Source organism: Corticium candelabrum, chromosome 5 (genome assembly GCF_963422355.1).
Source record: "Corticium candelabrum chromosome 5, ooCorCand1.1, whole genome shotgun sequence".
Lineage (NCBI taxonomy): Eukaryota > Metazoa > Porifera > Homoscleromorpha > Homosclerophorida > Plakinidae > Corticium > Corticium candelabrum.
In genome coordinates this window covers 4,646,443-4,789,561 of record NC_085089.1, presented here as the reverse complement: position 1 = coordinate 4,789,561, position 143,119 = coordinate 4,646,443, and the positions used below count along the sequence as shown (strand labels likewise).

The window sequence follows — 143,119 nt, the reverse complement described above, 5'->3', positions numbered from 1 at the left end:
TTTTCACTTTACTGTAAAGCAATAAAAGATTGCTTTGCAGGTATGTTGTCTCAAAGTTGTTCTGGTTATTGTCATGCTTTGTATATATATCAAATAATAGAAATAAAGTGTTGTTTGCGGGCTCAAAATTTGTTAGGATAGGCGTGGTCTGAATGGGCGTGGCTTTGGCAAACCTGTTTGTCCGGACAAAAAAATTTCCTTATATTCCACTCTGTGTGTGTATATATATATATATATATATATATATATATATATATATATATATATATTGCAGAACTAAATATATACTAGCATCTCAACCTGGCATTGCCCAGGTAACACTAGACGGGTGCATCTAGGGTTGCATATTTTACATGTCCTACATATTAAAAACAACGCAGCCCCTACAAAGTACGTTATTGCTCTATATCTTTATTAGATATGAAACCATGCACACGTCACGCAGACGTCAACAGGTTCATCTTGTGCGGCGGGTTCCTACAAGTATCTTGCGGTTTTACGGCACAATGACACGCTCCACTCGGTAAATCAACAACAGAAATACCACGACGAACACACAGGTTTGTAACCCTTGCTAGACCTCAAAAGGGGGCCATCTAAATACTGAAACGCGCGTTTGTAATATTGTGGTGTGGAATGCAGTCTTCATGCAACAGTCTGTGTAGACCCGTGCTGTCTTGGTCGGTCTGTTTAGACCCTTGTTAGATAATGTGATTGTGGGAAGATAGCCAGATGGTTTTGATTGCTACTGTAATACAACAGATGTCCCATTCATGACTCACTTGCGTCAGCTAGTACAGAATACACTCGATACCGCTGGTAGAGTAATATCCAGGCATCAAACAGATTCTGGTGTCATGTGCATGGGGATCGTAAATTCGAAGTTTCACCATGGTCACGTCGTCGCGAGATTTCACTTGGGGTCGACTCCTATGGAGGGTACTGTCTAAATGCTGTGGCGTGCGTTTGCATTGTGGTGTAGAACGCAGTCTTCATGCACAGTTTCATGGCGATCGGCCTGGCAGTTTTGGCATGATTGATGTTACAGACAGACAGACAGATCAGACTTATATATCTTTTTTTTCCAAACTCAAACAATCTCCCCAAACAATCTTCCCAAACATCCCCAAACCAACAAGTCTTACATTACACTAGGTATATCCCAACTATCAACGTTCTGTACTTCAAGCTGAAGTCTCTTATGAATCATTCTTGAATTATGTTCCATAATTAAATAGAAAGTTGCTGCATCATATTTTGGAAAGCCTGGTGGAATTTAAAAGTACTGACTGTTGAGGTTTTGGAAGCAATAGCTTTCAAAGTTTTGATGCTGAATAATGACCACAGCCCCAAGGTCTCAACCACTAATGGGTAAACGAGACCACCAGCTGTACAAACTTGGTCTTCATGGCGAATATCCTTTTGTTCTTCACCTGCTGTGGCTCCAGCCCTTACAGCTGCATGTCAAGATAGGCAAGTCGACTTTCCAAGAAATCAGGATATTATATATATATATATATATATATATATATATATATATATATGATGAAGTACATCATGACATAATTACAGTTTGTTTGATTAATTGGCCATCTCATTTGCAAAGCATCCTGCAGGCCTGGTGTTGATTTCTCTACTGTGCAGAGATGTGCATGACTTGAGTAATGTAACAAACTTTTGCAAACTAAGTACTTTATAGAATGTTGTTTAGATTTATTAGATAGTTATAATGTTTAGCGTTGTTATACAGTTTCTAAAGGATTTGCACACGCAATATTTGAGGGTACTTAAATTAGACACCATTTTTATAAACAGGAAACAGTGCATTTGCCATACAATCAAATGTAGACAATAGTTATGTGCCAGATCTGTTGCAATTCAAAGCAATTGTAGTTGGTGGAACTCAAAATTTATATGATGTACTGAAAAAATGACTTGTTGATTTGCCAATGTGGTGTTTTTTAGCATGATGTTAACAGTGCTTGCAGTGCTGCTAGCAGTATTACTGCAGTCCACTTAATGTCACAGTTGAGAGTCTTAATTTCAGTTTTTCTGAGTCTGTGTTATTGTAACAAAGAGGTGTGCTTAGTTTACATGAAATATGGTTGCTTTGGTTTTAGTTGTCAACATATGTCACATAACTGGTTTATGAGCAGTCATTTTCTCGTTTAGATTACTAGTTTTGTTAGCTTGTTGTTTTGCTTGCAAGGCACACTACCATGCTTTGTGGCATAGTAACCTGCTTAATTAACGTGCCTGTTATATGATGTTTGCTATCTTGATTTCATTTGGTTGACTGTAGAATGGTAACATTATAATGATCAAGTATGGAATGGATGTATTAAACAATTTAGACAATCCATTTGGCTTAATAACGGTGTTGGTATCACAATTGTGTTGATGCTTTTTCTGTATCGTAAGACTTGTTTATGACTTTCAATCAGCTTTTTATGTATAAGGATATTGATATTTAAAGTGTACGTACTATATTACCACTTTAGGTACATCAAACACATATAAACATTTTCAGAGTTTGGAAAATGATAAATTTGATACAGCATGGAAAAATGATATGATAATGTTAATATATTTATACACATTTTCTGCAATGGTATTGGACAATAAACAGCATTTTGCAAAATGAATGAGTAAACAACAAGCCTATATAGTTAGTTATGCTAGCTCCTATGAGAAAAAGAAACGACACTTAATTGAGCTCTGTATCTTGGATAACATCTAGTCTACGTCAGGAGGTGTTTTATGCAATCATTTTCCTAAGCAGGCTTTTCAAGAAAACTTGATCTACCAGCAATTGGCAAAATTACAAAACAATACAAAATTCTGTCACCCACCAAATTCCTGTTGCCAAATCTAACTACGTAATTCAAAAACCTTCTTATATAATCCTCTATCCGCCAGGCAGTACTGGATGGCTGAGAATTGTGTGTCAAAACATAATTCTCAGTTCTACCCATCGATGGTCATCAGCATTAATGCGCTCAGAGATCATTTTGCCTCTGTTGTTACATCGCAAAGTTCTGATCACGCATCAAGTTTCAGTGGAGCGGAGGCATCTACTGTAGCTATGATGTCACTCTGCAGTCTACTTCGGTTTCTCACGAGTTCATATTCTTCAATCTCTAGCTCCACTGGTTGGAAGGAACTGCTAAGATTGGACAGCTACAAAGCTCGTTTGTCCTGACAACCTTTCCTTCAGATTCTTGAAAATTGCTGCAAACGTTAATTATTTATTGCGATTCCAGCATCCACTATATTTTAACAAGTCTATTAAAGCTGCTACCAAGTGATTGGAAAATGGGTAATATGTGACATATGTGACACCTACACATAAGGGTGGTTCAATGAAATCTGCTAATAATTATCATCTCATATATTGCTTTACTTTCTGTTGTATCCAAATTGATGGAGGGTCGACCTTCTTTCGTGCTATCAAAGTGCTTTTTGCCCATCTCATAGGACCGAGGATGTTTTGGCTCATTCCGTCAATAAGTGGTTATCTGAGTAAACAAGATATCGATAATGGTATTTCTTGACGTAAAGAACGCTGTTTATTCTATTGACAATACTATTCTGCTGAAGAAACTCTCGTTACTAGGAGTGGAGTCCTCTTCTCTGAAATGGTTCAGAAGCTATCTCAAAATAGATTCCTAAGAGTCAGTTTTGAACAAATAAAATCAACCTGTTTTTTTGTGAAAATGGAGTTCTGATCCTCAAGGTTCTGTGCTTGGACCATTGCTTTTATTCCTTGTAAATTAATGACCTACGTGATGTTGTTCGTAAGTATAAATATACACGTCCATATGAATAGACTTCTCTGCCCACCAGGAAGGAACTTTTTGAAGAGAGCACTAAGCTTTAGTGGATTGTCAGCTATGGAACAGATTGCCGGAGTGTGTGATAAGAGCCCAGTCTCTTGACTAGTTTAATTAAACGGATGTATAAGTCTACTGTAATGTGTTTAGTGTAATCTTGTTAGACCTAGAGCTCAGTACTGTAATCTTTTGATTGCTGTTGCTGCAGTTTGTCATATCAGGCGTTGTGTCTGTTAGATGCTGCAGGGTACTGTGGTAAACCGGTCTTTGACTGAAGAGTATTGCCCTGGATAAATAAACCACTTACTCACTCACTAGTTGACAGCTGTACATGTCAACTAGCCAGGCTGAGCCATAAACATTAATGTTGATGCAGACAAATGATCGAACAGACAGATAGACAAACAGCCAGACAGGTTGGCAGACAGTTATGTGTATTCATTTTCAATTGTCTTGTAAAATCAATGAGCTGTTATTCGGCAAACTTTCCGTATTTTTCAATAAGAGCTAAAGATTTGTTGTATTGGCTTGCAACACGACTTACCTATACATGTAGGTAAACGTGTGCGTGCGTGCTTGCGTGGGTGTGTGCGCGTGGTGTGATATCTCAGTTGGTTAGAGAGTCATCTTATATAGAGTGACTACATCCGGGACCTTGCAGAGTTTTAGGTTCAAGCCACAGTGATGGCGAGCTATGGCATAATTTCCTTTGGCAAGAAACTTACACACAATTGCCTCTCTCAACTCAGGAGTATAAATGAGTACAGTACCTGGTCTTTCACTGGGGTGGCAAAGGCCTCTGATTGCGACAAAGTCCATCAGCAGCTGGGGTCCGGGTAGGACTTCGGGTGCCCACACCACAGTTGGCATCGCAGTCGGTGCTCCTGCGAACACCTGGCCAAGCTCCAAGAGATTGCTTAGCACGGCCCATAGCTTGATGCTGCTTAGTGTACAGGAACCCAGCCATCTGGCTGGGGGCATTACCGTTTAACGGCAGCTTCTTATCCATTTGCCGTTTTTTGCCGTGTGTGTGTGTGTGTGTGTGTGTGTGTGTGTGTGTGTGTGTGTGTGTGTGTGTGTGTGTGTGTGTGTGTGTGTGTGTGTGTGTGTGTGTGTGCATTTGTATATACCTGCTATTGTTACTGGCATTGATTTAATTGCGTCACTATTTTGTTTTTGTTGTGTGCATGGATTTTAGAGACATCAGGTATCTGCAGTGTGTGAACGATGCAACAAACTCCGAGTGTTCATTTATGCTGTCGGGAAGTCAGCGTCATAATTCAATTATATTGATCTCACGGTACAGCATGATGTGGAGTGCAGCAGCTGTACTCTTCACATTCCAATTTTGTAGCTTTGAGTGAATTCTAGTTGAAGAATTATGTAGCCTAGAATATATTTAGCGGTCTTTTTCTGTTTCTACTAGCTGCTTAAAGTTTGCTGAACTCTTTGTTTTGTAGGTCTCATCACCATGTGCCTCGCAAATTAGTCAACGTGTTAATTTTTTTAAATACTAGGCGAGCTTCCATGCAATGATATGTATTAGAATATAAACAAGGGATGAATATAGCTTATCCTAGAGCGCACGTATTATATATATATATATATATATATATATATATATATATATATATATATATATATATATATATTATCTACAAGTGAAAATCAGGGAAAATACTAGTAAATGCTCGTTAGCATTGTGTTAGGCGAGCGATTGTGTTCTGCCTTTACCTAGTCTCGTAACAATGGTTGTGTGGCTGTCAAACAAACGCGGGAACTCGGAAAATAGACTTTCAGTTGCCCTATAGCTTTTTCAATGCATTCCTTTTGTCACGCGTCAGTCCTGTACAGGGACTATTCAGTTCATGGGGACTATTGTGTGTTCACACCGGGGACTATTTTGTTCACGCAATTTGAATCCATGCACCCTAGCAGGGACTATTCTGTTCACGGCGACTATTCTGTTCACGGCGACTATTCTGTTCACGGCGATTATTCTGCATGTTCGCACTAGCCATGCAGTGTTCATGGCGACTATCCTGTTCACAGGCGACTATCCTGTTCACGGCCGGGAACTATTCTGTTCCCGGTGACTATCTGCATGTTCACTAGCTAGACAATTTTGCTCATTGTCAACAGTCCATACGCGCAACACTTACCGTACTCTAGCTCTTGCTCAATTTTGCTAGACGCCGATTCGAGAAACTGAGCTATGTCACGGAGTTTGCAACCACCACATGGTAATTTCTCGAGCATTATCTGCAGGTTAGACGGTCTGGATACCGAGGCTACATGATCAGAGCCGTGAGTTGTGTCTCCTCAAAGCCACACAAGACCTGAGGCTACTGGTGGAGTTCTGTAGCCGTTGTACACTAAAGCACAGCCTTTAGAACTTCGTCATTCCATTTGATTCGAGCCGTTTGCACACTTCCGATAGCGAATTCGCCTATTGCGCTTGCGCGTTTGACATGACACGATTCTAGATGCTACTGCTTTCAGACAAGAGTCGAATATTTTTGTGGCGTTTAGCGCTTTTGACATCTCTATTGCATTCCTCAAATGGTAAACAGCTGAGTGCTCAGTAGACGTCTAGTTGTAGAGACAGTGACATGTTTGTAATGAAATCTGTCCTAAAGTTGTAGACCTAGCAACTTCTGGCAACTCTACGTACAGGACAATTTCGTCCATATATTCACAGTCCACACACGATGCATTCAGCAGTATGGGCAGCAGTACTAGTTTTAGTGTAAGATCAACCAGTCCAAGTGCAACAAGCTTGAGAACGGCAGGACCGGCAAACACGTCTTCTTCTTGTTTCTTTGTACCGTCGGTAACGGGCTCGTTTACTGCAGTCGACACTACATTCAGTGAAGGGCCATCAACATCTGAAGACAGCACTGCAGCTATTGTTGTTGGCAGTATTCTGGGTGGCCTTTGTATTTTAGCGTTGCTTATAGTGGTTTTTCTTTTTCTGCTTCTAAGACAAGCACCTCAAATAAATGCAGGTTAAGTTTTCGCCATTGTAGTTTTGATTCGTCTTGTTGTGTCATACTATATGTGTTTGTAGATACCAGGTTTCATCGCAAGTACAGGTGTGTGTGTGTGTGTGTGTGTGTGTGTGTGTGTGTGTGTGTGTGTGTGTGTGTGTGTGTGTGTGTGTGTGTGTATGTTGTGTGGTGCGGTAACTCAGTTAGTTAGACAGTTATCTTATGGAGTGCATACATCCGGGACCTTAAAGGATCACAAGTTCAAGTCACAGTGATGGCGAACTATGGCATAATTTCCTTAATTAAGCAAGGAACTTGCTGCTCTTGCTTCTCTTGCTTCTCTTCTCATTGACTGGGGACCTAAGAGGCCATTGGCTGTGAAGTGACATCAGCCACTGGGTCCTGGTGAGACATCGGGTGCTCACACCACAGTTGGCTTCACAAATCGGTGCTCCTACGAGTGCCTGGCCCGGCTCCAGGAGTTTGTTAGTGCTGGCTCAGAGATCCCTGAGTAGCACACAGGGCTCAGCTTAACAGTGGGCTGGGTGGGGTGGGGGTGGGAGTGAGGAGTGAGTTGGGGTGACCTATGAGAGGCAGCTCTTGATGTTTAGGTTTAGGTTAGGGGAAGTGTGTGGTGCTGTAGCTCAGTTGGTTAGAGAATCATCCAATAGAGTGTGTACATTCGAGACCTTGCAGAATTGGAGGTTCAAGTCACAGTGATGGCCAGCTATGGCATAATTCCTTTGGGCAAGAAACTCACATACAGTTGCCTCTCTTGACTCAGGAGCATAAATGAGTACCTGATCTTTGACTGGGGAACTAAGCTGCCATCGGCTATGATGTGACATCAGCCACTGGGGTCCAGGTGAGACTGCAAGTGCTCATATCACAGTTGCCTTTACAAGTTGGTGCTCCTGTGAGTACTTGGCCCTGCTTCAGTATTGCAGACTTAGAGTTCTCTTGAGTAGCACACAGGAACCCAGCTGATAGCTGGGGGCATGGCCAGTATCTGGTAGCTCCTAATGTTCAGGTTTTGTTTTAGTGCGTGTGTGTGTGTGTGTGTGTGTGTGTGTTTGTGTGTTTGTCTGTCTGAAGTCTAGTCAAGTGTCATCTGGCAATGTTGATTTACAAACTGTTGTCTACCCTGAATGCCACAGAGGTTTCAGATGTATTTAAATGCATTGCCAAAAGAGAAACATCGATACATCAACAAAAAGGAGCCATTGAATGCCAGACATGTAAGGAGTACTTTTGAAGTATAGGAGGCTATATGCAATACACAAATGCATCAATATGCATGGGAAAACTTTTTTATGACTTTGTCTTTGTCCCAACTGAAGAGGTAGCTTGCCCGTTTAGACGGAAGCAATACAGGAGGAGGAAGGAGGTGTGTGTGTGTTTGTGTGGTGTGTGTGTGTGTGTGTGGTGTGTGTGTGTGTGTGTGTGTGTGTGTGTGTGTGTGTGTGTGGTGTGTGTGTGTGTGTGTGTGTGTGTGTGTGTGTGTGTGTGTGTGTGTGTGTGTGTGTGTGTGTGTGTTCCCGGGTGTATGATGGTGGTGCATGGACTGTGTTACGCTTTCTGTTTGGCTTGATTCCAGCTTCCATCTGACTTGTGCTACTCATTCCTTTATCCTTTTGGTACTAACATCAGAGTACTCAGGAGCCCACACACCCAGCATTGTTTGGGTGCCAAGCGGCAACATGCTTTCACCACTCTATGCAAAGCACCCACATTGGACTCACATCGCTGTATGCGAGGTGGGTGCTTGCAACCCCAGTGCTGTTCTTGCGGATCTTCAATACATGGCTGTAATCAAGTCTGTGGATTGTTTTCGTTGCACGAAGACATTGTTCAGCAAGAAGTGATAGCATGTAGTCACGACAAGCCGAGGTAAAGTGCTTAAACACCAACGGAACAAAGACTACAGTTTGAGAGTGAGCAAGTCATTTCTAACGCTACGCTGCTACATGCGAGACTCGCTGACGTCCGCCATCTTGATCACACATGACATCATGAAACCAGAAGAAGACGAGATACTTGCTGTAGTTAGTTAAGAACTGAACTGTACTAGTACTGTGTGTAGTGACTCTTGCTAGGACACGCCATCATCTATTTTAGATGGACGGTTGAGAGAGAGAGAGAGAGAGAGAGAGTGTGTGTGTGTGTGTGTGTGTGTGTGTGTGTGTGTGTGTATGTGTGTGTGTGTGTGTTTTGTTTTGTTTGGAGTGCTATTACTGTAGAGTGTGATTATTTGACTTTCTAATTTATTTATTGATGTTAGGCCACCAGACAGTACTTTTGTCAACAAACATGTGTCTTTTGATGAGGAAGATGAGCATGTTGTTGAGGAAGATGACATTGATGCAGTTGGTGTTGCTGAGGGCAGGTCATCTAATCTTACGTCTAGTAATGATATAGCACTACTGGATCGCAAATGCAGTTTACAGGAGATGAAGGTATGTAATTTTAACATTAAATAATTAGGTAATTTTAATTAAAGGAATGACTATTAGCAGGATCATTTTTTGGACACACTGTGATGGTTTAATGTGGTTCCAGTTATTTGTGTGTATATTCCATGGGCATGAAGACATACAGTACCTACTCTTGTATCACCTTATTATCAATCAAACCCCCATCTCTAGCTTTGGCCCAGCACCCAACATTTTTGCACATAAGCTCCACTTAATTAATTGGTGTTAGTTGGCACTCAGATGAAAAATGTAGCACATAGGGTGTGACATCATTCAGATGGCATCCAGACATATTGGTCTGTGTCACAATCCACGTGCTAACAGAGGTTGTGTAAAGGGTACTGTCAGTGGGAGGAGCTATTAATATTTTTTTAAAGTAGTAACGACTAATGAGTTCTCAGTATCTCTCGAGTGTCAGGTTGTGTCACAAATCTAGAGAGCAATCAGAAACCAACTAGCTGTGTTCTACAGGGTTCGAAAAAATGTGTTTGAATTTGGTTGCCAGTTTGGCCACCAGAGGAACACTTGGTCGCCACAAACTTTCACTAGTTTTTAGGTCAGAGATTCCAGAAGTAAAGAAGTCATTAATATCACTGTTGAGAGACCCTTTCCATGTTTTACGTTATGTATAATTTTTGTTCAATTGAAAACTAAAGTAGGAAAGGAAAGAGACATCACAAGATTATACATTGCATGCCATAGAGGAAGTAGCTGTTTGTATTGCTTTAACTTAAGCCATTTAGACATCATAAGCTCTTTATGACAGCTTTTTGAATTACGGGAAATCGGCTGTGAATGTCTAAGACTCAGAGGTCGTCTTAACAGGTTTCACAGTTTTTTCCATTGGTGCCTCTAATTTTTTTCTACGTTTGGCACGAAAGTCTTTTTCAGTTTGCCAATAAAGGGATACTAAAGTCTGTTTCAGAATTAAAGTCACCTCTGCAATCACAACCAAAAGTGGGCTGCTGACGAATAATGAGATAGAAGGTGGAGTCTTGCCATTCATTTACCGTTGTAATTGCATACCTACTGTAATTAGGTAGTACATTGTCCAAAATAGTAACTAGAAACAGCTTGAGAATGTAATCTGCACGCTAGGTACAGCCACTAAGATTCTCTATCCCTTTCTACAGCACCGTTGGCTTTGTTCTGCGTAGTTTACTGGCAAGTTATTGGAACAGCGGTAATGAGACACCGCTACAATAGGGTGACTTTAATTCTGAATCGAACTATAAACTGTTTGCTGCTACATATATAGCACTACGTAATGCATCTATATTGACAGAGCAGTACTGTTCAACAAACTTGATTGAAACATATCATGTACATTCTGTCGTCAACTCAAGTTGGTTAGTCCAGACTGAGTTTTCATTTGGTTCCTTACTAATAGTTGCAACTGTAATGGATCATATTAGCAAAAGTGGGTTCCACCTTTGTAATTAAGAAGTTTGTTCATGCACACTTCATGCCTAACTAATTAAGACCTAACTAGGAATTTACAGTAACGTTGGATGAACATTGTAGATAGCAAGTAACCACATCAATCTACGTACAGTATTGTTCTTGGGATTCTTTCTATGTAATAGGATGACAGTGTTCAATTTACCTGGATTCGCATCGCAGTTTGCGAACCAGTTTAGGGTTTTTGCGAATTGAAATGAAGAACGATTCGCTAAAGATGCGATACAAGCAGCGCGGTGAGTGATGTAACTTGTCTTATAACTAGTCACCTGAAACAAAGTTTGACTTGCTAAAAGCATACTCACTGTAGATGTACAAATAGAGGACCAATCTTTGCGAGACGTTAGAGGAATGTATCCATGTCTAAGGTAAGCGACTGCACACTAAAAATCAAGCCTGTGCGCAAATTGCCATAATTACGTACAACCGCACGTGATGTCAGATGGTGAAATATCAGCTGTAAGTAGGAGCATGATGAGCGCAAATACTTGTAGATTTCTAAGCGAAAAGGTGTACGTATCCCTAATGTATTTCTAGTGTAAAGTATCAGAACACGAGACAATTATGTCATCTGGACATTGTATCATGACCCGAATGTTGCGATGGTTACCCATCAAGAACTGTTGGAGCTATCGTTGCATTTACAAGAAGATACCAGGACTCCAGTAGCGGTTTCAGTGCTGAAAGCATTAGGAACCTTTGAAAGACCTTCTCAAGTCTCGTCTTTGCTGCAAGAAGGTCGACGTCAGCTAGCTCAACTAGCTGAAACATTGTTTCCAAACGACGCAGACAAGAATCTTGTTCCTGTTAGGGTGCATGGTGATGGAAACTGCTTGTTTTCAATCAGCTTTAGCACTGCTTTGCGGTGATGAGAGTCACCACCTAGAATTGCGACTTTGCACTGCGGCCGAACTATGCAGCAACAGCCAGCACTATGCGAATATTGTTGTGAAATACTCTACCTCATGCGTGAATTGCATGTCACCTGAGTCTTTGCTTTCCTCAATCTTGAAGCAAGAATTGAGCAATCTGTTTGCTGAAGCTCTAGAGTCAAGTTGTTCTCTGGAGGAAGAGTATCATCGGGCTGTTCTTGCTGAGGTTAGCAGCACATGTAGTCCAGGATGTTACACGTCAGTGTTGCATTCCTATGGGTTGTCAGCAGCTGTTGACGCCTGGATCAAGCTGGTCTATCCAATGTTTAACGAAGGAATACGACCGTTTCTAAATGGTAGCATAGTTCCAAGAGAGAGATATGCTGGCAGTAAAGATCAAAAGAATGTCAGTATTAGCATAATGTAGTCCACTACGCTACCAGTAGCAGGCACTTGGTTTGAACCGAACCATTTTGTTCTTTCCTTTGCTTCTTCAATCAACCCTGTTGAAGTCAACACATTCTGTGTCAAACGGAAGGAGTTTAATACAGAGTAAAGTACAGAACTTATTCAAACCCACTTCTACCAAATGCAGCCATCCTCAGGAACTCTCCATGTTTAGCAGCTGTCATGGAGCCAAGACACTACCAGAAGCTGCAGATGCTAGCACTGGTAACCTTTGTCAAACACCATGGGTTAGTGACTGTGTTAGTGATTCACAAAGCAGTTCTGTCCTCACTCGTACACCAGCCATTTTAGGCAAACAGGATTCTTATGGTGCAGTTGTTGTGGCTGTAAATTTGGTTACTGTTGAGCATTGGGTTGCAAAAATCGATCCCCGCAACGAATGGTTACGTTATGATGCACATGAAGGGAAGGTTACCCGAATATTTTTGTTTACTTTGTCATAATTACCAAGAACAACTGTGCTGCTTGCGAAATTTTAGCACTTCCTTTATTCAAGGCATCACTGCAAGTAGCTTGAAGGACAACATCAGAAAGCATAGAAATTCAGATATACATAAAAGGCCTGTTGCATCAAGAGAACACCAAATATGACATTGTCTGAAATACACAGTTCTACTCCTATTGGTAAATCCGTAGCTTCTGCAACCTCTGCGGAAGTCCAACGTTGTCCAAGCTTTTTGACATTGCTTATGTAGTAGCAAAAGAGGAAATGGCTTTCACCAAGTATCCTTTCTTGTTGGAACTAGAGAAGTGGCTTGGTGTTCCTATTGGCAACACGTATGCAGCTGATACCAAATGTAAAGAATTTGCTATGCATATTGGAAAGTGTTTTCAAGGTGTCATTAATGAGATAAATTTCTCTCGTTACATTGCTGTTTTGATGGATGGATCCACAGACAGCAGTGTAACAGAGAAGGAGCTGATTTATGTGCTGCTTGTGAAAGCTGATGGAAATGTTGTGCATCCCTTTTTTGCATAAGAAACATAGCTGATGTATCAGCACTAGGAATCAAGAGTGTTCTTGAGAAGTCTTTGAGGATCTGGGGTGCCTGAATGGAAGTCGAAGTTGATTGATGTTTGTGGTGACAGTGCTGCTGTTATCCTTGGTGTTCATTGTGGTGTCGTAGCACTTTTGCGAGAGGATCTTCCGTGGCTCTTTGCGATCCACTGCTTGAATCATCACTTGGAGTTGGCAGCAAAGGATGCTTTTGCAAAATCCTATATGGATGATGTTTTTATAATGCTGATGAATTTATATTATCAAAAGAGCCCAAAGCGCCTTCATGAGTTGAAGGAAATGGGTCATATCTTGGAAGAGTCAGTTAAGAAACCCGAAAAGGCCCATGGCACCAGGTGGCAACAGCACAAATCAACATTGCTAAAAAGTCTGATCTTGGGATATCCTGTAATCTGTGCGTGTCTGGAGTCTCTTGCTGTTGACTCTGCTGTAAAACCAGCAGACAAAGCAACCTTTCAAGGGCTACTTGAATAGTTGCAAAGCTTAAAGTTTGTGCTACATATGTCTTTCACGAGTTACTCAATCCACTTGCAAGGCTCTCATGCTGTTTGCAAGGCAATTCAGCTGATTTGCCTTTTGCCATTTGCAGTCTTGAAGCACTTTATGCAGAGACCAATATAACTGCCGGCCATCGGCCAACAGCCGACTAAATGTGATGTTTGGCTGGCATAAAAAATTTTATAGCTTGACATTGGCCGATCAATTTCTACTTGCGTTGAGCTGAGGTTGCCATAGCATGGGGCTGTTCCTTTTGAGTGAAATTGTTCTCAGAAGGTGTCGTAGGATATAGCAGAAAGTGATGATGACATGTGTGTAGCATATCTAAGTTGCTGTAACCACTAATAAAATTAGGTTGTTATTGTCTTATCTGTAATTATGTTACAAGGTGCTATTTGTTGCAATATGAGCTAAAGAGAGCACCTTACTGCTGTGCTCATTATCTGCTCTAGTCTAGCTAGCAACTTACGTGCAACTACTCTCCGTTAGCGTTGACCTTTTACACAGGAAGTGCTAATTGAGACTGCGGTTTCACCAGATGTTTTATTTAGTGACCCTCTTAAGATCTTTAGTAACCGTCTTTGCATACTCTAGCAGATTTTCTTACACACAAGTATGCCCCAAGTAGAGCGTGCATTCTAGCTTTTTGACCTTCTATTCTAAAACTAACAATGTTCAAAGGTCCCAATATTTGACCATTGCTTACGTCATGCAACTAAAGTAGTAGATATCAGCAGCCATTGCAGAGATATACGGCCTACACAGGCGCAAACACTTGTTAGAGTGACCGCTCACTAACTAGTTGGCGCTAACCTCGCTAAGTATCCGGGATTCTCTGTCTTGTTTTGATAAACATCCGGCTGCATCAGAATGAGCTTAGTATGTGATCCAGTTGCTGCTCAGCTCATCTACCAGTGGCGGTGGAGGGTGATGGCAACTGCTTCTTTTGTGCTGCGTCTGTGACACTAACTGGATGTGAGAAGGATCACGTCAAACTTTGCCAGAATGTATGTGAACAGTTGGAAGAGCAAGCTGAAGTTGTTGCGTCCTCCATACTATCATGGTCCTTGCAAAACCATGACTAATTTTAATTAATATGTGAGAGTTCAGCATTGCATGTTCTTCAATAGCTTCTTTCAAAATAGGTCAGTCTAATATAGAATTTATGAACATGACATGTGTACAGTACTGTTTCAGTAATTTTTGCTACCATTCATGATTGGGATTCTAGCGTAGGGCACACTATAGTCTGTGAATCTAAGGCTTTAAGTTTCTTGGCTTTTCTGAAATATTCATTTGGTGCATAAGAGATCAAGGTACATTTAGTTTATGCATGGCGGATCAAAACTCTTATACGGCCAATCAAATTTTGATTGTGATCTGACATTTGCCGGCTGACAGCAAAACGTTATGTTGGTCACTGTTATGTATCCATGCACAGCTTGGCAGTTAACTGTGACAACAATCTCGAGACATCTTAAGAACTTGAAATATTTATTGGAACTGTGCAGAAAGAAGGGATATTCACTTCAAAGGTGTAAGACTGAAAGGAACACAGGATACCATTATGAAAGCATTTAACGAATCTTGATCTTTGTACACAGAGGTCATTTGCAAGAGTGTTTCAAGGTTGTCATGCAAGCTATCGATACGCCCTACAGATGTTCAGATTATCCGGGACATCTCGCGAACTTAACTTCCCCGGTTGTTTGGTAGACTGTTCACTTGTGGTTTCTCAATGGTTTCTGTCCTTGCCTCATACCTCATGCTGTACACGAGATAAACATCTCACTTCCAGCTGTAACTGACACGAATTCCTGTGCTTGTGCATATATAGTTTTCAAATTCTGTCAAACGTCATTGTAGTCCTCTTAATAACTTTACTGTTTCTCCACTTTCAGAAACCAACAACTTCATATGATGAAAATCAAAGGTCACCTTTCCAAGCTTGGACAGGAGGTCAACGCCCAGAGTAACTGGCATCTCTAATCCTTCTACCACCAATAATGGTAGCTGGAAAACTTCCGAATGCGTTCTAGTCAACTGCACATCTCTGTATATTTAAGTCAACGCCCAGCATCACTAATCCTTCTACCATCTACCATCAATAACTGTATCTGGAAAACTTACAACTGCATTTTAGTCAACTGCACATCTCTGTATATTCGTCCTTTACCTGAACCAACTTATCTCCAACACCCTTGCACGTTTTAACTGGTGATCCTTTCAGGCAGTTCAGACTGTCTTCTGATAATCGATTTGCAGATATTAGGCTGAATTCCGCTCTTGTGTATAGCATCGCAGCCGTATTCTGATGATCCAGGACTCCAGTGACAGAAACAAATGGGCTCTTAGGTAGTCTCTTCCTTGCCACACCAAACTGTCTATATCTATCTGAGGTATCACAAGAAACTTGTAGTACCGCTGTTGTCATTTTTGGTCCAGCGTGATGCCTTGTTTGATGTTGCTGGGGTTCCCATTGAGGATTCTCTCTAGCTCTCTGCCGACAATTTCTATAACCTCCGATTGTATTTTGTGGCGATATCAACTTTCTATTCCTGGTTTTCTTGTCATAGTTCTCTTTTGTGCTAGCTGCCCCGTAGAGATCACTTGCGGGCATTCAGAAATTCTTTGACATGCAGGAATCCTTTGACATGCACAAGGTTGTTCCATCCCTTGAGAGGCAAAAGCCACACAATCATTTCCACCTGTTACTGTCGTTGGTCTCATTCCCATTTGAATTGATCTGGCATCTTCTGCCACGTTGAGGATTTCATCATATTCTTTTGGTTTCCCTTCGGCTGTCAACCATTTGTACCACAAGAACTTCTTGTCTAACAAAGTCATTGCTAATTCCTACCATGAAGCGGCACAACACTCGAGATCGCGTCATTTCCAGCACTTCATTTGCAAATGCAGTCTGCCATCTGTCGCAACCAAAACAAATATGTAGTGAGAGCAGACAGGACAAAGTTGTCTTCTATCAGTGCCACTGCGTCTGTAAGTATGTGCTCCTCCAGAACCTGTTGGTACGCTGTGCTGTCCAAACGACCTTCCAGTTCACCAGGGACCCCACACCATGCCAACACATTGATCCTCACATTATCACACTAGCCGCTTGCTGGACAGTATGGTCACAACATTCTGGGAGAAATTTCTCATCTTTGCGACGCCAAACGTACAGAGCACCATCATTTCCTATGCTGACATTTGAGTCATCTGTAAAAAGAACATATTTCCAGTTGCCCAAAGTCCACCATGTGTGAGTGGTTGCCCATCCCAGTCGCAAATGCCGATGGTTTTCTGTTAGCAGTGGGTTTTTCTAGGCCTCCGAGCGTTCACTCCTGTCTCACTGAGACAACGACGGACTGTTCTACCTGACATCTGCTTGCCGATTTCTCAGCCAGCTGATACGAGAGCAGTCATGATGGTGCTCTGTGGTTTTGTAGTATCATTCTCTACAGTCGATGATCTTCCCGGATTGTCATTGCCTTCCCACGTCCAGGTCATTTTCATAATCGCTGCTGCCATGAGATAGCCGTTACAGGCACTGATGAACCAACTTCCTGGAGCGGCGGACAAAAGCTGCAATCTGACGCACAGAGTGGCCAACTGAGTGAAGGGCTTCAATTTTCCCTCGTCTTTTTGGACTCAACTGTTTGCTCTGGGGCATCGCTGCAACTGCGTGCAGCTGAACGTTCAGGCTAACTTATCGCATGAGCTTGGCGGTCTCAAGGGCAGCGGTTTTAGTGCAGCTAACATTTTGGCGGTAGCACTTTGAGGTTTTGTTACGTAAAACATGGACCGGAAGTGGCATGTCGGTGTTCTTCTGTTGCTGTACCTTTGTTAGTTTTGGCATAGCAGGATTGTTTGTAATTAATTAGTATCACGTAGTTTTTTGAATATGTTGAAGTTTGTTTATTGCTTAATATGGCAAAACAATTTAAATTGTAATGACATGTGCAAAATCAATGCACAAAACAGATGATTCACCCTTTTTCCATAAAGTTGATAAGAGGACCCACAAATTACTTTCACTGTCTACTACAGAGTATTCTTAGATTGCATGCTAAAAATTAGTGTCCAAGAGCGATGAGAGTCTACAAAGACAAGAAAAGTAAAAATGGCCGTCTTTCTTCTCCAAAGCAAACTAGATGCACAGTAGGTAGTCAGTACAGCTGCAATCATGAACTCAAGCTATGTTACATACTAACGATGGCACAATCCATGAAAAAAGAAATTCGAAAACCTTTGGTTTTGCTGGAGAAAAATTCAGTGCCAAAGTTAGACTACACACAAAAATGCCAGGTGTTCCTATAATTTTGTCCAAGTCTGTATGTAGTCATTGCAGCTATGTTCTTTACCACAAACACGACATGTAGAGAAGTCTCTACGAAAATGCGCCAGTGGTCTGGGTGTCCCAGCCACGGGCTGTTCGGATTAGTAAAGTTCTACTGTAGTACTGGTAATAGCAAAGGTTCTTCTAGCAAACTTGAGTTGTATTAATTAGTCAAACACTTCCATCAATTAGCACCTAAAGGTGCCATATTTTGCAGCAAGTCCCTATCCTATACTTCACAGACTAAGCTGACGTACCATGGGGTGGAGTGATACAAAAGTAGGTACGGTAATAATGATGCTGAACGACATACTTGATACTTGTTAGTGAAACATCAAGAATATGTGCTTTACATTTGATGAACTGTGTTGTACTAAATTAATGGTCATGATAAAGTCAGCCAACGTTCACTCAGTATACCCTTTTCAACTTTGATATATCATTGGGAGTTGCTTTTGCCACAACTAAAATAAGAGAGGAAGCTTTAAAAGGGTGGCCCGCATGCAACAATCATAAGAGGGTAACTGACATGAAATAAATCAAAAATTATTTATTGCATTTTTGTTACTTCCTAATGTCCATTGGCCAAAAAATTTATAAAGTTTAATTTTTGAAGCTACATTTGTGAAGATATTGAGGCGTAAAGTTGCTTTCGGTTGTTTATATCTAGCATAGTAGGTGTACTCGTTGTGAAGTATTAGCAGAAATGGAAGTGGCTATGGCGCATCTAGGCAATACAAATGTCTTACAGGATAGTACACCTCATTGCCTGCTGGCTGCAGTAGCGTGCTGAGAAAGAAAGTGTGGCTTTGATTCACTTCTCCCGTAGTGCCAAGATGAGAAAGTAATGGGCAGCGTGAGAAAGCAAGCAAGAAATTGGTGGGACGGGCAGGCCATTGCACGTTCAGACTTGTCTAGTACATATTATCAGCCAGAATGATTCGAAGGAGGATAACGTTACTATGAGGCTTTAGGCTTTACCCAAGGTAAACAGAGACCGAAGCCTGAAGCATCAAGCTGCACTGGCGATTTTTGCTATAGGAAGCGATTGGGAGGATTGCAACATGACAACTTGAGAAAGTCAACAAATACAGAAGAGAAGAAAGGCAGAGAGAAAGCATGAGAATTGAAGGGTAACTCTTGTAGAATTCTAATGATAGAGTTGCTTGTGACGATTTCTACATTAGATACTAGCTGCTATAGCGTGGAAGAGATGAGCTTCATTGTGCAGAAGATGCCACACAATGACAGTATATCATCAACTCACAAGACTCCATGTTGTGGATTTGGGTTGGAATGAACATGAGTTATATCTAACTGGCTTCTTCTCACCTTTTTCATTGAATTTGAGAATCAGTAACCAATGGTCAGAGCAAACAAGATTATGAAGTCTCCTTTAATTAAACCGACTATAATCTATATATGATTGTGCTAAGCACCATCTTGTTCGTACATGGCAGTCATGTCCATATGCGGAAGTTGCGTCATATCCGGAGACAAGAAGTAGACCATTTGTAGGCACGCAGTGCGGCATGATGGATGGACGGATCGGCTCGCCGATGCAGCTGGATGGGTGCAATTTTGACTGGCTCGTGCTCGACTCGCCGGGGACCCCTCTTGGGGACTTTACTGGGGTGGGCTTTGTTCCGTCGCGGAAGTTGCGTCATGCTATAGAGGGGAAGTTGAGTTGGGGTGGGGCAAGTTGCATCATGCTGAACAGGAAGTAGACTCGGGGCGGCGCGGGTTCAATTTCTCTACCCGTGTGGTTGGACTTGCTGGGTGGAGGCTAATGATTTATGATTATCTCTTTAATGTATGAGGATGTTTGAAACTGCTGCAGAAGGATGGGTGTAAGGTGTTATTGATAATTGATTACAACCTTTAGAAGTTTCAACATTGACAACCTATAAACAAATACAACACCCTAACCACAATTATTTCCAGCTGGTTTCTTACTAAAGAACATCCTGCTTTCTTTCACTTGATATACTCTATATTGTCTCATAGTGCCTTCTGTGATGTTTGGCTTGTGACCTTACTGGAATTTCCATTATATTCAAAGCAGCCAATAACAATTTGTAAAAACATAATATTGTCAGCACTTGATATTGTACAATATATGTGTGCTAGCATTTCTAACAAAGTGTGACGACAACAGAAAAGAAGAATAACTGCATTCTGGTATTTGCCGAAACATTTTTAGTACACATACGGACATAGACAATAAATATGCGAACCAGAAACACACCATTACTACCAACAACAACAACAATTGCCATTACAACCAACACTAAGGAATGGAAAACCTTTGCAGTTTTATACCTGCGAATGCTACCTACTGGACTAACACTAGGACACTGATCAGATTCTTCAGCATGCATGGTCTATGCATAATCTACATTAATGTAAAAAATCGTTGCAAGTAACTCTATCAATCGTTAGAATTGTATGGGACTTACCCTTCATTTCGTATGCTTTCTTTCAGCCTCTCTCCTCTTTCTATCTGACTTTTTTGTACATTACCCCGTTGCAATGGCTTTCTATACTATATATCGACAGCGCAGCTTGATGCTTCAGGCTTCAGTTTCTGTTTACCTTGGGTAAAAGCCCAAAGCCTTATGGTAGCGTTATTCTCCATTTCGAATCATTCCAGCTGAGAATATGCACAAGATAAGTCTGAACCGATTTCTCACTTGTTTCCTTACGCTGCCCATTTTTTCACATTTTTGGCATTATTGGAGAAGCGAATCAAAGCCACACTTTCTTTCTGAGCACATTACTTCAGCCAGCATTCAACGAGAGATGTGTTATCTTGTAAGGCATTTGTATTGCCTTGATGCACTATAGCCATTTTGTTCCCGCTACATCACTTCGAGTACGCTTACTATACTGGATGTAAATAACCGGAAGCAACTTCTCGCCTCAATATCTTCACAAATGTAGCTTTGAAAATTAGACTTTTAATTATTGGCCATAAGGATATTAAGAACTAATGAAAAATGTAATAACATCGTTTTTGATTTTTGCATGTCAGTTACTCTTTAAAGCTTTACAGATTATCTCTATAGACTATGTTAGTGTTTTCTCAGTTGAGGTAAAATGAACACTCATTAACAAGGAAACAATGTTTAAAGATTAATGGTATGTGTTAACTGTCAATGCCAATGAGGTACATAGGGGAGGAGAAATCTCTATCATGTTGGATCGATTTTGTGATAATGTCTGTACAGTTGTAACTTTACAAGTGAATGTTTAAGTAGGTGTCAGTCATTTCCTGTTGAAGAATGCAATGCTACTATCAGTTGTATTTGCATCTTATCTTTTCGAGATTAGTGTGTAGCCTAAAGTGAACAACACTGTTTGCTGTGGTTGTAACTTGGGTCATTTGATTGAAAGATTATGTTTGTCGTCTTAAACTAGTTTTCTACAGTCTTTCGTTGTACTGTAGAAGTAGGTATAATAGTTTTGTCCACATATTCCAACTAATTAATTAAATAGCAGGAACAAGGGAACACTTATTTGTAGTTTCTACATATGATACTGTATTGACTATCTGATTTTGTTGAAGTGGAGATATACAGATGTAAAAATGTTGAGCTAGCCATTTCGTGTTGTTTTTAAAAGTTGCATGGGGGAAATTTATAGTGTTGTAGAGCCTTGCAATATCTTCTGGACTGTTGAAGTAGCAAGATGTGGCTATTGCTCTAAATTCCACCAACATTGTATGTGCTGATGGATGGTGGGAGAAAGACTTGAATTTGAAGGCTTGAATTTGAAGACGTTATGAATTCATCCAATACTTTAATTTAGTTCTCTAATTTTGAACGAATGTTGATGTTGATGTTTTATAGACAGGGCAATTCTTATAGTCACGTTGAGCTATTGGTTTGTCTGACTCTTTAAGTGGATCTGGTCTGGAAATGTAAGACTGACCTTTTTTACTATGGCAATTGGGTACTATGTCAATTGACTTCTTTGACAGGGTCAGCCACTGACTCTTGTTAATCCATTCAACTTGCAACATATGCATCTATTCAGTGGGTTAGCTAGGGGGTTCAATGGGGTTCAGTGAACCCCACTCTTTAGGGCATGGTTATTCTTATAATTGCATTTGTTGCATTTGTTGCTATCTTTAGTGGTGGACTATGGAGGCCTTGGCGGCCCATACTTGCATGTCTAAAACACGGAAAAGATAGCCAAATACTTTATTGGCATACTGGATACATAAAGGTGTGACAGTCTTTGTTAACAGAAATTATATCTTGTTACTGTACACTTTTTGTAAGGATCCACAAACTATTAAAATGTTAAAATTAATTAAATAAACTATTAATGTTAATTTGATTATTTTCTAATTGGACTCCAAGCTACCTTTAAATTATTATGACAATATACCATTAATATCAATTTGAACCTCTAAAAAAATTAGACCTGGCTATGCCACTGATCCATTGAGTACAAGATGTTTTGATTTTAGACTTCTTGATATTTCTGTGTGTGTTAATTCTGACCACGACATGTTGTCTTGGATAAGGGAAACCACAGTCATACTGTCTTGCATATCACTGTACTTCTGGTTATTAAATTGCTTAGTGTTTATAAACAGATTTTATGTGGTCTTGGGTCGACAGAAAATGAGTGTGATGTGTCTTCTTGTACGAAGCAAATATATCAGTACTTCTTGCACGGTCTTAAAAATGATTTGGGAGGTAGCTCTCAGTCTGTATCTTTAGCGGTTATTTTAGTAGTCATGGTAGTGGACATTGTGGTAAGAAAAATAGTAGTGCAGCTGGGAGTATGTCTCGAGGATATGTAATCTGGATTTGTTAAACAGAGATTAATTACCCAAGGCCCGGATATTTGAGTATGCATTTACTCCACTCATATTGTAATGCTACTTTAGATGCCAGACTTATGTAAAAGTTTGAGGCCAAATTGTGTCTAAGTCTAAATTTTTTGCGAAATAATGTAGTCTTATTTCTGCTTGCTGACTGTGTTGCTAGAGGAGAAGAGATCAGGCAAATGCTGCTCAAAATCGTCAAGAGGAAATCAGCACAGGAGACAACAGCAGTATTTTATCTAGTGACAGCGATCTCTCAGACAGCAGTACTGTGTCATTGCAGCCTGGAACTGTGTCTATTGAATGGCCTCAGTCAGAAAGTAAATATAGTGATGAATATTTACCGATGCTACATAGCGGTCAGTCACCAGGGTCTAGTCCCCACTTAGCCCTGGGGTCTTTTCCAGGCTCAGGGATGATCTACAGTCCGTTGGTTGACAACGAATGCTCGGTGTAAACGGACAGGGATGACAAGAATACAAGTGTATTATGAAAGGGGTGGAATGTATGATGTATGGTTGCATGACATGGATTTCTAGTGGTTGTAATTCTTTGAAAACAGTGACTATACAAGACAGTCTTGATACTACTATTTCCCAATAACGTATGAGATTTTCACATTTGACTTAAGACTAGAGGTAACTGCAGCACTGAGATGATTAGAGGTTACGTTTGGCTAGTATGTGCAATGGGTGCTGTAGATTATAATCAGTTTGAGTAGAGAGTAAGATTAGAAAATTGTTTGGTGTGCTACAAGTGTCTGGTTGTTCTTTGTGCATTGTTTTGTTGCACGTATGCACCAGCTTGTCAATTGTCTGTGTGATGAATCAAAAACAGTAAGCAGAGTAGTGTGGACTGTCATCACAATATTGGTTGTGTACTGTCATGTTTTTATATCACAATCAATATTGGTTGTTTACTGAGATGTTGATACAAAATTAACTAAACTTGGTTATTACAAATGATTTTTCCGAATACATTGTAACCTTTTAATAGCAAGATCAACTGCACTGTTTTAAGAAATGCACACACTAATGTTTGGGGGTGATGCTCAATTTGCTTCTAATTATCTCTACAGCTACTTCACAGGCGTATGTCAGTCTACTAGCAGAACCAACTGCATGAAACTAGCAGTAATTCTTCAGAAAGCTAACACAAAGACACTTTCAAAATCCAACAGTTGCAGTATTGAAGCTTAGTTTTGTTGATCAAATTTATGGTCAGCCCATAGCTAATTAAATAAAAAGTTTTAGTCGTTGTTGGTACTTTTTAGTAGTTATGGTTTGGCACGTGTTATTCATCTTACATTATATGACGCGCTGTTGTACGGAAAGGTTTATTAAACTTAGGGATTCAGGCGGTTATTTGGGAGAAAGGGTACAGTGTGCTACGTATACGTAGCAAAGGTAGGTTTCTACGCTTTACTTCGCTAGAATTTCTTTTGCACTTCAGTCTAGACTATTAGTGCTGGGTTGTGCTACGTTACAATACTCTAGATTCTTACAAGCCGGTGGGATTTAGATGGGGGATTGGGGCACCTGCTCCCTCTTTCAGAAGGGCCCTTGCTCAATTGCTCTCGCTAAGTATAATATTTCTGTCCACAATTGCAGGATCTAGCGTTTGCATCAACACTAAAACAGTATGTACGGGGACTATTTGTCGCGGGCAATTATCTCGCTCTTATTTGGTTCCCGAAACCGTTTAGCTGGGGCTTATTTGGTTTCGGCCACCTGCGGGGACTATTTGGTTTTGCATTTATTGTGCCTCGAATCGGCCCTCCCCAACTCTTACAGCTGTACGAGACGGACGCGAACGACGTGACGATGGCCATGATACTTTTCACGCGTCTCCCAGACGTCTCGATCAGCCGAAATCGAGTGCGATCTGCTTCTTCTTCGTTTGTATTTGGCTTCGTAGGAATACTGAAGTCATCACGACATTGTCGATCGCAATTTCGCGTGTCTGACGTTTCGTTTTAAGGCAACTCTCGGCTCGTCTGGTAGCGGGCGTGTCGAAAGTAGGCGGAGTAAGATTCTCTTGTGGGTTACAAGGTAAACAAATATCTGTGTTGTTGCACTAAGGAGGACGACTACAGTTAGATAAAACACAACGTTTGCAAAGTGGAAAGTCGCTAACAGAGGACTAGAAGGTTTGTATATTACACTAAATTCGCTACTAAAGCATAATATTCGTGTAGCCTCGCAGAACTTAATTTAAGTTAGATAAACTATTCCATCGCACTTTTACAAACTACAGTACTATGGAACGCCAAGTTTTGGTTGGACGCGTATACTCTCAGGAACGCTTCTTCCACAATACTGATAACGCCACAAAGTGAGAAACATGAAAAGTGGTACAAAAGTTTCAATGGAATATTATCACCGATCTGTACAATTCAAAGCAATAACGTCATTATTAAGAATATGAAACAGTCTTGAATACACTACCAAGGCACACAAAGAACACAGAGATAGACAAAGAGACAGAGGAACAGCCAAAATTAAGCATTGGTACAGAAGTAATAGTGGACAACAATAGCATGGTACACAAAAACACAAGCAAACGACAGACAGACAGACAGACAGAGACGGACGGACGGACAGACAGACAGATTATTTATTCTTTGATGCAAATTATTACATGATCTAGTCGCAAGACGGTAAGAATTCTAGAATTTCTAAATCAATTAACATAATAAGCTTAATGTTTCAGTCATATAAGAAGTCCTCTACTTTACATTGTTGATGAGTCAATTTAACTTAGACACTTCTCCACTGATCACTCTTGCATTGCATCTCTGTATACACACTCATATCTGCATGCATGCGCATAGCTGCATGCTGATTAGTATAGCTCTTGTCTTCATTTTCTTGACTGCATATCCTGTTCTACTGCAGCACGTTTTGCTGTGTCACCATTCAAAGAAAAGATAGACGGAGGACGGACGGACGGACTAAATGGCAGAAAGAGACAGAAGATGCAGCATGTGTACAAGAAAACAAGATTTTCACTAAGCTCACCTAATCTACAAAGCCTATGGTTTTATAGTGTACAACAACGCAAACAAACAACCATCAATAGCCATCTGAGAGACCAAGTGCAAATAAATAATGGCTGTGCACCTAGGTATCGATCGATGCATAAATCTGCAGCTAGCCGCAGTACTCTATGCACTAAAACATTTTAGGCACATCTCTATATACGCGTGCGCTGCGTGATCTTCTCATGTTTGTTTACCTTGTAACCCACAAGAAATTCTTACTCCGCCTACTTTTGACACGCCTGCTACCAGACGATCCGAGATTTGCCTCAAAACGAAACGTCAGACACGCGAAATTGCGATCGACAATGTCGTGATGACTTTGGTATTTCTAGGAAGCTAAATACAAACGAAGAAGAAGCAGATCGCACTCGATTTCGGCTTATCGAGACGTCTGGGAGACGCGTGAAAAGTATTATGGCCATCGTCACGTCGTTCGCGTCCGTCTCGTACAGCTGTAAGAGTTGGGGAGTGCCGATTCGAGGCACAATATATGCAAAACCAAATAGTCCCCGCAGGTGGCCGAAACCAAATAAGCCCCAGCTAAACGGTTTCGGGAACCAAATAAGAGCGAGATAATTGCCCGCGACCAAATAGTCCCCGTACACGTGTACATACAAGCAGAGCGGCGCGTCGTACTGTACCTTTCCTAACTAAGCCTTGGGAATGACGATGTCTGGGACAAATATGTAGCTGGTAAGTAGTAGCATAGTAGCGAGTAACCTTAAGCCTAGACCCTTCTGCTGCCTGCTCCATAGCTATGTACTGCGGTGCATGCATGTTTTCCTGTAATTTTAATAGATCTTTCACAGGGCGTGGCACTAACGACGTCTTCGCTTAGCGCGTGACGATTGGTTCGCTTTTGATGCATTGGCGTTTGTTCGCCGCGTGAGCCTAGAGCCAAAGCAACAAATTTTTTCCGAACTTTACCGGCGCGTATAGCGATGAATCGAATCAGGTAAGGCCTCATTAGGACTCGGCTCTTGTGTGTTTTGCGTGTTTTGCAGTGATGAACAACCTCTTTCTGATCTCTTTCGTGACTCTGCCGCATCATTTTGAGTGATGATGTAACATGACTCAAATGCGGGTACAACAGACGTGTGTACGTAATCTATGATGCGTGTTCTGCGTAGTACGCACTTACCAGACGGCTTGGTTTGTACCTCCTGCATCCTTCCTAGAAAGTGCGTCGTTTAGGGAATGAAAGAATCTTAGGTAGCAAGTAGATAAAATTCTGTTAATTAATACTATTAATGTTGTAGTAATATATAATTAAGTATTACTATTAAAATGGTGTACATGGTGAAATGAAATTGAACAGCAAGTGGTAGTGTGATGTATTCTGGAGCATTACACATAAGAGTACAGAATGATAACAAGAGCCAATATATATTGACCTTTACAACTACAATTGATATCAATGACACTAATTAATATTAATTTACCGTACAAAATTGAATCTATCATACAAGAGGCGAATGCAAATTTGTTAGATATGAACAAACAGCAAATATCTTATATAAAAGACCCATGCTTGAACTAAGTGTTGTTGTTTATACCCTGCAAAATTCTATAGTTCGTTATCCGTCTGATCACCCCTCTACATGATTCTAAGAGAAGCCACTTGTTGGCATTTAATGACTTGCTCCTCGGTAAACTGATCTCCTCCTTTTAGAAAAGGGGGTAGCACAAGAGATGCCCAACATTCATGAGAATGTCAGCAATAACTAACCCTTTGTTTGCCATTACTTGATCTCCAGGCACAAATGTATTGAGAAAACCAGACTGCTTGGTAAGTTCCCTGTCTGATATGGCACCAGTAAATAGTCGTGATACAAACATAACATGACCACATGGCGATATTGCAACCAATGCTTTCACAATGTGGTGGTGTTTATAACTGGAGAAGAAAGCTGATTGCAAACCCCTATCTGAATGACGTTCTGTAAATAGTTCTGTTGCATCAATGATGCAGGTCTTTTGGGGGGAAAGTCTCTCTAAATGACTGTGGTAGACTTCGATGCAGAGTATCCCGTGGCAACCACCAGTCAACATCATTCAAATGGCAATAAAGTTTATCCATATGACAAAAATTTCCATGTGAAACTTCAAATATTTTCCTTTGCAGATACATTGGTACATCCAGGAACGCAGCAAATAACCATGATAGCACGGCAACTACACACTCCAAAAGGTAAAATACAGTACACTGTACAGCAACCCTGAGTGACTGGTTCATTTATATGACAGCCACGTACAGCTGAGGACATTATATCAAGATGAATGCATTCTCTTCTTACCTCTCAGTACCACCAGACTTGTCTAAAGACTTCCTCTTCACGTCAGTCATTCCCTCAACGCCGTACTTTCTAGGAAGTATGCAGGAGGTACAAACCAAGCAGTTTGGTAAGTGCGTACTACGCAGCTAGAACACGCATCATAGATTACGTACGCAGGTTTGTACCAGCATTTGACGTCTGTCAAGTCTCAATGTTACATCATCACTCAAAAAGACGCGGCAGAGTCACGAAAGAGATCAGAAAGAGGTTTTTCATCCCTGCAAAACACGCAAAACACACAAGAGCCGAGTCCTAATGAGGCCTTACCTGATTCGATGCATCGCTGTACACGCCGGTAAAAGTTCGAAAAGAAAAATTGTTGCTTTGGCTCTAGACTTACGCAGTTAACAAACGCCGATGCATCAAATGCGAACCAAATCGTCGCACGGTATCCTTAGTGCCACGCCCTGTGAAACGGTCTATTGGATTGCAGCACGTGGAGAAGAATCAGGAATTGATAATCACGTCTGTTGTTTTCACTCTTAATTATGTCTTTAAGGAGTGTCTAATTTCGTACAACCAAATTCACGTTCAAGAGAAAGCATGAGAGTACTGTAGTGGCTAAAACATAAAATCATGTCATTACTATAAATTCTTTGCCCAAACATAATTTACAATATAACAGTAAGTAACATGCGTATATGTTCTATAGAATGGTTTGAATGTCGAGTTATGTGGTAATTGTGTGACATCATAATGTTGATGACATCATACCAGCTTTTAGTCGCTTGTATCCCCCTTCAGCCAAATTTTGTATCCGCCACTGCAAGAAGCAAGACTATACATAGGCTCGATGGTCCAGATAGTCGTTCCATAATTAGTAGTTGTGGTATAGCGAGCATGCGCTATAGGTGTGACTGCAGATTGCGTGTTATGTGAGTCTAGCGTAAACTAGCGTTGAGTGCTCTTGTGCAGTAGAGTACGTGTCGTTTGCCGTAGCAGAATGGATGCTGGTATAACCGGTTCACTGAGTCGGTATACGCGATACTTAGCCTAGACTACAGCGGAGTAGTACGGCTGGTGAACTATACAACAACTGGTGACGAGGATATACTCGGAGAGTGGCGAAGAGTACGTAGCCACAAGAAGATCGGTACGACACTGAGGAGCACCGATACAGTTGCGACAAGAGATTGTCATTGAACGATAGAAGTTCGAACTATCAGAGTAAACACACAACCGTATGGCTGCTGCAAGTTATCATGGACGTTTGGCGGAGTTCAGCCCAGAAATTGACACCGTAGAGGACTATAAAGAGAGGTTCTTCTTGTATTGTACAGCTAACTCGATCGAAGATGGAGACAAACAGAAGGCCGTGTTCTTGACGAACATCGGAGGGACGACCTACACCCTATTGAAGAACCTAGTAAGACCGCGACTGCCGCAAGATCTCGAGTTGGAGGCGCTGATTGACGTGCTAAAGAGGCACTACCAGCCCAAAGTAGTCGTCATAGCGGAGCGATTCAAGTTCTTCAAAAGACAACAGCGAGAAGGTGAGTCAATCGCTGTCTATTTGTCTGTCTGAGCTGTCCCCTAGATCTTACAGGAACTTCCGCTTCTTCTTGCACGTTCAAGGGCTGTCCATTGTACGCGTGCAATCTGCAGCTGGTGGTACTTGGGCGCAACTGTATATGTTCAAGTACTTCTGATATGTACTACTGGGGATAACCGTAACTGTTGCTCTGGTATCGATTTCTAGCTCTAGCTATCTTCCAGCAACGTCCATTTCCACTGTGACACCTCTCTTGTCCGAGATACCATAAACAGCACTAAGTGATTCCTCGTCTACGTGATGGGTAGTTCGGGGCTTCCTCTTTGCACGTGTTGCGTCTTTGGAATCTCTACTCTGCATTCTCTTCCGGCATACTCGACTAATATGCCCTGTCCCTTGCAAAAATGGCACGTTTGTGTCTTAACTCTACAATTCTGTGGCGTATGCCCTTTCGTTCCGCATCGGTGACATGCTTCTTCGCCACCACTTCCGTGTTTCGTGGTTTGCATGTAGTGACACCTGTTGTGTCTTTCCGAACAATGTACGCGGTCTCAGACTTCAGAGTGGGCGGACTTTGTGGCGCACACTCACGAAGAATCCTTGTCTCCTGTCTCGCTGCTTCGAATGCCTGCGATATTTGCAGAGCCCTCTCTAATGTAAGATCTGCCTCTGCCAACACTTTCCTTTGTAATGCTTCACTATTCAATCCACATACGAGTTGTTCGCTTAGCGCGGTTTGTAAATACTTCCCAAACTCGCAGTCCTTCGCTAACCGACGCAGCTCAGACAAATAGACAGCGATTGACTCACCTTCTCGCTGTTGTCTTTTGAAGAACTTGAATAGCTCCGCTATGACGACTACTTTGGGCTGGTAGTGCCTCTTTAGCACGTCAATCAGCGCCTCCAACTCGAGATCTTGCGGCAGTCGCGGTCTTACTAGGTTCTTCAATAGGGTGTAGGTAAGATATAAGGGACAGCAAGTAAATGTAGAGTTTCATGTGGTAAAAGTGAAGAACAAGTCCGCCATCCTAGGTAGAGACTGGTTGAAACATTTTAAACTAGATTGGGAGTCAATCTTTACTGTACAGAAATTTCAGGCAATAGACCCAGTGGAAACCTTGCCACAGTTGTTAGCCACTGGGGTAGGTACATTGGTTGGATATCAGGCTAACATCATGTTGAATACGGATACCAAACCAAAGTTTCATCGACCCAGACCAATTCCATATGCCTTGCATACTAAGGTCGATGCTGAACTCGAACGGATGCGGAAGGAAGGTATCCTGAAACCAGTAGAGAAGAGTGAATGGGCAGCACCCATAGTGGTTGTTCGAAAGGGGATGGAAATGTTAGAATATGTGGCGACGACAAGGTCACCATCAACCCCTATATTGATTTGGATCAATATCCGATGCCGAATCCAGATGACTTGTTTTCGACCTTAGCAGGAGGGAAGAAATTTTCTCGTTTAGATCTCAAACAAGCCTATCAACAGCTGTTAGTGGACCCAAAAGTCAGCAATACCTAACCATTAATACACACAAGGACATGTTTACGTACACAAGGATGCCATTTGGCATAAGCTAAGCACCCAGTATATGGCAACGAGCTATGGGAACAGGAAGTCAGGAACATTAGAAAAAGAATTAAGCCATTTGTACGTTGGCATGATAGATCTTTAGAGCGTGTCTTTGCATATAAGAGCGTGTCTCCCTTTAACTCCACTCAAACCCGCTGTTCTCACGAGTGGGTAATTGGAGTTAACCCGAGTTAACCCAAGTTAACCCTGTCTGTGAAAGCGCTCACCGATGCTTATGAAGAAATCATAATGAAGCAGAATTGTGGCATTCGGGGTTTCATAGGCGGGGCAGCTCAGTCATTTGGATAGCCGGCTAGCGGATACATGTTTTCTTTGTTGTGTTTCTTGTGTTCAATTACATTTATTCTTACCAATCTTTGAGTCCTATGCTACAATTGGAGCTGCGAACAGATGGCTTCGAAACCGGTTCTTGGATTCAAGGATTTTGAAAGACTTGCCAGGTCAATTGGAACGTTCAAGGAAGACGTGAGTCAGGACTCGTGTCGGCGTTTCAAGAGTTGGAATACCAATTCGTTCAAGTTCTACCTGGACTTAGCTGTTACAGATTACAATATCACGGAAGACACTGACAGAAGTTTATTTCTGAAATGTCTAGATGAGGGTATACGTATGCGTCTGGAGAATGCGGTACTGCCAAGGGAAATCATAGACTTCAACGTCGAACAACTTATTGAGAAGACTCAGATGTTCTTCCAGCGTAAGTGCAATGCAATTGTAGAACGAGTGAAATTACATCGGCGAATTCAACGGGAAGAAGAGGCTGTACAGGAGTACGCCGAAGGATTGAAACGAATCGCAACGAATTGTTCATTCAAGGCAGGAGAATACGAAGACAGATTGAGAGACATTTTGTGGCAGGGCTTAAAGATGACTCTATTCTACAAAAGATGAATGAGAAAGAAGACTTACTGACGCAACCATTGGATAAAATGATTCTCCTAGCTAAGACGTTGGAAGGAGCAAGAGATAGTATTATGGCAACACGTGAGGCAACGACAGAATCGCAAGGGAAATTTTGTCATCTACAAGGAAGAAAATATGTGAAGGAAGGCAAACCTTACAATAAACGTCACCAGGTCGGACGAGTGTTTGTCTGTTTTCAATGCGGAGAAGAAGGACACTACCAATGTACGAAGAACACGGCGAAGAACCAAGAAAAATCATTGGGATTTAGGCGTGGCAAAGTTGCTAAACCAGGAGATGTAATTCAGAGAACAAAGAAGGTACAACAAGCTCGAAACTCCCAGAAGGTAGATTTAGAAGGAAGCTCATTTCAGGAGGATGAAGAATCAAGTTATTGCATTGACTCTGTCACAAAGAATGTTTACTGTGCAGAAACTGTTCGTGATACACTAAGGAAACTTGAGGTGAAGGTACGAGTAGATGACTGTTTCTTAGCTTTTAGAGTTGATACAGGAGCGGACGTTTCATTGATGGATGAGATAGCGTGGAATACATTGGGACAGCCCAAGTTGAGTAAGGAGAGGGAGCAGCTACGAAATGCTTCAGGTCGAATCATGACATTTAAGGGCATGATGACAGGTCAGGTTAGATTTTGCAACAGCCTTGCACCTATTCATTTCTACGCTAGACAAGGAAAAGGCTCAAACCTGCTGGGAATGGATTGGGTGAAAAAGGTTGGGATGGCGACAGTGTGCATAGACTATCTTAAAGCTATGGGAAACCACGGTGGTGTAATGTTGACAGAATCAAGTGAGATTGCAGCACCAGTGGAGAAACTATTACAGCAGTTCTCAGAATTATTTACAGATGAACTGGGTTGCTGCAGTGAGATTGTGGGCATCTCTGTGCGACCAGAGGCGGATTTGAAGGTTTTTTCATTCCGGCGACCTCCTATGCATCTTCGGGCACAGATCGAGAAGGAATTCGAAAGGAACGTGAAAACGGTGTATTAGAACCAGTTAACATCGCTCTATGTGCCTTTCCAACGGTGAACATTGTTAAACCAAACGGTGATATCAGGATATGCGGTGATTTTAAACCCCTCAATCGGATTATGGTAGTTGATCAATATCCAATCCCTATACCAGCAGAGATGTTTAGTTCCCTAGCTTGGGGTAAAATGTTCTCCAAGATTGATCTGAAGGATGCTTACAACCAGTTACGGGTGGACGAGGAAAGTCAAAAGTGGCTGGTGATTAACACGCACAAAGGACTGTTCAAATATAGACGATTACCGTTTGGAATCAGTTCAGCGCTTGCCATATTCCAGAGAACAATAGCCAAAGTCTTGGAAGGCGTGAGAGGAATTTTCATCTATATGGATGATATTCTTATCTCAGGAAAAGATGAACAAGAACACATGCAGAATTTGTCCCAAGTATTTCAAAAGTTACAGCAACATGGTTTCCGTATTAGAAGAGACAAATGTTCGTTCTGTCAATCATCTGTGCAATATTTGGGACATATAATTGGCAGCTCAGGAATCAGAGTATCAAATAAAAGAGTTAAAGCAATACAATTGATGAAAGGACCTAAAGACCAGTCAGAGTTACGATCATTCTTAGGCATTGTTAATTATTTTGGAAAATTCTTTCCACATATGTCTAGCCATACTCTACATCTAAATCAACTGCTGAAGAAAGATACAAAATGGAACTGGTCATCAACGCAAGAAAGTGCTTTTCAAATGGTGAAACAAGAGTTAATATCTCTACCAATACTGGCAAAATATGATGTCTCTTTCCGTGGGACTAGCCTGTGACGCAGCGAAAAAGGCTTAGGAGTATGTTTGTTGCAAGTGACAGAAGGGAAAGAGCATCCAGTGGCGTACGTGTCAAAAAGTCTTTGACAAAGGCTGAACGAAATTATTCTCAGATAGAATTGGAGGCGTTATCCTTAATATTTGGGACTAGAAATTTCGACATTTCCTACTGGGTAGAAATTTTGTTCTCAGAACTGACCATCGACCATTACTGACCGTTTTTGATCCTACCAAACTGACAACTCCTATCCGAACAAGTGGGCGCCTTGCTCGCTGGGCACCCAGTTATCACAGTATGACTATGAAATTCAATACCGGCGATCAGTTGAACATGGGAATGCAGACTGTCTATCCCGTCTCCCAGTTGGACATGACGAGGATTTTGAACAGACAAATGAATACGAAGATCAGTCAGAAAGATATATAGCCGCAATGGAATATCAATTCATCAAAGAGGGACCTATTCTTTTTTTATCAACTACAAAGATATACAAAGCAGGATCGCACTCTTCAACAAGTTATGAAATTCATCAATGACGGCTGGCCTTCAACAGTTAAGACTAAAGCTCTTTTGGATTTTGTTGCATGCCAGCATCAGTTGTCAGTGTGTGACGGATGCATACTAAAACATGCAGAAGAGCCTAGAATAGTGGTTCCAAAGGCAATAAGGGAGCAGTTACTATCAGAATTGCACAAAGTACACGTTGCATGGTATGGAGAGGATGAAGAAACTTGCATGGAGGTTCATATGGTGGCCAGGTATCGACAGAGATATAGAGAGTATGGCCCGAAATTGTGAAAATTGTGCTGTGGATGCTGATAGACAACCAGAAGTACCCTTACAGCCATGGGAGTTTCCTGAGTGCCCATGGGCAAAAATTCACATTGATTTTGCCGGACCAGGTTGCAAAAAAATGTGGTTTGTTGTGGTTGATGCGTTCTCAAAATGGTCTGTGGTAATACAGCTACCTGAGGGAGCGACTTCAGCGAGCCAAACCATTACTCAACTTCGTTGCATCTTCGCAAGGTTTGGTATTCCAAATTCGTGTCGTCAGAATTCAGAACTTTCTGTAAGAAACAGGGTATTCGTCATACCTTAGTACCTCCCTACCATCCCCAATTAAAGCAACGGGCAAGCGGAACGTTTTGTTGAAACGTTGAAAGGGGCAATCAAGAAAGGCATGGAGAGCGGAAAGGCAAGTTTGGAAGAGGTAGTGACAGATTTTTTGTCAGTCTACAGAAATACCAGCCGTAGCACTACAAATGTTTCTCCAGCAAGGCTCCTGATGAATAGCGATCTGCGATGTCAACTGGATTTACTAAAACCGCCACAAAAGTCCTCAGTGTTGACCAAAACTTTGAAGGAAACGGTGAAATCAAGCAAAACAAAAAAGAGGTCAGGACCAAACAGCGAGTGAGAGAAATGCAATTAGACCATATGATATGGTGTTGGTACGTCACGCAAAGATGCCAAAGTGGAGAAACGCCAGAGTAGTACAAGTTTTTGGGGAGAGGTATTATACAGTACAGTATACAGACACGGGAGTAAGACAAAAGGTTCACGTGGATCACTTGAGACTGCACCCACTGTCAAATCAACTACCAAGCCAGCAGCTAGTAAAAGATGAACCAGATCTAGAGCCTAGAGACGTCGCAGGTAGCAATAGAGACAACGAGATGATCAATTTAGCAGTGACACAGAGCCTGAGTCCTTAGACGATGGTACTGAAGACGAGTTGAGTGCGCCTGCATGAGTTGCCACAGGAGTAGAACAGCCAAGAAGGAGTCAGCGTTCTACAAAGGCGATACCACCTTCAAGATATGGAGAGTGAACAGTGTAGAGAGGCTATAGAACTGATATAATCATAGTGCTGTAAATTTTGTGTTTTGCGTAGAAAGGAGGGAGATGATGTGGCATCCGGGGTTTTATAGGCGGGGCAGCTCAGTCATTTGGATAGCCGGCTAGCGGATACATGTTCTCTTTTGTTGTGTCTCTTGTGTTCAATTAGATTTATTCTTACCAATCTTTGAGTTCTATGCTACAAGAATAAATTTCTGTCTGATAGGTTTAAGTCATTTCAGCACATCATGCCTTCATCTAAGTGGGTTAGTGATTTTTGTGTAGAGAATTCGGTGTCAGAGAATTTGGTGTCTGATCCTGACAGTGCAAGCGAGGATGCAGACGTGAGTGAAGTGAAGAAGGGCATTGAAGAGTTGGCCCATGATGTGTAATCCAAATAACTAATATCAGTCAGTTGTTTAGTTCTAGAGAAGATCCTCAATTCTCTAGAAAACTAGAATTTTAAAAACTTTTTCTCTGAAAAAAAAGAAATAGATGTAGGGATTGTATAAAAAGTAATAAAAACAAGATTTAGATAATATGAACCAAAGCCAGACATCATTAGTGAATCCTTCCAACCCACTAAAAGTAAAATGTAGGGAATGTGGTTGGAAGGATTTACTAATGATGTCTGGCTTTGGTTCATATTATCTAAATCTTGTTTTTATTACTCTTTATACAATCCCTACATCTATTTCTTTTTTTCGGAGAAAAAGTTTTTAAAATTCTAGTTTGGTAAGTTTTAAGAGTGCAAAAGCACAGCCTACTCCATTAATTAAGTTAAACAAAGATTTTATAACCTAACAAAATTGCACATTTCCTAGATCATACTTGGTCTACATGTATAGCCTCATATCTCGAGCCTGTGGATCTTAGGTTTACAGTGTACTTGCAAAATATACTAAGAGCTATGCAGTGTTTGTGTATAGGTGATTTGAATTGGACATTTCATTTAGTTGCAGTAATACTACTAGTAAGTGTGAAACTGTGTTCTACTTGTTTCAAAGCTATGACCATACGTGCATGTAGGTGTGCGTGCGTGTGTGTGGTGTGTGGTGTGTGTGTGTGTGTGTGTGTGTGTGTGTGTGTGTGTGTGTGTGTGTGTGTGTGTGTGTGTGTGTGTGTGAGTGAGTGAGTGAGTGAGTGAGTGAGTGAGTGAGTGATTGAGTGAGTGCCATAGAGGCTTATAGTATACGGAAGATGGGGAAAATGCGGAGGACACCTTCAGAGAATCTTCGGCACTGGCACCAGCTGTCCTAAACATGCCATCTACTCAATTCTACTCTCAATGGGCTTTTCAACAGTCTACTTGTCTTCAAAGGGGAAAGCAGCCATTATCAAGGACAAACTACTTAGCATAGTCAATAAATGGAGGGATAAATACAGTATGATTTCTTTTCCCCTCGATCAAGTGTTTGACATATAGACCTTAGTAATAGCTGGGCCTATTGCGCTGATAGCTATTTTCACAAATCTAGACGTGTGTTGAGTCATGTATAAAAAGTGTGTGTGTGTGTGTGCGTGCGTGAGTGCGCGCGCGCGTGTGTGTGCGTGCGTGTGTGTGCGTGCGTGCGTGCGTGCGTGTGTGTGTGTGTGTGTGTGTGTGTGTGTGTGTGTGTGTGTGTGTGTGTGTGTGTGTACTGCAAAATATTTCAATCTCGTGCAAAAGGTCAAGATTGGATAAGGAATTTAAGCAGATGATTAGCTGTTAGATCTCCTGGTTGTCTACAACTATTTCTAGATGCATGCTTGCATATTTTTAAAGTTTGTGTCCAGTGATGTATGAGTATTAGCGTTTAAAGTAAACAAATAATGGTCTTGGTGTGGAAATTCCTCTTGGGAAACTATTGATCATTGCCTGAAAGAAGCAGGAGTGAAGGAAGCAGAGTATAAGGAATCTGTTGAATTTCTTCTTCGTTCTTGTCCCAAACTGAGTTTGGCTCAACCAGTTCCTTAATTACCATGCAGAGTCATATGAAGACAGAACACTTGGTTTCTGCAAAATTTGAAAGGCACGACGCCATTTTACACAGAGGTGATACACCACAGAACATGATTTTGATTGCGGCCCAAAATACCAGCTTGCGAGGCAACCATTCAGGTATCTAGTCCAGCTGTTACTCAGGCTCAGTCGCTTTCTGTAACGGAGAAAAAATGTCCACAATTCCCGCGTCCAGGCTGTTTACAGATGTTACCCCATATATTGTGCTAGTGCGCTAGCTGACGTTGTGCGATTCTAGTCACCGTTACGAAGCTTAGACATTGGTGCGTATATTGGACATGTTTCACTGTCTCTTCGTGCAGGCTACCAGAGAAAACAGTGATTGTAACTCAAATTACCAGGGAGTGTCCACAATTAGGTACACCTACCCTATTACTATTAAAATGGTGTACATGATGAAAATGAAATTGAACAGCAAGTGGTAGTGTATCCTGGAGCATTACACAGACGAGTACAGAATGATAACAAGAGCCAATATATATTGACCTTCACAAACTAAAATTGACACTAATTACTATTAATTTACCGTACAAAAATTAAATCTATCGTACAAGAGGTGGATGGAAATTTGTTAGATATGAACAAACAGTAAATATCTTATATAAAAGATACATGCTTGAACTAAGTGTTATTTATACCTTGCAAAATTCTATAGTTCTTTATCTGTCTGATCACCCCTCTACGTCGATTCTAAGAGAAGCCACTTGTCGACATTTAATGACTTGCTCCTCAGTAAACTGACCTCCTTCTTTTAGAAAAGGAGGTAGCACAAGAGATGTCCAACATCCATGAGAATGTCAGCAATAACAAACTCTTTGTTTGCCATGACTTGATCTCCAGGCACAAAAGTTATTGAGAAAACCAGACTCCTTGGTAAGTTCCCTGTCTGATATGGGACCAGTAACTAGTCGTGACACAAACATAACATGACCACATGGCGATATTGCAACCAATGCTTTCACAGTGTGATGGTGTTTGTAACTGGAGAAGAAAGCTGTTTGTAAACCCCTATCTGAATGACGTTCTGTAAATAGTTCTGTTGCATCAATGATGCAGGTCTTTTTTGGAGAAAGTCTCTCTAAATGACTGTGGTAGACTTCGATGTAGAGTATCCCTTGGCAACCACCAGTGAATGTCATTCAAATGGCAATAAAGTTTATCCATGTGACAAAAATTTCCATGTGAAACTTCAAATATTTCCCCTTTGCAGATACATTGGTACATCCAAGAACACAGAAATAACCATGATAGCACGGCAACTACACACTCCAAAAGGTAAAACACAGTACACTGTACAGCAACACTGAGTGCCTAGTTCACCTATATGACAGCATAATAATAACATCAAGATGAAATATTAATCAAGCATTCTCTTCTTACCTCTCAGTACCACCAGACTTGTCTAAAACTTCCTCTTCATGTTAGTCATTCCCTAAATGCCGCACGTTCTGGGAAGTATTCAGGAGGTACAAACCAAACCGTTTGGTAGGCCTAAGTGCGTACTACACAGAACACGCGTCATAAATTACGTACGCAGGTCTGTACCAGCATTTGACGTCTGTCAAGTCTCAATGTTAAATCATTACTCAAACTGACGCGACAGAGTCACGAAAGAGATCAGAAAGAGGTTGTTCATCACCGCAAAACACACAAAAGCCGAGTCCTAATGAGGCCTTACCTGATTCGATGCATCGCTGTACGTGCTGGTTAAAGTTCGAAAAGAAAAATTGTCGCTTTGGCTTTAGACTCACGCAGTTAACAAACGCCAATGTATCAAAGGCGAACCAAATCGGCGCGCGGTAGGCGATGACGTCGTTAGTGCCACGCTCTGTAAAAAGGTCTATTGTGTCTTTGTGCACCGACATCCGTCAGTTCTTCATTATAGAAAGCTGATTGACGTCAAGAGGTCAGAGTTGCCTCGTTTTCAGTTTTCGTTGAATATTCAACTTCCTGGAGGAACCATTTTTCTGTGGAGACAACAAATTTAAACTGGCATGTGGAGACAACTACGTAGGGCATGAGGACACACCATTGAGAAGAAATTAAGAACAGATGTTGTCAATCTGTATCATGATGAAAGGGCTACGCATACGTTAAAATGTTGGTCTTTGACCAGAGAGAGAGAGGATGTAACAGGAACAGTGCAACAGTCATTGACATTACAAGCACACGGAGAAGAATGTTCTGCTTATTTAAAAAGTGTGAGTAATACTGTTGTTCAACGTGACTGTGACTAGTGGTATGAGATTGGACTCCAATTGACACTGAACGATCAGCAGATCAGAGAACAAACTTAGGAATTGCCTCACCATGCTGGGAAGTTGCTGGCTGTCATCGAGGCAAAAAGAAAGCTGAATACTTTGAAATGGCAAAGGACTTGATGAGAGCATGTCAGCAAATACCCACACCGATAAACCAAGTAGAGGAAAATGAAATTGCATTTTACTACGTCTATACCTGAATGTAAATTGCATGGGTGGTTTGACTCTAACAATTAATTAGAACACTGTTGTCACTAGTGAAGACTAGAGTCAGAGATTTCTCAACAAAAAGTATTACACTTGTACTAATTAATATAGTAGACAATGTTTCCGTCTGTTTTCTTGATGGATTGGGATTGATGGATGAACAGTGCCTGGTGCATAAACCTAAGTTCACATTTTTATTACCGTAGCCTCCACTCATGTACCCCAAGTATAATCGCTTGCGTTACTCCACCACCTGGTACCTAGCGTGACGTCAAGGCTACATCACTCATGTAGGCGTCTGAAACTCGAACCTTTAGATTGCGCATGCTCAACTAGTCTACTCAAGGTGTGGAGAAAGTTACAGTTTACAGTTCATTTTCTTGTCAAATATCTAATATTTCTTTTGGCACAGAATGGTTATAGAATCTTTAGGTAGAGTGTTTACTGCGGTTCGCCAAGCAGGACCCCATTACTGGCAAATGAAGGAACTATTCGTTGCGTTTGGCATCACGGCATATATCGTATGGAGGATACCCGTCACAGGTGAGACACGACTGTTCTTGTGATAATAAGACTCTACGTGATTACTTCTAGCCCACTCGCTTTGAATACACAGAATTTCTGGTTTCACTAATCATGCCATCGTGTGCGACTATCTATACCACGTAGATCTGTTTCGCCGCCAGCCTGACTCTTTGTTTGCTTTGCTGTCTGTCTGTCTCATACTGTCTCTGTCTGTTTGCTGTAATGCAACAACTAGAATTTAAACGAAAACGTTGTCTAACGCAACTCCAAAACGGGCGTCTGCTTGCCTGTCTGCCTGCCTGCCTGCCGGAAGTAGTTGAATTTGTTTATGAAGCACTTTCTTTTAATTATTGAAAAATAATGTATTCTAGTGTGTAGAGATGCTGTACCCTAATAAAATAGCCTGCCTGCCAGCTTAGGTCATTACTTGGGAAAGGTGCAGGAGCATGGCTTGATGTTATTCCCTCAACATACAAGAACGCACTTAAACTTAACGAATTTCGTTTAGCGTCTTGTCTAAGATTGGGGATCAGCTTGCATTTAGTCGATTACTTGAACATTGTGACTGTGGACAGAAGTTAGATCAAGAACGTTTTCATTTGATTACCCTGTAAATATGGAGGCAGTCCTGTCTGGTCTCAAGATACTATAGAGCGTGGTCTCACGATACTATAGAGCGTTTTCACATGACGTCACAATGCCAGAAGTTGCCATTTGGTGTCCAACTGCGCATGCTCATGAGATCTAACTGGTCCCGGTTTCTGGCCGTTCTTGTAGTAGTAATTGTATTGTGTAGTTGCTGGATGTTCCAGAAGATCGGGGCACGATAAAGACGTGTCTTTCTTTTGCATACCGGTCGTTTGGAGAGGGCTACTGAGAAGCGACAGAGAGCTCTAGAGTTGAGCAGCGCTAGAAGAGACGGCTTGGTAACTGCGAGAAAACCTAACAGAAACCAAGCTGGTGAATCAACAAATCTTTACTAGACCCTTTATTTCTGGCAGACCAGCTGATCTGTTTGATGAACTGATCTCAGAATTACCATCCAACGTAGAACATAGGTCATTCAAAGAGACGTGCAAGAGGGGTTTGTTGTAGCAAGCAATCACGTTGTCAATTTTCTTTTTTGGGCTTTTAACAGATGACGTATCTAATATTTCACTGGTGTATATGGTATGTCCTTATGAGAAAATTAGAAATTAAAAATGGCCCAATTGCAACTGTGCTGCGTGCAAGTAAATTTTCCCTTAATTCGAGTGTATTCTTCAAGGAAAAACAGAATAGAGCTCCTCCAAGCAGTTGCGATGTGCACAACATACCTCTCCTGTTTTTTTCACAAATCGGCCATGAAATGAGAGCTGTTTTATTGCATCTTTGAGAACGTTGAACCTGTAAAGTTCTCAGGCTGTGGGGTGTCGAGGTATACCAGAAAATAATGTCTTACTATATTCTACTTACAATACTTACTCTACTATAGCACATTGCTATGCTATTTACAGTATCATAGCATGTCCACTTCTCTACATTTCCCAAGTGTAGCACAGAAATTGTCACACAGACGAATACTGACCAGTAATTAAGAAGAAAACTTGGAGCTCATGTCAGTTGATTCTCTAACTACCAAATATTACTAAGGAACTCTTTTCACGTTATAATTCACAACATATTTTCTTTTATAATCCTCTCACATAGTGCTGACAAAGATTATAATGGCCACGTTTGGTAGGTGAACTTTATACTGTAGCAGAAAACCTTTTACTATGCATTACCACTACTGAGGCTTCCACTACATGTGGACGTAGGCATGGGCATCTCTAACCCAGCCATTTGTAAACTGGTTGTAAGCACGAACTGCTTGGCTGTTATAGAACTTGTCTGAAGGGCTAAATAGGCGACAACACAATTACAACGGGAAAGCGGATGAGTGAGCGACATGAAAATCCATGAGTGAAACGAAGATCCAAATTTGAAACTGCAGCTATCGCAAGTCACTCAAGGGCGCGTTCGATTGGGCTCTTCCGGAAGAGTCTGGAAGACATGCCCCTTTTCCAACCTCTATCAGCGTAGAAGCTGGTAGAGGTTGGAAGAGGGGCATGCTCTTTCAACAAGCAGCAGAGTCGGTAGAGTTGGCTCTTTTGACTATAGCGGCAGAGCTGTAGAAGTTGGAAGAGGGGCGTGCACACGGAGCTTCTTCTGGAAGAGGCTGGAAGAGCCCAATCGAACGCGCCCCAAGTTTTGTGAATAGGCTAAATCGTCAAGTTTTTCAAGTCGTACGGAATGAATAGAGAAGCACAGACCCTGTGAGTGGCTTTGAGAACGGCGAAGATCCCACCAAACTGGCAAGTTGGCACATACATGCAACTTTATTACGTCACACGCAGAGAAAGGCGTGGCAAATTTCACGTTAAAAACGTCCGAACGTGCTAGCGTCAAAGGGATAGTCAAAGATTACGGCCCCTGCGTAGCCATGCAAGAGGATATAAAAATTGTGGCATTTTATGGAAGCGTTTCAGAGCTAGGCTATCCCAAAGTGAAATTGGGTTAATATTAACTACCGGTGCCATCTCTATTTAGAGAGTGGCTAGCACTCTCAGGTGTGTGTGTGTGTGTGTGTGTGTGTGTGTGTGTGTGTGTGTGTGTGTGTGTGTGTGTGTGTGTGTGTGTGTGTGTGTGTGTGTGTGTGTGTGTGTGTGTGTGTGTGTGTGTGTGTGTGTTGTGCACTGGCCATAGGTGGTGCAAAGTGGACACAGGGCCGCAGTTATTTTTAGGGAAGAGGTCTGCTAATGAGTATAATTGTTGTAGGTCAAAGAAAATTTAGGTCAGGTCAGAGTAGATGTTACGTTGTTTGTTGATGATGCACTAACGTTAGTGGTTGTACTGGTGTATTGACATTTTGGCATTGACTCAGGTGGCCGATCAAAACAACACATTAACTAAATAAATGATTAAAACATGACAGCAATGGTAATTAAAGCAGTGTGGGTTAAAGACCCTCATTCATATGTGAGATTGTCCTATAGCACTGCTTCTAAGATGGTGCGTGGGACACTCACAAGCAGTTCTGTGTCATTGGAATACCATACTTGTTATGGCGTGACACTAAGACGTAAAGATATGAAGTGCATGGGTAGTGTCTCTCCCCTTTTTCTGATGTCTTTCTCAAGTTTCTGATCTTTGCTGTGCACTACTGAGTATATTTGGATATACAGAACTGGACATCAAGTGTAGTTTAGCTTGCATGCACTAACTGCACAATATGTGCCTTCCAAGTTCCAACATTACTGATGGAAATAGAGATGTGTCAATGTACAACAGTAGAGTGCTACATCTGAGACACACCGGTTATTTCAACAGCTCATTGTGGCCTTGTAGTCACATAATCGGTGATGTCGAATCAAAATTACAAATCAAACCATGGTACACTGTACAAACGAAAATCAGTGACTTCATATAGATAGGGCTGATAATGGAGGCAACTTTTCTGTCGTGATAATTGTGGATATGTATGTGCTACACATGTAATGATAGCCACTTGTCTCATCATACCATTTATCAGGACACCTTTTGATCTCAACTTGGTTAGATAAGTGGCACTCTATTGTACTTGAAGAGATGAGAAAATTACATCAAACTGTTTTCTTTCTTCGAATGGCACAAACCTGCTTTTTTCGTTGAGTGTGAAGCAAAGGTTTATAATACAGCAGATACAGGGCTGCAGTATACAGAGGTGCAAGCGGTTTCTCACTTTGAATTATATCGGCTAAGCTTGAAAAACATTTTTCAAGTTTACATACATGTGCCATATGATGGCAGTTTTATTAATCCATACATTCACATAGACATGACCCAGTTACTGTGTAAGTAGCATTGTTTGCGATTACAGTAGGTGATTACAGAGGCAGAAATGACAATCCTTGTGAACATGTAGAGGCCAAGTATCAATTTTTGGTTTTTTAAGAAAAGTTAATAGGTTTCGTTCAGTTTATGGCACTCCATTTGCACACAGTAGACCCGCATCCCGCCTAATACGTTGTGTGTTACTAATTTGTGTACTTTGCTACTACTACATACCAGTTTTATGTTGTTCCAATGGTGGTTCCACTCTATTTTTGGTATTTTTATTGTTGTCAGTTGCTCTCAGTCAATAATTGTGTTGTGAAATGGTTAATTATATATATTCTTAATACAAAATTGAAAGACATATTCCCATCAGTGTGTGTAAATTACACACACTGATGGGAATATATCAGGGCTCGAAAAATCAGTCCAACTAGTTGTTGTCATTTGACGAGTTTCCAAAAATTTTAGGCTGTCAAAATTCTTAGTATAGGCCGTCATGTTGATATCAATCATGGTGTTTAGTGGTATGCCGCCATTTTTGTACGGCCTTCTAGAATTCAGTGCAGTGCAAGCATACAGCGTAGTATTCCCACATTGGCATGCAACTGACACACACATTACCACTGAGCCAATGGATACGACGTGCTAGATTTTACAGAGCTAGACATCTTCAAGGAGGCAAGAAAGACACTAGTGATAGCTAATTGAATTAGCGATTACACGCATACCACCTCTGTGTCAAAACAAGGCGGAATTTTCAACCAGACTTCCACATATCATATTGCGGAAGTTGTCCGTTTCTTGCTACTAAAATCATATCCACCTATTTCGACCTACAGGATTTACCATTGTCTCCCTGGTCACAAACTCATGCCTTTACTTTGTCGGAATCCCGAGATGGCTCTTGCACGCCCGGTTTCACTATCCGGGATATGAGCAGTTTGTCAACGTACGGCCCGCTGCTGGCAGTATATACTACGCGTGCATGTCATTGTACGACAACTGTCCGAATGTGAGCGTCAAAGTGGCGCATGTTTCAGTACAGTGTCGTTATCCGCCTGCATACCGAGAAAGCCATTACAAACTAGCATTGGTCTGCTCTAGTCGTCATTTGACGACCTAGCTAGCTAGACTAGAATGTTAGTTGTGAGTTGTAAAATTTAACTCGTCAAATGACGACTTGACCACCTATTTTTGAGCCCTACTAATGCTAACGTAGATATCTGATATTCTAGTTGTATTATTTGGGCTCTCCTAATCTTTACATAGATAGGTATGTATAGAGATGGTGCGTGTGGGGGTGGAGAGTAGGTGTTCCCTGTAGTACCCGTATTTGCTGCCATTACAGGGGGCAAACTTCCGTCCTCGGCAGGTATTTCTCTTTGCGATGGCAGCTTGTACGACATTTCAAGGACGTTCAACTGTGTATTACATAATACGGCGATAGTATACTAATTGCAAAAGATTTAAAGCAAATTTTATCTGTAAATTCGCGAGTTTGACGTGATTTCTCTGATGGTCGAGTGGGCTAGAGCTAACATAAAGATAAAGATATGTATTCTGACAGCAGACAACTCTCTACTCCAGTCCACCTCCTCCAATTGTCTTTTGCCTTTAGTAAACGGAGGGGTTTCACCTTAGCCATTACCAAACTGGCATAGTCTTGGCACAGAAAGCCTCTGTCAGGCAATACAATGTCTCCTAAAGATACATATTATGTAACATATGATATGTATGTAACACACACGACCAATACACACACACACACACACACACACACACACACACACACACACACACACACACACACACACACACACACACACACCACCTTACCTGGCAGTAAATGTTCCATAAGTTGAGATTTTTCAACAATCTCTTTGTCTGACATGCGTCCACCAACACACTGCGACACATGATATAGTCCCTTTGTGGTGAAATCCAAAGCAAACATTTTATTGTTGAATGGTGCTTATAGTGACTCCATACTTATGCACGAGCAAGAAGATCTGAAGGCCTCTCCATGAATACTTAAGTGCAATCAATAATCACACAACACTTTTTAATTAAAGAATCTTTTGAAGGAAGTATGCATAGTTTGACGTAGGGTCTCTCTGTCTGGTCACTTTATCAGGTGTGATGTTCTGATGGCAGTTGCTTCCAACACTCGCTGAAAACTTCTTGACACTGTTGTTCTGTGAATGCCAAATCTGTATGCTATGTCCTGATCACAAATATTTAGCCGGAGTTTCATAAGAAACATGATAAAAGCGAAAGTCTTAGGAAGTTTTGAATCATCTGCTAGAGTTTTGTTGATCTGCTTGGTAGTGTGTGTGTGTGTGTGTGTGTGTGTGTGTGTGTGTGTGTGTGTGTGTGTGTGTGTGTGTGTGTGTGTGTGTGTGTGTGTGTGTGTGTGTGTGTGTGTGTGTGTGTGTGTGTGTGTGTGTGTGTGTGTGTGTGTGTGTGTGTGTGTGTGAATCCATTTAAAACCTGTGTAAAACTTCAGCTTCTGTTGATCCGCTTCAAGAATCTGAAATGATACAGAACTTTTTTGCATCTTCTTTGACTTTGAGGATGTCCATTTGCAGCCACTCATTGTCTTCCTGAAGAGCCTTGTTGTCTTTCAAAAGGCAGTCCTTCTCTTTTCGAAGACACTCACATTCATTCTTCAGCTTCTCTATTTCCATTTTCATGTGTTCAATGCTCTCTCCTTCAAGGTCTGTTTGACAAGCACAACCAGTCACTGCATCTGTTTCAGTGGCGTCTAGTGCTAGAAATGCATCTGTTGGCAGGTCGTGATCAGTCTCTAGAGAAGCGTCCTTGTCATCATCATCAATGGGTGCATCTACTACTACCCTATGTTTGTTTCCCCCAATGCTGTTAGGTGTACTAGACCTTCTCTTGAGACGAACAAATTTCTCTACTGGGAGTTCTCGTAGCAACTTAACTCATCCTTGCAGATGGTACCCAGTCAGAGTTAGTTGAGCCATACACAGAGGATGGCTTTCCTAGAATCATTCAGAGTAGCATAGATTACTATTTATTATAGAACACACTAGAAATGACAGCTCTACCAGACAGAAAGTGCTCAGAGCAAACACGCGAATGCTGCGACGGTTTCCAGTCCTTTCTGTTTACGCTGGAGATAGACGCTGCTTGTCGTCTGTTGCTCAGATGACGCGTTTCAGGTCCTTGACAGGTTAGTATAGCCAGTATAGAATAAAAACGTACGTTGCTGCCCTGGCTTCTATGATTGTGGCAGCAAAAAAACACAGCAACTAGAAACCACTCTAATACGCTTGCCCCCTAAAATGGCAACTTCCGGGATATCACGAGTTGTGACGTCAAACGCACTATCTCTATACTCCTTTTGCACTGAATCAAATGACTGTGGTATTGTTGGGTTTTTTTACTTTTCTTAGTACATGCAATGCTTCTAAAGGATACTGTATAGTAATCACCTTAGTAAGTAGTGCCTAAGATGCACTTTGCATGTTTAGTTTATTTACCACTGCTTTTCTTTGACTATGGTTACTTTGACCATTTTAGATGAAATGAGAGCTCAGTCAAGTAAGACATCATCTGTGTTATGAGTTACATGTATGGCTGAGTTATATTTCATGTTGCAATAGAAAACTTACATCCTGATTACTGATGGGAATATGATGTCAGCTTGACAACTTCTAGCTTACTAAACAGTAGTCTAAACTGTAAATGTAGCACGGATGCGGGTAGTATTTTGTCACAACGAAATGCGTCTTTACAGTTCGTCTATTACATTCATCTACATCAGCACTGGAATGTTCTACTTAGCCACAGTTGCGGCTGGATTCCTGAGCACTAGAATTACAGAGTCACCGCGTAGAAACAATTTAGATATGTATCTGTCCTTGTTCACTGGCTTGGCTTTCTTTTTTCCTTTGCCAGTCTTTGGAGTCTCGGTCCACATTTCTCGTACGTTCTCCAACACCAAGTTACAATGACGGTCAAACGCCTTGACGCGCGCTAACAGCTTTCTGTTGTTACGACAGTTGATAAGGACCTGCGTGTTGGCCTTCACTGCTTGCATGAGAAGAGAAAGAGGACCAGTCTGAAACTCTTCCTTCTCTTTTGCTTCCATCTCTTCTTCCGTCATGTCGGCTCTAGGTTTCTTGCGACTGCAGACAAAAATGCAAACAGCGAAGAGAGGTAAGCGTGGAGCAACTGTCCAACAAATTAAGCACACTCTTACAAAGACATTCTGCTTGATTTCACGAATTCAAACGGATTGCTGTTTCGTCTGCGTTGCGTTAGCTTGTTGATATCACAGCCTTCGCACGTGTCTTGAGTATACGGGAGGTCAGCTGTTGGTTCTAGGTAGTTGTGCACGTACGCGGTACTGTACTTACCAGACATGAAGCTTATCGTTTATTGCTTGGTGCTGATTTTGATTGTTGGATCACTGGGGTCCGCAAAGGATGGTAAATTGAGGATCGGAGTGAAGAAAAGACCAGAATCGTGCAGTGTGAAAGCGAAGAAAGGCGACAGTCTGACAATGCATTACACTGTACGGTTTCGCCTAACCTACGCTGTCCTGCGTACTATATTGAGATTGACTTATTGGGTCTAATGTTGTCTTTTGATTGGTCGTTGCTCGCATCAGGGGACCCTTGAGGATGGAACTGAATTTGACAGCAGTATACCCAGAGGTGAACCCTTTGTTTTTACTCTTGGAGCGGGACAAGTAATAAAAGGTATAGAAGTCAAATAAATGTTGTATCTACTTTTATTGGAAATTTGTTTTTAGGGTGGGATCAAGGTCTTATTGGGTATGCATATGTACCTACTGCAAGTGTAATGTTGTTTTATCTCATTTCTTTCTGTGTCATGGTGAACGTATTATATGTAGTTTGTATCTTTAATTAATAGAGTAAATTTGACTAGCTATGGTCATTGCTCAGTATCTCTAAGAGCAGATTGTTCTTGCTTTTGCCCAGCCAGCAGAGTGGCAGCTATGAGCTATGGTCTCACTATTGTTACTTATCAGTGTCTTGATATTGTAGTCATTGGTTTGTTTAATTATATAGTATGTATGTGTGTGCATAGTGAAGCCTGATTTACACACAGGCTATGTATTGTTCATGTGAGTTGTGGTGATTCTGCATTCTATAAATTGATTTACCATCTGATAATTCTATGTTGATCTTGCTTTTTCAGACACACAATCGAAAATTATATGATAGTTCTAAGGTGTACATACCCAGAAAAATAATTTTAGATTTTATAATCAAGGTGTCTATAAGAAAATTGTAGTATTGTGCTTTTGGTTTATCACATCAGGTTTCGAGAAGCAGATTTGGGGTGTGTACATATGACACTAGAATATAAAAAAATTTCTTTAATAAAAAAAATAAAGATGTAGGATTGTCTAAAAAGTAATAGAAACAAGGTTTAAGTAATATGAACCGAAGCCAGACATCATTATTGAATCCTTCCAACCCACTATAGGTAAAATGTAGGAAATGTGGTTGGAAGGATTTAATAGTGATGGCTGGCTTTGGTTGGTATTATCTAAATCTCGTTTCTACTACTTCTATACAATCTCTACGTCAATTTTTTCAGAGAAAATTTTATATTCTAGTTTGGTGCCTTTTTAGGAGTGCGATTTAGGAATGTGTATTTTCATTAGGTTATAGCATCTTTATTTAATTAATGGAGTAGGTTGTGCTTTCGCACTTGGTGTACATGTATAGTTACATATCTTGACCAAGTGGATCTTAGGTTTACAGTGTACTTGTAAAATATGCAAAGAGCTATGCAGTGTGTGTGTGTGTGTGTGTGTGTGTGTGTGTGTGTGTGTGTGTGTGTGTGTGTGTGTGTGTGTGTGTGTGTGTGTGTGTGTTCCGCATGTATGATGGTGGTACATGTACTATGTTACGCTTCCTGTTTGACTTGAATTCCGGCTTCCATCTGACTTCTGCTACTCATTCCTCCATCCTTTTCACTACTTAGCATCAGAGTACACAGAAGCCCACACACCTGGCATTTTTGAGGCGCCATGCAGCAACATGCTTTGCCACTCTGCAAAACACCTGCATTGGACTCATATCGCTGTATGCGCACTGGGTGCTGACAACCTCAGTGTTGTTCTTACGGATCTTCAATACATGGCTGTAATCAAGTCTATGGATTGTTTTCATTGCATGAAGACATTGTCCAGCAAGGAGTGATAGCCTGTAGTCACGACAAGCTAAGGTTAAGTGCTCAAACACCAACAGAACAAAGACTACAGTTTGAGAATGAGCAAGTCATTCTGGCTACATGTGAGACTCACTGACGTCTGCCATCTTGATTACACGTGACATCATGAAACCAGAAGAAGACGAGATACTTGCTGTAGGTATAACAACTGAACAGTACTAGTACTGTGTGTAGTTACTCTTACTAGGACACGCCTTCATCTATTTTAGATGGGCAGTTGATGGTTGGTTGGTTGGTTGGTGTGTGTGTGTGTGTGTGTGTGTGTGTGTGTGTGTGCCTGTCTGTCTGTCTGTTTGTCTGTCTGTCTGTCTGTCTGTTTGTCTGTCTGTCTGTCTGTGTCTGTACTGCAAAAGATTTCGATCTCGTGCGAAAGGTCATATATGTAGACATGACTACCATGATATGCCAGTTTTAAAAGCATCAGCTTCTTCTTTGTCATCTTTGTAGAAATAGAGAGAAGTCCTTGTTCTTTCAGTCTTTAATGAAGTTTGTTGGACACATCGTTGGAAAAGGGGAGGTGAAATCTGATCCTGACAAATCAAGGCTGTACAGCAGATGCCGGAACGTACCAACGGTGGTGATATCAGGCGATTCTTACGTCTCAGGTACAAAAGACCCAGTGGGTATGGGGACCAATTCCAAAGGACTGCGGCTGAGAATATCAAAAAGGAACTTACTCAATCACTAGCCCTGGCATTGTGTGACAGTGACAGGGAGACGGTACTGTCAGCAGACACATCCTTTTTTAGGCTAGGAGCAGTACTTCGGCAAACACAACCTGATAGATACGTGAATGCTGTTTCTTTTGCTTCACACTCGCTATTTCTTACTGGATGACGTTACGCTCGGGTGGAAAAGGAAGCTCTTGCAAGAGCTTGGTTGGCAGAAAAAAGTTTAGCAGTTATCTTGTTGGGAAAGAGTTCATTGAGGAGACAGACCACAAGCCGCCCATTCCTCTACTTGGTCAGATAGGGCTAGACGAACTACATTCGAGCATTCAACACTTCAGAATGCGGCTTCTACATTTCCAGTATGCTATTATCCATGTATCATGCAAAGACTTTCATACTGCTGACGCTCTGTCTTGACAACCGGTCTCGCTTCCACAAATGACAGACCAAAATCTACAAGCTGGAAGTTGCAGAATGTACATATGTTGTTATTCGGTCACTCCCAGCTTCAAAGTCCAAACTATGGCAAAATTCAAGAACAACAGGATGCAGATGAACTTTGCAAAAGGCTGAAACAATATACAGCCAGCGGTTGGCCATCACCTCATACTCTCAAAGGAGGGCTGGAGCAATTGTGGCAACTGTGTCATGAGCTCTGTATTCGTGACAACCTGCTATTGAGAGGTTCAAGGATTGTAATTCCACCTTCGCTGAAAAATTGGATCCTCCTGTCTGTATATAGCAGTCATCAAGGCATTGCAAAATGCAGACAGCATTTTAGAAAGTCGATTTGGTGGCCTCGTCTAAGTATACTAATAGAGGAAATGATTAGAGATTGTCCTGTTTGTGCAAGAGCCTACTACAACCACGCAGAACCACTTTTTTCAACTACTCTTCCAGACCTACTAAGGCAAAAAGTAGCAGGCCGACCTTTACGTACGAAAAGAGCACACGTATATCTTGGTGGTGGACTACTACTCAAGGAGTTATTCAACAGCGTAAATCAATCTTTGCACGTCATGGTATACTGGAACAAGTTTTGTCACAAACAACAGTCACAGTTTTTCAGCGGCATTTGCAACATTTGCCAAGACCTATGACTTTACACACATCACATGTAGCCTCCACTTTCCACAAAGCACCGGGGAGGCAGAATAGGCAGTTAAGACTATAGAGTCTTTTAGAGAAGGTAGATGATCCATACTAAGGTAGATGGTCCATACTTAGGCCACACCGTTCTATTTTCTATGTTTCTTGTCACCCTACTGCACAGAAATCAATGTGTACGCTGGGGAAAAACAAAAACACAAAAAAAAAGAGAATGTCCGAAGAAACAGGATAAGCAGGTAAGCAAGTCGTAAGTGGCCCCAGTACAAATTTATCTAATAGCGTACATCACTAGCCTTGTCCCCAGACTCATGTGAGCCTGGCAGTGTCTGGTTCCCGTATGACAATTCCAGCCTCCCATGAGTCTGGACTCACCACTACTTTCACACACTTACTTCACTAAGTGTCACCCCATGTCATAGTCTTGGCACCCCACGTGACTAAATAGTACCTACATCACAAACTCAATTAGTTTATATCTATCTAATGTGTGACCCAGCAGATTGTGTATCATGCCCAAGCCTCCAAACAGCGCATGGTGACTCTCCACGGTGAGTGATTCACCACGTTCGCTCTATCCAAATTATCCAAATCTCAAGACGACTTCAACATGTGGAAGGGTGAGTGTATTCCTACGTTATTGTCATACTCATGTAGACTGACGAGCCTGCCAAGTCTAGTTACAGCGATCCGGACGTGTAGTTCACTCGTTGTTTGTGCGGACGAAGATGTCTTTTCACCCTAGGATGGCCCTGAAGACTTCAAGTTTACCCTCCCGAAAGTCATCATAATTGAAAACACGAAGAGCAGACTGCAATTCCACGTCAATGTGTCTCTTGTTGCCATTGTGCGCCCTACTGGCCATTAGAGTCTGTGCACTAGCAAGGGCCGTGCAGATAGCGGATGTGCGACGAAACAACGAGTGAACTACATGCAAAGTCTACATCGCTGTAACTAGACTTGGCAGGCTCGCCAGTCTACACAAGTAGGACAATAATGTAGGAATACACTCACCTTTCCACATGCTGAAGTCGTCTTGAGATTTGGAGAGTGTGAACTTGGTGAATCACTCATCATGGAGAGTCACCATGCGCTGTTTGGAGGCTTGGGCGTGATTAGCCTCAGAGCCAGACCACTTTTGCACGTGAGGGGGCGGGAAAGGCAAGTGAGAGGGTGGGGAGAAAAAAGCGGTCTGGGGACTACGCTATTGTAAGTGAGTTTGGAAGTAGGCGCAGAGCGGAATATAAGGAAGTTTTTTCGTCCGGACAAACAGGTTTGCCAAAGCCACGTCCATTCAGACCACGCCTATCCTAACAAATTTTGAGCCCGCAAACAACACTTTATTTCTATTATTTGATATATATATATATACAAAGCATGACAATAACCAGAACAACTTTGGGACAACATACCTGCAAAGCAATCTTTTATTGCTTTACAGTAAAGTGAAAAAGATACGTAACCTCAAAAGACAAACTTGAAAGTGCACTATAATTATGTGAGACAATAGCAGAACATTAACAGGGAAACTTAGCACAACAATGTGCAAAATTGTACCTTCTGGAAAACTATTTGTAGACGCGGTCGTAGAGGATTATGCCACACGTCCCAGTCATCTAAACTAAAGCTGCTAGTGCTATCGTCTTGGGTCAACTCTCCAGTTTTCCTTGCTCTGTATTGCTTTCTGAAACTTTGATTAGACAGCAGTTGGTCTTGCATCGTTCCCACCACGGCTGAATAGCAACGTCAGCGTGAAAGTCTTGAAGAGTCCTTCATGGTATACTTTCGTAAGGTCAGACAAGGTGGTGATGCTCATGCTGGTGCGCCGGCCTGTCTTGATCAGTTTCAGCGATGAAAACATCCTTTCAACATGTGTGGTAGTTAAAGGGGAGACTAATACTATGTTTGGACAGGTGTGAACTATGTACCACACAGACTCATAGCACACCTTGCTGATGTGCAGATAGTTTCTAGCATAACAGACTACCTCCTCAACATGAAGAGCAAGAATATTAACCCCTTTGCTGCATTATCATCAACGTTTTCGTCTTCACTATCTTGCTCAGAAGTTTGAACTTTAGGTTTTCTTGCCATGTTTGGGTGTCAAGAAAGGCAATTATATGACAAAGAAGTTTTGGTGTCACACCAACCTAGTCGCTCCTTCATTTTATTATCAAGGCATACTAAATCGGTATTCACCTTTCTGCAGTTACGTAGTGTGCTGACAGAATAGTTTGCCAAACGGCTCCTTGAAAGAAACCGTTTAGGATCTTTCCAGAAGGACTGGAATTTTCAAAGAAACAGCAGTCACTGCTATGGCTTTAACAAGTCTGACAATGACAAGAAAGAAAACATTCACAAATCAGGATGTTTGATTACCGTCTTGGGGACGATGGTTCTACCAATTCTTGTCCTCATATTTGGTGCTGTGCTACACGCATTCTAGGTGAAAATTTGTATTTTACAGCAACTAGTGTCTCAGTAACCCGTCTCACCACTTCACACAAAAGCGTACTGTCTATGACCCCATGAGTGTGAACTTTGAAAATCTGTAATATCTCTGCTGTTTTTGGGCCTTCAGCCCGGTTCACAGTATAACGCTGGCACGAGCGTCGTGCGAGCGTTCTGGACGCTGACGATGAGCGAGCGTCAGCGTCACACTATGAGCATGTCAGCGTCTGCGACGCTCGTACGACGCTGGAATAGAGAAAAGTTCTAATCGAGCGTCCTAGCCGGAAGTGACCAAGCGTTCGATGACATCACGTGCTCTGTTTCAACCAATCCAAAGTCAGTCATTGGACGTATCCGGGATATTCTACTCGTTCACATGGCATCGATCATTGATTCGTCGATGGAAGTGTGTGCGTGGTTTTCTCTGCGTTTGGCAAGTTCAGTCAAAGGAGTACAAGGACAATAATAATAATAATAATAATAATAATAATAATAATAATAATAATAATTTATTTTTAAAACACCACATCTGGTGTAGTTCCCTCCTAAGGGCAACCTAAAACATAAAATAGGGATGAAAGAAAACGCTTGATCGAGACTACGGCGCAGCAGTGCAACAAAAGCAAAACGTCATCATCCATGTCTGTCGCGATACATTGTACACATGTGGTTACTTTGCAGCGTCAGACCACTGTCGCAGTGTGTTCTTTTTGTGATGGACGCTCGTCAGACACAATACTGTGAATGATCCATCGCCAGCGTCTTTGCTGACGCTCGTGTGAGCGTCTTGTCAGCGTTGTACTGTGAACCGGGCTTTTGTGATGATCTCCAATGGTTAGAAACCACCAGGTCTGGCATCTGTTTACTACATTTTGAGCCCTTCCTACCAAAGGAAACCAAAAGATAACACTTTTTGCATATCAAGGACGTATTAGCCAAGTAGAAATGGTTATTATCCAATTATCTGTGAGCTCGACAGATCATCAACTGGAACCACTTAAGATAATTGGTGTAACATTCTCTAATAAGCACACCTGGTGTGACCTCTACCTCATTACTCACTACCCAGTTCAGGCTTACCGGAGATAGAAAGATAGTAGATGCACCCCAAGAAAACATTCTCTCTGATAGTGCACATAGTCTGACTTATGAGTGTCCGGATCATGCCATTTGGGTGTTACCATTTCAGTAGCCAATGTCCGGACAACACAATATATGGCCGGACATGGACTTGTTTTGACCGGACAATGTCCGGTGTCCGGACGTTATATTCCCCTCTGAGGTGTAACGACTTAACTCGTTATTACGCTAAACAAGTCTCACAGTTATTAGCTATTAACAATCTACTTACAGTGATTTGAGAACCAGTTGTTGTTTACTAACCGATTCATCATGTCATCTACGGCAAGCAGTCTGCTTACGCCTAGAAAGTCTGTATCTTCACAAGTGCAGAATTTGCGGCAGTAAGTTTACGTCAGGGCGCGAAAAACACAGCTTGTTTGGGACCAAGCAGGAATTCCACATCACCAATTGCAACTAGATGACTACAAAACGCAAAGAAAAGACAGGATTTTGCCTTACCTCTGAACTACTGTGTGAGCTTTGTCCATTACCACAGCCACGAACCGCTCTCTCGACTCATTTGCTTGTAAGGCGCATCGCCACTTGCGTGAGCCGTGGCTGACAAGCACTTTGTGGCTTCCATAGACAGGGGAATTTCCCTACCTTCATAGCAGTGTCTGACGAATCCGACTCACCAGCAAAGGCAGTTGTAAATCTTTTGCGCTTAAAATAGCGACCTGATCTCTCATCAGCGACTTCAATGGAGTCACCACTAGCATCACAGGATCCGCGGGATATTGCCGGAAGCCATTGGCTGCAATGCTAGTCGGGCACAAACGTGTGGGAGAAGATGAAAAATTAGCAACTTTCCAAAGCCCGTAGGAAAGCACGCAAAGATGTCCCATGTACGGACAAGGAGGCAAAGAGATAGCATCTGCAGTGGCTTCAAATTCTGCACGCCGAACAGAGTCAAAACGCTGGACATGGCAGTTGCAATGACTTCATTGTCAGGCATTGCTCGGAAGTCATCCATAACTACCAGACAACAAGGACGTTCATACACTCACACACTAACACCTTAGCAAGCTGTAATTGCGATCACTTACCTCATAACCTCTTGCACCTGCATACGCAATGGCGTGTCCTGCTGTGTTGCTATTAGCATTCTTATCACCGATTGGCCGCCTTTCTGAAGGCGTGGGTTTTGATTGGCGAGGTTGCAATTGAGCGAACAAGAACCCTCCTTCCAAACTAGGTTTGATCGGTGTAGTCCCCAGACCGCTTTTTTCTCCCCACCCTCTCACGTGCAAACGCGGTCTGGTTCCAAGGCTTGGGCGTGATACACAATCTGCTGGGTCACACATTAGATAGATATAACTAATTGATTTTGTGACTAGGTACTATTTAGTCACGTGGGGTGCCAAGACTATGATGTGGGGTGACACTTAGTGAAGTAAGTGTGTGAAAATAGGCACAGTGAGTCCAGACTCACAGGAGGCTGAAATTGTCATACAGGAACCGGACACTGCCAGGCTCACGTGAGTCTGGGGACGAGGCTATACATCACCAACATGCAGTCAAATATTCTCTGACACTGTGCATGTAGCAACGTGTTAATTTCCTATCGCACATGCTCTCTATGTGGCAGTGCACGTGCCTTGCAATTGGGTGTGAAGATGAGAATATTGACGTGCATGTCAATCACTATAGAGCTTCACAGCCCGGTTTCTTTCAGAATCTGTGCCACCTTGTCATCGATGTCTTTGCTAGCTATTTCAGAGCGCTACTAGTGTAACTGAAAGGGAGTGCTGAACCCTAGGCAACGAGAAATTGACTCTTCCAGTTCCAGGTACTTTGGTTGTACAGTAGAATTAGCAATGTGCTTCCAAACGCACTGCAAAGCAGGAAACTTACTTAGGCGTGTGTTCCTAGAACACCCAATGATTGATTTAGCCTCAACAGCGAGGCACAGGTGTACCTAGGGTTATCATAGTCAAACAGTTGCTGCACATGTACTTTGTACCTACTTGAAAGCATGCACAAATTAATTAGCACCACCTGCACGTCATTAGACACAAGAATGCCAAAACGTGTTTATACAGATGGCTGAGTCACACTAAACACTTGTTTATACAGGTGGCTAAGAAAAGACAGGCAGTCTTATCATCAAATGGTAAATCACTTGGGCGCTCTGTCGCAGGCTACGCTCTCTTCTCTATGACCTTGAAGGTACACTCAAAGTTATGATAGTAATCAAAATTGGAACGTCCTGCATGACAAGCTCCAACAACCATATACACTCAAACCTCCCTTATCCGGGCAATGTGGGACCGGGGAGTGCCCGTATTTCAGAATGTCCGGATAAAAGAAAGAGGTAACGCGCGTTAGCTTTGGAGTCCCAGACCACCTTAATGTACATGTCCAATGTACTCTAATTCTGTCATGTACTAAGTGTCATTACGATAGGAAGATGCGTGTACACTCTTGTACTCCTCTTTCTACACTCTTATACACGTCCGTCACAGTAGACTTTGGAATTCCGAAGATTTCCGAGGCGAGTCTTTGTGACTGACCTTTGCTGATTTCATCAATGACCTTGAGCTTTGTTTCAAGACTGATGCAGGCGCGCTTTCTTTTCTTCGAAGTCATACTCCCACGCACTGGCACGTGAATGCGACTGGACATACGGGAGTTTGTTGTTTACGCGGTGTGTAACCTCGGAGCCCCAAGACATATATGCGCAGGGTTTCCGAGGGTGCAAAGGTGCCCAGATCTCGGAGGTCCGGATAAGGGAGGTTTGAGTGTATATACATTCCAAAGCTGCTTACATGGACGTTTCCGTTGAGTCGGTATTTTCCTCGAGTTAAGTCATTTTCATCGAGTCGGTCGAGCGCTACTTCTGGTGAGACGACTACTATAACCCTCGTTACGCCTAGGATTAATAAATGTATTTTTAATCAAGTCAAATGATGTTTTTTATTCCTCCAGTCAGAGTGAAACCTATTCGTGTGGGTGACGAGAAACGTAGAAATATAACGGTGTGGCCTTAGCCCTGAGGCATATAGATCAACACCTCAGGAATGGATACAGTCCCGCCGATCTGCTCGTGAACAGGCGACTACGTTCAAAAGTACCAATCATCAGGGACTTACTTAATTACACCACATGTTCCAGATTCGAAGATTGTGAAGAAAGTGGAGAAGCGAGGAAAGAACAAAATGAAAGTTGATCACCATTGTTGCCATGGTGCAAGAGAGCTACCACCTAGAGATTTAGGTGCACAAGTATGGGTACCTGACCAAACGGTGTATGGCAGGATGCTTGAGCAACCTGACTCAATTTCTTGTTGCTACATTGTTGAAACATCGACGAAGACTATCAAAAGGAATAGATGGCAACCGAATCCCATTCCAGAAGCAGCGACTAGAGAGTTGACTCAAGAAAAGCCCTTCATACCAACCCAGCAATCTAGCCCATCAGAGAACCACCCAGAAGAATCTTTTTCTAGTGCATCCAGTTCTGGCTCAAGTACTGTTGAGAGACCAACTGTTGTGTGGCATTCTAAACTAAACCATCTGATAGACTAGACTTGTAGGAAAGGGAGATGTGGCATGATGTCACGTTTAGATATTAACCGTTGTTGGCTGCGGCCATGTGTTATGTTCTGACTCTAGTGTTGCATTCTAGCTGTTACATTATAGCTAAATATACATCTACTCCATTACCAGATCAAATTCGTTCGTAGTCACTTCAAGTTCGCTTAATGTCAATTCGAATTCATCTTTGTTGGTTCAAATCCGTAAGTTGTCAGTTCAAATTCATTCAGTCATTTAAAATTTGTCATGAGTCATTTCAAATTTGTTGTGTCATGCAAATTATTGTGTAGATTCGTGTCATTGTACTGCTTCTGCATAGTTTGGTTAGTATTTTCAATTTGGATGTGCGAATTGAGCGAACTCCTGACGTAGTTTAGTATGGTGCATTTCTTTTGCCTTTTCTGCTCTTCTGGAAGAGTCCAGAAGAATCACGAGACCTCTTCTGGGAGTTTGTTTTGCGCTTCCCCCTTCTGATGAAGTGTTAGAAGAGGCAGAAGAGAAGAGGTCTCGTGAATTGTGAGACATGCGCATTATAAACCTGCGTAACGATGGAAGGCAGCAAGCCGTCTTGCTTTCTTTGCTTTGGAAACCAAGTGGTCTTCCACCATAGCAATATCGAATTATTACATCTACGGCTGTTGCTAATGCGTGTTTGCCAAGAACCCCCTTGAGGCACCAGAAACAAAGGCAACAGTTGCAGAGATCGCCTCTTCCAAGTAGAATTTGATTTCTTTTTGTGAAAGGCTTATCTAGACAATTAGTTTTACAACTAAAATATGCCGTAAACTAGTAATGTGCATGCTCAGCTCTTCTGAATCCTCTGCTGGTTGTTTCTTTGGTTTGGCTCATCTGATCAACTGTGCACAATCGACCTCTTCTGCCAGAAGAGGCAATAGAAATGCATGCATGTCGCACATAAATGCCAAATTACGACAGAAATTGCTAAAGAAGCAGTTGAATCAGCTTTAGATCTACTGCTGGTTGTCCGTTGTTTTAGTCGAAGGCATTGGCCAACCTTTATGTAATACTAGATCCATGCCCCATCCTTCGTATGGACAAGAGATACTGTAGTAGGGCTCTGACGGAAGACGCTGTCTGAGTGTGTGACACGTCACGTGCACACTTTGTTGCGAAGTCTCGATGTGCCGAATGAATTCGAATTTTGCTTTTCACACTTGTTTCGATAGAAATCGATGCACTCCCTGTGTAGCGCGTACTGCAGAAAACGTGTAGGTTGGATTCGGTGCAAATGCAATCAGAATTTGGAGAGAAACGCAAATGATTTAGAGAGTTAAGTTCCATCGGCAAGAAATATTTGATTGCTCGAAGCTTTGCGAAGGACGACGACACACACTCTACACAGGACCGGTGTGAGTGTGTGTTGGAAGGAACTGGAATGTGTAGCGTTTGCGTCATCAAGAAATTTTACACCGGGATTGGCTCCTCAACAGGGGACCCGGTGCATATTTTTTATTTTTTACACAAATCTTTTCCTTTGCGTGCCGAGTGTGCGTGCCGATTTTGGTTACAAATGGACAAGAGGTGGTTGCGTATCGCGAATACACACACACACACACACACACACACACACACACACACACACACACACACACACACACACACAATTTGAGCTTTATATATATACTAGATGAACAGATGTGATCTCCCTCTTGGAAATTGGCATGAGATGACTTAATTAACTTGGTGTTGTGCTTCATCACGTTTACTGTCATGCTAGAACATCATTTGTGTGATGCAGTGTATTTGCTCAGTTTACAGAAGAGAGTGTATCTATGTTTGGTTTCTATCTATTGTGGTGAATCAGTAAATTGCATTTGTGTGCAATTGACATATAGTTGTGTGCAATTGACATACATGCGTCAGTAGCGAATTTGAAATGATTGTGAATGAATTTGAATTGACAGTTGATCAATTTGAAATGACTGTGAATATATTTGAAGTGGCAAGTGACCAATTTGAAATGTCTGTGAATGAATTTTATTTGACACAGTTTGAACTTGAACTGACAACTTATGAATTTGAACTGACAAAGTAGGAATTTAAATTGACATAACGTGAATTTGAAGTGACTATGAACGAATTTGATATGGAAATGGTGTAGTTAGTGCTAATCACATTAAACAGTTTAGGCTAATATTACAAGTCGTTTAGTGGAATTTTGTTTAGATGTGCAACTATGTAGTGTGGTTGCTGACCTCTGGTCATCATTGTGGGTGTTACCAAGACATAATTGGAAGCAATTGATGAAATTGCATCACTGGACATCGAGGATTCTTTGGCATCTGCCTTAGCCTCGCATAGCCAGACCCCTTTTCGCCGCATCATACTTTCGGGTGAAAATGAATCTGATGAATAACCTTTGATGTCACCGTGTGCCGTGTAGCCAGAAATCGGCTATCTAAAGACTGGATTTGGTTCTTAAACGATTCACTAAAGACAGGATTGGTATGCACACAGTGCAATCCTATCTTAACTAGCTTTTCTTGTTTCTTAGAGAACAACAACTCAAAGACTAGAGCTAGAGTCGTTGCTGTTGTGAAATCTGCTTGGTTACAGCAGCACTTAAGCGTGGCCGCGGGAACATTGATGTCAACATGGTCGATGTCGCACGTAGCGTTGTGCGGTCGTGTCACAACGGAGACTGAATGCGAACGTACTCGATGCCGTTTGCTGTTTGACGTCTAAAGCGACCGCAAACAGTCCGGAGTGAGCGATATCTAGAAGTGCTTGGAGCTGACGTCATCGAACAGATGAGTCGTCTTTCTGTGTTTTGGTAATCGCCTCGTGTTTTGTGCATTGCTTTACATTGAGTACGTTTGCATCCATTCAGTACATTCGCATTCAGTCTCTGTCATGACACGAACGCACAATGCTACATACGACGTTGATCAGGATGGATTGCGTAGCTAGGAGATGGAAGCCTGTCGACGTCAACGTTTAATTGCTGCTGTAGACATGCAGATTCACAAACAGCAGTGACTCTAGCTGTAGTCTTTGAGTTGTTCTCTATGAAACAAGAGAAGCTACTTGAGATAGGATTGCGCTGAGTGCATACCAATCTGGTCTTTAGTGAGACATTTAAGAAACCAAATCCGATCTTTAGATAGCCGATTTCTGGCTGCGTGGCACACAGCGACATCAAAGGCTGTTTACCAGACCCATTTTCGCCCAGAAGTATAATGCGGCGGAAAGGGTTTGGTTACGCTAGACTATATCTGCCTATGTAGATGTGTGGGCTCTGCAGACTGCATGCAGCACTATGACATTGGATGAAACTGATCCTCCTTCAATGCATGAGAAACAATTATAACAACAATGCTGACTTTAACAATGAATTTCTTTGCTGCGCAGGAGATATACAGATATAATTCTTACCATCAATTAACAAGATGGTGTAAACTGGCTGTTATGCCTCCTGTCAGCAGTTAGGCCTTGTCCACACTGGCAACTGGATCGCGATTTAATGGTGATAAATCCTATTCACATTGGGAGGTGGTTTCAGATTGCGATCGGTTGAATCTAATTAGAAATAGTGGGTGTTACCTCCATATACGCTACGCATATAGTCGGAACATCTAACACTCCTCACTTGTCTTTTTGTTCTCGCTCACCTTACATCGCTGTATCAACGCTTTCCACAAGCAAAGAAGCCACAAGTACACATTGGTCATCAGTCATGTGATACCGAAAATGAGGCAGAGGTAGCATTTTCAAAGAGCAGTGTGGACCTTTGCTATCCTGATCGAATCGCGATCCATTTTGTGGACAGGGCTTTAGAAGATCCTGTACCACCATAGAAATTGCTCAGTGGCTCATAGTTTTAGCCAATTTAATTCATCACTCTATGTACACTTTTTCAAAGTCTAAATACAACCTACTCTCTTTCTTTCAATGCCAATCTCTTCTTTCTTGGTCTTTCCAACTGCTCAGCCCTTGCACTGTCTCAATCAGTATGCAAAGGCATTCGGTGTCAATTTTGGTGCCCAGTATCCTAAACTAAATTGCTCACACAATCCTGGCAAATCTCAAAGTAGTCTGCTTTGAAATAATGACTACACAAGGCGGAGTAATTTCTTTTGCCTTCCCAACGATCTTGTTTGTTTGACTTTTTCCTCCCATTTCGTCTTTGTTTTGGTCTTTGAAAACCGAAAGAGTCTCACACTTTCTTTGTCCGTATTATAGCACTCAGCTGCCACACATCATCTAACCATTCTAATCGTAGCACACGCTCAAGTCTTGTGCATTACCTATCTCACGTTGCGTTAACGCGACATTCATCCTCACATTTACATCATAAGTACACGACCTGAATCTGCTGTTCGAAACCAGATGCGATCAACAGGAAGCACACTACAGTGCAACTTTCTTATATTAACCTTGGTTTTAAAAATCTAAAATTATTTGTACGGGTACGTACATGTTTAGAACTACCATGTACTTGTGTTTTAGTACGAAAGTGCATGTTACATAGCATATTGCCTGCACAGGTTCTACTTTGACAAAGCTGGCACTCTTGGCAATCGTTTGCCCCTGGAAAATTGGGTCACATTAGGAAGCAGATTAACCAAGAAAGCAATTGTCAGTTTGCATCATCTGTCATGTGGAAAGTCAGACAACTTTTGCACAGCAAACAAATGCACACTTGCTACATGTAGGGTGATGCAGTGCAATGTACCACTTGCCAGGTAGGACTGACGTGTCGCCAGATGCTTTGATGAATACTGTTTAGGGAAAAGACACGTTTGTGACAACCGTAGGCAGGTATGCGATGGTATCTTGGTATAACAGAAGAAAGTCCCAGCTAGTGTTGAAAAAGAATAATTGATGCAACATTTTTTGCTTTAAAGGAGAACTCTCACGAAATACTAAAACTTGGTGAAATAAAGATACAAGGCCTGGTATCTTCCTGCAGGAATCCTACGGTCCAGACAGCCACAGAAGCAGAGAATCAGCAACGAGTTGTTCAGATGATTCCCTGTATGTACACAAAGTCTTACTCTCTCTCGAGGTAACTACTTTAGGTTTAGCCATACCAAGTGCTCCTAACGCACCCAAAATTCAGCGAGACGTGATCTATAAACTAATCTAAGAAGGGTCTCCTTCTGAGGTTGTATTGCCACAGTCGATACTGCGTGATAACTTGGGGTCCCAGTTTGGTTTAGTCAATAAATCACAACTTGACACCATATGTCTCACAATCCTTACCTTGAAATGTGCACAGATATCGATCTTCCATGCTAACCAACAATCAGAGTTACGCTCATGCCACATACGGGTACTAAACATGCCTACGCAGGTAATTTCAATGCTTTATTTCTTCGTTACGGTAAACTTCTGCAGTAAACGGTTGCAAAGGGTTGTATCATGAAGTGACAGCTTTCATCTGAGAGAGAGTTGTTTTTGGTGAGAATCCCCTTTAAAATCGAGCAAATCTGATGTAGAAGTTGTAGTTAGTGTTGATGTCTGAAAAAGTCTGATCTGTAAATTGAATGGCTAGTCAAACCTGTTTGTCATTGGACATATTTATGACTTTCAATCAGAAGAATCTTGAACTTTGCACCAATTCATGACTTATAGTTCAGAAAACTTTTTCTAGCTTCCACTTGTCAATTCCAATTTGATTGCTATGTGTGGTTTGCACTTGTAGAATGTGTGAAGGTGAAAAGAGGCGTCTTGTCATTCCTTCAGAACTTGGTAGGTTTGGTAATGAGCGTCTCTAATTAGCATGCCATTAGTTTTGTATGTATTTTTAGGTTATGGCGACAGAGGTGCTCCACCAAAGATACCAGGTTGAGTAATTGAAAGAGATCTTTATTATGCCATTAATTGTTTGATGTGTTCTATAGGTGGTTCAACTTTGATCTTTGAAGTTGAGCTGTTGCATATTGATCGGAAGACTGAGCTCTAGGTGGTTTTTGCGAGCAAAATGTGCATTTTAATGTATTGAGTAATAAATGAGGAACAGGAATAAATGTGTGCTAATAATCTGGCAGCTGGTGCAGGGACTGCGAGTTTTTACTACAATGGGAGGGTTTTTTGTCAGCAACTTGATGTGCATGGTCACTCTAGTCTGCTACTGAAAATGCAAAGCTTGACTGGTTCTGACATATTTTGTGCAGTCTAATATGACCCATTGATTCTCATCAGATACGTATTGAAGTGAAACATTGCTATGAGTCTTGTTATGAATGATTCTTAGCAATCAACTCCCATACAGACTATAAATGATTTTATATTCAGTTCAAGCCGTGTGCATGCATGCATGTATGGACAACAGGAATAGCGTTTGGTGACAAGGCAGTTTGTCACTGTACACCATAATGCTGTTTTCGATTCCGTTTGATAATAACAGATGGTATTATTTAAGTTAACAGGTAAGTGTTATTCTGGTCTGGATGCAGATGATGTGCTGCTCTACGTCTTCCTTCAGTATGGAATGCTTGATGTATTGGGTCCAAGACAATGCAATGTAGCCGAATCTGCTGCAACAAATTCGTGCACCTTGTGTATGGGAACTACATTTTTATTGCCTGCCAATATTTCCTCTAAATTAACTGATATTTATTTAAAACTAGCTACATTGCCTGGCTTCGCCCGGGTGCATTTTAATTGTGAGGAATTACCATGAAAGTATCTTGTCTAGAATTTTAGTACGTTACAGTGAGATGTTCTGAGTAATTAGCAGCGAGTATTCCATCATTTACATGCAGTTTGATTTGTATGCCGCTCGATCCTTAGCTTTGGATAGTGACAGCTGGCTCAAGTTGACGTCAATTTAATTCTAATCGGCGAGCGAGTAGCTTCGTCATCTTTTCCTGTCGCAGTGATAACTTTCGTCGCTTTGCCTTTGACGAAATAACATAAATGTGCGACGACGTAACAATGCTAAAGGAGAAGCGGAGAAGTGCAGCGGTTTGCGAGCGCATACGGAACAAACTTCTTGTGTCGTCACTATTTTCAGAAAAATACGCCAGCACAAAGCAAGTATAGGGCACCGGCCATCGCGAGGAGCACCAGTTGCTTTACGAAAGAAAAGATCATGTGCTAGAGCAGGAGCGGAAAAGAACAGCGGTTTGTGAACAATTAGGAAACAAAAATTCAAAATGGCTGCACCCATGGACCACTTTCCTTTCTAAATATATATAGATATGATTTAACTATGATCTGAACCTACAATTCAGTACATATAGTTACTATATTATAGTTTGGGACTGTGCAATCTTCGGTTTACTCTTTGCGTATTTGGACAGACTGTGCAAGACTGACTAATAGACAAAATTAGGGACAGGGATGTGACTGGAATAGTTCCACACCTTCATGGCACTAATGTGGCAGGAAGAAGAAACAGTTATGTAGTCAGATATCTACATTGAACTTACATTTATCTCATTTAATATAATATGAAACGTTTGCATAGTAACATAGGTATATTGAATATCTAGACAGAATAATTTGGTTACTCTGTTATTACTTCAGGCTGGTTCCTTGTGTAGCTAGCTAATTAATGTCATCACATCAGATCGATATGTTCATATGCTCACAGTGGACAACAGACGTCGACATCGCCACAGTATAATTCACTTCATATTGGAGTTGGTTGGAGTATGGCTAGCCGATTGGTGAGACGCATTTCATCAACATAGCTAGAGATGGAAGCGCTCCGTTTAATAAATTAATGAACAATGTGATCATGAAACATCAACTATCGTTTCTAGTGCTGCTTACTTTGTCATTGCGCTATTTGTATGCGGAAATCGACGCTGCTTGAGGTCTGTTCTAATTGGTGGATCCGTTCCACCCAACCCCCATCGTGGAGGTTTTTTAGGCAAAGACCAGCCTCTCGACGGAAGCATTTCTCGAAGCGTTGACCACTCCTCAGACCGGGTAGAAGGGGACGATGTGTAGCCTCCCGGCCTCTCCTCCGGCGCACGAGAGAATGATCGCAAGGGAGCTTCGACCTCTGCGACCCAATGACTGGGTGGTACCGGTGCGTGGACATTGGCTAGGCCTGCTAATTTGAAGCGAGGCACAGGAGCTGTGTGGCGTAGATCTGTTGGGTTGTAGCGGCGTGAAACCCAACATATATCTACGTTTCCCACGTTAGCCGTGCAAATATAGCGACTGAATCTGGCGAAAGGACGTCGACCAGCAGGTTTTGTAGCCATTCTCGTTTCTATAGCGACGTTGTAGTGCGCAAGCGCTGGGATGGTTCTAGCACGTTTGTTTGTTCCACTACTGTCGTTTTGTGTATTTGATATCGGAAACTCTCAGTTGCCATCCAAACGGACGTATCATCCGGTTAGCGAAGACGTTCCACGCGTATTATGTCAAACTTGTCAGAAAGGAGTCCGGGCCGCTTACAAGCTCGTGTCCAGTTTACGAAGTAGTACTAGCAAGAAAGTAAGCAACAATACCATGCAATACTGTGTGACAGTTGTACCCGCCTGATGCTCAAAATGTATTCTCTCTCCCAGTTTGTATGACCCAGATAACGAAATTTATAGTAAGGGCAGCACACCCCATGTGAACCTGCATCACTGCTAATGATTATCTACACCTTGACTAGAGATTGTAGTATGGTAGATGTATGGCTGTCTTAGTCTATCTGGTTGTCAGTGGTTGCTCCAGCAGGCCTGTAGGCTGTGGGGGCAGACCTCTCAACTTTTATATTATTTGCGCCAAATCGTGAGACTGTCTTTTGTAGACGACCACCCGTACTAAACCTGTCCAAAGTGGGCGCGGTTGACTAGCAGATTTTAGGGCTCTTTGATTTTCACGTGAAATAGCCAGAAACAGCTTACATGTTAGCCTTGTACTTGGGCCCTCTTGCGCTCCCGGAGCTGGTACCTCCATATCTGGGTAATATATGCACGCATGTCGAACCGATGTTGTTTAGAATCTCGAGCTGATAGTGTCGCTCGCAATGACAGCGAACAGCTTCTGTGTTCAGGTGATGTTATTTGTCCGCTTGTTTGACTTATACCCTGTTTACACTGTACTCGTAAGCAGGCCAGCCCGTGCTGACTCGGGTCATCTTGGTTTTGTAATCGTCGTGTAAATGCGGGCTGAGCTGTGCTGAGCTGTGCTAGCTCGGCTCATATTTCTAGCCGGGTTAGCGCATGCCAGCCCAGACTGGCTTGGGTCAAATACATTGTGTAAACGCATAGCGTGCTGGAAAATGGGCCGCGCATGCTCATTTGGTAGTCTCACGTAGCCAGACCCTTTTCCGACACGTCATACTTCTGCACGAAAATGGCACAAATAGCGTGGAGCGAGACAGAGACTCTGTTAGGGAGAGACCACGATGAACAAGAAGTTTAGCGTTTGAACTCTGTTGCTGCATGTGTGCAACAGTCGTCTGGTGATAGACCTACAACGTCTTGTATATGTCCTATGCATTCTTGATATGACTGTTGTAAAGCCATAGAGAAAAAACTCAAGCAGCTTGGCTTCTCTCCGTTGCAAACGTGAGCTAACGCGAGCTATGTCAAGCTCAAGTAACTAACGCACATTAGTGACACGCATTGGCTTCCTTTTACGGAGTGTGTTGTGTAAACGCAGGCTGGAATACTGGGCTGGCACAAGCTGGCTCTGCTCGGCTTGGCTCGGCTCGGCTTGGCTCACTATGCGTGCTCGTGTAATCGGGGTATAAGATACCAGTCCCGGCTGTCATGTGCCTGCACCCTCAATTTTCTGCTACAGCTCGAATGCACCGAGCACAGCGCTGGCAGAGCTGTCATGGAAGGCCGTCTGTCGTACAGATAAAATAAGCTGCAACTTCCATTGCAGTACTCGCTAAGCAGACACTGTAAACAGCCTGACTGCAGTACGACTAGACATCAATCACGCGAGGAATGACTCGCCACAAAACAAGGTCTAAAGTTGTCTAGATGGATTACTTGACCTTGGTCTAGATCTATGGCTTTATCCAGGTGTTTCACTGTCCGTTCAACGGTTGCAAGCGACATTATCGGCTTGAGATTCTAGACAACGTCGGTTCCGCATGCATGCATACATTACGCCGATTTTGAGGTACAGTAGGACACCACTTATCCGACGGGCATGGGACCAAAAGGACGTCGGATAACTGAAAACGTCGGATAACTGACACATTTTGAAAAACAACTGCAGAATACTTAAAGAAGCTCAACATCTAATTGTACATGTAACAACTAATACAGTACAACTTCTTTGACTAGGGAGAACACTAATGGGAACTGTCAAGACTTAAAGTAACCACTAATCTTAGTCTGGATCAATGCTTTTGCTCTTCTTGCTGTAGTTTGCATCAGCAGCCCATTCAGTGGGACCATTGTGCTTACTGAAACTTCAGGTTGTTCTTCCAGGTACTGAAGAATCGTTTCTAGAGCTTCACATTTAATTTGACAACACGTGGATCACGGATACAGTACTGTACGCACAGGAATCGTATATCCTAGCGTACTCACAGCCTTGCAGTTCAGACAAGCCATGCACCGTCGGTTAATCCGTGCTGTCGGATAATTGAGTGTTGGATAAGTGGTGTCCTACTGTAATTAATGTGTGCATGTGAAGACAACATCTACACTGGGTCCTCTTCTTCGGGCGCGCAAGAGGGCATGGGTACGAGGCTACTTGCATGTTAGCCTGCTTTACGGTTTTGGTGCACTTAGTCTTTGAACTTTCAAACATATGTAAATGGCATACGCAAGCGTAGATACCCCGGATACCCCAGATACTAGCTACTGAAAGTTGAGCCGTAGTTAGAATCTAGTTAAAAGAATCTGATATGTTTGGGACTAACTAATGGGTGGCCACATAGCGACTGTCGGAGTGTCTCACAGTAGGCTCGTTGTGAGAAAGGACTGGCAATCGTGAGAAATCGTGAGATCATGAGACATATCCATAAATTGCGAGTCTCACAATGAATTCGTGAGAGTTGAGAGGCTTGTGGGGGTTCAGGGGGTTTGAACTAACCCCCCCCCCCCCCCCCGCACACTGAGAAGGGTTTGCTTCTTCAATGAACATAGTTCTACTCAGGAATCGCGCCTGCATCCCATGCGTATAGAATTAGATTCTCTAAATATTATACCCTCATCTTACATGTTCTACTTAACTAGCACTATTATAAATTCACTAATGTTCGGAGTATATGTTTCAATTGGATTACCGCCAGGACATTGGATTTCAATAGCGTAATTTCGTTGCTGTACATACACTCTTGTATGTTAGTCTCGTGCAGCCAGCTCCTCCCCCTTTTTGACTTCTGTTGGCCACTACTTGTATGTCATACCAGTATTATGAACTGTGGTCAATAAGGCGATGATGTCCACAACGACTTAACGGTACAGATCTGGGGCATAATATACATCGACATACATACATATATACATACAAAATGTACATACATACATACATTTTTTATTATTATTAAAAGTTGGTACAACTTCTAAATCCCTAGCAATCTAAATTCTTTACACTAAAGCTAGGTTTACAAGAAAATGTTCATCAAAGAAGAAGGTTTACAAAAGGTCATGTAGTTTTAAACTTCTGTCTATGCTTCTACCGAAAGGCTTCCAAAAAGATTTGAAAGATACGTCCAACTTTCTTACACACCAAACAGTTTGTATATGTCTACGTAAATGCCATTTAAAGCTGTTCATTATGCCGACGGGAGGAACAGTTTTTCTTTTCGTCCAATAGGCTGTCATAAGAATGATGAATAATGTTCTTAGATTACCAGTTTTGTTTATCAGCTCCAAAGGGTGGAGGGCCGTAGGTGGATTTAAGGATAGACTGCTCAACAAGAGACAAGCTTTCCGTAAGAGTCCTTTCCATATCGGACAAGTATTGAATGCATGTTCAATGGTGTCGTCTGGCTTGTGGCACGCTGGACACTGACGAGTTGTGGCAAGTTTATCCGTATAGAGGACCGTGTTAGTTGGCAGAACCCGGTGCAGAAATTTCCATGCTATGTCCCATTGTAAAAGCGTCATGTTTTGAGGAAAATTCCGTAGTGAGAGCCATTGTTTGTCCGTAATTGGTCCATATGAGGCCTCCCATTTTTCCTGGCACGGTGGATGGTGTATGTGTTTAGATAAGAGACATCGGTACAGTAAACGTGTATTCGCATCTGACAGTAGCAGTGGTTTATCGGCTGTGCTGAAGAAACAGAGACGTGCCTGCCAATGTGGCATTCTATGTTCAGAAGAGGGATTTTGATGGGGGAGGCTAGCCCAAGATTGCGGAATGGCATGTTAAACTTGAGGGTAAAATTTTGCCGCAACCGTTCTGGCATCTGGAGGTTGTTTGGTCCATATATCTTTAACGTTGAAGAAGCGACATCTAGCTATTGAAGGCTGAAGTATGGGGCGTTGGACTGGTTTTTTGTAAGGTGGTTTCCCCACAGAGGTTCTTCAGCAGCATCTTCATAATACGTGGGAGGGGCAAGGTCCTGTCCTTCGTCAAGTTTTCTCCAGGACATGTAAAGTTGGCGATAAAAGGATGAAAGCTTGGTGTAGTTGTGATGGTTGGGCATCCAGCCTGAGGTGGCAACAACTGCATAGCCCATGTTGTATTGCCCACTGAGATGAGATAGTTGCTGTCGAGCGTGGTCTTTCCAAGCTGCTTGATTCTTTCTATCAAACAAGCGTCGAATCGTTTGGAGGCGTATTGCCATTAGTCTAGAAAGGAGATGAGGCATGCCTAGTCCTCCATCTCTATTTCGTCAAATACACACCGATCATTTTATTAGTGGTGGCATTCTAATCCAAAGAAAATCCCAGATAATGTCTTGGAATTGCTGCAATGTTTGATGAGGCATAGTATATGTGTGTGTCATGTAGTACATTTTACTTAAAGCGTACGTTGACAGGACGTGTGCTCGACCTAGGTATGACGGATCTCGACTTTTCCAAATGTCCAATGTCTTTTTCAGTTTCTCTAAGACCATTGACCAGTTTTGTTTCATAGATTCATAATACGAAGGACTGGACGTTAGGCCAAGAATCTTGATCGCTGTGGTAGTCCATTTTATTTGCAGTGGGCTTTCTTGACGTTTCCACTTTCCAAGCCATAAGCCAACTGACTTTCTCGGTTGAGGTGCGCTCCACTGGCAGAGTTATAAACCGTTAGTTCGTCATTTAAGGCCTGAAAGCTTGTCTCTGTTGTTAGAAAAACAGTCATGTCATCTGCATAACTGGATACTTTAATACTATCTCTGAGAGGGTCGTCAACAGTTGGCACTCCTTGTATTATAGGATTTTGTCTTATTGCTGACGCTAAAGGCTTGAAATTGAGAACATATAAAAGAGGTGACAGTGGACATCCTTGTCTGATGACGTGACTTCCGATGTTAGAATACACTGTTTTAACCCATTTTTGGAAAGAAGGACCAAAACCAAAAGCACCGAGTACTCTAGACAGATGTGTCCAGTTAACCTTGTCAAAAGCTTTTGTTTAATCTAGAGATGACTGCCAACTCTTTCTCTGTACCAGAGCACCAGTGAAGTACGTCTCGGATTGTTGCGCAATTGTCTTGTATGGCTCGATGGGGAATACTACAACTCTGGTCTGGGTGATTGATTGATCCGATTACTTTCTATAGACGATTTGTTAGAGCTTTTGTGATTATTTTGTAGCTGGTATTCAGAAGGCTGATGGGACGCCAGTTCTTGAGATCGTTTCGATTCCCTTTCTTATATATGATATGAATGATTCCGGTTCTCTGGCTATACGAAAGAGAGGTCTTTTCTTCGACTGTGTTAACCATTTGCACAAAATCATCTCTAAGCAGTGACCAGAAAGCTCTATAAAATTCTGTCGTACGGTCATCCATGCCAGGAGACTTGCCTGCGTGTAGTGTTTTGAGAGACTCTGTACACTCTTCCAGTGTTAACGGACCTTCACATGTAAACTGTCTGTGCATGTTAATTGTTTGTTGAGATGAGACAGAGCTTGCAAACTAGTTTTGTCGTTTATTGGTTGCTCTCAGTAGAAGTTGGTATAAAACGTTTGACAGGCGTTTGTGTCTGTGGCTCTCTCTTGCCTTGATAGTTTAGTTCAGTGATAGTCTCGAACTTTCTTGATGTTTTCTTTTGCGGTGAAAAACTTACCCGAAGTTTCTCCACTCTCTATCCATTGTGCTCGGCAACAAACCTGTTTACCTTGAATATATTCTTGCTCGTATTCTTGTAAACGTTTCTGAAAGAATTCTGCTCTTGAGACTGCTGTGATTTCGCCGTTTTGAATTGCAGACTGTGCTTTTTGTAGTGATTGTTCAAGTCTGGTCCTAGTTTTATTTCATTTTCTTTGGCGTTGAATTCCATATCGTATTGACAAAGATTTGATATGAGCCTTTCCGGTGTCCCACCATTCAAGGAGCGACAGAAACTGTGGTTTCTGATATTGCCAGTGTAGCCAAAAGCGGTGATTTTCCGTCGGTAACAAGCCTCAGACAAAAGACTCTTGTTAAGTTTCCAATATCCCCGTCCTCTAGTACATGTTGATGAAGCTAGAAGTTTGAGAAGTACACACGAGTGGTCACTGAACGCTGTGGGAAGAACAGAAATCTCATGTACTTTGCTTTCCAACACACATGAGGTTAGGAACATATCTAGTCAGCAGGCTACTGGTGGATTTGATCGACTCCATGTATAACCCGGAACATCTGGATGGCATTTTTGGTATATATCAGTCAAGTTGAGGGTTGAGAAGAGCGTGTGAAGTGCAGCAGTGTCGCTGCTTCTGGGTCCTAGTTTTGCTTGGGACAGTTTGTCCATACTGGGGTTAAGGATGCAATTGAAATCACCACAGACAACCAGTCTTGGTAAATTCTGCAGCTGTGAAGTAACGATTTGATAGAAATCCTTGCGATCAGCTGAGGACGTTGGTGCGCAAAGGTTGATGAGGTCGAACGTGAGGGAAGGGTAGTTCACTTTCATAGATAAATAACATCCGTTGGAGTCTTGTAGGACCTTCTTGCATTGTAGTTGGGGCGTATTTTCACAATGATAGATACTCCTTTGGAATGATTTGTACCATAATCATGAAAGATGGAATGTTTACGAAACTGTAATTGCCAATTTGAATTTCAGCTGTTGCATATGTTTCTTGTAAACACAAAATATCAATATTCTTTCTGATCATCCAGTCTGCAATTTGTTGTCGTTTCATTCTGTTAGTCATTCCTTGAGCATTGAGAGTAGCAATTTGTAGAGCCATTAGAGAGAGAGGGGGAAAGAGAAAAAAAAAACACAAAACATTTCCAGTTGAGTCTAGACTGGAGCTGGCAACGTCCCACATGCGTCCTGGTTTCTACATGCGGGTGTTCCGTAGTTGTAACAGTAGCTGAGTTCTCTCGTGCTTTCTTCTTTTTCTTCTTTCTTTGTTTTAGCTGTGTATTCATGTTAGGTGTTGGTGAGAGTGTTTCTTTTTCATTCTTTTACGTGTTCTTTTATCGTTTGCATCACTCTGAGAGCCCTCTTTCATGTCACTTTTACTTGTGGTTTCTTGATTGATTCTGCTTCACACCAGCTTGTTGTCTTATTTGTCTCCCATTCACTGAGTTGGATGTCATCCTTGTCATCTGATAAGGTACCCTCATAACCACAAGGTAGTGGTGGTGTAGTCTCTTTCACAGATGTGTCAGACTGTTCTGGTCTGTTCTGTTCTGTAGCTCTTGTGCTAGCGGTAGTTTTACAGTTTTATACACATGATTCGTACCATTGCAATAATAACAGCGTCAGAAAGATGATGGTTTTGGACAGTCTTTCACGTGGTGATCAGCTTCCTCACATCGATAACACGGTCTTGGTTCACCTGCATATCTGACATAAAATCTGATTAGGTAATGGCCAACTTGCAATGAGATAGGAAAGGTTTCCTTGGGGTTAACAACAGCGAATACTCGAACTCCTGTTTTGACCATGGGGGCGAAAGAGTAGCATCTTCGGTGTACACGTGACACGTGGCCATGTTTTGACAATTCACTTTTAATTGTTGCATCTGGCATCTGGTATGGCATCTTACATGTCACCAGTGCAGGTGGTGGTCCTGCAGGGTGTGCATTTTGTGGTCTTGAACCTGACAGCTCTACACATTCATAATGTCATTCCTTGATGTCAAGGCCACTCAAAAGGGTATCTTTTGCGGTTTGATTCCCAAACGAGATTTGCCAAACGCCATGGCGGGAGAGTCTGAGTCACGCTTTTGATGTTTTCTTCCTCTACTACAGTCTGGAGTGTCATTATCACGTCAAGAGTTGAGATATCCTCCTCAGTTTGCAGAGGGACCGTTAGTGGTTGTGCTAGATACCCTTCCATCTTGAGAAAACAAACTCGAAACACCAGATTAGTCCAAGTTGTATTCAAGACGTCCAAGTATCAAAGTTTGGCATCTAAATACGTTGTGAAAGTGTGGTAGTCTTTGTAGCAAACCCAGAGAGCGAAAGGAAAGAGAAAAATTGCGAAGCATTACCACAACATGGTAAATGCGCGGCCTCGCAATACATACATACATTTTTTTGTTACAAGGACCCTTAAAGCCCAGGTTACTGCAGACACTACTAAGTACTTGCTATGATGTCACTTCTTCTTTGCTTCTTGGACAGAACCTGACACTCTTGAGAGAGAGAGAGAGAGAGAGAGAGAGAGAGAGAGAGAGAGAGAGAGAGAGAGAGACAGACAGACAGAGAGAGAGAGAGAGACAGAGAGAGAGAGAGAGACAGAGACAGAGAGACAGAGAGACAATTGTATGTTTGTATGTTAGTTCCTTGCCATAGGGAATTTATGTATGTGGCCCTCCCCCACTCAAACTCTGACCTGAAGGTCCCAGATGTTGCCAATCTCTAACTGCACACTTTAACCAATTGAGCCACATACATACATACTTACATACATACATCCATACATACATGCATACATACCGTATTTCTTCGAATAATGGCTGCGGCCTCTATTTTTAAGTCTCTACTTCACACCATGACACGTTGGTACTTGAATGTCACGTTTCTTCTGTTGACGTAAGTGGACACTTTCAAAGGTGCCAACTGCGGCAGTTTTAGATGTAATTGCCACAACTATCATATCATCTACAATAAATACTCGTTAGACGAGTGTGCTTGGATGAGTGGCATGCATGTGAAGTTCACAAATGCGAGGTGCGAATTATGGATGCTGTACAACTACAGTAGATACTATGATAAATAGTGTGCTAGGATGAGATTGATGTGGAAGCATCAAAAGCATGTAATGTGGACGTGGCCAGTAACTTTGCTGTTGTTGCGGCCTCAATTCAGGGCGGCCTGTATTTTTAACATGTCTGTTCAGCTGCTGCCTATATTCAAGGGTGGCCTCTATTCGAAGAAATACGGTACATACATACATACATACATACGTACATAAACACTCATGCGTCCTATGTGCGTATCATACAGATACCCTTTTCATTTACAGTTTAATATAACTTTATTATCGTAATCACGTAACTTTACGATGACGTCAGAAGTCCACATTTATGACATTTTGACCCCCCTCCCCCTGCTGGCAAAGCAGCTTACAGGCTTGTCTAGCCAGTTGATTTTTTGTTAAATATTAACTAGTTGTACGGTATCCGTAGGCGCCTCGCATTCGTGAGTAACATGTTCAACGGAGTTTTGAGGAGGTCTACTGAAACGTCGAGTCCTAGCTAGACAATACGTATTTGTTGAAACCCTAGCTGTCATGGAAGTAAACATGCAAACTTTCTAGTAGTTTAGATTACGTTTATAGGCCTAATATGGGTAGTTGTTGTTTTGGGATCGTGATCAAGACAATTGAAATGTACAGTCTAGGTATGCACTCAGTTCTGTTGTAACCACAGTGGTATGGTATTTACTGACAGAAATTGATATCAGCAAACATTGAGTATCTACCAACAGTGTTAGATGCAGGACAGTGTAGTAAAGGATTGATTGTATGGGACGTGTGAATAGTTGACTGTAGGTGGCATTCAACTCCTGAAGGTGTTTCTTGGTTGTCAAGTACACATAATCCGTAGCTACAATACAAAGGGATGGGGCGACGGAACTTCATGAAGCATTTTCTTTGTTGTTTGGTCACTTGCACGAATCGTTCTTAGACTCATCTGTAGTCGGACATGGAAACGATTCTTAAGGTAAGTCCTATCATGAAATGTGGTCGTGGGGAGGAGAAATTTGAGATTTGTGTGTACACACACATATATATATACCAAAAGCTCAATGGAGAGTCATAGGACCACGCCCATTTCTGTTGTGTGACCCGGATTAGAAGCCTCGCTACGCTCGGCAATCACCAAAAAGTCCACCTAGAAGACCCCACTGCAAATTTCAAAAGCAGAGTTCACCATTTTACATTTACAAAGCGTTACTTGCATCAACATTATATGAAGAGTCTACTGAACCAGGTATGACGTTTGGAACGTCAAAATTAGATCAAACATTTGAATCTGGATTTTGAAAATACACCCTCATGTCTTGATCAACTGGCTGTAGCAGAGTGGAGGAGATCGACACAAATTATTTGATTTCTTTGGTATAGTCAGCATACTGCAAATGTGCAGCAATTAATTAGCAGACATATTCTATTGTATGTATGAGCACTGTGCATGACCAATTGGCTTTGCTATGTTGTGCAGACATAAAGACACAGGCAGACGTTTAATTATACCCTGCCTGCTAGTTCAAGGATTTGTAACTTCTGTGGTTTGGATAGCTGACATTTGGTTTGATGCTATGGGCGCATTTGATTTGCAGTTCCAGCACTGAGACTGAGTGTGTGCCACTATACTGTTGGAACTGACAGAAGCAGAACTAAATCAATGAAAAATCTGCTTTGTGAACTGGAACTGCTAACAGAAGCAATGCCAATGCCTACTACGGCTATCAGCTACCGAACCGATAAAGTCACCAATCCATTGACTACCAGAGTGACTTCATCTAACCGCACCTCTTGCTGACCTTGTGATCATACCAGGATCAAACAGCACAATAGAGCACACGAAACTATCACTATTACTCTCTGCAAAATAGTGCACCATCACACTTCCGAAATTGTCAGTTTCGTTAGTTCTAGCAGTTTCAGCTCTTTGGACAGAACTGACCAGTTCAAACCATTTCAGAACTAAATCAAACATGAGTTCTAGCATTACTAGAACTGCCGGAACTGCAAATCAAACACACCATATAACATCAATTCTAGAACTGTTGATAATATATTATGTAGCTACATTTTTTTAAATGGCTTTTGGTAAGAATGTATCAAATATAATCTTGAGGATGCATGCACTTTGGAGATGCAGATTGTAGCATACTCTTTTATAAGACTAATGCATGGCAATGGCTAGTAAATTGTTTGAGCCATGTAACTTCAGCTGTCATTATTATTGAAATGTAGAAGCTACATGCAGATTGTTTCTGTAGTAGGTTGGGATAAAATTTAACTTTGTATTTCAATTGCATGCAGCTTTCAGAAGATACAATTTTAGAAGAGATCGAGAAACTATGTAATCCACAGCAGGAGGCAGGCTACTGGATAAGAGAGCTAGACATACAAGAGGCGAATGGACAGATAAAATTAGTGGGACAGAATGGAAAGAAGGGAGAGTGTCGGAGAGAATGCCATACCCTTACTAAGGCATGTGAAGAAAGCATAAATGTGGTCGACACAGACCTAGCAGAAGCTCTGTACAGGGGAAAGCTGACATTGTCACAACTGACCAACCAAGTTTGTCATGAGCAGACAGACGCTTGCAAGAAGGTGACAAAGCACACAGCAAGGAAGTTTGATGAGGCATTTGTGGAAATATCTAATAAGGATTTGGAACTGGAAAAACTTATGGATAAAATGAGGTATCTGTAATTGATATAAGACTGCAACTCATCAGGTGACAGTACAGTTGTTATGCGTTGTTTGTTGTTTTAGTGGTATGCCTGGAATGCCAGGAATGGAAATGTACTCTCGAAACGACATGGAACGAATGCAAGAGGAGTTTGGAAACATGAACTCAGTTGAGGATGAAGATTTAACGACAACAGCTGACACTTGGTACAGCATGTTGTGGCAAAGGTTAGTTAATGGAGTGACATGGTTTACAGAACTTTTCTATAATCCTCCGGTGTCTGCATCTGGTGGCAGTGAAGAACTTTAAATAAACTGACTTACATTGTCATAGCTCTTCCATTGCACATGTCATTGTGACATGTTACATTATTCATCTAGAGACCAAAATCTAAGAAATATCACAAAGGAAGTGTTCTTTGTCCTTTTTGTCAATAGCACTTTTGTCGACTTCCTGTTAGTTCATACTAATCCATGGCAGACACTCATAATGTCAAGCTTATAGTTAACTAAGCACATACTCCGTTCTTTGTACGGGCAAGATACTGCATGTAGGGTTCTGACAGAAGGCGTAGTCTGAGTGTGTGTGGACATGTTACGTGCAATCTTTGTTGCGAGGTCCCGGATGCGCTGAATGAATTCAAATCTTGCTCCTTGTGCTTTTTTGATAGAAATCGACACACTGTCTGTGTAGCACTTGATACAGAAAATGCTTAGGTTGGATTTGATGCAAATGCAATCAGAATTTGGAGAGAAATGAAAGCGTTAGAAGAGTAGCTAGAAATCTTTGATTGCTTAAAGCTTTGTGAAGGTGATGACACGTACAGTCTACACAGGACTGGTGTGTGTGTGTGTGTGTGTGTGTGTGTGTGTGTGTGTGTGTGTGTGTGTGTGTGTGTGTGTGTGTGTGTGTGTGTTCAAATGAACTGGAATGTGTACCATTTGTGTCATTGAAAAATGTTACGGGGAAGGTTGATCTCTTGAGAGGGGACCCAGTGCACTATTTTTCTGCACAAACATGCCCCTTTGTGTGCCTAGCGTGTGTGCCGATTTTTGTTGCAAACAGACTAAAGACATGGCTGTGTATCGCAAACACACACACACACACACACACACACGCACACACACACACACACACACACACACACACACACACACACACACACAATTGAGCTTTATATATCTATATCTAGTACTAGAATTTCAAACACATTTTCTCTGAAAAAAGAAACGCATGTAGGGATTGTATAAAAAGTAACAGCAACAAGATCTATAGATAATATGAACCAAAGCCAGACATCATTAGTGAATCCTTCCAACCTACTAAATGTAAAATTAGGGAATGTGGGTGTTGTATGGATTCACTAACGATGTCTGGCTTTGGTTCGTATTATCTATAGATCTTGTTGCTGTTACTTTTATACAATTCCTACATCTATTAATTAAAGTTTTAAAATTCTAGTTTGGTAAGTTTTAGGAGTGTAAAAGCGCAACATATAGCTAGGGTGTATATGTCTTCATTAGGGCCTCTAAGCCTTTTATAAGCATGTCTAAGATTTAGCACGTTTTCATTAGTGTTAATTAAACCTGTTTATATGTAACAGCTTTCGTTAAACATGATTCAGAGATAGTTCACTCAAGTGGTCTAGCTGAGGTCTAAGGGCCATGTGATGGTACCAAGGTATTCTAGGACACGTTGCTCGAACATGGATCCTAATTTTTAGTGCCTTTGCATTGTTCTTTCTTCTGTGCTTGTATAATTGAATATGCAACGGCAGTTGGAATAGAACTGGCATCGTAGTCAAAGCCAAAGATTATCACATATGGGATATGCATTGCAAATGTTAAGTTTCCATATAAATTATTATGTACGTTGCTTCTGTGTGAGATGTAGTGGTACCAAGGTATCCTAGGGCACGTTGCACGAATATGGATCCTAAGTTTTAGTGCCTTTGCATTGTTCTTTCTTCTGTGCTTGTACAATTGAATATGCAATGGCAGTTGGAATAGAACTGGCATAGTAGTCAAAGCCAAAGATTATCACATATGGGATATGCATTGCAAATGTTAGGTTTCCGTATAAATTATTATGTACATTGCTCCTGTGTGAGATGTAGATCGCAAACAATTTCATGTTAGGCAAACATGATTGAATTACACAGTTCTGGTGATAAACTCTTTCTTAGACGCGTTGGCCTACCTGATTGGCTCTTCGTTTCTGGTTGCCATGGACAAGCAATCGCAAATACTGCTCTGTGATTGGCTTGAACTGTGCAGCAGCGTTAATGACGGTCAGTGGATCAAATCTGCTTGAAAGCATAATTCTTAACATTGATTTTGGTTCCTCTAGTCACCAAAAGATTAGAGTTTAGGTAATTCTAATTTGTTTTCTCAAGTTTCACAGCCGTACCTAACGGGCAAAAAGAGATATCTGTGGAGAAGGAGAAGAAGGAAGAAGAAGAAGAAGATTGGCACATGGACCTCTGAAGCTAGCAACTGTTTTCTAGGTTGTTAGATGATTAGTGACCAAAACAAAAATGGAATATGGCACACGACATACAAACATTTCATTTCGTTGATTTTGAGAAATTTTAGTCTTCATTTATGTTTTCTAAGCGTGCAAAAAGACGACCACTCTTCATGACGCTCTATGACCGGGGCAATCCCTACATACAGGGTACTACCGTACCCTCTGATATATAGAGTTCAAATTGTGTGTGTGTGTGTGTGTGTGTGTGTGTGTGTGTGTGTGTGTGTGTGTGTGTGTGTGTGTGTGTGTGTGTGCGTGTGTGTGTGTGTGTGTGTGTGTGTGTGTGTGTGTGTGTGTGTGTGTGTGTGTGTTCGTGATACGCTGCTACGGCTTTTGTCTGTTCGCAACCGAAATTGTCATGCACACTCAACACGAGAAGGGAAAGGTTTGTGTAAAAATCCAAAAATTGCACCGGGTCCCCTCTCAACGGGTCGACCCCTACGTAAAATTTCTAGATGACGCAAATGCTATACATTCTAGTTTATTCGAACACACACCCACACCAGTCCTGTGTAGACTGTACGTGTCATTGTCCTTCGCATAGTTTCAAGCAATCAAATATTTCTTGTTGACGGAACTTACTCTTCTAATGCTTTTGTTTCTCTCCAAATTCTGATTGCATTTGCACCACGTCCAACCTACACGTTTTCTGTACCAAGTGCTACACAGGGAGTGTGTCGATTTTTACGAAAAACGCAATGACAATATTCGAATTTATATGGCACATCCGAGACCTCGCGACAAAGATTGCACGTGACGTGTCCACACCCGCTCAGACTGCATCTTCCGTCAGAACACTACAGTACATGTATCTTGCCAGTACGAAGGACGGGGCATGGATCTAGTACTGTGTTTGTGTGTGTGTGTGTGTGTGTGTGTGTGTGTGTGTGTGTGTGTGTGTGTGTGTGTGTGCGTGCGTGTGTGTGTGTGTGCATGTGTGTTCTTGATTTCTTGGCTTGCAAAGTCAATTCATCGACTGCACACTATCCTGAGCCGAGAAATCCATTTCTGCCCAAGCCAAGCAATGAAAACAGACCAGTCAGACAGTGCAGTGTTCTTTAATTATGTCCTAAAATGACTGCCAGAAAACCTTTCGTCTGTTCTTGGGCAGCTGATCAGGGATGGTAACTGTGGTTTCTTCACGAAACACCATATGCGATCTTCTTGGCTATGAAGGATGGTGACATTGGTGTCATCCTTGTGTTCGACAGCCATACACATTATGATTCCAAATGTCTTTGTGTACTTACTTCAATCCCAAGCAGTGCTGTTATAGTCTTGCTATTGTGCTGGCTACATTAATGAGTTTTTGGACGATGAGTCCAATATATTGTAGTCGACAGACATTTGCAAGTCAAAGTGTATAAGATTTCTACAAGGGCAAAGACTTAGCAAACAGTCACTGTGGAAAGTGCTAATTAGTCGTAAGTCAAGGACTAATTAATTATATATATGAGGTGTGAAAGTCTAAGAGAGCCTTGACCAAAGTTGGGGCTGAAGGCTTACTTGAGCCCTGGAGTAATAATTGAGCGAGTATGGCATTCCTTTTACCTTAATTAATGCAAGCAGTCCCACAGCTGATCACTCTGAGTTGTAATACTGTCATTATAATACTGTCATTCAGATTTATACTATTTTAATTTGTAATTGCATTGATGATGATTTGCCACTGCAATGCTCTTTAGCCTCTTGTTATGACAGAATTTCTAACGATCATACTCATTTTTGTCGAAGCAATAGAAATGAAGATAAGCTACATGTTCTGTGAGAGGATGTTTAACTATATACATCTAGAATAATGTTTGTATGTCTGTCTTGCCTCTTTATCTGTCTGTCTGTCTGTTGGCTGCGTGCTGTGCTAACAAGTCCTATTACTACGTGAATTGTTCATAGTATTTGCAGACACCTAAGTGGGCAGTAACATGGAAGGCAGCAAGGAAGACAGCGATGGATCAAAATTTCAACATCAACAATACAACCCAGGAATCGGCAAAAGTGTGCTCTTCATACATACATATATATATATATATATATATATATATATATATATATATATATATATGGAACTTAGACAATCAGCAATGGATTTTAATTTGATTCGTTATTCAGACTCAACATTGTAATTAAGGAATCATCTTGAATTAAGTACATAACGATTGATTTACTACAAACCGAAGCATTATCAGATTGTTCTCCTATACAACTTCGTTTGGAAGTTGTTTGTCATTTAGTGCTGCTTCAATGTTGTCCATGCACATCTGCAGCATCTTCTTCCTTGTACCAATAGTTGCACTGCCAATGTGAGGTGTAATCACCACATTCTTCATCGCCAGCAGAGGATGATCCCTTGGCAAGGGTTCAGGATCAGTCACATCAAGAGCAGCTCCTGGATCAAAAAGCATACAACTGTTCAACAATACATACAGTTACTGTACAAAGTAAAGCTATACAGGTGCTTAGAAAACCTGCTAACTTTCACAACAATCTCTAATTCAACAACACGCAGTAGGTACGTCTACACTGTACACACACACACACATTCATGTGTGCAAATGTAATACATAAATAAAGATAAAGAGTAGCTTCAACGATGATCAGATGCTGTCTTATCAAATAGATTTCTAAAGGCCAGCACATTACTGCCAATTCAACGAGAGTGAGCTCTTGGCATATCTAGTAAACTTTTGGAAATTATCAAATGTGCTGTTCTCTAGTGTGGCAGCTAGAACACACCACCTTGCAGTTGGACAAATACATAGAAATAGAATAATGAGATAGTAAATGGAGTTGGCGAGTTGTAAACTGTAATCAAACAGAAGCTTTGTCTTGGCATGTATGTAGCTGCTTCCGTAACATTTGTAGCCAGAAAAGTATGAACAAGCAAAGTATGATCTTTAGAATCAGCACTTGATGGCTTGCACAATGCGAAAGAGCAGGAGAAACCAGAAGCATTGCTGGGCATCCAAAACTGGAGAGTTAGCATCATCTAATGTTTTAAATCTTATATTTTAGTCTACAAAGCCACACCAACTAAAATCTATTTGGCCATGGTCATCCACAACACCACTTGCATGAGAAACTTCATCTAGGAATAGCTAACAACGAAACTTGCCTGATTGAGCTTCAACGAAATGTTCTTGAATCCAGGGTGCAAACATTATATACAATTGATAATTATTACTCCTAAATCTATTACTTCGATTCTGCATCTATTATCAGTAGTTAGCTTTCCGCGTGTTTACCAGCTATCTGTTGCATTTCCAGAGCCTTTGTCAATGCATCATGGTCAACAACAGTGCCACGACAAATGTTAACAAATATTGCTGTCTTTTTCATTGCAGCAAACTGCTCGATCTTAAACATCCGTTTCGTTTCCTCTGTGGCTGGCACTACAGCTACAACGAAGTCTGACTGACTCAGGAGTTCAACTAGAGATGAACAAAATGAAGCTTGAACTTTCTCTTCTTCCTCTTTAGGTCGGCGATGCCTATTATGATACACAACTTCCATATCAAAGCCTCGAGCTCGCTTTGCAATTTCGAACCCTATTCTTCCCATTCCTACTATTCCAATCACTGAACCATTGACCTCTGTTCCCAGCCAATGCATATCAAATTTCTCTGTTGATGGGTGTTTGGCTATTGAGTCTCCAATCACGACGTTTCTAGCTGCAGCTAGAAGGATGGCAAAGGCCAAGTCAGCAGTGCCAGCACTTAGGCAATCTGGAGTATTGGAGACCTTGATTCCAATCTGCTTGGCAACATCTACGTCAATGTGATTGACTCCGACCCCGAAATTGACGACGGCCTTGAGGTTGGGAAGTTCTCTCATGAGCTGAACAAGACGCTCATACCTCGGGTGTTGAGCGACTAGAATGACTTTAATGTCCTCTGGTTTAGCTGTTTTATCCAGTTCGTCTAAAAGTACAGGCTTATATTTCGCATCAAGTAACTGCTGAAATACGGGTTGGAAACGTTGTCCCTGTAGAACCGACATCGCTCTCTTCTTCACAACATTGAACATATGTAGCACGTGAGTCGAAACACGTGACAAGACTCGTTGCACGCAGGCGCAAGTTTACACGCAAGTTCATAGGCAACGGCCAAACAACATGAATGCAGCAATAGGAAAGTCAGAAAAAATTTGTTGTCATTATCATTTTCTTGTTTGAACTTTAGTTTCTTTTAGAAAATTGGTCAGAACTGAAAAGAAATCCGGCAGACAAATGCCAGAGTCGTACAGGCGAAATACCAAGAAGGAGCAGCTAGTTCTATCATACGCTGAAAATTTTAGAAGGCAGTTTGTTCAGCTGTATAGAGACCGAAAGCCTCTTTATCTGGCACCTAAGAATGATTGTGGAGTGGAGGTAGGCCAACACTTACATTAGGCCAACAGAAGAGCACAAATTTTCTCGCGGTCTATTAATTATTATTTTGTGCTCCTGTATCATCACTTGCATTGAATTACAAGAAGATAATACATTAAAGCTGAGGAGGGCCAGAGACTTCAACAAGCTATTTTTGTAGAATTTAAATTATAAAGAGATTGTGGTTGTTGTACAGCAATAGAAGTTTGAAGTGACTGGTGTACACGCCCACCTATCAAACTGAAAACCAAGTAGGCTTAGTAAACAGAGTGTGTTTTAATTTCCTTTAAATAAATTGGAATTAAAAAGATTGGTTGCTTTGTTTATTAACTTAGACACTCGGTGATTGTTTCTTGTTGCTAAAGACATTGATTGTGGAACTTTGAACATAACATTGGAGTCTGATGGGTGAATTTTATAAAGTTACAGGAATAACTTTAGCATGATATAGGGAGCAGTCCGTAAATGCTCTACATTCTTGTTAGTTTTACAGAAAATTAGTTATTGCTTATTTATTAGCAATGATTAAATTAGACTGTAGATGAATAACGTCAGTTTGAGGAAACTTAGGTTTTGTAAAAGTTTAGCCAGTTGAGCTGGTTTTGCTTGTTGTGGGCATATGATAGATACCTCAGACGGCAAATTAGTGTGTTATTACAGTTATACATGTTAACGCAGTAGTTGTTTTGTCTTTGTAAACAAATACAGACACAGGTCATTGCATGCATAGAAGTATATACTATACATGCAGTTTTATCTGTGGTTTTTAGTATTGGCTGTTACTTGTGTGGTTTTTTCAGAAGCTTGTGTGTACATCAATTAGACCTACTCAATTGCCTTACAAGGAGTTGTATGATGTTGATGGTTGTGCTCAGTTTCTTGCTGATTATGTTGACTATTTGCCACTGGAAAATCCAACAGAACTGGTGCTACTTTTCTGTAGTAATGCTTAAATTTTAATGTGTACTTATATTTTGTCACTTCTCTGTAGCCCCAACGGTTGAAATCACCATATTCAGTGTTGCATGAGCAACAAGGAAATTGTTTTGAGTTCTCAACGTTGTTATGCTCTTTGCTAATTGGGAATGGTTATGATGCATACTGTGTGTCTGGTTATGCAACACGTGAAGTGTGCGTTATGGATGAAAGTCGAGATGTTTGTCCACTACTTGAAAAAAAGAAAGAGGTGACTGATATTGCATTTATATTATCATTGACAGGCAATTATAATGTTTTATACAAAATGCATGCATACTGACAATGTACTCTAAAGGAAATTGTATGTTTGTATGTATAGGTTTATTAATAATGCTACATTGCATACATGACAGTGTGTGTGTGAGGTGTGCATGCATGCGTGAATGAGTGCACATAGGAGGATGGTTGAATGTGCATGTGTGTGTGTGTGTGTGTGTGTGTGTGTGTGTGTGTGTGTGTGTGTGTGTGTGTGTGTGTGTGTGTGTGTGTGTGTGTGTTTTTAAAGGAGCAGTCCTACGGAAAACAAGCTATGCTTTAAAAATAGCTTTTAACGAGAGAATTTGAATGGCATTAGTTTTACGTCTGTATTTGCCTCCATTGTTGAACTAAAATGATTGCTTTTTGCAATACATGACGTCACTGATTTCAAAGTCAACAAAAGGTGTGTCTTCCACCCAAACTAATGAGAAGCATTTAGTGGTAAGTGTGGAAGTGTACCAGACATCCGTTTGTGTTCTTGACTATCGTCGCTAGAGTCAGACTCGCTGATTTCTCTCTCTGGCTCATACATAAAGGGTGAGAGCTCCATCTCTTACCAGGCATCGATCAGCAGAGTGTCACAAATGAGATCAGCTATGCTATTGCTCTTTCTTTGGGAAATGACTACCCCATGCACCCAACACAATGAACTACTAGCATACATAGGATGTATTGCAAGCAGAAGAACATGCGACTACAAACTAAAAGACGTACATCAGCTTGCATAAACCGTCTAGAAGAGATCTGCACATGAACCATGGCTAGAGTTTTAGTAGCCTTCTAGTCAACGCTGATGCTGCTGCCTAGACACCTGAGTCGGAGTGGATACATAACCACTTACCAGTAAACGTTTCACATTGCATCATGTGAAAGGCACTCCTTGTTGTTGGCCGGGGTTTCAAAGTCCTTGAAAAGCAATGATTTTTAGTTCAACAACGGAGGCAAATTGGGACGTGTGACTAACATCATTTGGATTCTCTTGTCAAGACCTATTTTTAAAGCCTAGGTTGTTTTTCTGTGAGACTGCTCCTTTCAAATATAATTAGTGTTATACTTAGATGCATGGTACCCAGAGTATACAGAAATGTATGTAAAGGTAGAGGTTACCAATCCCTTTTATATTACTGTGATTCTACAAAATTTTGGTAGATTTTTATTTTTGGTAATTTCAGTACTGACTTAAATGAGAACTCTCACCAAAATCAACAATCTGTCAGATGAAAGCTCACTTCATGGCACAATCCTTTACAACCGTTTACTGCAGTTGTTTACCGTAACGAGGAAAAAAAGCATTGAAATTACCTGTGTGGGCGTGTTTAGTGCCCATATGTGGTATGAGCGTGTACAACAGTAACAGTTCATGTACATGCAATAATACCATTAGCTTCAAAATTCTACTATGATGTTCAATATAGTAATCTCTCTCCTCTTCAGTTGTTGCTTTCTGGTATTACTTGATGCAGATGATGACTCTCCTAGCTTTGTGCTCTCGATAGCTGTGCAGGCAGCTAGTTGCACAGAGCCATGCTTCTTCTTGTGTTTCCTCTTTATTTGAACTAGGAAGTCCTGGCACCTGAGGACTTGGCCATGAGCCTCACAGCTTTGGGTACTTGGCTAACCAGGAGATCAGTGACATCGCATCAAATGTTTCAACTATGACACCTGATTGAAGTGAGCATGCTATCAGCTTAGACTAATTGTCAGGAATCTGAGGCCATCTATTTCATCTTTTGAAACGAAAACTTTAGCACTGCTTTGTACCAAAACATAGCTTTATCAAAAAGGCAAAACTTAACTTTAAGAGATACCAAAACATTCTCACCACTGCAATTCTCTGACCACTGAAATTCTGTGGAATTGCAGTATTTGATCGATGGGGTATATTTGAAATAAATGAAGTTAGTTTAAAATAGATACAGTGCGATACATATGTTATGAGGAATTCAGTTGGTGTTAAAGACTCTAATGCATTACAAAGAGTCTTTTCAACAAAGTAGCTGTTAAAAGACTCTTTTTAATGCTGACTGAATTCTTCATAGCATGTGTTAAATAAGTATTTGTGTTAAATTCAGTCTGGCATTGAAAAGACTCTGTTAAAAGTTAGTCTAGTGTTATAGAACTATGCAGAAAAATTTCCTTGATCACTTGATTAGGTGTAAACTTTTTTAACACGCATACACGCATGCCATAGTAGGATACTCTCAGACTGTTTTCTTCAATGTACACTGTTAAATTTAGTCAAATAGCGTGCATTAGACATTAGAAAGTAATTGAACTTATTCGGTGTTAAATATGTTGTTATAAAGTAATTTAGTCCGTGCAGGAGAATGCATTTAAAAAGCTATAAATCTGTCGAGCACATTCAATAGAGTTCGTCTATAATTATGGTTACCAATACTAAATAAAAAATTTTTGGGCGGCGTAATTACTGTAAGTTGCAACAAATTTTATACGAATATGCATTAGGAAACAAGTAGTTCGACACTATTCAACACTATATAAGTTGCTATCTACATATAGTTGCGTTAGCGCACGCTAATTCAACACGTGCATCTTGACTTTGTGCTCTGCATTTGTGACAAATAAAAGGTGTGAGATTTTTACTTTGTTTATTCTCTATTTCAATTTTTGTTTGCTTCAAATTATAGGTAAGTCGAGTTGCAGATATAGCGTGCAATTCCTCCATCGTGTCTTGCAAACATATGCGGGTTGCATAACTTTTTCTTCTGAAACCTTGAGGAAGCGCACTGAAACACGAACAAAAGCTTTCAAAGCTTTTTTAAAGTGTTGCACAGGCTTCAGGTTTGTTTAGTCAGCAGTCAGTTTTTGGGCTCCATTGAGGGCATTAATTAATTAAGAATTACAGAAGACTAAAAGAATTCAGTTGTACTTCAATTGTATTTTATTGCATAGTATTGCACAGGTAACAACCTAATAGCGCAAAGCTACTAAAGGCATTTCTGTAAATGCAAATACAAGCACGGAATGACAACTAGACAATTACGACAAAAATCACAAGACTTGTACTTTAAAAGAGTCAACAGAAAGATTACGTAGTGATATAAGGAGAGAGTTCCAACGGTTACAAGCAAAATATAGAAGGGAACAATGAACAACATTAGTCCTTACTTTTGGAAGATCAAACTGACATGAGTATCTCGTGTCATGGCTATGCATAGAATCTCTTGTTCTCCAGCGGCTACTGATCAGGTGGTTAGGTATAGACCCATTGATTATTTTCTATGTTAGAAACATGGAGGCAGCTTCTCTTTTACATATTTAAAACACGTATCCATGAGAAATACTTCAGTCCACTTGATTGAACTCTTTCACTATTGTCACTATATAGTATTCAGTTCTACTAAGCGGGGTTTCTAGGCCGTTCTCCTTTCTCTACCCAAAATCGAGCTTCAGTGGGTTGGCAGGTGGGCAATGAAGACAATGCAAGTCCGGTTGACACACACACACACACACACACACACACACACACACACACACACACACACACACACACACACACACACACACACACACACACACACACACACACACACACACACACACACACACACACACACACACATCTACACAAGCAATCTGAAATATGGTATGGAGCTTCCCTGATCGATCCTGTTGCAGTAATCAACAGAAGGCAGGAAGCGTACTAAGCTGGTTGAAGAAGGGAACTTGTACAGCTAAAACAGGTTGTGTATTTTGCCCTACAAAGCAATGGGAGCGGATGCATATGTTGGTTGGTTGCAGTTCAACGAAGAAGCGGCAATTTTGTCTGGGTGAATGGTACGCGTGTTAATAAGAAAGTCTAAACCTAACCAAGTGATTGAGGACAGTATCATACATTGTTCTTTCAATGTCAGACTGAATTTTAGGGTTGTTTTAATGTTCAACTGAATTTAACACAGATACTTTATTTAACACCGACTGAATTTAACACGCCACATGCACATGTCTTGTGATTTATACGTAGTAATGCTTCTCATTATACCAGGAAATTTTTAGTTCTGAACCCAAAAAGAAGAGGAAATACACTGTAAAGCCACCAAAGGATATGAGAAGCAAGTTTATAAGAAAGATGGAGGGTCGACGAGTTGCAGAGGAAGCTGAAACAGCCCAACGATTGATAGATGAGGAAGATGCAAGACAGGAGGTTTGCATTTTGTTTGTGAGGAAATGCTATTTGCTTTGCATACATTTTATTGTTGGCCTTTATGATAACTTATACATGCAGCTGGTAGTTATATGATCTTACAGTTACGGGGTAGTCTTGAACCTAATTACGTTTTATTGTGCAACGGTTTTAGTAGAGTTTTAATCCAAAAATGTTACGATTTGAGTTTGTTGTAACCCGTTTTGCAATAATTCCTAAGAGCTTTAGTTGAAGGGTAAAACTGACTGTGGTGGGTATTATGAGTGAGTCCAAGTCTTTGCATTTGCACCATCATTTCTCTCTCAAGTTATGGGATATTGTGCCATTTTAGGTTGTGTGTGTCACATAACAGTGTGTGTGTGTGTGTGTGTGTGTGTGTGTGTGTGTGTGTGTGTGTGTGTGTGTGTGTGTGTGTGTGTGTGTGTGTGTGTGTGTGTGTGTGTGTGTGTGTGTGTGTTACAGTGCTTGAAATAGCGGTTAGACATAGGACATTTTCAAACATCTTTGTTGTTGTCTGATCACGAACAAGAATGCTCAGACATCTTGTCTGGTCTATCCACAAATTGAAGAGACTGTTGGAAGAGTGGCTTGAAAATCAGGTCAATTAGGGCGGAGACTGCCATCTAGGTTGTAATACAAGTATACTCTAAGAGCAACAGTAGTTGTCATGCACCACCCACATTTACATCAGTACAGTAGACCCTTAGCGATTATTTGACCGTGTTTGCAAAGTGGAAATGACGTCACAAGCCTGTTTGTGCAAGCGCAGTGACAACGTGCATTAATGGCAACGAAAGATACGGATGCTCTAGGACTGTTTGGCGATTGTAGTTTGCACATATAGTATATGTATTCAAGGCTCCACACAGTGCAAAAGGGTTTTGTGGCATGTGGCAACCAAGTAAAAATTATTGGTGCCAGCTCCTAACAGCCTTGGAGACCCAGTACAGACTACAGCGCATTTGAACGATGAAATTATTTCCACTGCAAACAGCTGCGTCTCGTAACAGTGGCCATGAATTGCCTCAGCTTTTGTGATATCTTACTGAACTTTTATGTTTACTTAGCTGTTGAGGGTTTATAGACATCATATGGTGTGGTGACACTGATTGTTTAGCATTCATCATGTCAAGAATTGGCTGCATTTATTAAAGTGTGCTAGGCCGATTGGGTTAAAATAAGGCTTCAGTTCTCGTGAGTAAGTTAGTAGCTAAGTTATAATTGGAAATATGTTTGAACCAATTCCATGCAGTCTGACAAATTTTGAATTTGTTGGGACATGATGTTCGAACAACCTTGAAACCTTATTTCGATCACTGTGTGTGCATGTGTGTGTGTGTGTGTGTGTGTGTGTGTGTGTGTGTGTGTGTGTGTGTGTGTGTGTCTGTGTGTGAGAGAGAGTTTGGTGGAGATAGGCATGAACTCTATTGTGTGCTTGTATTAGTGCATTGATCCATGTTTAAGTCTCAGCGGCTTACTTACGTTATTGTGGACTCTTATGGTACAAATAGCTGTACATTCATGTTTTGGCATATCATTGCAGGAGCTAGTACAGCCAGAACAAGACAAATTTTATGGACTTCGTATTCATAGTTGGGTTTTGATTCTTCATGGTAAACGAGAAGTAGCTGAGAGCTTCTTTATTGAGCCATCAACAGGTAGATTTCATACTCTTCAATATGATGGTTATCTTGGTACTGAAAGCTTGTGGAATGACAAGAATTATTGGGTAAATATGCAAGATTGTGCAGATGGAGTGAAGGTTAACAGGCACAACTGTATGCTAGCTTCGTTGTATTGTTTGTACATTTTTAACTTTGTTTAACAGTCTATGACATATGACCTTGGAAATGCTGCATATTGGGAATATGTGTTTCCATCACCTACTAAGCCTTTACTGATGCTTCCTGAGGATCAGTTGGAAGTTGATGAATTTGCTGAAGTAAACGAGGTAATATGTAGTGTACACACACACACACACACACACACACACACACACACACACACACACACACACACACACACACACACACAACACACGCACATGCACGCACGCATACACGCACACACACACACACACACACACACACACACACACACACACACACACACACACACACACACACACACACACACACACAGAGTTAAACAGCTAGCTGATATATCTCATATAATGTGACATTGACAAGTAGTTGAGGTTATTTCACTACCATAGAATTCTCTAAATACACCCACTGTAATTAAGTAATGCCCATTCATGTGTACTTTGCATTACACTGGTCATGCCTTTGATTGAAAATACACCCAAGCAGTATGGCAATCAACACTCTGATAGTGACAAGCAATTTGATTGGTTGCTAGCCATGTGATAAGTTTTTGACATGTTTGCCTGATGTTTGGGATGCACATTCTTTGTAACAATGTTATTGTAGCCTTGAACTTCCAAACCAAAGAGCACACAGAGCGCGAACTCTAGTCTGGACCAAAATGATTTCGGAAGTACGTATCAAAAAGTGATGCTAAATGGTAGTCTAACAGCCTAGGATTGGTTTACTGAGTTCAATAATGAGATAGAAAAGAAGATACCGTGCTTTTGCATTACACAATCATATCATTTTTAATGTCATGAGATCTCACGAAGGAAGAAGAGATGTCTGTCGTATTTGCAGTGATATCTTGGACGGCATGGAACAATGACTCTTTGATTCTGCGGCAGAACACTATTTTGTTTAACCACTCGACAGGCGAGACTATTGCTCGACCAGTTGTCCTAGATGATGGTCTAACGACATTGCTGTGCATGTTCTGTCACCGCAAGCTTGAAAATATTGAAGAGCTGAAGCTGAAACTGAAACTGAAACTAAAACTAATAAGACATATGCGCACACCAGAGTCTCCATTCGTGATTCTTGCGAGTACTTAGCACCTCTTGCGTGCACTTAGCCACCAGGAGGATTTCACACGCACATAATCAGTGTTAATTCACTTAGCATAACCAATTACTGATAAACCAATTAAAATTTACAACCAATATTCCGGTTCTAAGACACTGATTGGCTTAGAAGGCTATTTCCGAAATCATTTTAGTACTGTTTTGGTCCAGACTAGAATTCACGTGCTCTCTGGTCTGGAAGTTTGAGGCTATTGTTATTGGTGCTGTTTGTTCATCATTGCATTGTTTACATGTGCTCAAAGGCAAAGGGTTCATAGAACGTGGTATTGTTCAATTTCAACACATAATGCATTTTCTTACTATTGTTACTTGGAAAGGAAAGGTAACTGTCCGCCAAATGGGGTCACCAAAAATGAAGTGCACCTGAATCTACAGTGATCTGTGTTCCTAGTATGCATCAATATCCTGTATACAACCAGTTTTGAATCTTTTCATGTATACACCCAGGGTTTATTTGTGGAATTTTATGGTAATGTATACAGTGTACTGTAAATCATCATAATTTTGTAAGTATCTAACTTTATAAAATTTTATAAGCGATCTCAGATTTACTAAAGTTAAATGCATACAAAATTTTGTCTCTCACACCACTTTGCAGAGTAACAGTGGGTTTTCCAACGTGCTCATAATCATCACGTGTCACCAATGCCAGACAGATGGACACTTGGTGAGATAAGACACATGTTGTTAGCAGATATTTATGCGTGCCAGGTGGTGCTTTGGTTTTGATTTTCTGTTGACTCCCTGTTGATGTTCTGCACAGAAGTGCAGAAAAGTGGCTAAGTCTAACAAACTCACATTGCCAATTAACCTTCTCAGGACTGTCCTTGCACTATAAATGTACACTAAAGGTTCCACAACTTCGGATTTAGTGACATTTTAGATTTAGTGGCATAGCAGCCCCACGAGGTGTCGTTATATCCAATGTCTACTGCACACGAGGGGAGTATGGAAGGCGAGTGGCCTTGCCATGAGCTGGGTGTAGTATAGTGTACTACATTCGTTGAGTACGACTCCCGGTCACGCATGACAATCGGCTGTGACTTGTACCATGAGCACAATTCTTTTACTTTATTGATGCTTACGAAATTGTGTTGATTTACAGTATATCAACTAGCCGGAATGGTTGTTGCCTTTAGTAACACTGTTCGTTGATAGTTTGTTTTCTTTTATGTAACACGACTTACACTTTGGTTATCAAGGAATTTGATCATATGGGAGTTTTATTAGAGATCTACCCCTTTTGAATTGGATGCTTTGCTTCCACTGCACGTCGCTTGAGTGCTGCTGAGCCTTCACGTTTGGATGGAGCTAGGCAAGCGGTAGGAAGAAAGGTACTACTATTCGTGACTCTTCTCAACTTTTGAGAAGTCTTTTCTGCTTGTTTTGTGTCATGTTGGCCGCCATTTTGATTCTACATTGTGGAGATGTTTATCTTCATTTGTGTCCTGTTACAATGCATACATGTTTAGGTTGGGGCAAGGCAAACGGTAGGAAGAAAGGTACTACTATTCGTGACTTTTCTCAACTTCTGAGAAGTCTATTCTGCTTGTTTTGTCCCATGTTGGCCGCAATTTTGATTTTACGTTGTGGTGATGTTCATCCTCATCTGGGTCTTGTTAGAACACATTGAGATTATTTCCATCATTCCGAATCAACAATGGATACAGATGATGGTTTAATTGCCTCTAGTGGAGCTGTTTAACACACTGCCCTTTGATTTTAATCATATCAGTCGTCATTTGTTTCCAAGCATAACATTTCTTAAGTCTTATAATAAATGTCTTTGTCGTGACTGTGGGTTTGCCTATTCAAAGAGATTTGAGCATTGTAGACGGTCCTTGGGCTCAGGAAATTCTCGATGTCGTCATCATGACTTTGTGGAAGTTCAACAATAGATTGTTCTCCCACTTCTGACAAGAATTTTGACAGTGATGTGCTTACTAACATACATATTTCTTCTTCTACTGGGTCTGATGATTCTTGCTTTCTTTATGCAATTCCGACTTGGTCTTAGCATTAGCATTAGAAGGTGTTCAAGCTGCTTCTACCTTGTCTTGTCCGAAATATGATGAGTTCTCAGTGTTTATTGTAGTGATGGATGAAATTTCTGTACTTTCTGTTCAAACAATTTACCATGTGCCACAGTCAGTTAGACCATTGCTTGCTCAAATTATTTCTGGAGAATTGGTACATGCTTGTCAACATGGAGTTTGCGGTTTTGTTCGACTTTTCATGTTTACAAAAGCTACCTTACGTGTCCCTCCTTGAGGATGTAAGAAGAAACGCTTTGTTATCAAGAAGCTGTTGCTCTCTCGTCTTCGTCAATGGCAGCAAGGTGACTTGATCACGTTGTGGGAAGAAACCAGGCAAGAGGGTCAAGCCTCAATTGGCACGTCAGTTGGCTTCTATCTCAAAAGTTAATGCTTGTCATTCTCTGACTTTAGCACATGAGGGCAGGTGATGCAGCATCACCTGCCCTCAAGCTGTCATGGTTATGCTTCTCCTGATGATGCATATGTGCTACAAGAGCTGCAGTCATGTCACCCACAGCATGCTCTGCCTCAATGGTCAGATGACATACCATCTTTACTAGTTGTTGATTTCCAAGCAGTCCTATCGGCTTTGGAAGGTTTCTCTAGACGAACTAGCCCAGGCTATTCTCAGCTTCGTGCTCAACATCCTTTAGATGTCATAAAAGGAGCTTGCACACCTGATGCTCAGTTGTGTTGTGACAATCTTACTCATTGGATGTCAAAGTTGTTGGCTGGGAAGAGTGATCCTAGAATAGCACCTTGGTTGTCTGGTGCATCACTCACTGCTCTCATAAAAAAGACAGGAGGTTATTGCCCAATTGCTATAGGAGAAGTTCTTTGTCGTCTCGCAAGTAGGATATGTTGTGCTTCCATCAGAGATCGTTTTCCAGATGTTTTTGTGCCTTACGGCCAAGTAGGTGTTGGCCTCAAAGGTGGTTTGGAAGCAGCTATCCACTCCATGCTTTCTTTCATTGATGCCACCTCTGCCAGAGAAGACTTTTGCTGTATAGATATGACTAATGCGTTTAATGAGTGCTCCAGATCGGCTTTTCTTGAATGCTTACGGAGAGAATTTCCACAGTTGTTTGCTAGGGCTCGGTGGTCATACCACTCACTTGGTTAGTTGCGATTTGGAAACCATCGGATTCTGTCCACAGCCGGTGCTGAACAGGGAGATCCCTTAAGTTCTCTGTTGTTTTCTCTTGTGATTCTGGAATTATTAGACTCTTTGGATTCTTATTCTGACTTACACATTAACTGTGGTACTTAGATGATGGCTCTTTCGATAGTAATAGAGAATCAATATCATCTCTATTACAAAGTGGCAAAAGGTCCCATTTTTGGCTTGCACATCAACTTAAACAAATATTGGCCTTCTGGAGACCAAACTTTTCTGAATTTCCTTTAGAAGTCAGACAGTTATCAGAAGGTATCGAGTTACTAGGATCACCAGTCCATGGATATGTCGAATTTGTTAAGACCTCCACAGCTAAACGTTTTGACAAAATCTTGGAGTCCCAGTCAAATCTTGGTAATCTTGATGACAGATTGAATTGTATTTGCTTCAAAGCTGTCAGACTGTTTGCAAAGTCAATCATATTTTACAAACTGTTGTTCCGGCCATGTTGTTGGAACAATTACATCGCTTTGATCAAGGGTTACGTCGATCTTTAGAAATTATTTGTCATTCTTTTGTTACAGATATGGCATGGATGCAATGACATTACCTATTAGACTTGGTGGACGTGGTCTGAGAGAAGCAGTCCAGTTTGCACCAGCTGCTTACGCAAGGAGTTGCAATTCTACTCGTAAGATGGTACAGGACTTCCTAGAAAAGGCTTGCATTCACTGGATATTGCAAATTTACATTTCTCAAAGCCTTTACTATCAGGAGACTCCGAAAGTCGTCTTCACATTTGTCACTATCTGAAAAGCAAACACGGTTCTTCAACTTTAGATTTCAGTACTGCTACTCAACGGCAAATCCAATCAGAATTTGACTCTGATTTAGTCAAGTACTAGTATTTGTTGAACACTGCTAGCTTACGAGACAGATCACGCTTAAATTCAATCAGTACATCTCATGCAGGAGCTTGGTTGCGGGCAATACGCAACTCTAATCTTGGCCTTTCCATGTCTCCTAATGAGTTTATTATTGCAGTACGGCTCTGGTTGGGAATCAAGATGTTTCCTTTTCCTCTGGCATCTGTCTTGTGAAGTTGTGGTCAGCACATTGACACTTTCGGAGATCACCTTCTTGGTTATAGTTTTGGTCCAGAGCGCACACGTAGACACAATGCATGCTGGAGTCGCAGCAGAGGCAGGTGAAGAACAAAGGATATTCGCCATGAAGACAGAGTTCGTACAGCTTGTGGTCTCTTTTTTACCCCGTGGTGGTTGAGACCTTGGGGCTCTGGTCATTATTCAGCATCAAAACTTCGAAGCTATTGCTCCCAAAACCTCAGCAGTCATTGGCCTTAAATTCCACCAGACTTTCCAAAATATGATGCAGCAACTTTCTATTCAATTATGGAAACATAACTCGAGAATGATTCATAAGAGAATTTAGCTTGAAGTGCAGGACGTTGATTGGGATATAGCTAGTGTAATGTAAGACTTGTTGGATTTGGGATGTTTAGGGGGTTGTTTGAGTTTGGAAAAAGAATATATATATATATATATATATATATATATATATATATATATATATATATACAGACTTGGACAAAATTATAGGGACACCCCGCTGTGGGTATGTAGTAACACAATAATTAGGTCACAATTTACCAACTATCAATATTGTTAAGAACTTACTAGTTACCGCGTTGAATGTTAGTTTTCTTGAGAATACTGTAGACCCTAAATTGTTTTCTTTACGTTTTGCATTGCGGAAAACGAGACCTAAAAGTGTATGACGTCATGATTGTGTAAGTGTCATAAGTTATACTCTCTCTGATTTTGTTTACTGGCTTTTAAAAAAGCCGGTTTAATAACGCGAAGGAAATTGAAGCCCTTCACCAGTTCCTCAGTACCGAGTGTTCCTGCCTCTTGTCCTCCTGATTACGTCCAGATGTCACAGAACACTTTCTGCCAAGTTCCGGACATGCGAGGCTGGAATCTGCTGCCACGCCTCTTGTAGAGCATTCCAGAGCTCAGCTGCAGTTCTCGGTTCACGACGGTTGGCAGCAGTTTTGAGTTTATGCCACAAGTTCTTGATTGGATTTGCATCAGGCGATTTTGGCGGCCAGTCCAACAGTGTGACGTCATGCTGGCGTAGCCATTGTCTTGTTGACTGAGACATGTGGATTGGCGTGTTGTCCTGCTGGAAGACAAAGTTGTCTCCTATCAGTGCCGCTGCGTCTGTAAGCATGTGCTCCTCCAGAACCTGTTGGTACGCCGTGCTGTCCAAACGACCTTCCAGTTTCACCAGAGACCCCACACCATGCCAACACATTGATCCCCACATCATCACACTAGCTGCGTGCTGGACCGTACGATCACAACATTCAGGGAGAAATTCCTCACTTTTGCGACGTCAAACGTACAGAGTACCATTGCTTCCTGTGCTGACTTTTGACTCATCTGTAAAAAGAACAGACTTCCAGTCATCCAAAGTCCATTGTGTGTGAGTGGTTGCCCATCCCAGTCGCAAACGCCGATGGTTTTCTGTTAGCAGTGGTTTTTTCTAGGCCTCCGAGCGTTGACTCCTGTCTCACTGAGACGACGACGGACTGTTCTACTTGACATCTGCTTGCCGGTTTCATCAGCCAGCTGATACAAGAGCAGTCGTGATGGTGCTCTGTGGTTCTGCAGTGCCATTCTCTTCAGTCGATGATCTTCCCGGATTGTCGTTGCCTTCCCACGTCCAGGTCGTTTTTCATAATCGCTGCTGCCATGGGAAAGCCGTTGCAGGCACTGATGAACCGAATTCCTGGAGCGGCGGACAAAAGCTGCGATCTGACGCACAGAATGGCCAACTGAGTGAAGGGCTTCAATTTTCCCTCGCATTTTTGGACTCACCTGTTTGCCTCGAGGCATTGCTGCAACTCGTGAAATATCGCACGGAACAAGACTCTGCAACTGCGTGCAGCTGAACGTTCAGGCTAACTTATCGCCTAAGTTTGGCGGTCTCAAGGGCAGCGGTTTTAGTGCAGCTGACACTTTGGCGGTAGCAGTTTGAGATTTTGCTACGTAAAACGTGGATCGGAAGTGGCATGTCAATGATCTTTTGTTGCTATAACTTTTGTAGTTTTTGTCTTAGCAGGATTTTTTGTAATTAATTAGTGTCGCATGATTTTTGAATACGTTGAAGTTTGTTTATTGGTTAAAATGGAAAAACAATTCAAATTGTGATGACATGCGCAAAATCAATGCGAAAAAACAGATGATTTGCCTTTTTTTCATAATGTTGATAAGAGGACCCACAAAATTGCTTTCACTCTCTACTACAGAGCATTCTTAGATTGTATGCCAAGAATGAGCATCCAAGAGCGATGAACGTGTACAAAGACAAGAAAAGTAGGAATGGCCGTCTTCCTTCTTCGAAGCAAACTAGATGCGCAGTAGGTAGTAAGTACAGCTACAATCTTGAACACAAGCTATGTTACATACTAACAATGGCGCAATCCATGAAAAAAGAAATTCGAAAACATTTGGTTTTGGTAAAGAAAAATTCAGTGCCAAAGTTAGACTAGACACAAAAATGCCAGTTGTCCCTATAATTTTGTCCAAGTCTGTATATATATACTAGTAGTGTTGTATAAGAGGAAATTGCACGGACACCCATAGTCAGTAACGGACAACTGAAAGATTAGTACGTGGTTGCCCGGGGACAACTGCAAGTTTTGTCAATTTGTCGGACACTGTATATACATACATACATACATATATATATAATATATATATAAAGCTCAAACTGTCTGTCTGTCTGTGTGTGTGTTCGCGTTTGGGGGCCACATCTTTTGTCTGTTTGCAACCGAAATCGGTACACACACTTGACATGCACAGGGGAAGGTTTGCGTAAAAGAATTAAGAAATTATGGACCGGGTCTCCTCTCGAGGGGTCGACCCCCGCGTAAAATTTCTTGATGACGCTAATGCTACACATTCCAGTTCATTTGAACACAAGCCCACACCAGTCCTGTATAGACCATATGCATCGCCGTCCTTCTCAAAGCTTCGAGCAATCGAATATCTCTTGCCAACGAAACTTACTCTTCTATCGCTTGTGTTTCTCTCCAAGTTCTGATTGCATTTGCACCGAATCCAACCTACACGTTTTCTGCAGCAAGCGCTACACGGGGAGTGTGTCGATTTCTATTGAAACAAGCGCGAAGAGCAAGATTCGAATTCATTCAGCATATCCGGGACTTCGCAACAAAAGATTGCACGTGATGTGTCCACAGATCTACCTTTACACTACAGTATCTTGCCCGTACGAAGGACGGGCCATGTATATTAGTATATATATAATATACTCTATATGTATGCTGTATAATATACTGTATGGATACCGTATAATATACTGTATCTATCTATCTATCTATCTATCTTTATATATATATATATATATATATATATATATATATATATATATACTACTATATAAAATTGACGGTGTTTGTATATATATATATATATATATATATATATATAATATATATATATATATATATATATAATATCTAATATATAAAGCTCAAATTGTCTGTGTGTGTGTGTGCATGTTCGCGTTTGGGGGCCACGTCTTTTGTCCGTTCGCAACCGAAATCGGCACGCACACTCGGTACGCACAGGCGATGGTTTGTGTAAAAAAATTTAAAAAATTACGCACCGGGTCCCCTCTCGAGGGGTCGACCCTCGCGTAAAATTTCTCGACGACGCACACGCTACACATTCCGGTTCATTCGAACACACGCCCGCACCGGTTCCGTGTAGATCCTATGCATCGCCGTCCTTCGCAAAGCTTCGAGCGATCGAATATCTCTTGCCGACGAAACTTACTCTTCTATCGCTTGCGTTTCTCTCTAAATTCTGATCGCATTTGCACCGAATCCAACCTACACGTTTTCTGCAGCAAGCGCTACACGGGGAGTGTGTCGATTTCTATCGAAACAAGCGCGAAGAACAAGATTCGAATTCATTCAGAATATCCGGGACCTCGCAACAAAGATGCACGTGACGTGTCCACAGCCCTATCTTTACACTACAGTATCTTGCCCGTACGAAGGACGGGCCATGGATCTTGCAGCAAGCGCTACACGGGGAGTGTGTCGATTTCTATCGAAACAAGCGCGAAGAGCAAGATTCAAATTTATTCAGCATATCCGGGACCTCGCAACAAAGATTGCACGTGACGTGTCCACAGACCTATCTATACACTACAGTATTTTGCCCGTACGAAGGACGGGCCATGGATCCTAGTATATATATAAAGCTCAAATTGTCTGTGTGTGTATGTGTGTTTGCGTTTAGCGGCCACGTCTTTTGTCCGTTTGCAACCAAAATCGGCACGCACACTTGACACGCACAGAGGAAGGTTTGCGTAAAAAAATAAAAAAATAATGCACCGGGTTCCCTCTCGAGGGATCGACCCACGCGTAAAATTTCTCGACGACGCAAACGCTACACATTGCAGTTCATTCGAACACACGCCCGCACCAGTTCCGTGTAGACTGTATGCACCGTCGTCCTTCGCAAAGCTTTGAGCAATTGACTATCTCTTGCCGACAAAACTTACTCTTCTAGCGCTTTCGTTTCTCTTCAAATTCCGATTGCATTTGCACCGAATCCAATCTACACATTTTCTGCAGCAAGCGCTACACGGGGAGTGTGTTGATTTCTATCGAAACAAGCGCGAGGAGCAAGATTTGAATTCAGTCAGCGCATCCAGGACCTCGCAACAAAGATGCACGTGACGTGTCCTCAGACCTATCTTTACACTACAGTATCTTGCCTGTACGAAGGACGGGCCAGGGATCCTAGTATATGTATAAGTTTGATAGCCGGCTAGACTAGATCACCCACGAGGCTAAAATTTGGGGTACAGACGTAACTCAACATGGGTAAGAACATGGGCAGGGTGGCGTCGTCTTCCAGCTTTTTCAGTCGGGTCCCCTTTTGGGGTTGCATTGTACAACGACATGATGCTGTTCATCATTCAAGAAGAAAACTGAATGCCCCTGATAGACTCAATTTGAAGGAAGTTCCGTTACTTGAACTCAGTCTCATTGGGTAGTTTTGTTTTCTCATAACTAAGAGTGCAATGCTCACTTTCAATATCCATTGTTTGTTCACATACCATTGTTACGTCACAATGCTATAGCTATCCAGCAGTCCCATCACACTGCATTATCTGAGCAAGCTGTAGAACTACATCCAGAACAAAAAGATAAGAGTTTCTAAAGAAATATTGTTCAGAGCGTAGGTAGGTTGGAAACATGCTGAGTATATTATTTAATATCCTAGGAGGACTCACCTCTACTCGCGAGCATTGGATAACATCAAACTACGTTTGGAGCAAAGACGTAGAGGTCCAATGGTCAGTGCGTTTAGATTGGAAACATGCTGAGTATATTTTAAAGCATCCCATGCAGGAGGACTCGCATCCACTTGCAAGCAAATTGCTCTACAACGGCTCATCGGACCTCCACCAAAATTAAGCTGACCTTGGACGGTATGCACAGAGCGTGTCGTTTATTACCGGCGACGTCAAAAACGACAAGATATTTTTGTTTAGGATATCTGGGTATGTAGAAATATGCCTATCTTCGGTTTTTCTGAGTACGCTTACCGAATACCTGCCACATTTGATTCGTCTGTTTCCTGCAACGTCAGCAACATCTTCGAAGTGATAACATCCATTAGGACTGTTGAATGGCTCCGAGAAGACTCACTGAAGAGACGTGTGACTGCATTTGCACTGAATCCAACCTACACGTTTCCTGCACCGAGCGCTTCACCGGGATTGTGAAAACATCGAAAATGGAGAGCAAACAGTGCGCTAATCATGCATGCTGCATGTCAAGCTACTGAATGCATCCTATGGGTGAGTAAGAAACTGCATATGACTTTCAAGTTTCTGTTGCCCAGATATGATTTTAAACATCAAACTACATCTTGAGCAAAAAGATAAGAGTTCTGAAAAGAAATATTGTTCAGTGCATAGGTAGGTTGGAAACGTGCTGAGTATATTCTGAATTATCCCAAGAGGACTCGCCTCTGCTTGCGTGCATCGGACAACATCAGACTACATCCAGAGCAAAGACGTAGAGGTCCACTTTAGTAATTGTCAGTGCGTATAGATTGGAAATGTGTGGAGTATATTCTAAAATATCCCAGGAGGACCCACCTTCACTTGCAAGCGAATTACTCTGCAATGGCTCATCAGACCTTCACCAAAGTTAAGCTGACCTCGGACGGCACGCACGGAGCGTGTTGTTTATTACCGGCGACGTCAAAAACAACAAGATATTTTTGTGTAGGATATCTGGGTATCTAGAAATATGCCTACCTTTGGTTTTTTCGAGTACACTTGCTGAATACCTGCCACATTTGAGATACGCCTGTTTCCTGCAACGGCAGCAACGTCTTCAAAGTAATAATTACATCCAATGGGACTGCTGAAATGGCTCCAAGAAGACTCACTGAAGAGACGTGTGACTGAATTTGCACTGAATCCAACTTACACGTTTCCTGCACCGAGCGCTACACTGGGAGTGTGACAACACCAAAACGAAGAGCAAACAGTTTGCTAAATCATGCATGCCTGCATGTCAAGCTACTGCATATATCTTATGGGTGAGTAAGAAACTGCACGTGACTTTCAAGTTTCTGTTGCCCAGACGTATATCTCTGAACGGGAAAGTTGCTGCAAATTTCTCAGAATGGGATACTCGGTGAAGTTTTCATTTGTCTTCAACGGGATATTAACTAATTAGCACATTCCAGTTTATTTGAACAGATGCCCACACCAGTCATTTGAACTGAATCCACACAGGGAGTGTGTTGATTTCTATATATATATATATATATATATATATATATATATATATATATATATATTATCCGTGTGTGTGTGTGTGTGTGTGTGTGTGTGTGTGTGTGTGTGTGTGTGTACACGAACCTCAAATTTCTCTTCCTCACGGCCATATTTAATGATAAGACCTACTTCAAAAATTGTTTTTATGTCGACTACAGATCAGTATAGGAACGATTTATGCAAGTGACCAAACGGCGACGAAAAGGTTTTGTTGCGCCATCCTTTTGTATTGTAGCTAGAGATTATGTGTACTTGACAAGCGAGGAACACCTTCAGGAGTTGAATGCCACCTACAGTCAACTGTTCACACGTCCTCTACTTTACTAAAGTCCGTCACTCTGACTTCTCCCCTCCTCCTCCTTGAAGCTCGTGTGGTTCTTGTGTGGGCAGATGTTCTCAGCATTTATCCAATGAGCAATATAGTAACTAGCATAAGGGGTGGGTTTGTTTTCCTATTGAAGGCTGTCTATTGGTTAGAGTAGCTACCTAAACAATTTGCATAACATAGTTGGCGGAAGTTCATCTGCAACGGACACCCAAAGAACGGCATGATCATGAGCTCTAAAACGAAGTGTTTAGCGATTAGGACCTTGCTGTCAAAAGTTAATTCAGGATTTGCTGAGGGAGAAGTCAGCGTGGACAGACTTTACAAGTTTGCATGTTTACGATAATTTTCATGACAGGGTTTCAACAAATACATGTACTGTCTAGCTAGGGCGACGCATTTCAGTAGGTTACCATGGTCTGCAAACTCTGTTGCGATGTGTTACTCACCAACGTGATGTGCCTACGGATACCATAAACTAGTATTTTAATTATTGTTGCTGAGCATAGCAAGGCTTCTAATCGGGGTTACACAACAGAAAGAAGCGTGGCCCTATATGGTTCTCCATTAAGCTCTCAGTGTGTGTGTGTGTGTGTGTGTGTGTGTGTGTGTGTGTGTGTGTGTGTGTGTGTGTGTGTGTGTGTGTGTGTGTGTGTGTGTGTGTGTGTGTGTGTGTGTGTGGTGCTGTGGCTCAATTGGTTAGAGAGTGCGTTTGGAGAATGGAAATATCTGGGACCTTACAGGGTTAAAAGTTCAAGTCACAGTGATGGCGAGCTATGGCATAATTTCCTTGTGCAAGCAACTTACACACAATTGCCTTTCTTGACTTAGGAGTATAAATGAGTTCCTGGTCTTTGACTGGGGTGGCAAAGGCCTCTGACTACAACAAAGTCCATCAGCCACAGGAGTCCAGGTGGGACTTCAGTGCCCACACCACAGTTGGCGTCGCATTCGGTGCTTTTGCGAGCACCTGGCCAGGCTCCAGGAGATTGCATAGCGTGGCCCATAGCTTAGATTCTGAAAGAAAATGGCTGTGAAGCTCTTTAATGATTGACTTGCAGGCGTAGATTCTCATATTCACAGCCCAAGGCAGGTGCACATACCAGAGAGCAAGTGTGATAGGAAATTAACATGTTGCTGCATGCAGTGTCAGAGATGTTTGACTGCATGTTGGTGATGTATCTATTAGATGAATTCCTACTGGGGCCACCTAGGACTTGCTTACCCTGTTTGTTCAAGCTTTTTTTGTGTTTTTGTTTTTTAACCATGCGCAATGATTTCTGTGCAATAAGGTAATGAGAAACATAAAAAAGACAGTGTAGCCTACACAATATTACTCAAAAGACCAGCTCTCAAAAAGTGCCCAGTCAAAGCCTCACTGGCTTCTGCACGTGTCCTGGATGCCTGTGGTACATCATGCTATCCAAACAAGAATACAAAACTGTTTATGTAATAAAAAAGAAGGGATGGCTGTCTACTTTAAGATAGTGCTTGAAGAAATAGAGGTTGAAGCTTTTGCAGACAAGTACTATACTTTATATCTGAAAAAATTAAGCCAATATTAATCTCTCCCACAATTAAATCCTTACTTCACTCCTTTTCCAGCAGCCACCTTGAAAGCAAAAGAGTGAAGTAGGGATTTAATTGTGGGAAATTGTAAAGTCTGAGTACTTGTCCGGGAAAGTTTTGACTCCTATTTCTGCACTACCATAATTATTCTAATTGAATGACCTTTCTTACTAAAGTGCCATCTGGAGTTGCAATTATTTATTAGGCTCTAATTAGAGCGCTTTTGGAAACAAATTGTTTTTAGAGGCGCTTAACTAATTAGAATGAATAGACAAGCACATTACAGTGCTATGCCCTTGGCCAGTGTATGTAATCACATATCTCGTCACGTGATAATGTTTTGCATACTGAGGTTCCACTCGTCTAAGCTAAGGTTTCCAATGCATTCGTTTAGCTAAACACAGGTGCAATCCAGACTTGCGAGTACTTACAGGTCAGTCAGTTCAGCCAACAAACAGATGCGCTGTCATGGACAATGCAAGTTCCCCTTTGCAAATTCCCATGGAACGCCAAAGTTTTGTCGAAGACGACACTTGTGATTTTTGCAACAACACCCCAACCACTCAGCCATGTGCATGCACACTGAAAATTCAAGCTGTCAGACTGCAGAACAAACTACTATGCTGTGGAACAAAATGTTATACATCAGGTACAGCTACACGTACCCCATGGCACCTGAATTCAGCACCTTCGCTCTCTAGACGCTTGGTTGTTGGTGGAAAAACATCCACGTGCAAATGTAGACGAGGCATTGTTTCTATGTGCTAAACCCTTATGTAAAGCAAAGGACTAAACACCATGTACAGGACGGATGCCCAATGACCGAATTCTCGTTAGTAGCTACCAAACAATGAGAGTTGGATGGAGCCATGACATCATGTTCATCTATTGGTCGGTAATGACACCACTTCTTGTCTATTGGTTGGAATAGCTTCATTTGCAACTGCACTAATCGAGTATCAATATGATAGTAAGGTTCTACCTAGGGTCGCACATCAGACGACTACTATACTCTTAGCCCGGATATCCAGGCCTTGGGTAATCATTGCAAAACAAGTAACAAAACAAGTCTTGGTTAATTGCTTAAATGGTGCATTAATACTGTATCCTGTAACATTTTCTAGATGGTAATTGAGGAAAAGGTTTTTTGAAGATTTGTGAAGCACAGTTTAGGATGCACCTAACATATTTTCCGTTCTTCCTAATGGTGTAGTACCTTACATTCTACAACAAGCCCTATGACCTTAATTATCTAAGCACCCCTCTAAGTGAGGTGCCTTGTGGAGCCATAATTATCTTTACACTCTAAAAAATTGGAGAGTCATTTAGATTGGTAATTATTATGTAGAGGCACTATAATTAGAATAATTACGGTAGCTTAAAAGTAGGCAGCCATCCCTACTTTGTTTTTATTTATTACATAAATATATTTTTGTATTCTTGTTTGTCCTTTTTATAGAAACACATGCATTGTTTAAATATAATTTGTAGTATATTTGAGAATTAATTGCGTATATTGCTATGTCAATGCTGCTACTGTAATATTATATACAGAAGTAAAATTTCATTAGGACCAGGCATTTCTGTAACAATAATGGTGCATAAGCTAATTTATTACAAAGAAACATTGTTACAACTCATAGTATGTTTGAGAATTGCTTAGACTGCTATGTTAAGGCTTCTACTCTATACAGAAGTAAAGTTTCATTAGTACCAGGCAATGTAATAGTCTCGCACAGCCAGCCCCTCCCCTTTTTGACTTTCCTGTATCACAAGCTAATTTGATTATGATATGATAATCGGCATGTACATGTCAGTTTTACGCAAGCAGGACTCGTAGTTTCTCTACTAACAGTTAGAAAGAACGGTCTCTATCACATGCACGTGCACATTTTCTGCGAAGATCTTGTGAGGGACGCGGAGACCCTGTTTCTGGGACCACACAGAGAATGGAAAAATCCAACTCAACTGTGGGGCAACAAGTTGATCGGCACTCAGATCTGGCAAGTAAATTGATGGGCGTTTTAAGTAATAGGCAGAGAACAGGAATGCGAGGATCCTGTGAGTGACACGAAAATCTTGTGAGCGAACCGAAGATCCAACTGGCAAGTCGATCGTCACCCAGGTTTCATGAGTAGGCTAAATCGTCGAGTGTTTCAAGTCGTACGGAATGAATGGAGAAGCAAAGATCCTGCATGTGAGCAGCTTCAAGAACAGCAAAGATTCCACGAAACTGGCAAGTTGGCACATGCATGTGACTCTATGCCACACGCAGAGAAAGGCGTGGTAAACGGTGTGTCAAATTTCACACTGAAAATGTCATCTCAGCGTCGTCTAAACGTGCTAGTGCCAAAGGGATAGTCAAACACCATGGCTCCTGTGTAGCCAGGCAAGATGATATAGAAATTGGAATTTTATGAAAGCTTTTTCCAAAGTGAAAATTTGGATCAATATTAGCTATTGGTGCCATCCCTACTTAGAGAGTGCAAACGCACTCCCAGATAATGCATTACACTGCAATACCATAGTACCTCCCCACACAACCCAAACAGTTTGTGTGCTGTCTCTATTTATCGACCCATTCTTCATAGCGTCTTGGAGGGTTTTTTGTTTGATCTCCCACTTCTTCATAAAGTTGTTTCTTTAGCACGCTGGGTACTTGAATCCTCCCCAGATTGAGAACAGTAGCTAGAACTGCCCTCAGCAGTATTTTGGATGGGGCCACCTGTTACCGCCTTATGTTTATCGCCAGTGGTTTGACGTACAGCTGTCCTGGTTTGCTTGCTTTGTCTGTTCAGTCTGTCACGCAGCTGATTTAAATGAGTATTCTTTGTTCTTCCTTTGTTGTCGAATTTGACTGACAGTGTCTGTCATCAACACCTTGATTACTGTTCCAGCTTTCCAGGATCTCCTTTCTTTACTCTTTGATTGACGCACAAAGACTAAGTCATTCAATCGAAATGGAATGCAATAGTGTGATGTACGATCGTGTGTCTGCATGTGTGATTGTCTGTCCTGTGACATCTTAACTCTGTCAGGCAACTCTGTCCTTTTTCTCCTTTTGGCTTTGCTGAAGCAAATCCAGTGAGCACCAAAGATTTCAACCAGTAAGCAATTTTGCTGGAGATTTATTTGTGGTTTGGAGCATCGTGTTTCTATAGGCCGCAAGAAAATCATCAACGTCCTTTTGTAAGGTTGAGTTTTCATCTTCTAGGCCCTTCCGGACTACTTTTTTTGAAGAATTGAATAAAGTGTCCACCTGTCCATTACTGCTTGGATGATATGGTGGAGTCAGGGTATGTAATATGCCTTGTTGGTGGCAAAAGTTGTCAAATTCTTTATAGCAGTAATGGAGGTTCGTTGTTGCTTGCAATCTACCTGGGTGTACCAAACGAGTCAACCTTTGCTGAAGATTCGGTCTGTTTCTGTTGTACTCACTGGCCACTTTGAATGTGCATCAATCGCGACAAACCACATATATTTTTGGCAAAGTCAATATGTATCTTTTCTCAAGGATGTTGAGGAAATTCCCATGGGTGTAATGGAGCTGTTGAAGGGTTGTTTCTGTGCCGGGCACACACTTTGCAGTTCTTTACCATATTTAGAATGTCATTGTCAATCGCCGGCTACCATACATATCTTCAGGCTAACTTCTTCATTCCATCTGAGCCCACATGAGCATGGTGTAGCATCTGAAGAAGGATTTTGCGAATAGCTGTTGGAACTACAGTGCATATTTCTTTACCACACTTTAACAGACACTTATCATTTACAGAGAGTTGATGTCTACATGACGCATACGGCTTAACTGGCACATGTAGTTTATCAAACCAGCCTTTTTTGATATTCTGTCTAACCTCCTGAAGAGTTTGATCTTGTCTGGTGTATTTCTGAAGATGATGATACTGTATAGGACTTCCTTTAATAACTTGCTGCTCAAGATTTGTGACGTAATCTTCTATTTCTGTCTCATGTTGACTACATTCTTGAAACGAAGCATCTCATCCGACAGGTATTCATGACAACACATCTGCATAGCAGTGATCCACTGATCTACAGTATTCAATTTTGAAGTTGTATTGAGATAGCTGCAATGCCCATGGCCCAAATGATTAGTCATTCTGGTTGGTGTTCAGACTTTGGTAGCATCAAAAATTGAGACCAAAGGACAATGGTCAGTTTGTAAAGTAAATTTTCGTCTTAGAAGATAGTGATGAAACTTCTGTAAGCTGTAAACAATTGACGGCACCTCTTTTTCGATTTGTGAATAATTTTTCTCGGCTTTAGTGAGTCTTTGAGGCATACTCAATTACTTATTCCTTTTCATTTTTATTGCAATGAAATATGCAAGCACACAAACTCCTCCTTGCTATCGTCATGCACAAGCGATTCCAAGCGGCAACTTCTGATCATATTTTGCTAAAACTGGCAAGGAAGTCAGCACCTTGTTAATGTTATCAAAAGCTAACTGAGCTTCTTCAGACGATACCCAAGGGACATCCTTCCTTAGCAAATTATTCAAAGGCGATGTGTGATGTGCTAACATGGCAAAAAAATTGATTGCAGTAAACTTAACAGTCCTAAAAAGAACGTAATTTGCCTTGATTGGATGGACGTGGCATTTGCTGAACTGCTTGATTCTTGTTGTTTGAAGCTCTTATTATATGCCCTAGGCACTGTATGGACGACTGAAAAAAAACTTGCATTTTTCCTTGTTAAGACACAGACCATGTTGCTGAAATGTTTGAAAAACGTTAGACAAGTTCCTTAAATTGTCTTTATCATTTGAACCGGTAGCAAAAACATCGTAGAAACAATATGCTACTCCCTGAACATTTGCCAGAACCCTGTCCATTGCTTCTTGAAAAATGGCGGGGGCAGAACTGACTCCGAAAAGTAAAGAACGATACTTGAAAAGACTCGTATGAGTATTTATCACTAGGTACTGTTGACTCTCTTCATCCAAATATATCCATCCGAAAGATCTAGTGCTTGACAGAGTTAAGATGTCACAGGACAGACAATGACACACACACACACACACACACACACACACACACACACACACACACACACACACACACACACACACACACACACACACACACACACACACACACCAGCACAACACAGCTGGTTTCAGTAACACGCAGATGATTTGATATGCCTCTAATTAGCTACAAAACGGTTACTGACAAACAAGTAAGAAGTAAGATTTATGTACTCACAGCTCAAATGAACGGTACTTCAAACAGTCAATGGCCTTGCATGAAACAAATCACTTATCGTATGGGCAAATCTCGGGTATATTGTTATTACACCTTGGGAGAGTGGCTGTTAATACTTCGAAGCCTCGGGAGTTGTCTCGGAATTAGCTGCCACTCTCCTTGGGTAATAACAATGATATCATTGACGTTCCCATACGATAACTAGTAATTGTACTACTGCTACTGAACTGTGGGTATTACAGTACCTAAGCCAACACTGATTACATAATTCTTATAAAGACTTTAAGATAAGTTTTGCAGAAAATTATGACCAAAGCTGCCATTTTTTGTTGCAGTTGTCTGATAGATACCTAAAAATTTAATATTTTGGTTGCAGTGGTCTGATAGATCAATACATGAAAATAGAAATGTTTTTTGTTGGAGTCTTGTAGCAAATTGAATGTTGATATAGTTAGAGAGTTATATGCCATTTAAAACCATTGATTAGATGACAGTAGGGATCTAGGTCTATTCGATGTAACTTTTTGTGCAATTGAAGGCTATATGTTCTTAATTTTTTTGATCTCTTTTTGCCACAATTGTGGTACACTATTGTTGGACTTGAATTGCATGTACACTCAGAACTGCAGTGTAGTCATGACGTGTTAAGCTGTGCTATAGGGCACAAGGAGTGTATTTTGGTAGAGATGATTATTGGAAACTCAAATCAAGACCTAAATATTCATTTTAACATCCTATTAATGAGTTTAAGCTTTTGTGAATTTGAGCATTTAGTTGCTTTGAGTTGCACTCAAGGAGTATGTTTCTTATTACACCATGTCAGTGCAAATTGGGCAGAGTGCATGTATCTTAATTGTTTGTTATGTTTTAGGATTTTGATCTGGAAGTTGACAAGGACATTCTTGACATGCCACCATCTTGGGTTGAGCAATTGGATATATTTCGTAGAGGTCTTTGCATTTAGAAATAGGTGTTCATTGTTGCTATAAGGTTGCTTACTGTAAAAACTGCTTACATTAGACATACAATCACGTTGTCCTGGTGGTAAGAAGATAACATTATACAAGAAAGCCAAGCTCGAGAAGTTTGCAGAATATCTAAACACTGATGGCATGACATGCTCACTAACTGTGTACAAAGACTATCATTGTAAGATTTGCTAGTGTTGATTTGTTATTGTTAAACGTTAATTATTTGTTTTTTGCATGTTGGCAGTAAAAGATGTTGTGGAAGTACATCAATGGTTTAGTCATCGAGAAGACAAGCTTGTATTTAGACAAATAGAAAAGCAAACCAACACTGTTATAGAGCAATTTGGTCCAGGTCGACCTCAGTTCTTGAAAGGTTTGTTGTGTAGGTTATTTATTGATGGGATGGGCTTGTAAGCTGTTAGCATACTTGCTGGATAGAGTTGGATTGTAGTAAAGGTTGTAAGAGTGGTTTAAACTTCAGGTATTAACATATTGGTGATAATATTGTTATAATGAGAATAAATACAGATATGGGGATTGCAGTCAGCTAGTGCATTTACGGTAGCAAGTAGCTTTATACATAAACAATACTTGTATATGAATGTACACGTTTGTGCATGTGCTGTGTACACAAATGCACACGCACACACATCTTTTCCTCCTCCCTTTTGTATTGCTGTCGTATTAAATAAAGTAATAAGAAACAGTCACGCTATCCCCATACAGGGAATAAAACGGATAAGTCCTAAGTTTGTAAATGCAGAAACTTTGTGCATATGAAACAATCTGAGAGGCTTGCAAGACCTCTGCAGTTGCGCATGAAAGAACTGAGTTTTGGTGACGCCATTACCCTGACGTCCTGGGCCCACACTCAAAACTGTCCTTTCCTGCCATGCCCTGTGTGTGCCATACTCCTTGTCGTCATCATTGTAGATCTTTTCGGGCATCTGCTAGGTCTTATGAGTCAGAGGTACTGTAGCTGGATGGAGGCAAGCAACTACACAACACCTCTCCTTGTGTTTTGTTGACCTGGAGAATGCATATGACTCAATTAATCGTGAAGCGTTATGGGGTCTGCTCTACAGTTGTGTTATCGTTTACCACCCAAAATATTGAACATCTTGAAGGCTTTCCATAAAGACACCGGTGGAGCTGTGAGAACATATGGCAAAGTCTCCAAATTGTTCTGGATTGGAGATGGTGTTAGGCAGGGTGATGTGTTGGCACCCATGCTGTTTAATCTAATTTTTGATGCAGTTAACATGTCTTTGCAGAAACACCCGGGGGAATGGAATGACCATCTTGTCATCTTGTTCAAACAAAAGCTGAGTTAGTGGGAGTAGAAAGCAGATGACAGATCTTGATCCCAAATATTGAGAATGCAGATGGAATGTGTCTGCTTAGCAACTCCATGGATGAGTTGGAAGAGATTACTAGAGGTACTGTACATCTGAGCTGCAACCAAATGGGCCATACTATCAGTGCCCAAAATAGAAGAATTCTAGCCATTACTAACAAACAACTTCCAAGAAGGGTCACTTTACAGAGTACACACAAATGGACCAATGGATTTGCCCTTTAGTACAGTACACTAAAGATACCACTCCCAGCCTATTTCTAGATGGGGTCTCCGGTGCTACTCAGAGTTTAAGGTCGCACTAATGTCCTCCAAGGTGCTTGGCCAGAGCATCCAAGGGCACTGAATTTGGAACAGCCTTGGGACTGTACCTCAAACCCACATGTACCTGTGCTGCATGATGTTCTGCGAAGCTGGTGGCTTCGTCTATGCCCAGTCAATGACCAGGTACTCATTTATACTTCTGAAGCAATTGCGTGAGTTCCTTGCCTAATTGAATTACACCTGCGCCCATCCTGTACTTGAACTCGTGACCCAAAGGTTCCAGATGTTTCCATTCTCCAAATGTGCTCTCTAACCAATTAAGCTACACACACACACACACATACACACACACACACACACACACACACACACACACACACACACACACACACACACACACACACACACACTGGCCTACCACTATAACTTTTGCTGTGTAAATGAAGTTCTTGTTGCAACTATACTATCCTTTGTACTGCATGCTTTCTACCGCACAATTTGTGAGTTGCTGGTCTAGTAATACACAATCATGTTGGTACTGTAGGCACTAATTAACTACTATGAGAGTCTCAATACAATTGTTTGGCATTACTGTGGCTGCATGTAGATTATTAATTAAAAATCTTGAATTGGAAGAACGCGATTTGGATAATTTGAAGAAATAGCGGTAATTGATTATATGTAGGTAGGTAGACATTATTTGCTATTTCTGTGTACATGCACCATTGGACGATCAATCATCATTTAAGAAAATCCAAATCCTGTATTTTGCTGGAATCTACTACATTTTGTGTTTTTGCTGCTACTCTGTGTTTTCTTATAGAACACAAATACTGTATGGACAGCAATGGTTCCTATACTACTCGGACAATGACTTTTTATAGCAAGTGTGATTTCTCTGTGTTCAAAAACAACCAAATTTGGTACGTTTTTATTGCTCTATAGAGTACGTGCAGATGGTTTGGAGACAAGAGTGAACACAGCAACTGAACTTACTGAACAGTACATCGATAGACCTGACTTCCTTTGCTCTTTTTCTGTGGAGTTTGGGCAGGGTCTATCTGGTGGCAATTACTCGGAAGCACCTATCGTAGTAGGGCTAATTTGACATATTTTGAAATATGTGTTTATCAACTTGTCATTCATTATAGAAAATGACTGAGAGATACCTTCGGAATCTGGACAAGCCAGCATCAGAAGATGTTGCTGAAAAAGTGTTTAATGTGGCTGATGACAAATACCATCTGACATACCATCTGGATGATGAGAAGATTGCAGCTAATAGGAGAGACTTGGCTAAACCTAGCGCTATGTGCACGGCTAAGGAAGGAGTTGTTGTATCACTTACCCCAGATATGATACGTTCCTTTCAGGTAAGAAGTGAAACTTGCATGTAATATCATTACTGTTTTTGCTGTTAGATTTTTTATGCTTGGCTTCGCTGGTCTAGTTTGTGCTTAACCAAAATAAGAAATAACTGGATTTACATCTGCACAATGACAGTATGCTTGCTGTAAATTTCTTTGTAGAATATATATACATCCTACGATTACGCTTATTAATGACTCTGCAAGCATGTGGTCTAGCGACTCTTTCTGTTCTACTTGGTATCAGCATCTTTAGTATGTAAACAGTGCAATGAAAACTGCACATGCTCTAAATGTCACATGATCATATTTGTTTATTTCTATTTTGGTTGGTCAGTCCAGGTGTCATGTCCAAATATCCAGGCATCAAAAAATTAATTGGTCTGGTGTTATGATCATTTGTTTCATTGTATTAATTAATGATTGTTGTCTCAATGAATTCTTTATTGATACACAACTGAGAGCTGTAATAGGCACCTTTTACAGTGTGCAAGGTATACAGTTACTGACAGCTATTGTGCATCATCTATCTTCAATTATAAGGCTACACTGTTTTTTGTATGTTTCTGGTCACCCACACGCGCGTAGGTTTCACTCTGACTGGAGGAATAAAGAAACATTACACGACTTGATCAAGAATAAATTCTAGTTAGAATAGTAGTGCTGTGAAATAGCTAGGAAAGATTGTAAGGTGGAACAGATTCAGAAGAACACAGCTGTGAAGCAAGCATAGATTCTCATATTCACACCCCAAGGCAGGTAGGTGCACATACCAGAGAGCACTTGTGATAGGAAATTAACATGTTGCTGCATGCACAGTGTCTGAGAATGTTTGACTGCATGTTAATGATGTACTCTATTAGATGAATTCTTACTGGGGCCACTAAATTAAACGACCTTCTTACCCTGTTTCTTCGAATATTTCCTTTTTGTGTTTTTGTTTTTTCCATGCAGGCATTGATTTCTGTGCAATAAGGTGACGAGAAACATAGAAAAATGGTGTGCCCTAAATTGTAGATAATCAGTGAATCTAGATAAGTGACATTTGGATAAAGGGAGTTCTACTGTGTATGCTAGTTTGCATGAAGTATGAAATATATATGTTGTTCATAAAGTGCAGATTTGGACAATTCATGGATTGCCTGTTCAAAACATGGATTGCCAATACAAGCTATGCATGAAAGGTGCAGGGTCACGGTTGGACATGCACACTTCATCACTTTGAAAACGGTGCACTTTTTTAAACACGTAGTAACTGAGAGGACTTAAACATTCTAATTTGCACTGAAGGCAAAGCTGACTGAAGTCTCTCTATAGCTTGAATTGGAACGATCAAGACGTTGTAGTATGAGGTTACGTTAGATCGTGTCTGGTAACTAAATTCTAGGTGTTTTAGATGTACTGTAGTTTTTGGAATTTTTCATCTAAAATCTCAAACTGACGTTGCTACACTGCAGTTTCAGTAAAATTAGACAAACACCCTCACACTTTAGGTCAGATCGGGGTTCCTTATGCTATGCACGTGACCAGAAAGGACACATTACGTTCCCATACATTACATCTGCCGTAGTCACGTTTTCCTCAGAGTAACCAAGCGCACTCAGTTGACAGTGAGCGCCAAACTTGTATTGTTTAAAGCTTACACTTTAAACAATAACAATAAACGTCAATCGACACCTAAATCGCCAGTTTTGCAGTAGTTTCGTCTATTGACCTTTACGCATGCACATAAACAGCATTTGAAGGGCTTACTCTCAATTGAAACTGATTATTTTGCCAGGACACTTGAACATGTTACACTACGCAAAAGCTGCCTCATTTGAGATCGGATCAAGTGCGTTTGTCCAACCGTGACTTTGCACCTTTACCCTAACCCTAGACCTAACCATAACCCTCAAATTACTCGGAAAAACTAGAATTCTGCAGTGTGTCCATATCCACGCTTTGTGCAGAACATATAAAATAACTTTTCCTTAGTAATAACTTTAACTAATAACCATTTACTGACTAAATTTTGTTGCTGCTTTTAGTTATACCTGACATGCTTGTGGAAATTTGACTACTCTTACAGTTTTGTAGAAAATTCAACTCATGTGCATGACTAAACCATATGCAATGCATGTAGTGGTTTAAATGGCTACTTTACGTGTAGGTTATGTGATGTATGAAAAGAAAAGAAGAGCATAGACTTTCAGAAAGCAATTGTGTACTATACTTGGGTTTCTGCAGATGCAATATCTTGTTAAAGTTGTAAATGAGCTGTTTTTGCATGGTGTGAGAGCATTTGTTTTTTACTCTGAATTGTTTGGCAAAATGTTATCAACCTGCTACTTGTTACCGTTATCATTTATGCCTTACCATTGTATCATATCTTTTGTTCTTACATTGATTAAGAAAAAGGCTTTTTGAATTTCAAATTTAATTAGTTATTTTTAAAGTGGTTTGGGTGTGGTACCTGATGGAAAGTTGGAGCTAAATAAGCTGCAATCTGCAATACTCAGAGTTGCTCAGATATAGATCTTTTCCTCCTGACATTGGTGATATGAAACCCTGCGGTCAATACACTCAGATACATAGGGCTCTGACTACACTTTCTGAAAACCATGTGTTGACTCTGCAGACTGCATCTTGCTGTGCATGTGTGATATGCATGAGGTCAACATGTGAATTACAACCACTTGTACTAGGAGCTATAGCATGTCTACTTGCCATCCTGCACATTTTTCATAAATACATCTTTTAGTTTTGTTTGTACAGATGACAGCATGGACAAACCTTAAAAAGTAGCATGCTCCATGCAGCTCCGAAGCAGTGCAGCCTGGGGAGACCCCTGATCTTTAAGTCCATTTGGATGAATTGGTTTTGAATACACAGGTTGATAGAGATGCCAGGGATCCAAAACTACTTCAATTGTATGATGACTTGACAGAGCTGATGGCAACTGAAGAGCAACGGATAGCATATGTTCAACGTGTCAAAAAGGAAGTTTGTAACTATATTTATTGGTGTGACTGGTTTTGTGATATTTGTGAGTATAAAGGTAACAGATATCATTGAAGCTCGAAAAATTGAGGCTCAACTGAATAATCTGCATGTGTCTATCTACGACACAACACGAAATGATAGTGCTAAAGTTACAAGACTAGAAGTGGTAAATGTGTGTGTGTGTGTGTGTGTGTGTGTGTGTGTGTGTGTGTGTGTGTGTGTGTGTGTGTGTGTGTCATGTAGCCAGCCCCTCTCGTTTTCTATTTTTGCTAGGCAGGGAGGGTCTGGCACAGTGTAAAGTCGTCGTGTTGCCACTTGTACAATAAATGGACAACTAAGACCGGATGAGTCTGGTACTGAGTCAGAGTAGGTACATAGCTCTTATCTACATTGGCTGGAATTTTTTTTGTCTTCTTGCAAATTATGTTGTCATGTGAGCGGCGCAGTCATGTCTCTGCTGTGAATGTGTAACTTTTATGTGTACATAGACAGCACCCAGGGCGTGGACGACAGCCTAGACGTAACTTACTAGTGTCGATCAAGTGCTCTGTCTCCGTTCAATCGGCGTATTTACCAGCACTTGAACCTACGTAAGTACTAACGCAATACAGTAAAGGATGGCAAGAACCGAACGTCAATCTTCAGTTATGAACATCAATGTTTCTGGGTCGACCTCTAGCTAGCACTAGACGATAAAACATGAGCATAAGAACACACACAACAGTTCGGGCAGACAGGCAAACAGGGCGACTGAACGGAGACTGATCGACACTTGTAAGTTACGTCTAGGCTGTTGTTGACTCCCTGAGTGCTGTGTTAAGGCCCATCCACACTAGACCAAAATGCAATCACGATCGGATTGCGATTGTGCTGATCGCGATTCGATCGTGCTAGTGAGTGTCTACACTGCACATTGAAAACAAACCTCCATCTCTTTTTGGTATCACGTGACTTATGACCGACATGTACGTGTGGATTTTTGCTTGTGGAATGTGTTGATACAGCGACATAGGGTGAGTGAGAACGAAGATGAGTGAGCAGGGCTAGATGTTCCAACTACACTTGCAGCGTACATGAATGTAACGCCCACCTAGTTCTAATTGAATCCAACCTGATTGCGATCAAAACCACCTCCCGATGTCGATTGGATTTATCGCAATTGGATCATGATTGGATCGTGATCCAGTTGCCAGTGTGGACAGAGCTTAAGTACACATAGAAGTTAAACATTTGCAGAGACATGACTGCATCACTCACATGACAACACAATTCACAAGAAGACGAAGAGAAGTTAATCCAGCCAGTGTAGATAAGAGATAAGTACCACTCTGTGCCAGGTTCATCTGGTCTTTAGTTGTCTGTTTATCGTACAAGCGGCAACCTCACCAGACCATCCCCACCTACCGAAAATAGAAAAGGGGAGGGCTGGCTACACGAGACAGTGTGTGTGTGTGTGTGTGTGTGTGTGTGTGTGTGTGTGTGTGTGTGTGTGTGTGTGTGTGTGTGTGTGTGTGTGTGTGTGGTGCTGTAGTTCAATCGGTTAGGGGCCGTCCGTAATTTTTGTATTTTTATAAATTGGATTTGGGACAAATTGCTGTTGACCCACCCATCCACCTCGAATTTCATTCCTAGAATAATGTGACTTGACATAGTCCCGTATTGACAACTGACAAGCAAGCAATTTTATAATAAATACAGTGAATGATCTCTATTACAATTTTTCAACTACATCTATATTGTGAAGGTTTTGCATATCAAACATTTTTAGCAACTAACCATCCCATGATTAGATAAGCTGTTCCAACGTGAATGCAGCTAATTAGGCATGGTCACCAAATTGTCTCGTTGAAATAACACATGGTTGTCAGCTGGTAGTGTTTCTGATCATTCTGCTTCTTCTGCACTGTCTACAGCGTCTGTACGAACATTACCGTTCGCTCTGTGCTCTTGCAAGGTTTGTAAGTTCGATTCCGTGCTTTGGAAGCAAACTTCTTCTTCTAAGACTTTCTAAACTTTAGCAATTATTTGTTTTTCTGGACCTGTAATTCGCCTGCTGTGCTGTCACAGTGCAAAACTTCATAAACGGAGCAGCTGTGGTATGCCTGACTTGCACGTATAGATAAGTGGGGACGGGTTAACTTCAAAGTGGTTTTAATTGGCATTGTAATAACAACAGCTGTCCCTTATTTGCTTCATCTGCTAGGGCAACAGGAGCAGAGAGTAGTCTGAAGGCGACAAGAATATAATGATGTCATTGAATTTCATAATTTTAAAAATTCATATTTAGGGCTGACTCACTCGCCTTTCATCCGGAATTTGAATTTATAAAAAATAATACAAAATTGCAGACAGCCCCTTAGAGAGTAATCCTATGGAGTGAGTACATTCAGGACCTTGCAGGGTTGCAAGGTTAAGTCACAGTGACGGCGATCTATGGCATGATTTTTCTTATGCAAGAAACGTACAACACACAATTGCTTTTCTTGACTCAGAAGTATGAATGAGTACATGGTCTTTGACTGACGCTGTAAGCATGCATATAACATCAGTCATGGGGTCCAGGTGAGACTTCAGGTGCTCACATCACAGTTGGCTTCACAAGCCAGTGCACCTGTGAGTGCTGTACCTGGTCTGGCAACAAGAGATTACTAGTGCAGGCCCAATGTTTCTTCTGAATAGCGTATGGGAGCCCAGCTGTAAGGCTGGGGGCGTGACCAAGAAATTGGCAGCTCCTGATGTTTGTGGTTGTGGTGTGTGTGTGTGTGTGTGTGTGTGTGTGTGTGTGTGTGAGAGAGAGAGAGAGAGAGAGAGAGGGGAGAGAGAGAGAGAGAGAGAGAGAGTGTGTATTTAGCACTATATGTTGACGTCGTACAGTACTGGACAAAAGTTTTATGCCGCCCTCCTTGAATGCTGAATACGTTCAAAGTTATCTCTAGGTATCTTGTATAGCATTCCTTTATTTTCTATTGAATAGACAACTGTTCAGGTACACGTAGAAAGCGTTAGAACTTTTTGTAAATACCAACATTACATCATTGCTAACATTAAACGTCTCAAGTCTACTGGTTGCTATGAAAATGCAGCAAGACATGTGGTTGCTATGCATTTGTTGTACTGCTCAGTACAGGAGGTTGACTTCTAAGATTTTGAAGTGTTTACTTCAAGACTCTAATGGCGCTTCCATGTCAACACATACTGCTAGAAGAAGGCTGAATGAAAGTGGGCTGAGAGGTTGCATGGCTGCGAAGAAACCTCTTCTTACTGCTGTACATAAGAGGAAGAGGCTTGCATGGTGTAAGGAGAGGAAGGCGTGGACATCCAAACAACAGGCTAGGTTTTGGGGTCTGACAAGTCTATTTTTGAGCTTACTCCTAGCAGGAGTTAGTGGGTCAGACGCAGGACAGGTGAAAGGTACTCTTCAGAGTGTGTTACACATCTATGGTGAAGTACGGTGGAGGGAAGGTTTAGGTGTGAAGTTGCATGGCTGCTTATGGCGTCTGAAGTGTGAAGGTGGTGGACGGTAGGCCAGATGCTTACCATGGTAAGCACATCCAACTGATCTCAGGCACTTTGAAGAATGATGGAAAAAGGCTTTGTGGGGAGGATTTTGGTTTAGCAGGATGGACCTCCATGCCATACTGTCAGAATAAGAATGGCATGGTTTGAAAGACATGACACCAATTTCTTCCGTGGCCACCTCGGTCTGCTGATCTCCATCTAATTGAGCATCTGTGGAATGAAATAAAATGTAGATTGGAAAAAACAGCCTTGCAAGTATACAGATGAGCTGAAAATGCTGTTTGTAGGGCATGGGAGAGTGTTAGTGACGATGCAACTAAAAACTTGGTCGACTCTATGCCTTGTAGATGTGTTGCTGTTATTGCTGCTCATGGTGGTAGCATAAAGTATTAGATACAAATTCTTCACCAAGTTGTGTATAATCATTGCTACATGTTTTGGGCCAATTTTAAGCACTGTCATAATTGAAATAGTGGACTAACATCTGTTAGGCAGAAAGGGGAGGCATGGCCTAAAACTTTGTGAATGTTCCATGTCATGCTATTACAATGTCATATCATTACATACAGGAAAGAAAGCAGCTAGAGGAAGAGCAGGCTCGGAAGGAAATGCAGATGGATTACTTGGCACCATTTTTGGCTCAGGTTGGTGACCCTGAGATAATGACACGGGAGTTGTCAGTCAAGATTAGAGACAATTGTCTGCATGATCTGAAGCAACGGCTTATCGATATTGCAAACGTTATTCAAAGCCGTTTTGAGAAGGTATGTATTTCTTGTGTGCACTTCCTTGGTGTAGACATAGTCAGAAACTTTTCCTCATGCCAACAGGAAACTCAAGAGCTTCAGAGGCAGCAGGCATGGTATCAACAAAATCAGACGACGTTGAATAAAGAGCAAGAGGAAGACTACTTGTCCTTCTGCAGTGAGGCTATGTTTCGTATCCACATTTTAGAAGAGAGGCTAAACAGGTATTCATTAGTTTTATCATATACATGTGCATAAGTGGTTTATGATAAGTGTGATTAGACATAAGACTGAAGCACCAGAAAAGTACAAGGCGATGGAAAGAAAGCTTGCAGAAGAGCCCAGACTTCAGGTCAACAATACCACAGCAAAGTAGAAATTTGTAACCGCTTGATGGAAGGATTATGTTTGTATTTGTCAGTACAGTACAAACTAAATTATCGACTTGTACTATCTCCTAGACATGGACAGTTCTGCCATGGAATTGTTTCTTGGCATGCACATAGCAGTGAGGAACTAATGTCATCTATGCATGTTAGTGTGCTATTAACTCCAGTAAATGTCAGGTGAATTATATACCTAACCCTAGCCTTAACCCTAACCCTAACCGGACCCAAACCTTAAGTCTAATCCTAATCCTAACCCTAACTCTCAAATTTCCCGGATATGGACAAACTGTGGATTTCTAGTTTTTCTGGGAAACTTGAGGGTTGGGGTTAGGGTTAGAGGTTAGGGTTAGAGTTAGGTATGCATGGTTTGTATTGGCGATTCATGGTTTGTACAGGCATTGCATGGATTGTCGAAATCAGCACTTTGCACACAACACATATATTGTTTACTGGTGCTGTATGAGTGAAATAAGAAGAAATGAAGCAATTAATGTATTAGCATTTACAACAATGTCACTCTTACCACATAAGCCATCAAGGGTTTGTGGAGCTGCATACTTTGGTGTGCCAGTCACTTTTATCATGCATGGGTCCATGCAGCTCTTCTGATTTTGGCCAAACCGGAAGCAGTGGGATATACATGCGAATGCTATCAGCCTGCACATCAAGTAGAGCCGCATTGTTTTGGTTATACCATGCAAAACTAAAACTAAAATTCAAACAACCACTTGTGTTAAATTTGATTAGCCAAAACCAAAACTAATGCTAAAATCACACAAACAAAATGTAGTAAAATTAGAGCTAAAACTAATAGATTCCGATTTAATTTAGTATTAAAATCATCTATTTTAAATCCTGAGGTTAATCCTTTTCGACAATTGTATGATATTGGGTGACCCAGGGTTTCCCCAGAATTAAAATAAAACAGGGCGGATTATTAGCGCACTAGCCAGACATACGGGCCAAGGTCTGAATAGAGCCTGGACGCGGGTGTATCCTAATTGTAGACAATTGTTTTCTCCGCTGCTTATAATTTGGGCCACCATCAAACCATGTAATGTGCTGTATCGCCTCTGTACTGGGATGGCGTCGGTGTCGTTCAAATTTTGTGGAAACCGAGCTTTGTGTCCTCGAACCAATGTAGGATACGATTGTAGAAGTAGTAGAATTGTGTGTAGAAGAACGTATCAAGTCAATTAAAGAGTAACTGACATGAAAAAATCAAAAATTATTTTATTGCACTTTTCGTTAGTTCTTAACGTTCGTATGCCCAAAAAATTAAAAGTTTAATTTTTGAAGCTATATTCGTGAACATATTGAGGCGCAAAGTTGCTTCCGGATGTTTAGTAGGCGTACACCCGCGTGACATCACAAAAGAAACAACGGAAGTGGCTAGAGCGCATGCTGGCAATAGTAAAGTCCTACGAGAAACTAGACGTCTGGTTGCCTGCTGGCTGCAGCAATGCGCTCAGAAAGGAAGTGTGGCTTTGATTCGCTTCTCCAACAATGCCAAGATGTGAAAGTAATGGGCAACGCGAGTGAAACAAGCGAGAAATCGGTGGGATGGGCCAACCACACGTTCAGACCCTTCTAGTGCGTATTCTCAGCCGGAATGTTTCGAAACGGAGGATTACGTTAGTAGGAGGCTTTGGGCTTTACCCCAAGGTAAAAGGAGACTGAAGTCTGAAGCAGCAAGCTGCGCTGGCGATTTATACTAGACGAAGCCATTGCAACGTGACAATGTGAGAAAGTCAACAAATGTAGAAGAGGAGGAAAGAAAGAATAACAAATGAAGGGTAAGTCCTGTAAAATTCTACGATCGATAGAGTTGCTTGTGACTGTTTTCTACCTACTGCTAGAGCGTGAAAGTAAGTTTGAACATGCTTCTCTTGATGTTGATGTGGATTACGTCGACAATGCTGAAGAATCTGATCAGTGTCCTGGTGTTAGTCTTGGACTCCAGTACGAAACATTCACAGGTATAAGAGTGCACTGTTTTTTTCATTCCTTACTGTTGGTTGCAATGCCAATTGTTGTTGTTATTGTTGTTGGTACTGGTGGTGTGTTTCTGGTTATTTAGAATTACTGTCTATGTACTTACAATGTCTTGGCAAAATGGCTCTTTTTATTTTCTGTTGTACTTCACACAGTAGCTTTGTTATTTAAAAATGCTAGCACACATGCAATACAATATCAAGTTATCTATAAAAGTAATGTTGCTTTTACAGATTGTTGTTGGCTGCTTTGTATAAAATGGAAATTCCATGAGGTCACAATTTAAACGTCAGAAGGCACTATGAGACATTATAGAGTATCTCAAGTAAAAGAAAGCCATCAATAATTGTATGGTTAGAGTTTTTTCATGTGAAACATAATTGTCACTGGAACTACTAGTGAATGGTGTTATTTTTGTTTGTAGGTTGTGAGAGTTGATTGAAACTTCTGAAGATAGTAATCAATTATCAACAATCCTCCCACCCATCCTTTTACAGCAGTTTCCAACATCCTCATAAATTAGAGTCGGTTTAATTAATTAATTAAGAAAGATTTCATAATCTTGTTTGCTCTGACCATGGGTAATTGACTAATTCTCAAATATTCGTTTGTTTAAAATGAAAAAGGTGACAAGAAGCCAGTTAGATCTGGATTTCTGATATCAATTCATGATTCAATTAATTAGTGAGTATGGATGACAGTACAACTCAAGTTCTCTCCAACCCACTTCCAGCACACGGAGTCTTGTGAGTTGATGATTTCTACATGACTTACCCTTCATTTCTCACGCTTTCTTTCAGCCTTCTCTCCCCTTCTGTATTTGTTGACTTTCTCACATTGTCACGTTGCAATCCTCTCAATGGCTTCCTAGTACACAAATCACCAGCGCAGCTTGATGCTTCAGGCTTCAGTCTCCTTTTACCTTGGGTAATAGCCCAAAGCCTCAAAGTAAGTGACTCACTAACGTTATCCTCCGTTTCGAAACATTCCGGCTGAGAATACGCACTAGATGGGTCTGAACGTGCGGTTGGCCCATCCCACCGATTTCTCGCCTGTTTCCTCGCGCTGCTCATTTCTTTGACATCTTGGTATTACTGGAGAAGCGAATCAAAGCAATGATTTCTTTCTGAGCACATTACTGCAGCCAGCAGGCAACCAGAGGTGTACTATCTCGTCAGACATTTTCTATTGCCAGCATGCGCTCTAGCCACTTCCGTTCCTCTTGTGACGTCACGGGGGTACGCTTACGCCTCCATATCTTCACTAATGTAGCTTCAAAAATTAAACTTTTAATTTTTGGGGCATAAGAACATTAAGAACAAACGAAAAATGCAATAAAATAATTTTTGATTTTTTCATGTCAGTTACACCTAGAGCTGTGGTTGTAGCATCTTTCTGCTTTCTCATGGAGCTGATTGATAGGGGTGCGTTTCAAGACCTCCACCAACTCAACTGGTTGAAGCGGTAGAGTTCTGGCACGTTTCTTTTCTCCACCGGATTAGGTGGTAGAGGTTCACGGGCTCCACCAGCGAAAAGTCGGTTGAGCTGGTAGAGTTCGGTGAAGGAAAGAAAGCAGACGGAAGTACGATTTGAGCATCAAAACATCCGTTTCTTCAGCGATAGCAACAGCAAGACTTACTCCAAACAATAGTAGGAGATCGCGTTCTTCGTGGGCATAATCCATTTCAACAAACGAACAGGTGAGTGCGCATGCTCGTCTCCACTCGTTTCTGTTACTGTCTTCCTCCGAGATTACTTCCGCTCAACCAGAGTACCTCTACCCCTTCAACCGGTTGAGCTGGTGGAGGTAAAAGAAATGCGCCTAAGGTAGTTTGACCTTCCACCTATCTTATTTGAGTTTGTACGTTCTCAATTTATACGGTACTAGCTACATGACCCGTCCTTCGTACGGGCAGAGTACTGTAGTGTTATGACGGAAGAGTCGGTTTGAGCGTGTGTAGACACGTCATGTGCAATTTTTTTGGTAGAAATCGACACACTCCCTGTGTGTATTCAGTTCAAATGACTGGTGTGGGCGTCTGTTCGAATAAACTGGAATGTGCTCATTAGCTAGTATCCCGTTGAAGACAAATGAAAACTTAACCGAGTGCCCCATTCCGAGAAATGTGCAGCGACTTTCTCGTTCAGAAATATATATCTGGGCAACAGAATCTTGAAAGTCACGTTCAGTTTCTTACTCACCCAAAGGATTGATGCAGTAGCTTGACATGCAGGCATGCATGATTTAGCGCACTGTTTGCTCTGCGTTTTCGATGTTTTCACACTCCCAGTGTAGCGCTCGGTGCAGGAAATGTGTAGGTTGCAAATCGAGTAGAGTCACACGTCTCTTCAGTAAGTCTTCTCGGAGTCATTTCAACAGTCTCATTGAATAGTTATCACTTAGAAGACGTTGCTGCTGTTGCAGGAAACAGGCGTATCGAATGTGGCAGGTATTCGGCGAGCATACTCGGAAAAACCGAAGATAGGCGTATTTCTAGATACCCAGATATCCTATACAAAAATATCTTGTCGTTTTGACGTCGCCGGTAATAAACTACACGCTCCGTGCATATCGTCCGAGGTCAGCTTAATTTTTGTGGAGGTCCGATGAGCCGTTGCAGAGTAATTCGATTGCGACTGGAGGCGGTTCCTTCTGGGATATTTTAAAATATGCTCAGCACATTTCCAATCTATACGCACTGACCATTACTAAAGTGGACCTCTACTTCTTTGCTCTGGACGTAGTTTGATGTTATCCAATGCGTGCAAGTAGAGGCGGGTCCTCCTGGGATATTTTAGAATATACTCAGCACGTTTCCAACTTACCTACGCACAGATAAATTTCTTTTCGGAAGTCTTAGCTTTTTGCTCTGGATGTAGTTTGATTAAGATAAACAAATCAACTACAGCTTGCTCAGAAACGCAGTCTGATAGGACTGCTATAGCATTGTGACGTAACAATTGCATGTGAACAAACAATGGATATTGAAAGTGAGCATTGCACTCTTAGTTATGACAAAACAAAACTACGCTATGAGATTGAGTTCAAGTGACGGAACTTCCCTTAAATTGAGGGGGATTCAGTTTCCTTCTTGAACGATGAACAGTATTAGGTCGTTCTACAATGCACCCCCAATAGGGGACCTGACTGAAGCTGGAAGCTGACGCCTCCATGCCTATGTTCTTACCCATGCCGAGTTACACCTGTACCCCAAATTTTAGCCTAGTGGGTGATCCAGTCTAGCCGGCTATCAAACTTATACATACATACATACATACATACATACATACCTACATACACACACACACACACACACACACACACACACACACACACACACACACACACACACACACACACACACTCACACACACACTATATAAAGCTCAAATTGTCTGTGTGTGTGTGTGTGTGTGTGTGTGTGTGTGTGTGTTCGCGGCCACGTCTTTTGTCCGTTCGCAACCGAAATCGGTACGCACACTCGTCACGCACAGGGGAAGGTTTGCGGAAAACAATTAAAAATTATGCACCGGGTCCCCTCTCCAGGGGTCGACCCCCGCGTAAAATGTCTCGACGACGCACACGCTACACATTCCTGTTCATTCGAACACACGCCCACACCAGTCCTGTGTACACTGTATGCATCGTCGTCCTTCGCAAAGCTTCGAACGATCGAATATCTCTTGTCGACGAAACTTCCTCTTCTAGCGCTTTCGTTTCTCTCCAAATTTTGATTGCATTTGCACCGAATCCAACCTACACGTTTTCTGCAGCAAGCGCTACACCGGGAGTGTGTCGATTTCCATCGAAACAAGCGCGAAGAACAAGATTCGAATTCATTCAGCATATCCGGGACCTCACAACAAAGATGCACGTGACGTGTCCACAAACCTATCTTTACACTACAGTATCTTGCCCGTACGAAGGACGGGCCAGGTATACTAGTACTATATAAAGCTCAAATTGTCTGTGTGTCTGTGTTGTGTGTGTGTGTGTGTGTGTGTGTGTGTGTGTGTGTTCGCGTTTGGGGGCCACGTCTTTTGTCCGTTCGCAACCGAAATCGGTACGCACATTCGGCACGCACAGGGTAAGGTTTGCGTAAAAAAAATTAAAAAAATTATACACCGGGTTCCCTCTCGAGGGGTCGACCTTCGCGTAAAATTTCTCGATGACACTAACGCTACACATTCCGGTTTATTCGAACACATGCCCACGCCAGTCCTGTGTAGACCGTATGCATCGTCGTCCTTCGCAAAGCTTCGAGCGATCGAATATCTCTTGCCGACAAAACTTACTCTTCTATCGCTTTCGTTTCTCTCCAAATTCTGATTGCATTTGCACCGAATCCAACCTACACGTTTTCTGCAGCAAGCGCTACACGGGAAGTGTGTCGATTTCTATCGAAACAAGCGCGAAGAGCAAGATTCGAATTCATTCAGTACATTCGGGACCTCGCAACAAAAAGATTGCACGTGACGTGTCCACAGACCTATCTTTACACTATAGTATCTTGCCCGTACGAAGGACGGGCCATGTATACTAGTACTATATAAAGCTCAAATTGTCTCTCTGTGTGTGTGTGTGCGCGCGTGTGTGTGTGTGTGTGTGTGTGTGTGTGTGTTCGCGTTTGGGGGCCACGTCTTTTGTCTGTTCCCAACCGAAATTGGTACGCACACTCGGCACGCACAGGGTAAGGTTTGCGTAAAAGAATTTTAAAAATTATGCACCGGGTCCCCTCTCCAGGGGTCGACCCCCGAGTAAAATTTCTCGACAACGCACACGCTACACATTCCTGTTCATTCGAACACACGCCCATACCAGTCCTGTATACACTGTATGCATCGTCGTTCTTCGCAAAGCTTCGAGCGATCGAATATCTCTTGCCGACGAAACTTGCTCTTCTAGCGCTTTCGTTTCTCTCCAAATTCTGATTGCATTTGCACCGAATCCAACCTACACGTTTTCTGCAGCAAGCACTACACGGGAAGTGTGTCGATTTCTATCGAAACAAGCGCGAAGAACAAGATTCGAATTCATTCAGAATATCTGGGACCTCGCAACAAAGATGCACGTGACGTGTCCACAGACCTATCTTTACACTACAGTATCTTGCCCGTACGAAGGACGGGCCAGGTATACTAGTATATCTATACTACTATATAAAATCGGCGGTGTTTGTATATATATATATATATATATATATATATATATATATATATATATATATATATATATGTATGTATGTATAAGTTCGATAGCTGGCTAGACCGGATCACTCACGAGGCTAAAATTTGGGGTACAGGCGTAACTTGACATGGGTAAGAACATGGGCAGGGTGGCGTCGTCTTCCAGCTTTTTCAGTCGGGTCCCCTTTTGGGGGTGCATCGTAGAACTACATGACAGTGCTGTTCGTCGTTCAGGAAGGAGACGGCATGCTTCTGATAGACTCAATTGGAAGGAGGTTCCATTACGTGAACTCAATCTCATAGCGTAGTTTTGTTTTCCAATAACTAAGAGTGAAATGCTCACTTTCAATATCCATTATTTGTTCACATGCCATTGTTACGTCACAATGCTATAGCTATCCAGCAGTCCCATCAGATTGCGTTATCTGAGCATTGCTGTAGTTGAGTTGTGTTGTTTATCCTAGACATCAAACTACATCCAGAGCAAAAAGATAAGAGTTCAGAAAAGAACTGTTGTTCAGTGCTTAAGTAGGTCGGAAACGTGCTGAGTATATTCTAGAATATCGCAGGAGGACCCACCTCTACTCGCGCGCATTGGATAACATCAAGCTACGTCCAGAGCAAAGACGTAGAGGTCTACGTTAGTAATAGTCAGTGCGTATAGATTGGAAACGTGCTGAGTATATTTTAAAGTATCCCAGGAGGACCCGCCTCCACTCACAAGCGAATTACTATGCAACGGCTCCCCGGACCTCCACGAAAATTAAGCTGACCTCGGACGGTATGCACGGAGCATGTCATTTATTACTGGCAACGTCAAAAACGACAAGATATTTTTGTTTAGGATATCTGGGTATTTAGAAATACGTTTACCTTCGGTTTTTCCAAGTACGCTTGCCGAGTACCTGCCACATTCGATACGCCTGTTCCCTACAACGGCAGCAACGTCTTCGAAGTGATAACATCCAATGAGACTGTTGAAATGGCTCCTAGAAGGCTCACTAAAGAGACGTGTGACTGCATTTGCACTGAATCCAACCTACACGTTTCCTGCACCGAGCGCTACACTGGGAGTGCAAAAACATCGAAAACGGAGGGCAAACGGATGCCCTAAATCATGCATGCCTGCATGTCAAGCTACTGCATGTATCCTATAGGTGAGTATAGAAACTGCACGTGACTTTCAAGTTTCTGTTGCCCAGTTAAATATCTCTGAATGGAAAAGTCGCTGCAAATTTTTCGGAATGGGACACTCAGTTATGTTTTCATTTGTCTTCAACGGGATATTAACTAATTAGCACATTGCAGTTTATTCGAACAGATGCCCACACCAGTCATTTGAACTGAATCCACACAGGGAGTGTGTCGATTTCTACCAAACAACTGCACATGACGTGTCTACACACGCTCAAACTGAGTCTTTTGTCATAACACTACAGTACTCTGCCCGTACGAAGGACGGGTCCTGTATCTAGTATATGGAAGGTCCTTTATTGTAATATACCGAACGATACAGTACAATAAGCGTCTACAGGACTGGTAGCACTATAACAGAAGTAGAGTTCTGGAGTACTATGTAGAGGTCCAGTCGAAGACTATACATCACAAATGATTAAAAGCAGAAATTACAACAACAAAAAAAACACTTTTAAGTTAAGAGATGTTGTCTCTTCTTGCCAACCAGCATCGAAAAGAGTCTTTCAGGGTGGAATGAATGACAGCTTGAAACAGATCGTCCAAGTCGCGTTGAAGAGGCTTGCACAACATGCAGACTGCTCGTCGAGTTTCAGGAAAAATCAATCCTCTCGACCCAACCAAGAGATGCAAAAGCTCCGTCTTATACTGATGGTTAGCATCTTTGACAAGTTGGGCATAGCGGCGTTCTTTCCGGGCCTTCGTTTCTTCCACGACTGTTTCGAATGGGACCGACAGCTCAAGCATCCAGGCCTTTTTGAGGACGGCATTCCAAACAACAATGTCTGGACGAAGGCAGGTACAGGTTATATCGACAGGAAAATTGTATACTGATTCTGGTAGGTCGGCTACTATGGAAAACTGTTGACTAAGATGACGTTTTAGAAAGTCCACAAATAGTCTCAGCGTATTGTCGTGTCTCTGTTTGTACAAACCTCGATCAAGTAGACTGGGACATGCATTTAGCACGTGGCACAGCGATTGGGGTTGGTGACAGAGAGGACATTGATTGCACGAAATTTTCTTCCACAACTGTAAGTTGGTTGCTGATGGGAGGGTGTTCTGGAGTCCATTTATTGCCCATTTGAACAAGTCATCGGGTAGAGATTTTAGGGACAAGGCAAAGTGCTCAGCTTCCACGTCCTTGAATCGAGCCGCTTGACCTTGTACAGACAGGGAGGTAAGATGTGACAAATGACGATTATTTGATGATTCCGTAATCGTCTTTTTGATGTTCTTTATTTTTGATTGCAGGCACCCAGGCGAAGTATCAAGAGTTGCCAAGAAACTGCCGGCACTAAATCTGGTTGATGACAACTCAGTCTCTCTTGAAATCTTTATAGTTGCCAGGGCTCTCAAGCATTCGTCATTTGATTTAGTAAATCGAAGCAGGTTGCAAGACTGTAGTCTCTTGAAAGAATCTGACGGTTGGCCAAGTTGGAGGCCGCCGTTCTTGGTGTTAAGGAAAAGGCGAGAGACAGCTGCTGAATGAGCAAGACCGACCCATTTTTTTAAGAATTTCGTGACTACACTGTCCAATGATTGCTCGATCCATGACAAAGGAATAGATGCAATGCTCAGTAACCATGAAAGCCGCGGTAGCACCGCTCTCTTATAGAGAAGACATTTATTCATTCGGGAAACGGCTGTTTGATCGACTTTATTCAATAAATTCTTAGTAGTCTCCAGAAGCTCTCTTGAAATGTCGGCATGAGACAGATCAGACGCAATTGGAAGACCCAAGTACTTGTAGCTTTTCTTGTGTGACAAGAATGGAATCTTTTGCCCTTGTATAGAGATTTCCGGGTCAAAGACAGTTGGATGAATCAGCCTCCGACGTGAAAAAGTTGAACATTTTGCTGCATTGACTTCTAGGCCAGACCATTCGAGGAATTGGTCTGTTCGCTTGCACACAGCATTAATTTCATGTGGACCTCTTGTGACTACGACGGCGTCATCAGCAAAACTACACAAGAAAGAGTTTTGAGCCACTGACGAAAACTGATAGGCACAAGTTGGAGCGAGAGATTCTAAAGCATCAGTGTAAAGGTTGAAAACCATGTCAAAAATAGCCACTGACAGAGGATCCCCTTGAAATACACCGACCTCATAAGGAAAATTGGAAGTACACCAGTCATCTGTGCAAATGACTGCGCGAAGACCACAATATATATTGGAAATGAGATTTGTCACCATATCACCACAATTGTAATGGGACATTGCAAAGCGGATTAAGTTATGATCAACACTTCCAAAAGCATTACGCAAGTCAATCCATAGAATGGTTTGAAGCCGCTGATTGGCTTTCGCATCTCTGATAGCCTCCACCAATTTGAACTGATGTTCTTGACACCCGCTGACGTGATTGATGAACCCCTTTTGGATCGATGTATCCAGATATCCATTAGATATGAGATGCTTAAACAGAGTGTCTTTGATGAATGACGTGAACACCTTCCCAACTACAGAAGTCAAAGCAATTGGTCGGAAGGTAGACGGGTCAGAAGGGATACTTTTTCCTGGTTTAGGAATTAACTTTATGACAGCACACTGCCATAGTCTTGGAACTCTGCATTGCTGAATGCACAGATTGTAGATGTGCAGGAGACCGACAGTCTATCTATCTATCTATCTATCTATCTATCTATCTATCTATCTATATATATATATATATATATATATATATATATATATATATATATATATATATGTATGTATGTATGTATATAGCTCACTGGCCCGTTCTCCGCATGGGCAGGTTAGATTATTCCCGTTCAGAAATATGGATCTGGGCAGAAAATTGAAAGTCACACGTAGTTTCTTGTAGGCTCACACTTAGGATACAGTATGGCTTATCTAATTGCCAAGCAGGCATGATTTAGCACACTGTTTGGGCTCCATTTTTGACATTTCAGTGTAGTGCTTGGTGCAGGTACAGTGTGGAAGTGCAGTGACACGTCTCTTCAGTGATCCGGTATAGCCGGCTATCAAACTTAAACCTTACAGAACAAACACCATCAATTTAGTATTGTAGTCTAGATAAGTAAAATCATCTACAGATTGCTCAACCCAGTCTGATGGTACTGGTAGATAGCATTGTGACGTAACAATGGCAAAAACAATGAATATATTGAAATTTTAGAGTGAGCATTGCATTCTTAGTTATGAGAAAACAAATCTACGCCATGAGGTTGAGTTTACGTAACGGAAGTTCCTTCAAATTGAGTCTATCAGGGGCATTCAATCTCCTTCTTGAAAGGCAAACAGCATAGTCATTCTACTTTGCACTCCCAAAAGGGGACCTGACTGAAGCTGGAAGCCGACGCCACCCTGCCCATGTTCTTACCCATGTTGAATTACGCTGGTACCCCAAATTTTAGCCTCGTGCGTGATCCGGTCTAGCCAGCTATCAAACTTATCACAGGGTACGGTAGTACTCTGTATGTAGGGATTGACCAGGTTGTGTGGGCGTGGTCATATGTTAGACCTCCAGAAATCACCTTAAAACGCGGCTAAATATCTTGAAAACGACAGATAGAAAACCTTAAAAGTTCAACTACGCTTGACTACTTCTGACTTGATCTCAGCTTGTCTTCAGAAAGAGAAAAGCGCTCGTCAATTTCGGAGTTTTCGCTTCTCCTCCTCCTCCTCCTCCTCCTCCTCCTCCTCCTCCTCCTCCTCCTCCTCCTCCTCCTCCTCCTCCTCCTCCTCCTCCTCCTCCTTCTTCCTCTTCTCCTTCTTCTCCTCCTTCTCCTCCTCCTTCTTCTCCTTCGTCACGCATAACTCTTTGACTACGGCATATCTAAAGCTAAAACTTTGGGAAACGACGTAGAATAAGCCGACCTGTATTCTTCTAATGATAGAAAAAGAAACATATAAGAAAAAAGATTCTTAGAATGGATTTGAACCTGCTACCCTACTTACGTTCAACCGCAATTGTTGTAAGCAATTGTTAACAAACAATAATCAGTCAGCCAATCACAAGCTCTTGCTACACTACAAGAAGCAGTTTAGAGTACACGTGTACGAACAAGGCGACAAGAATATTTGACACGTTTCGTGGTTGAAAACCCTAAAATCCTACAGTTAGGCAAAGAATCACGCTCTTGAATCGCACGAGCAAACGCAAAAAGTGCGCGTAATTAATTAATTAGAAGTGACGTTGAACGTCATCGCAATCATAGACGCGATATACCTCTTCTTGCCGTATATACGTACTTGGAATACCAACGCCTTCAAGCATTTGAATTATGGCAAAAGCAAAGTAATTCGGCTCGCTTCCATAACGAAATGTCGACTTTGCAGCGCTCGGAATGTGACGTTTGTTACGAGCTTAGAGGTGTGGCCTATGATAGTGCTACTGTATTATATTTAAGACCAAACTCCCGCAAATCAAAGACCTCGTACTGTGTACAAGCCGGTCGCGTGTAGAAGTCGAGCTTTTGTTCAAGACGCTCGGCACGCGCGTACACATACGTTCGGTCACGTGCACGTGCACGTGCGCAAATGTCGGCGTGTGTGTGTAGCGTTCAATGACACCTGGCCAACAATCATGACGAAGAAAAAGCTGACGCTGCTGAAACTGGCATCTCGATTCTCATAATAGTGACATGTCTATCTAACTTAACAAATCTTGCATTTTCAGTGGTCTAACTCATCAACATTCTGTAACGTGATGCATGACCATCAATGGGAATGCGAGCTTGTTTTGTTGCCCACACCAAGAACTTTAGTTGTTTACTTTAATTAACCGCTAACACTGATACCTCACTGGACACAAACTTTAAAAATATGCAAGCATGCATCTAGAAATTGTTGTAGACAACCAGGAGATCTAACAGCTAATCATCTGCATAAATTCTTTCTCCAATCTTGACCTTTTGCACGAGATTGAAATATTTGCAGTACACACACACACACACACACACACACACACACACACACACACACACACACACACACACACACACACACACACACACACACACACACACACACACACACACACACACACACACACACACACACACACACATTTATTTATACATGGCTCAACACACGTCTAAATTTGTGAAAATATCTATCAGCGCAATAGGCCCAGCTATTACTAAGGTCTATATGTCAAACACTTGATCGAGGGGAAAGAAATCATACTGTATTTATCCCTCCATTTATTTACTATGCTAAGTAGCTTGTCCTCGATAATGGCTGCTTTCCCCTTTGAAGTCAAGTAGACTGTTGAATAGCCCATTGAGAGTAGAATTGAGTAGATGGCATGTTCAGGACAGCTGGTGCCAGTGCCGAAGCTTCTCTCAAGGTGTCCTCCGCATTTCCCCATCTTTCATATACTATAAGCTATGGCACTCACTCACTCACTCACTCACTCACTCACTCACTCACTCACTCACTCACTCTCTCTCTCTCTCTCTCTCTCTCTCACACACACACACACACACACACACACACACACACACACACACACATGCACGTATGGTCGTACCTTTGAAGCGAGTAGAACACAGTTTCACAATTACTAGTGGTATTATTGCAACTAAATGCAATGTCCGATTCAAACCACCTATACACAAACATTGCATAGCTTTTAGTATATTTTGCAAGTACACTGTAAACCTAAGATCCACAGGCTCAAGATATGAGGCTATACTCTGTAGACCAAGTATGATCTAGGAAATGTGTAATTTTGTTAGGTTATAAAATCTTTGTTTAACTTAATTAATGGAGTAGGCTGTGCTTTCGCACTCTTAAAAACTTACCAAACTAGAATTCTAAAAACTTTTTCTCTGGAAAAAGAAATAGATGTAGGGATTGTATAAAAAGTAATAGAAACAAAATTTAGATAATATGAACCAAAGCCAGACATCATTAGTGAATCCTTCCAACCACATTCCCTACATTTTACTTTTAGTGGGTTGGAAGGATTCACTAATGATGTCTGGCTTTGGTTCATATTATCTAAATCTTGTTTCTATTATTTTTTATACAATCCCTACATCTATTTCCTTTTTCGGAGAAAAAGGTTTTGAAATTCTAGTACAAATATACAAACACTGTCAATTTTAGTAGTAGTAGTAGGAGTAGTAGTAGTAGTAGTAGACCGTTTCCAAATCGGTTAAGACCATATGCGAACACTAGATAACTCGGTCAAGGATCTAAACCAATCCGCGAATGATCTAGACCATTGGCAAATTGTTTAGCACCCCTACAGTTTTAATACACAACATTAGCTAATATTGGTAAACTTTGAGTGTCAGAGTAGCATTAGTTTAAAGAAAGAAAATTTGATGAAGATGCCACTGATGCCAAAAGTTTGTCAAGTATCATATAACTCAGCAACAACGATTGCTGATGGAGGAACAAATGAAGAAGAGTCTGCATTCTCAGTATTATGTAACAATTGCCTCCAGAGCCAATGACAACATGATTGACACTGACTGGTCAAATGGCTGTTGTCCAACACACTGAAGGCAGAATCAGAAGGTTTATGATAGCTTTACAAAACCAAGTCATTTATAGCTAGATAGCCACTAGATCTCACACTGCATTGTAAATTCTTGGAAATCAAAATCCTACAGACTGTAGAAAATGCAATTGAATGCAGAATATTTCCTTTACATAAACCATGAAATCTTTCCCATACGTCTGATCAATTTGGATACTTTCTGACTCACTAAATCGGGCTATATAGGAAAATGCAACTAAGTTAACCTACATTTGACTATCATTTTCGGCACGAATTGCCCATGTCTATACAAAGTATTTGCATGCGTCAGGTAGCGTTCTAAACTAACAATTAAATGCACAATATTTCCTTTATATATACCGTGAAATCTTTGCCCAATCGTCTGATCAAGTTGACTACTTTGCAACGCACTATATCTAAACAAACTAAAAGAAACCTTCTTCAAATTTACATAGGTCCAAAGTAGAGCAATCAAGGTGACAACAGTTGACCAAACTATAGGTGTGACAGTTGAGATGGTAATTGCTAGAAGGAGGTTATGAACTAGTCCTCCATACAAGAGACAACTCCCAGGCACGGATCGATCCAGGTATGGTGCACTTGGCAAAAGTTTGAATCTTTGAGAATTAAGCACGTGCAAAAACTGTTTTCTATAATAATAAACATGCAAACTTACAAGAATATTTTTGTAAACCAAATGAATAGAAAACCATTTACGACAGCCAAAATCATTCGAGTTCCCAATATCTGAAATATTCACAAACGGTTTACCTTCCTAAACCATTCGCAAACGGTCTAAACCATTTGAGAACGGTCTGCATTATATGGTCTAACCGATTCGGAAACGGTCTAAGTAAATGCGAATTCGCAAACGGTTTAGACCATTACGATTAGTTTAGCAATCGGTTTATATCAATTCAACGTGCTCAGGCTTAATTAAAATTCTACCAATGTGCTTGGCGATTCCTTTGCCAACCCCAGAAGATCCTCACAGCCTGGTGGAAGGTAGGTGTTCCTGCCTTTAGCGTGCGTTAGTTACATGCGCAATTCTCTTGTAGGGTACAAGAGAGAGAGGGGGAGAGGGGGAGAGGGGAGAGGGGGAGAGGGGAGAGGGGGAGAGAGAGAGAGAGAGAGACAGGGAAACACATCAGACGTATGCAGCAATAAATAAGTTTTGAAACGGTACTTGGAGCCATACAAGTTACAGTAATTGTTAAATAGAACGACTATTGGCAATACTGTTGATAGTACAGAAATGTGGTAATACCCCACTGTGATATCCTTGAATATTAACTACAAACAAGACTTGGGTATTTATTGAATACAATCTTTTGTTTGGTAGCAACAGCAAACTTTGGTTGAGTGAGGAACTTTTAGGCAACTAGAGCAGATCCAAAAATCATTTGGGTCTGGAAGTTCAGCCAAACCTGCACACCTGTAGTGCCACCAGCGCCAACACCCAGTGTTGTCACATCCAATCCAGTCCTGCTGGTCTTCTAGTAAATTAACACCTCTCTAAAAAAGATTTATTTTAAAAAGTGCGGATGCGGAGACGTTGCGAGTCTTGTTGAAAGGCACACGCACGCACGCGTGCACACACACACACACACACACGCGCACGCACACACACACACACACCACCACCACCACCACACCAGTGTTCTAGCCAGGATATTTTGCCAACCGTCAATAGTACGTCATCAAATATAATGACGTCACTAGCGAGAACACTGCCACACCACACCACACACACACGAGAAAAGGTAAACGCATGCATACTTATATTACTTGCAACTCATGCCAATACTGCAAAAATACAATAGCGTATACCAACTAATTTTTCAGTTGATATTCGTTTTTGCACCAAATGTCTTAGCTAAGTAAAGAAAACAAACACGAACAACATATACAACTGGCACAACTCTAGCTAGCCAGTAACTAGTTAGTATACTCATGCATCAGTCACTAGGAAAAAACTAAAACTTTCTAACTCTAGCTACAAACGACATATTTTATCAACTTATTGGACTCGTGTTTGCTGTCTTAATTAATTTGTTGTCGTACGAGTTATAAATCTACATTAGCTTCGAAATCCTGCACTTCTTGAAAACCAATAAATGCGAGTTTTTCAAAATTCGTGTCGTCGAATTTCTTAGGTGGCTTTATTTTTCTTGTTGGTCTTCTCTTTGCGTATTCCTGCAGTTGTTTGTTTTCTACTTTTGCTTCTGGAGAGCTGCCAAAAACTCTTCCGCTGCACGGTTTTTGTCTAGGCTGGCTTTTGGGGGAATGATCTTTCCGCTGCTTGTGATGATTTGCAGTCTTCGGCTTACACTTTGACTGGACATTACCTTTCTTCTTCAAAGCAGGCTCTGAGCGCTTTCGTTCTCTCATTTTTCGCCTTTTCTTCCAGAAGCTGAATGTTCTCAGCACTCGTCAGCACTCTAGCATCTACAGATCGTGAAACAGGAAGCTTGAGTTTTGTGGCAGAGAGGTATTTGTAGCAGTGTTGGCAAGCGGGAGCTATCAAGAAGTCGGTCGTGAAGTGGTACCTCTTTACCTTGAAGTTTTAGCGACGGTAACCGACCAGGTGTTTGCAATCCGTTTTCTTTCAACCATTTGTTGTATTTCTGATTGTGTGTGAGATAATATCCATTCTCATGCCGTTCTCTAAACAGCCTTTCTTCTTCTTTTGAAAGAGATGTGGCCTCATGTCTGAAAAAATTGCTGGCCTCTACTAACGCGTTAGAGTCTTCGAGAGACTTGTTGCAGCTCTCTTTGCGTATCTGTCGACGACTTGTGACTTCATGATGTTTTGGCTGTCTAGATGGCTTTGGAGTGATCAACAGAACAAAGGCGAGGCTTAATTTTCCTTCTAGGAAGGACTCTTTGTAACACTTGACTGAACTGTAGCTGCAGCTGCTTTTCTATCAAAGGGATAAACACCTGTAAATCGAAAGCCTGCAATGATGTTCTCTATTGTCATTGCCCAAGACCAAGCAGTTGCAAAAATTGAAGAAAAGGTGTTTCTTGTCAGAAATTTTCCTGTGCGCATAGTGAATAAACGACATTCTTTCCAATGGACTTTTAGAGAGCCAAAGGCGCTACTGTCGAGAGGTTGCAATAAGTGTGTTGTGTTGGGAGGAAGACAGAAAACAAGAATGTCTTTTTCAGCCGCCATACAAATCATTGTCGGATTAAAATGGCTTGAGTGACCGTCCAACAAGATAAGTATAGGTCTCACAGCAGGAGCGTACATCAAGAAATGACGGCTGAACCACGCCTCAAATGTCCCTGTGTCAATCCAATCTTTCTTTGTCAGTCCATACATTGTACCGAGTACCTCTCCAATGGTCCACTGGGGATTTAGTCATTTTCGGTCAAATATGACAAGAGGAGACATCGCAAAACCAGCTGCATTAGTACATGCTAGTACGGTTATTTGACTCTTGCCTCCAGAGGTAGCAACGAATGTGTACTTTTCTTTTCTACCAGCGACCATCTTTCCTGCTTTTTGACCAAACATTCCAGTCTCGCCTGCATTAAAAATTTGCATAGGTTTGTTCATTAGATCA

The 143,119-nt window shown here is 41.5% G+C and overlaps 10 protein-coding genes and 3 long non-coding RNA genes across 18 annotated transcripts; 7 read left to right on the top strand and 6 right to left on the bottom strand.

Annotated features, from left to right (window-relative positions):
- Nucleotides 1-38,054: 38,054 nt before the first annotated feature.
- LOC134180020 (uncharacterized) lies at nt 38,055-39,776 on the bottom strand. The gene is made up of 3 exons (XR_009969922.1): nt 39,510-39,776; nt 39,212-39,333; nt 38,055-39,151 (listed from the first exon to the last, which is right to left on the bottom strand). It is a non-coding gene; the product is annotated as an uncharacterized LOC134180020 (long non-coding RNA).
- An 838-nt stretch (nt 39,777-40,614) lies between these two features.
- On the top strand, nt 40,615-48,456 carry LOC134179779 (uncharacterized). 2 transcript variants are annotated; one of them, XR_009969897.1, is made up of 4 exons: nt 40,615-40,645; nt 40,712-40,842; nt 48,211-48,231; nt 48,294-48,456. It is a non-coding gene; the product is annotated as an uncharacterized LOC134179779 (long non-coding RNA). The 2 variants fall into 2 exon arrangements; XR_009969896.1 differs by lacking the exon at nt 40,615-40,645 and having other exon boundaries at nt 40,652-40,842.
- On the bottom strand, nt 48,417-49,056 carry LOC134179777 (small nuclear ribonucleoprotein Sm D2-like). The gene is made up of 2 exons (XM_062646735.1): nt 48,893-49,056; nt 48,417-48,818 (listed from the first exon to the last, which is right to left on the bottom strand). Exons 1-2 carry the CDS (start codon nt 49,054-49,056, stop codon nt 48,467-48,469), a joined length of 516 nt encoding a protein of 171 aa, XP_062502719.1. The 3' UTR covers nt 48,417-48,466.
- Nucleotides 49,055-49,649, top strand: LOC134179778 (peptidyl-prolyl cis-trans isomerase FKBP2-like). The gene is made up of 3 exons (XM_062646736.1): nt 49,055-49,207; nt 49,304-49,394; nt 49,448-49,649. The coding sequence occupies exons 1-3, from the start codon at nt 49,055-49,057 to the stop codon at nt 49,564-49,566; spliced, it is 363 nt and encodes a 120-aa protein (XP_062502720.1). The 3' UTR covers nt 49,567-49,649.
- Nucleotides 49,650-67,215: 17,566 nt separating this feature from the next.
- LOC134180169 (uncharacterized) lies at nt 67,216-67,995 on the bottom strand. Its single transcript, XM_062647263.1, has 2 exons — nt 67,535-67,995; nt 67,216-67,452 (listed from the first exon to the last, which is right to left on the bottom strand). The coding sequence occupies exons 1-2, from the start codon at nt 67,972-67,974 to the stop codon at nt 67,392-67,394; spliced, it is 501 nt and encodes a 166-aa protein (XP_062503247.1). The 5' UTR covers nt 67,975-67,995; the 3' UTR covers nt 67,216-67,391.
- Nucleotides 67,996-68,014: 19 nt separating this feature from the next.
- Nucleotides 68,015-73,805, top strand: LOC134180170 (uncharacterized). 3 transcript variants are annotated; one of them, XM_062647264.1, is made up of 3 exons: nt 68,015-68,209; nt 73,286-73,358; nt 73,429-73,805. In XM_062647264.1, the coding sequence occupies exons 1-3, from the start codon at nt 68,015-68,017 to the stop codon at nt 73,584-73,586; spliced, it is 426 nt and encodes a 141-aa protein (XP_062503248.1). In that variant the 3' UTR covers nt 73,587-73,805. The 3 variants fall into 3 exon arrangements, 1 of the variants encoding a protein (XP_062503248.1); XR_009969945.1 differs by having other exon boundaries at nt 68,077-68,209; nt 73,256-73,358; XR_009969944.1 differs by having other exon boundaries at nt 68,077-68,209; nt 73,256-73,805.
- Nucleotides 73,806-75,710: 1,905 nt separating this feature from the next.
- On the top strand, nt 75,711-80,078 carry LOC134180270 (uncharacterized). The gene is made up of 2 exons (XM_062647385.1): nt 75,711-79,655; nt 79,729-80,078. The coding sequence occupies exons 1-2, from the start codon at nt 79,264-79,266 to the stop codon at nt 79,952-79,954; spliced, it is 618 nt and encodes a 205-aa protein (XP_062503369.1). The 5' UTR covers nt 75,711-79,263; the 3' UTR covers nt 79,955-80,078.
- Nucleotides 80,079-84,262: 4,184 nt separating this feature from the next.
- LOC134180297 (glyoxylate/hydroxypyruvate reductase B-like) lies at nt 84,263-86,215 on the bottom strand. Its single transcript, XM_062647426.1, has 2 exons — nt 85,417-86,215; nt 84,263-84,560 (listed from the first exon to the last, which is right to left on the bottom strand). The coding sequence occupies exons 1-2, from the start codon at nt 86,195-86,197 to the stop codon at nt 84,370-84,372; spliced, it is 972 nt and encodes a 323-aa protein (XP_062503410.1). The 5' UTR covers nt 86,198-86,215; the 3' UTR covers nt 84,263-84,369.
- Nucleotides 86,216-86,242: 27 nt separating this feature from the next.
- On the top strand, nt 86,243-96,213 carry LOC134180296 (dynein regulatory complex subunit 7-like). Of its 2 annotated transcripts, none has more exons than XM_062647423.1 (8): nt 86,243-86,305; nt 86,363-86,540; nt 87,341-87,466; nt 87,532-87,726; nt 91,783-91,941; nt 93,485-93,703; nt 93,770-93,892; nt 96,125-96,213. In XM_062647423.1, exons 1-8 carry the CDS (start codon nt 86,286-86,288, stop codon nt 96,173-96,175), a joined length of 1,071 nt encoding a protein of 356 aa, XP_062503407.1. In that variant the 5' UTR covers nt 86,243-86,285; the 3' UTR covers nt 96,176-96,213. The 2 variants fall into 2 exon arrangements, with proteins under 2 accessions (XP_062503407.1, XP_062503409.1); XM_062647425.1 differs by having other exon boundaries at nt 96,097-96,182.
- A 1,144-nt stretch (nt 96,214-97,357) lies between these two features.
- Nucleotides 97,358-124,741, top strand: LOC134179584 (dynein regulatory complex subunit 7-like). The gene is made up of 15 exons (XM_062646520.1): nt 97,358-98,048; nt 98,201-98,261; nt 98,501-98,587; nt 98,632-98,746; nt 113,964-114,042; nt 114,113-114,241; nt 114,308-114,436; nt 116,508-116,571; nt 116,630-116,777; nt 116,836-117,057; nt 119,926-120,036; nt 120,092-120,202; nt 124,125-124,319; nt 124,386-124,525; nt 124,584-124,741. The coding sequence occupies exons 1-15, from the start codon at nt 97,358-97,360 to the stop codon at nt 124,675-124,677; spliced, it is 2,376 nt and encodes a 791-aa protein (XP_062502504.1). The 3' UTR covers nt 124,678-124,741.
- A 1,382-nt stretch (nt 124,742-126,123) lies between these two features.
- LOC134180326 (uncharacterized) lies at nt 126,124-127,534 on the top strand. Of its 2 annotated transcripts, none has more exons than XR_009969970.1 (4): nt 126,124-126,486; nt 126,550-126,669; nt 126,919-127,033; nt 127,110-127,534. It is a non-coding gene; the product is annotated as an uncharacterized LOC134180326 (long non-coding RNA). The 2 variants fall into 2 exon arrangements; XR_009969969.1 differs by having other exon boundaries at nt 126,919-127,038.
- Nucleotides 127,535-133,353: 5,819 nt separating this feature from the next.
- LOC134179943 (uncharacterized) lies at nt 133,354-135,670 on the bottom strand. The gene has a single exon (XM_062646983.1). It carries the CDS (start codon nt 135,284-135,286, stop codon nt 133,526-133,528), a length of 1,761 nt encoding a protein of 586 aa, XP_062502967.1. The 5' UTR covers nt 135,287-135,670; the 3' UTR covers nt 133,354-133,525.
- Nucleotides 135,671-142,419: 6,749 nt separating this feature from the next.
- On the bottom strand, nt 142,420-142,875 carry LOC134179583 (uncharacterized). The gene has a single exon (XM_062646518.1). The coding sequence runs from the start codon at nt 142,873-142,875 to the stop codon at nt 142,420-142,422; it is 456 nt and encodes a 151-aa protein (XP_062502502.1).
- Between the last annotated feature and the right edge of the window lie 244 nt (nt 142,876-143,119).

What these genes read in the sequence shown, in the direction of transcription:
- LOC134179778 (XM_062646736.1), top strand. Translation starts at nt 49,055, where the DNA reads ATGAAGCTTATCGTTTATTGCTTGGTGCTGATTTTGATTGTTGGATCA. An exon ending in GTCTGACAATGCATTACACT is followed by an intron (nt 49,208 to 49,303) that starts GTACGGTTTCGC and finishes TGCTCGCATCAG; the next exon opens with GGGACCCTTGAGGATGGAAC. An exon ending in AGCGGGACAAGTAATAAAAG is followed by an intron (nt 49,395 to 49,447) that starts GTATAGAAGTCA and finishes ATTTGTTTTTAG; the next exon opens with GGTGGGATCAAGGTCTTATT.
- LOC134180296 (XM_062647423.1), top strand. Translation starts at nt 86,286, where the DNA reads ATGAATGCAGCAATAGGAAA. An exon ending in TACTTGAAAAAAAGAAAGAG is followed by an intron (nt 87,727 to 91,782) that starts GTGACTGATATT and finishes TCATTATACCAG; the next exon opens with GAAATTTTTAGTTCTGAACC. An exon ending in AGGAAGATGCAAGACAGGAG is followed by an intron (nt 91,942 to 93,484) that starts GTTTGCATTTTG and finishes ATATCATTGCAG; the next exon opens with GAGCTAGTACAGCCAGAACA.
- LOC134180270 (XM_062647385.1), top strand. Translation starts at nt 79,264, where the DNA reads ATGCAGCTTTCAGAAGATACAATTTTAGAAGAGATCGAGAAACTATGT. An exon ending in AAACTTATGGATAAAATGAG is followed by an intron (nt 79,656 to 79,728) that starts GTATCTGTAATT and finishes TTGTTGTTTTAG; the next exon opens with TGGTATGCCTGGAATGCCAG.
- LOC134180169 (XM_062647263.1), bottom strand. Translation starts at nt 67,974, where the DNA reads ATGGCTACAAAACCTGCTGGTCGACGTCCTTTCGCCAGATTCAGTCGC. An exon ending in ACAAATAGCGCAATGACAAA is followed by an intron (nt 67,453 to 67,534) that starts GTAAGCAGCACT and finishes TTCCATCTCTAG; the next exon opens with CTATGTTGATGAAATGCGTC.
- LOC134180297 (XM_062647426.1), bottom strand. Translation starts at nt 86,197, where the DNA reads ATGTTCAATGTTGTGAAGAAGAGAGCGATGTCGGTTCTACAGGGACAA. An exon ending in GGAAATGCAACAGATAGCTG is followed by an intron (nt 84,561 to 85,416) that starts GTAAACACGCGG and finishes TTTTTGATCCAG; the next exon opens with GAGCTGCTCTTGATGTGACT.
- LOC134180170 (XM_062647264.1), top strand. Translation starts at nt 68,015, where the DNA reads ATGGTTCTAGCACGTTTGTTTGTTCCACTACTGTCGTTTTGTGTATTT. An exon ending in GAAGTAGTACTAGCAAGAAA is followed by an intron (nt 68,210 to 73,285) that starts GTAAGCAACAAT and finishes TCTCTGTACCAG; the next exon opens with AGCACCAGTGAAGTACGTCT. An exon ending in TGGGGAATACTACAACTCTG is followed by an intron (nt 73,359 to 73,428) that starts GTCTGGGTGATT and finishes ATTATTTTGTAG; the next exon opens with CTGGTATTCAGAAGGCTGAT.
- LOC134179584 (XM_062646520.1), top strand. Translation starts at nt 97,358, where the DNA reads ATGCAGCATCACCTGCCCTCAAGCTGTCATGGTTATGCTTCTCCTGAT. An exon ending in TCGACCTCAGTTCTTGAAAG is followed by an intron (nt 114,437 to 116,507) that starts GTTTGTTGTGTA and finishes GTTTTCTTATAG; the next exon opens with AACACAAATACTGTATGGAC. An exon ending in TTCAACGTGTCAAAAAGGAA is followed by an intron (nt 120,037 to 120,091) that starts GTTTGTAACTAT and finishes GTGAGTATAAAG; the next exon opens with GTAACAGATATCATTGAAGC.
- LOC134179943 (XM_062646983.1), bottom strand. Translation starts at nt 135,286, where the DNA reads ATGTCCCATTACAATTGTGGTGATATGGTGACAAATCTCATTTCCAAT.
- LOC134179777 (XM_062646735.1), bottom strand. Translation starts at nt 49,056, where the DNA reads ATGTCTGGTAAGTACAGTACCGCGTACGTGCACAACTACCTAGAACCA. An exon ending in AAATCAAGCAGAATGTCTTT is followed by an intron (nt 48,819 to 48,892) that starts GTAAGAGTGTGC and finishes TTTTGTCTGCAG; the next exon opens with TCGCAAGAAACCTAGAGCCG.
- LOC134179583 (XM_062646518.1), bottom strand. Translation starts at nt 142,875, where the DNA reads ATGTATGGACTGACAAAGAAAGATTGGATTGACACAGGGACATTTGAG.